Source organism: Trachemys scripta, chromosome 2, assembly GCF_013100865.1.
Source record: "Trachemys scripta elegans isolate TJP31775 chromosome 2, CAS_Tse_1.0, whole genome shotgun sequence".
Lineage (NCBI taxonomy): Eukaryota > Metazoa > Chordata > Testudines > Emydidae > Trachemys > Trachemys scripta.
This window is the reverse complement of record NC_048299.1, coordinates 181004095-181147316: the sequence shown is the minus strand read 5'-3', so window position 1 is coordinate 181147316 and position 143222 is coordinate 181004095. Positions and strand designations below refer to the sequence as shown.

The window sequence follows — 143222 nt, the reverse complement described above, 5'->3', positions numbered from 1 at the left end:
TCAATTAACCTAATACAAGTACTGTAGTGCAATGTCTTTAGCATGAAAGTTGAACTTACAAATGTAGAATTATGTACAAAAAATAACTGCACTCAAAAATAAAACAATGTAAAACTTTAGAGCCTACAAGTCCACTCAGTCCTACTTTTTGTTCAGCCAATTGCTCGGACAAATAAGCTTGTTTACATTTGCAAGAGATAATGCTGCCCGCTTCTTGTTTACAATGTCACCCAAAAGTGAGAACAGGTGTTCTCATGGCACTGTTGTAGCCGGTGTCGGAAGATATTTATGTACCAGATGTGCTAGAGATTCATATGTCCCTTCATGCTTCAATCACCATTCCAGAGGACAGGCATTCATGCTGATGACGGGTTCTGCTCGATAACGATCCAAAGCAGTGCGGACTGACGCATGTTCATTTTCATCATCTGAATCAGATACCACCAACAGAAAGTCGTTTTTCTTTTTTTGGTGGTGGTGGTGGTTCGGATTCTGTAGTTTCCACATCAGAGTGTTGCTCTTCTAAGACTTCTGAAAGCATGCTCCACACCTCGATCCCTCTCAGATTTTGGAAGGCACTTCAGATTTTTAAATCTTGGGTCAAGTGCTGTAGCTACCTTTAGAAATCTCTCATTGATACCTTCTTTGTGTTTTGTCAAATTTGCATTGAAAGTGTTCTTAAAATGAACAACTTGCTGGGTCATCATCCGAGACTGCTATAACATGAAATATATGGCAGAATGTGGGTAAAACAGAGCAGGAGAAATACAATTCTCTCCCAAGAAGTTCAGTCACAAATTTAATTAACACATTTTTTTAATGAGTGTCATCAGCATGGAAGCATGTCCTCTGGAATGGTGGCTGAAGCATGAAGGTGCATATGAATGTTTAGCCTATCTGGCACATAAATATCTTGCGACACCGGCTACAACAGTGCCATGTGAACACCTGTTCTCACTTTCAGGTGACACTGTAAATAAGAAGTAGGACTGAGTGAACTTGTAGGCAGGGCTTTGGAGCTGTACTCTGGCTCTGCTCCAGCTCCAGGCAAAAACCTGCAGCTCCACTGCTCTGGAGCTGCTCCGTGGTCCAGCTCCGTGCTCTGCTCCAAAGCCCTGCTTGTAGGCTTAAAGTTTTACATTGTTTTGAGTGCAGTTATGTAACCAAAAAAATCTATATTTGTAAGTAGTACTTTCAAGATAAAGAGATTGCACTACAGTACTTGAATGAGGTGAATTGAAAAATACTATTTCTTTTATCATTTTTACAGTGCAAATATTTGTAATCAAATAAAATAATATAAAGTGAGAACTGTATATGTTGTATTCTGTGTTGTGATTGAAATCAATATATTTGAAAATGTAGAAAAACATCCAAAATATTTAATAAATTTCAATTGGTATTCTATTGTTTTACAGTGCAATTAAAACTGCAATTAATCATGATTGAGTTAATCACGTGAGTTAACTGCGATTTATCGACTGTCCTAATCTAGGCAGATGCTTCACCCACACGGAGCTTGATTTAAGTCATTGAGCCTACTCAGTAAACCCATACTTTGTGTTTGGAAGATCAGGATCTAAGCAAGACAGAAGCATTAGCAAGCCCAGAGGAGAGAATGACTCAGACTTTTATTTTAAATTATTATTGTTCACTCCGTTTTTTGTGGGCATCAGATATAGTGACGTTGTGTACAAACATTATTGAACCTTAAGTTTTATCATCCCCACTATACATATGAGGAAACTCAAGCAGAGAAAGCTGAGGTTGTGCATTATCTCTAAAAAAATCAGACTCATGCACTGGTAGAGTTCCCTTCATCTTTTCTCACTATTTTTAGAGACTGTCCCAGATTTGGGTCCCATGCCTCTAATTTTCCTTTCTGGAGAGTAGAGAGAAATACAGTCATGCTTCCAACAATTACTACGGCTTATATAAAGACTGTTGTCCTTTGTTTGTTGCCTCAACCAGCGGGGGGGGGGGGGGGGAAGGGGAGTGTGTGTGTGTATGTAAAAGTAAATAACTATAGCCTACAGAGTGCCCCCAGGATATGTCCTTCAACATAATTAGATTTTTTCTTTTTAACCAAAGCTGGGGGGGAAAGGATTTTTTTTGTGAAAAATTTGTAACTTTTTTCCAATCAAAAAACATTCAATCAGCTTTATTTTTTATAATGGTTTCATTGAAACTAGGACCCAAGGGTGTGGAAGAATGTGACTGAATCAGAACTAAAAGGGGCTTGGTCTGAGTGGAAGTTAGGTGCTAAATTGAGCCTCTAAAGAGGTGGTTGTGATTGATTTAAATAAGATGGATATTTATTCAAGTAAATGTAAAAGTCACTGCACCACTGTTTTGGTTTTCTTTTCCAGACTCCTGCCTTAAGTTCCCTATTGTGTTCTCAGTTATATTGCATTTTTACTGACTCCTGCTTTTGCCATAGGTAACCATAAATTAAATCATCATAAGAAATTAAATATGAGTTTTCTACACCTGAGTTTTAGGTACAATTGTCTATGTATCAACAACCATAAAGGTTTGTGGTGAACTTTGGAAGTTAGGACACTGAAATACACAAAATGCCTGGAAGGGCTCAAGTCAATGTCTTTGAATAATTACATCATGGTGCCACTTTTGGTTTGTTTGTTTGTTTTTCAGAGTGTGGTAGACTCAGGGCTTGTCTTCACTACCCGTCTGGATCGACGGGTAGAAATCGATCTCTCGGGGACCGAATTATCGCGTCTCGTCGGGATGCGACAATCGATCCCCGAATCGACGCGCGTACTCCACCAGCCCAGGTAGGAGTAAGAGCCATCGACGGGGGAGCCGCGGCGGTCGATTTGCCGCTGTCCTCACAGCGGGGTAAGTCGGATCGGATACATCGAATTCAACTACGCTATTCGCGTAGCTGAATTTTTGCATATCTTAAATCGATCCGCCCCCTTCCCCAGTGTAGACCTAGCCTCAGGGACGCGCGCAGGAATAAAAATGTGATGGCTTTTGGAGGGGCACATTCTGTGCCCCTGCCGCGCCCCTTGGGCTTAAGGAGTTCGCCCTTCCCCTGGGGCCAGAGGAGTTCTGTGTCCCTACCAATTATTTGGGGGACTGTGCCCCTGCTTGCTCCCCCTTGTGCACACCCCTGGGCAGAATGTAACAGTTGTGTCCATACTATTAGTTTTTGCAGAATATTACCACTCCATACATGCTCACAAAGTGGATTTTCTGGCATTAAAATCAGCAGTAGCACACAAACTACAAGCCTATTTCTATGGAATAGAGTTTCAGGTCAGACTGGATAAAAGACAACTAGCTATTAGCTGCTGTTAAGTGGATGCTACTGGACATAGATTATTAGCTGCCTTAACATCTATATGTGTTTAGCTTTCTGTCAGCATCCTTGTCAGACAATCAGTGGCCCCAGTGGCTTGTGAATATGACACCATCTTCAACACATTAAGAAGAAAGATGTGTTTTGAAGTACTTTCTAATGGCACAGCTATGTGCTAACAGCCTTGCTTGGATACAAAACCCCCTGCTGTCCAAGTCCAGCTTCAGCCAGAGTGTTAAGGCCCACCTCCATCATAAGAAGATGGTCTGGTTTATTCCAGTTACACAAACTTGGATTTCTAACTGGAAAAATTAGTTACAAACTATGTCACTAGGTATTTATTGTTTTCTGATGTTTGAAGAAGCCACACTACTTGTAGATCTTGTTTTCTGAGCATCAGACAATAGAACATCTTCATAGGTATCACAGTGCTCATCTTAAGTATTCTACCCAGCTGAAAAAAATAGAGAAAGTGAGAAGACTAGCTTCCAACGTAATATACTGAAGTGACCAACCTACCCAGGGCCAATACGACTCCAGTGAGAGCAGAAGAATTGTCTCCTGGAAAAAACAGTGCTCATCTAATACTTGGGAAACAAAATTACTAAGTGATGGAGGCTCATCCTTATCTCATCAAGGAAAAGTTCAGCAACCTGCAGGTCTGAGCACAGCCAGATGAAAGTAGTTGACCCCGTAAGACCTTATACCAGATTTATTTTCTAGCAGAACTTTAATATCTACGAAAGAGAATGAGGAATCTGTTTCTTAGTCAAAGAGACACCGTTCAATAAGCAGAGCCAATCTCAGAAAGAATTCCATTCAACCGCAGGTCACCCCCATCAGAGATTGCGTCATTTATTGGTGAACTGGAGGAAAAGGAAGAGGAGTGCTTTTATCCTAGGGAGTGGCAGAATTCCTTATTACAAATCCCACCTGTTGATGGAACGTCACTGCATGATGAGATCTTTGGCATGAGGCAGATGTGACATTGCACTCTATATGATTTTATGAAAGTATGCTGATGAGTATGAATATAATGTAACTGGAATATGTTTCCTGCAAAAGGTCTCTTGTAAGCTATCATTACAAAGCTTACAATCTACTGAGTGTGGTCATCCTATTTGTATAAATGTATCACTCTTGTATCTGAAACTAGAAATATAAAATATAACTCTGTAATTATGCAAAGTGTGGGCCATTAATGGTGATTTGGAATCTTGATGGCGCCTATCAACCAGGACAATTGTCTGTAGATGGCTCTGTTTTACTTTTGAGTCTTCCTGTATACGTGTGTGCTGGCAAGTGGGTAATGAAGTCTTACAGTGACATGTGATCATGTCACCTGAACTGGAATCCATCTTTACACCTGGTGTTTTTCCATTGGGGGGGGGAGCCCAGAGGGACAAAGGATTCCCGCCTTATGCAAAAGATATATAAGTGGGTGGAACAGAGGAAAGGGGGAGCCATCATTAGAAATCCACTAGCTACTACCTGAGCTGGAACAAGGGCTGTACCAGGGGAAAGGATTGTGCCCAGACTAGGAAGGCATCCACTCTGTGAAAGAAACGTATTGAAACATCTCTGAGGGTGAGATTTTATCTGTATTCAGTTTTATTACTGTATTATACTTAGATTTGTGTGTTTTGTTTTATTTTACTTGGTAATTCACTTTGTTCTGTTTGTTACTACTTGGAACCACTTAAATCCTACTTTCTGTAGTTAATAAAATCACTTTTTACTTATTGATTAACCCAGAGTATGTATTAATACCTGGGGGGGGGGGCAAACAGCTGTGCATATCTCTCTATCAGTATTATAGAGGGCGAACAATTTATGAGTTTACCCTATATATGCTATATACAGGGTAAAACGGATTTATTTGGGGTTTAGACCCCATTGGGAGTTGGGCATCTGTGTGTTAAAGACAGGAACACTTCTGTAAGTTGCTTTCAGTTAAGTCTGCAGCTTTGGGACCGCAGGGACATGCTGGCTGCTGTTTCCCTCAGCTCCCACTGGCCAGGAACAGTGAACCGTGGCCACTGGGAGCTGTGGGCGGCCATGCAAATGTAAACAAAATGTCTGGCGGCCCGCCAGCAGATTACCCTGACGGGTCGCAAGGAGCCCGCGGGCCATAGGTTGCCCACCACTGCTTTGCATAGACCTTTGTTCTATAAATAGCTGTTAAAAGACATAAATTGCCCCAGTCCTGCAATGGGATCTAAACATACTCCTGACAGAAGCCCATTAAAGCCAGTGGAGTACAAGAGTCAGCCCACATGAATCCAAAAGGCAAGATCAGGGCCTTAGTTAACTCATTACTCTGAATTTTCTTATGGGACTATGCTTCAGATGGATTCTTTATAATAGCATGGATGGTAGGCTGCTGCAGGACACTGAGGGTATGTCTTCATTGTATTGTAAATCCAGGTTTGTAGGATCCACACCTATGGACTCAGTATTTCCAAGCCTGCACTTCAGTGTCCACAGTGCATTGCAAACCTGGGTTTACAGGTGCTAAAGCTAAGTCTCACAACTATGCCAACATTGTCCATACTGCACTATGCAGACCCAAGTCAGACCTTCTGCCTCTGGAAGCATATCCCAGGCTTCCTAGCACCTTCACCAGCTGTAACCTCCCCAATGCCTTAGTTCAGGGTGTGTTGTGGGAAAACTTGTCTGTCCATCCCACAGCACTTGAATGGAAGTTGTCTTAGCCCACAAAGACATCCAGCCAGCCGTTTCTGGGTCTGCATACTTCCAGCAACGGGAGCCACCAACATGGATCCATCACCCCTGGAAGAACTTGTGCAGTTCGTCCCTTGAATCCTATTTCAGGAGTCAAGCAGAGCATACCTGAGATGCTTGTGGACGTGTAGGCAGCAGTTTTTGGCTTATCAAAGGCAACTCTTGGAGGGTGATACAGACTTGTCACATTGTGAAAGTGAAATGAATTATATTAAAGAAATAGAATGAATTAAAGAATGCTGTATGTATCTTTAAGTAGAAATGCTGCAAGCCAGGGGGCAGGAAAGCAGACATTAACTGCTTAATGAATTGCTCCACTTAAGGGCAATTGGTGAAGCATTAGCCTTAGATCGATAAGAGTTAATAAGGAAGCAGGATATGCATATTGTGCCCTATGCAAATTTTACAATTTTGCTCTCTCTGTCCCTTTGTTTAGTGCGCACCCTTTTATCTGTATAAATAAGACTGTTTGAATCTTGCATGGGAGCTCACATTATCTGAATGTATTAGCAGAGTGCTGTGCTAATAAAACAGAGTGGTCTGACAAACTATGAGTCCTGAGTCTAACTTTGACAACATGAAGAAGCAAACTTTCTTGGAGCTTTGTGAGCAGCTTGCCTCAACCCTGTAGCATCAGGATACACGCATGAGGGAGGTCATGCTAGTTCAGAAGCAGATTGCTGTAGCCATCTGGAAGCCAGCTATCCCCCACTGTTACAGGTCCATGGCTAACTTGGTGTTGGCAAGTCCACTGTTGGGATTATGGTGATGGACGCTTGTGAAGTGTCAGGATTGTGATTTACTTAAAGGTGGTGGGAATAAACAATGTCCATCAAATAACTGCTGTTTTTTGAGAGAATGGGCTTTCCAAACTGCATCAGGGCCATTGATGGGACTCATGTGTCCATGGTTGGCCTTCTGCAAGAAACTTGAGTACAAAAACCAAAAAAGCTACATACTCCATCATTATGCAAGCCCTGATCAACCAGAGTGGCAGGTTCATGGACACTAATGTGGGATGTATTAGCAAGGTGCGTGATGCCAGGGTTTTCCAAGTTCCGGACTTCACCTTCATGGACAAGCTGGGACATTATTTCCACTGAAGGCTATTGTTATAAATGGAGTCATTGTCCCCACTGTTATTCTAAGGGACCCCGCTTACCCTTTTTGCCATGGCTTATGAAACTTAACCTTGATTTCAGAGGACCTGGCAAAAGAAGGTTCACTCCACACTCAGTAGTTGTAGGATGGGGATGGAATGTGTGTGTAGCAGATTGAAATCCCGGTGGAGATGCTTACAGAACCATTTGGATGCCAGTGTCATCAGTGTTGACCACATTATTATTGCATGCTGTAGTCTGCATAGTGTCCACGAGGACAAAGGTGAGTCATTTTGCCTAGACTGGATTCAAGACACTGCTGGACTTCTAGACCAGTACACACAGTCAGAAAGTGCTCTTATCATTACTGTTGCACAATCCATACACACAACAACCAAAATCAGGGATGCTTTGTGCGCCCCCATCATGGGTTTGCATGCTGCAATGGGTGTGGGGAATTAAATATGTGCGTATATGTACAGAAATATGAATGAATAGCAGTATTTGTAATTATGCCATAGTTATCCTGTGGATGTAGGCCAAATCCGGAAGGAGGTTTTTATAATTTTGTATTATGCATTTTGTATATTCAGGCCATGTACCTCATCATGCAGTTTATGCTGTACTGTGATATGTATGAAAAATTTTATGCAGTTTATAAAATTGCAGTTTATGGCCATACACAAACACACAACTTCATTATCTGACATGTTTTGAAATTAATGTGGTGGAGGTTATGCATGTTATTTAAACTTGCCATGTACTTCAAAGCACAGCTTATGAATTACTGTGATGAAGTTCCTCTGAAATAAATGTAATAAACTGCAATTATACTTTGTGTGCACATGGAATGCTTTATTTGTAAACAATCATGTAACAGAAACTCTCAATGTTAAAAACCTGATAGGCAGACCAGCTGCCAGCAAAACTTACAACACAACAAACAAAAATAGTGCAAAATCCAGGGAATAGTGGATGTGAGGAAACGTAATGCACACCAGTGCAAAACACTCAAGTTCTGTTCAGTACCACCCGATAACTGTAATTATTTCTTTACGTCCACTGTCTCTTCTCCTTGCCCCTTCTAGGCCGCTGCTAGACTAGAATGGAGAACTGCAGGGGATACATCTGGAGATTCCAACTATACAGTTCCCAACCCCAGTATTGTCTAAAGAGAGCATGGTCTGCAGGACATGATAGCACTGAGGTGACTCAGGGCGTGGGGCTGGAGGAGGTGTTGCAGCTGGAGCAGCAGGACCTGGAGCCTGCAGTCTTGTTATCATGAGCACCATTATCCTCTCAAACAGTTCTTTTTGATGTACTCTATCATCCTCCCTCAACTTGTGTTCCTGCTCCAAAAGCGCTTCTGCCAATCTCTCTTCACACTGTCCAGCCTCTCTCTTTCCACCTGTCCTGCATCTTTTTCTTGCTGGTATTCCAGCTACTGGTTTGCCTTCTGTTGAATCTCACCCATTACTTCATCTCAGATCCGCTTCCTCCTTACCCACTGCATCACAGTTCACACCCTAAGGCTCCTGTTTGTCTGTGTGTGCGCTGTAGAAGTGGAAGGGCCTGGTAAGGCAAATGAAAGAACAAGCTATTGTTTGAGCATGAGAAAAAAATTACATTGCAACTGCTACACAGTGAGTGACCAACTCAAGGTCAAAAGATGCTACTTTTTATCATTGGGTTTTATGTTTTTTCACACACAACATTTCTTGGCTCAGAGTCCTGTGAGCTCTACTCAGCAGGACTTCAAACATCATGGTAAAATGCACTTTACAAATTCCCTTTAAATTATTTATAAATCCTCACTATTTTCCCCACTCACTATGTTTCACTACCGATGGTTTTACTATCTTTCAGGCAAGAGAACATTATAGTTCTGGAGATTCCTTACTGGTAGCATGAATTTCTGTTCCAAGTCATTGGAAGCTAGCCACCCGTCTATGCGAAAGACCTTTTATATGCAGTGGTGTTGTATTCCCAGGATATTAAAAAGACAAGGTGGATGAAGAATTATCTTAGCTTCTGTTGAAGCTGGTACAATAAAAGATTTTACCTCACCCATCTTGTCTCCTAAAAGACCTTTTTAGATGTTTGGGACTGACCAGCACATCTCCAAATGGAGGGGCTCGTGAGCTACAGAGGCAGGCCTAATAAATATGCTCTGCACCAAAATCTCAACAGCCACCTGAAGTTCATACTATGTGAGACAAACCAGCCAGGAGTGGCTTAAAATCCATGGGAAAATCAACTGTGATTAATCTCTGAGCAAAAGTATTGCCAAGCTTAAAATTAACAAAAGTTTTGTCAGTGTTAGGCCTCAAACTTCCGCTTTGCAAAGGTAAAAAGGGCACGCTTTGCAGAGGTGAAGAGGGCAAGCTTTGCAGAAGAAAGCTAAGACTTGTGGTCAAAACGCGCTGCAACCAGATAACACATTCTATCTCCTATAAAAGGAGATAAGTTGTGCCCCCGGGCACAGGTACTACACATTACAGGTACATACAGGTACTACACATTACCCCCTTGGGACAGTTAGGACTGAACGCATGGACTATACACACACCCTTCTGCCTGGCAGAGTTTGGAATACTCGGGTGACTCAGGACAATCTGGCATGGCTGGTTTATACCGTGCAGCATACTGACAGGGAAGGCAATGTAAGACATTTCATTTTATTGCCCCAGCCCATCGTGTAAACATAGTCATTGATTTCATTTGGAATTGTAGTTACTCAGGACCTCAGAAAATCAAGCCCCTACTTCATTATTTGGTTATTACTCTGCTGAATGTTTTAGCCTCTGTGGATTACTGCAGGCGTTCTCAACCTTTTTCTTTCTGAGCCCTCTCCAACATGCAATAAAAACTCCACGGCCTACCTGTGTCACAACAACTGTTTTTCTGCATATAAAAGTCAGGGCCACATTAAGGGATAGGAAGCAGGGCAGTTGCTCGGGCCCCACGTCACAGGGGGCACCGCAAAGTATTTACCTGACAGAATCTCTGAAGGCTGCAAAACCTGATGAGCCAGAGGTTTCAAATGATAAATGGGAGGAGTGCCTGAAATTCCACTGTGGAGGATAATCTCATTAATTCATTATGCTGAGCAAATAACAAAGGTAAATTCAACAGTTCAGTTACCATCTAATTAAGTTCACACCCTTTTGCAATGTTCAAGCCACTTCCTACGGAGATTTTCTTCTTCCTTGTTGTCTCAAGTAAAATAAAATGTCTCCTTTCAAAGGCATGACCTGCCCTCCGCACAATTTTTTTTTAAAGGATTTTTTAAGTGTTTTGTTGTACTTCACCTTTTTATGCTGCTTTGTATTAGCAGGAAATTGATTTAATAACTCAGATGGCTGGTTTACTTGGATGTAATTCACAGATTTAAAATGACTGTAGTTTATATCCAATGCTATTTTATTTAATTTTGTAATTTTACCAGCTTCATTTTTAAAATATTGTAATAATGTCCTAAATATCCTTCATATTTAGTCTTGATTAAATAGGAGGGGGCTCTTTGCAAAATATTTTGGCCTATCTTTTTAAACATTTGAATTTAACACTGATAAAGACATAAATGTACTTCATTAGGAAACATTCCAGCTGACATCAGTAATGGAATGCAGAGTCTTTTTAACACTCATTTTTAAAGTCATTTGACATTAAAAAGTTCAGCAAGATACTTTTTCTTTTTGTGTGTGTGAGTGTGTCTGTTGGCAGTCCACTGCCAGCGTTGGTGATCAGGCAACATCTAAATCTCATGCATTGTGTTTATTCACTGTGTATGTGTGTGTGTCAGAGACAAAGAATTGGGCAGTGTCTCCAAGGTATTTGTCAACGTTTGCATGTTTGTCCAGGGTGTCTGACATTGTTCCTGTGTGTGGGTGAAAATGTTTGTGAGGGTGTGTCCTGTGTGTCCATTTCCCAGAGGTTAGGGCTAGGGGGACCATCAGATCATCTAGTCTGACTCTGACCTCTTATGTATGTCAGTGAGCTCATGTGTTGTTTGGTAGTGTCCCTGGGGCAAGCAGTGTACCCAGTGGTGGAGGTTGGTGTGGCAGGGTGTGTCTGGCTGCGCATAGCTGGCAGTCTGTCAGCAGGTGGAGTGAGAAGTGCGGGAAGGAAGGGCTTTGCGGGGGTGGCCCGCTGCGCTGCGGGCATTGCAGCGCGATGCGGCGCTGACAAGAAACTCAGGTCCCTCGAGGAAGCGGTGACCTCTTTTTCCGCGCGTGTCTCTCTGCCCGGGCCGGCTCCTGCTCAGCGCCTCTTGGCGCGCTAGGGAGGCGGGAGCTGGGAGCGGGTCCGGGCTGTCTCGCAGGCGGCCGCCGAAGGAGGAGGGAGGAGTAGGAGAGAGAGGCCGGCGCGGGGGCAAGGCGGCAGCTGGCGAAGGATGGCAGACAATGACCCGCGGAGCGCGCAGGAACTCTCGCAGTTCGTGAGTGCGGGTCCCAGCAGGGCGGGCCGGGCGCAGGGGGGTCACAGGCCGGGAGCCGCCCTGCCACACGCTGGCTGCCGCTCTCCCGACTCTCCCTCTCTGGGGAGCACGGTCACTGTCAGTAACCCAGAGAAGCGGCTACAGGGAGGGAGGAGATGCCGGTTCCTCTGCAAAGCCCCAGGACACTGCTGAGTCCGGTAACAGTAGTGGCGGCTCCTTCCTAGCGCCCCACGGTTAGGGGGCAATAGCTCTGCCCCACGCTCGATTCTCACCTTTTGGAGTCAGTGGCATAAACCGGAGTTTCCCCAACAAGAGGAGGGTGATAGAAGAATGTTCTTTGTAAACCGCAGCAGCTAGTCAGGCTAGTTCAGCTTATCAGGCGTTTAGACAAGGAAACAGGTAAGGTTCAGTCCCAGTCAGCAGATCTTACTGAGACAGCACCGGAAAATGTAAAGCGCTGGAAAGTTTGTTACCCAAGTTGTGTTTACACTTAAAGTTTCCTTAATCTTGTTATTTGGCCCTCTGTGCCTGTTTTCCCACTTCTCAAATGAAGATAATGCTGTTTCACTTCCTCTGTAAACCCACCTTGAGATCTAGGGATGAAAAGAGCAATTACTAATATAATATAATCGTAACAAACAGTATGGTAATAGGTTTCAGAGTAGCAGCCATAGACATATAGTCTATATGCATCCGAAGAAGTGGGCTGTAGCCCACGAAAGCTTATGCTCTAATAAATTTGTTAGTCTCTAAGGTGCCACAAGTACTCCTGTTCTTTTTTTAGTATGGTAATATTGTATTAAGGGCTGGTGTACACTGGCAGCGCTTTAAGTGGCTTGTGTGGTCACATCCCTAAAAAAACCGCCTCCACGAGGGGCGCAGCTCCCAGCGCTGGTGCACTGTCTACACCGGCGCTTTACAGGGCTGAAATTTGCTTCACTCAGGGAGGTGTTTTTTTCACACCCCTGAGCAAGAAAGTTGCAGCGCTGTAAATTGCCAGTGTAGACAAGCCCTTAGTGGTACTTCACATTTATAGTGCCTTCCATCCCAGGAGTTCAATATGCTTTACAAACATATCAGAGGGGTAGCCGTGTTAGTCTGTATCCACAGAAACAATGAGGAGTCCAGTGGCACCTTAAAGACTAACAGATTTATTTGGGCATAAGCTTTTATGGGTAAAAAAACTCACTTCTTTAGATGCATGGAGTGAAAATTACAGAGACAGACATAAATATATTGACACATAAAGAGAAGGGAGTTACCTTACAAGTGGAGAACCAGTGTTGATAAGGCCAATTCAATGAGGGTAGATGTGGTCCACTCCCAATAATTGATGAGGAGGTGTCAATACCAAGAGAGGGAAAATTGCGTTTGTAGTGAGCCAGCCACTCCCAGTCCCTATTCAAGCCCAAATTAATGGTGTTAAGTTTGCAAATTAATTGTAGCTCCGCAGTTTCTCTTTGAAGTCTGTTTTTGAAGTTTTTTTGTTGAAGGATGGCGACTTTTAAATCTGTTATTGAATGTCCAGGGAGATTGAAGTATTCTCCTACTGGCTTTTGTATGTTACTATTCCTGATGTCTGATTTGTGTCCATTCTTTTAAGTAGAGACTGTCTGGGTTGGTCAACGTACATGGCAGAGGGGCATTGCTGGCACATGATGGCATATATCACATTAGTAGATGTGCAGGTGCAGGTGAATGAGCCCCCGCTGATGTGATTGGGTCCTCTGATGGTGTCGCTAGAGTAGATATGGGGACAGAGTAGGCAATGGTGTTTGTTACAGGTATTGGTTCCTAGGTTAGTGTTTCTGTGGTGTGGTGTATAGTTGCTGGTGAATATTTGCTTCAGGTTGGGGGGCTGTCTGTAAGAGATGACTGGCCTGCCTCCCAAGGTCTGTGAGAGTGAGGGATCATTTTCCAGGATAGGTTGTCGATCGTTGATGATGTGCTGGAGAGGTTTTAGCTGTGGGGCTGTACAAGATGGCCAGTGGTGTTGTTATTTTCCTTTTTGGGCCTGTCTTGTAGTAGGTGACTTCTGGGTACCCATCTCGCTCTGTCAATCTATTTCCTCACTTCCGCAGGTGCCTGCATCTGTAATTTTCACTCCATGTATCTGAAGAAGTGGGTTTTTTTACCCACGAAAGCTTATGCTCAAATAAATCTGTTAGTCTTTAAGGTGCCACCAGACTCCTCATTGTTTTTACAAACATAGTTAGCCTCACAACACCCATGTGAGAGAGGTATCCCCATTTTGCATACAGGAAACAAACACAATGAGATATAATTGTGCAGGAGGCAAAGAAAATATATTCAACTTTTAATTACTTGATTCATCATCGGTTGGGAGTGGGTATCTGAGTGATACCTTCAGTCTGTGTGATTGTGTCTCAGGATGATCTTCTTACTAATTAGATTGCTAGTTACAGCTCCTCTAAGCCAATCTGGAAAAGAATAGTTGTATTTGTTCTTTCATGTGTTCATACATAGAATCATAGAATATTAGGATTGGAAGAGACCTCAGGAGGTCATCTAGTCCAATCCCCTGCTCAAAGCAGGACCAATGCCAACTAAATCATCCCAGCCAGGACTTTGTCGAGCCGGGCCTTAAAAACCTCTAAGGATAGAGATTCCACCACTTCCCTAGGTAACCCATTCCAGTGCTTCACCATCCTCCTAGTGAAATAGTATTTCCTAATATCCAACCTAGACCTCCCCAACTGCAACTTGAGACCATTGCTTCTTGTTCTGTCATCTGCCACCACTGAAAACAGCCAAGCTCCATCCTCTTTGGAACCCCTCTTCAGATAGTTGAAGGCTGCTATCAGATCCCCCCTCACTCTTCTCTTCTGCAGACTAAATAACCCCCGTTCCCTCAGCCTCTCCTCGTAAGTCATGTGCCCCAGCACCCTAATCATTTTCGTTGCCTTCCGCTGGACTCTCTCCAATTTGTCAACATCGCTTCTGTAACAGGGGGACCAAAACTAGACAATACTCCAGGTGTAGCCTCACCAGTGCCGAATAGTGGGGAATAATCACTTCCCTCGATCTGCTGGCAGTGCTCCTACTAGTACAGCCCAATATGCCGTTGGCCTTCTTGGCAACAAGGGCACACTGCTGACTCATATCCAGCTTCTTGTCCACTTTAATCCCCAGGTCCTTTTCTGCAGAACTGCTGCTTAGCCAGTCGGTCCCTAGCCTGTAGTGGTACATGGGATTCTTCCGTCCTAAGTGCAGGACTCTGCACTTATCCTTGTTGAACCTCATCAGATTTCTTTTGGCCCAATCCTCCAATTTGTCTAGAACACTCTGCACCCTATCCCTACCCTCCAGCGTATCTACCTCTCACCCCAGCTTAGCGTCATCTGTGAACTTGCTGAGGGTACAATTCATCCCATCATCCAGATCATTAATAAAGAGACAGCAGTAAGAGCCAATGAACTTCTTAGCCATGCATCTTTCACACACTGCTTTTCTAATTTGATTTTTCTTCTATTTCATCACAGTATTGTTAGTGAAATTATCACACCATGTTTTATTTTTCACAGAACAGAAAGTGCTTCTGAAGTGTCAAGACAGTATATTCTTTGCTGATTTGGGTGGATGTTTTAATTAAATAGTTATTTTTTACAGGCAGAAAACCTACTACAGCAACTGCAGGAGAACTTTCAAGCTTTGACTGAAAAGTTAACTCTGAGAAATATCCTTTTTTATTATTCTGTATGTTACTAGATTAATAGAGCAAGTTCAGTAGGATTTTAAATAAGCTTATATAAAAAACACTATCTATTTCACCTGGTTGGTTTATCTGATATTTTACTTTGAGAAATCAAGATCTGGATACACTTACACTTCAGTTTGGTATTCAGAAAGATCCTGAATACAATTAACTACCCATTTATACAGAAATCCAAATTGTAGCATAGTTAAATATTTTAGCTTTCCCAAGAAGAATGCTGATATTTTATGGTAAAGACTAGCCAGTGTACAGCAGTTTTTGCTGAGGGAAATCTATAAGAAAAGGTGGTAAGTTGTCTGCAATATCCTGAAGGCCAGGTACAATCACCTCGGCAAGAACCGTGAAAAAGGAAAAAGAGAGGTCTATAAGAACTGCTTTTTAAATTAGTGTATCATGCATAACAAATAGAAAGTACAGACAAACTTTCTTTTAGCCTTCCATGTATAGGGAAAGGAGAATTGGACCCAAAGAGAGAGAAGCTGAGAACAAAAAGGGCTCTGAGGTCTCGCTCACTAATTAACAATACAGAAACTGGGTCACATATCTGGAAACTTGTTACAGCTTATCTTGTGCAGCAACCAACTTCCTATCTTATTCCCCCCCTGCTCTCCCCACCACATTTTTGTAATTCAGCTTCTGTGTACATTTTGATTGCATATTTATGTTGTTCATGGTTGACCTTACAGGTAGCATTAGTAGATGCAGCTGTAATTCACTATGGCCTCCTAGGTAATAGGGTGTTATACAGCATAATTTCTCTCTTTCAGAGCAACTTCTTGAGGCACATTTCTCACAAAAAAAACAGTCTGGTAGGAAGAAAGCTGTTCTAACTCCACTGAGTAGGTAGGCATTCAAGTAAGCATTCAAAACACTCACTGAGCACGGCCCTTTTCAGATACTATAAGACTATTATTGCAATACAATTTTGTAACATTCCTTCCAGCTTCAATTTTACATGAGATACATGAACAGTGAATGGGTATGATACTGAGACATCTGGAAGAGGAACTTCTGACTGGTAAACATTTCATAGAAGTGAAAGTCAGCAAAACCATACTCTTTTTATACATAACAATGTTCTCTTTAACTTTTTACTGAAAGAAATGGGTGAACGTATTGATGACCTTGAAAAGCATGTCACTGACCTAATGGCACAGGCCGGGATAGAAAATACCAATGAGGATCTGATGGTGAGAGTTACTCTGTAAAACAAAGTTGTGTGTAGTTATGCTGTAAGCTGCTTCCACACTACTGGGGAGGAAGGCCTGGTGCCCACGTTCTCCATCCCTTTTAAAGGTGGGCATGTGAGTTACAGTTTGTGACTACGAAGGTTGGAATGGAAGGAATCTGTCCTCCCACTCTAGCATCTCTCTTATATCAAGCTCATTAAGTGTCCATTAAGAATTGTCTACATTGTCTGAACCAGTTGTCAAACTTCACTAGTAGACAAAGTCCTGGTGCAGACAAGGCTTAACACAGATGAAAGATTGTCTCTAAATCACAGAGAGCATTATTTAGAGAAATTAAGTTTTTGGTGCTTTGTTTAACAATGAAGGCTTCCTATGCATTACATCTTTCCATTTGGTCTGGATACCTGAAGCTCCACTAAAATGCCAAAAATAAATGCTGTGGAGTGCATACATTCCCTCAATGGGAACTGCATGCCCAGATCCACAATGTATTCTAATAGACTATCACCTTGTAGATTCAATTTAAATGCTTAATATTAAACTGAATATCTCATAAGTAACAGTTTGAGACTAACTCAGAAACAGAACTTATGTAAGTTTACACTACGTATTTTCAAATCCTGAACTCATTTTAGCAAATTTCTAAGGTGACATCCCAAGAACACAGAGCAAAGTTAATGCCTAAAATTGCCTTAGTTTAGGCTCCCATTATATCCTGAATTGTAGTGTATGGGGGGTAGGGGCGGAGTCAACCATATTGTAATTTTGCATCCTGACAGAAGATTAGCACCTGATTTTCAAATATTGTTAAAATATTTTGCCATGTAAGTCTGCATTTATTTGGAATCTAAATTGTATTTAAAAAAAGGTTGAGGTCATTTTTAATAATTTGATATGCCTGGGATTTGATTCTGCTAACAGCATGCACTATAGCAGGGATCGGCAACCTTTGGCACGTGGCCCATCAGGGAAAACCGCTGGTGGGCTGAGATGGTTTGTTTACCTGCAGCATCTGCAGGTTCGGCTAATCGCAGCTCCCACTGGCCATGGTTCGCTGTTCCAGGCTAACGGGGGCTGTGGGAAGCGGCAGCCAGCACATCCCTCGGCCCACGCTGCTTCCTGCAGCCCCCATTGACCTGGAACAGCAAACCATGGCCAGTGGAAGTTGCGATTGGCCGAACCAGCGGACGCTGCAGGTAAACAAACCATCCTGGGCCGCCAGCGGATTTCCAACGGGCCATGTGCCAAAGATTGCCGATCCCTGCACTATAGCATGCTGCATTTTTAAACTATTTATTTTTCAGTTTGTTGTATAAAAAATTAACAGGAAAAATTAAGACTTTATCACATACCTGAAATATCACAATGACCCTAATTTGTAACTAAAGAATTGATGAACCAATGAATGGTGCCTAGATCTCTGGATAGAAGCCAGAGAAATAAAAATAAAATTTAAAACACTAACACCAATCAGCATACTTCATAGTTATATAGTTGTCTCACGTTAATTGTCCTGGAAAATATCACCAAATACTACTTCTATTACCACGATTTTTCTTTAACCCATCTGAAAAAAAATCCCTAAATTTAAGATAAATGAGTTGATTTTTGTGATTTAAAGGAACCCATATTAAACAGAGCAAGGAAGTGCAGTAAATCATTATGTGCAATATATTCTTCTGTCACTTCTGATGCCTAATTTCTGTGGAAAAACAAAAAATATTTCATAACATTGAAACCACCATCTCAAATCTTAAATTAAGATGTCAATTGTACAAGAATGCTCCTATTATATTGAACCATATTCATTAATTGAATAAGCCAATAACTTTTTTTTTTTTTTGGCATAGCACTGAAAATGAGAACATACTGATCAAGAAATACAGACTGATTCTGTATTACATTCTATTGAGAAAGAGGAAGAATGTCATTTACAAACATTTGTATTTCTACAAAATTCAGGTGAAAATACCGCACATTGTAAAGGACTTCAAAGGGTAAAATTTTTAGTCTTGCACCATGACTGAAAACTATAACATCTATTAATATTTCAATCACAAAGAATAGCTCCAGTGAAAGAAAAGTATATAATCAAATTATGTCATACAAGATATGAAGTCTCCATTTTTTATTACTGATCCAATAAAGGAGGAAAGATGAGTTATGACCATCAGACTAATGACACATTTTACTTAAGATTGCCACAGAAGAAACTTTATCTTATCAAGAGCTAAGACTGAATTTGTATAAAATATTCATTGCAAAAATCCAAAAATATATATAATGAATTTGCCCAGCCATGTAATTTTTAAAATGATAAAGATTAAATAAAAAGCTATTCATTTTCAAAATAAATGTTTACATGTTTCAGAATTTTCTGGTTTTTGAGTTTAATAGTCCCAAAATAACTGAATCCTGTTGTGGCAATGTATTTCCACACTTGCAATAGTGTATGTATATGAACCCACATTATTTTGTCACTCTCTTAGATTCAGTGTGCGCACGAGCTCTCTCTCTCTCTCTCAGAATATGTACCCATACTATTAATGCTGAAATATAAGATTGTTATCTTTTTATCTGAGTGATATAGTCTACTTTGGTGCATAGACTATATTTACACTACAAACTAGGACTATGATTCCTCTGCTTGAATATGCACGCTCTCACTAACTCTCATCAAGCTAGTGAAAATATAAGTAGCAGTGTAGCCATATTAGCATGTGTAGCAGCACCTATTGGTTCAGGAGGGTTTGTACTAAGCACGACTAAGCCATGCCTCTGCTGCCATTACCCACGCTACCATGGCTACATGGCTATTTATACTCACGCTAGTTCAGTGAGAGCTACCATGAGTATGCGTACATAAGCAGGAGAATCGCACCCCTAGCTTGTAGTGTAGACATTAGCCAAAGATGCATCTTGTATTCAGAGGTGTGTAAGTACAGATGAATTTCCAAGTTGCTTTTTCAAAGTTATACACAGAAAAGGACTGTGCACTTAAATAGAGCCCTCAGTTCTGTCTTGTTACATACCTCTTTTCAAAACCCCACCAAAATAGTGCATACCAACATTGAGGTATGCATACATCTCACCATACAATTTGTAGTAGGAAAACACAGCTTACCCAAATACTTTCCCCAGCATGAGGGGTTGAGCTCAGAAAGGATCCCATTTTGAATATAGGATAGGTTTTGGAACATGAGATAATGCTATCATACATGTACTTAACAAGATAGACTTGACAGAATACATTAAAGAAAACTAATGAACTTCAAGGATATAAGACTCCAAAAGGATACTATTACCAGGTAACATCTTGCTGGAAATGGAATTTAATGGCATTTAAACACATCTTTTACGGGGTACAAAAACAAAGGTATGAGTAGGTAAATAATATTGTTTAGAAAAATGCTACTTTATTTGTAATCCAGAAGCATTTACTATGCACCAAGCATTGTTCACACAAGGAAAGACCGTCCCTATCCCAAAGAATTTACAGTCTAGGAAATAATTTCCCAATTAAGATATTTACAGTGCAGTTTATATCTGCCTTTTCTTGAATGCACCCAAAATTAACTCTAGTAAAGGAAACAAACAGGAAAAGACCAATGAAGAGAAGCAAGTTAATCATTCTCAACAATAGTGTTTCAGGGAGGAGTGCACATTTAAAACTACTATGGATCTTGTTTCTTCACCCCACCTCCCTTCCGCTGGCTTGAGACAAAAAGCAGGAATGCAGTAGTACAGGAATCAGTCTTCCAAAAGTGGAACACTAGAATAAAGCAGTTATTTCTGAGGGCTTCTTTAAAGTAGAAAAGTTGCATCAATCTAAGAATCTATTTAAAAAAAATATCAACCTAGTTAAACAAGTTCTGATCCCTAACAGACACATGTAAACCAGTTTCATTGTCACGTAAATCTGTTTGCGCTTTGTTAATACCAAAACAAGCTGAAATTATTTAAGCATGGATTACACAGGTTTAAGCAAGGGAGGAGTTTCACCTCAGTTTAACTAGATCTATTTAAAACACTATCTCACTCCTGCTATATGGACAAGAAAAGGCTAAGCTAAATAAGCATACTAAACCACTGATCAACTAAGCATCTACCCCTCTCCTGCATCAACTGGTCAAGCCAGTTCTTTTTAGTGTAGCAGGAAGAACAAACAAAAATAAAATGATTAACAGCTGAAAAGCAGTTAAAATTGTTAAAATTAGTTTCTCAACTATTTAGTGAAAGGTAGAGTCCAGGATGGACCCTGAGAGTCAGTGAACAGTTGACCAGGCTTTAAAAAAACCTTGTAGCCCCTGCTAGTGCATGTTTATCTTTGACATTACCTGGGACACTTCTCTTTCCCTTTATAATGCAAGTGCCTTACTTCATTGTATCTAAGAAATTATAAAATTTAATGAGCAGCATCAGTTGTGAACTCTCCCACCAGCCTAATCAAGTTTTGCAGATCTTTCCAACTACATGGATGCCTGAAAACCCCCATTCTTGAAACCACTTCAGAATCTTCATACCCATGCTCCAGATTATTGGAAGCATTTCTGCCAGGTTGCTTCAGCCTTTCTGGGAGTTCCCAACAAACCTAAAAGAGCAATAAGACACCCCCATCCTGTAATGGTCTTTCCCCTAAGCCTGTGGTTTTCAAGGGTCACGGAATGTAAGGCACTGGGTCGTAGCAGCTCTGGTCAGCACTGCCAACCGGGCCATTAAGTCTGGTCAGTGGTGCTGCCCGGCTAAGGCAGGCTATTCCCTACCTGTTCTGACACCGTGCTGCACCCTGGAAGAGAGCCAGCAGTAAGTCCAGCTCCTAGGCGGGGGGAGGTATGGGATACCATACACTGCCCCTGCCCCAAGCACCAGCTCTGCACTCCCATTGGCTGGTGGGGGGGCGGTGCCTGCAGGTGAGAGCCATACAGAGCTGTTTGTGCGCCTCTCTGCACCTAGGAACCGGACCTGCTGCTGGCTGCTTCCGGAGTGCAGCGCAGTCTGCAGTGCCAGGACAGGCAGGAAGCCTGCCTTAGCACCCCCGCTGACCGGAAGCCACCTGAGGTAACCCCATGGCCCAATCCCCTGCCCCAACCCTGAGCCCCTTTCTGCACCCCAAACTCAGCCCCACCCCAGCCCCTGCACCCCCAGCCCAGAGCCTTGACCCCTCCTGCATCCTAGCCCTGAGCCCCCACAAACCCTGAACCCCTCATCACATCCCAACCCTCTGCCCAAGCCCTGAGCCCGTCCCATGCCCCAACCTCCTCATCCCCAGTTCCATTGGGTTGCAGGCATCAACAATTTTCTTCAACTGAGTAGCCAGGAAAAATGTTTGAAAACTACTGGCCTAGACAGAGTGACTCTCAGTGGAATGGTGTCGTATGGGAGAGATGCTCCTAAACTATATTTGGTTGAAGATGAAGTATGTTGTTCTTAGGACCCCAATGAGAAAGCACAGAATCTCTAGTTAGTACAAACAAGGTAAGAGGCAAAAGGATGGTGAACTAGAAGTGTGCCCGTGGGCTATATGCAATGGTCTAACAGAGTTTTAGTCCAATTTGTAAATGTATCTGAGGATGGGCGAATGAGAAAAAAAGGTTTATGATGAGGGTGAAATTAGCCAGGGATACCAGGAAAAAGTTATGGATGTTTATGGAACCTGAACTATGAACTTCTTTAGTTCCAATTTTAATAAAAACAAATTTTATATTTTAAATGATTGAGCTAACATATACAAATCTTGGGCATTTTCTTAATATAAAAGGTGATTTGTTTTTTAAAATAATCTTCATGTAGATGAAACACTACAAGCACAGAGAGTGGGGCGGGGACTCCTGTAGTGCTGCTTCTAAGATGCCCAATAGTCTTGGCCCTGGATCCCTGTTCATACAGTGCTTATAAAATTAGCAGGACTTTTCATATAATTTTTAATATTTTGTATAGCACCTAGAAATACATTTTTACATAGCAAACAATGAATCATTCACCATAGTTAAGTACAGCCATATGCACTAGTTCCTGAGGATCAGGGAATGCAACAAATTCAGAGTTACTAGAACAAGCTGTGGCATACCAGTTCAACCTGCATTTCTCAAAATGGCTGGTGCATTTGCCCACAAACAAATAAAAGACCTTTTCTGATTTAGTTAGAAGTGGTTCAGTCTGTTTTATAATGAAAAATGCATATAATGATAAGTGTCTAAACTTTAGTTGTAGAATAGCAATTCCAGAATCATAACTTTAAAGTGAAGAAATCACACTTAAAGCCTCTTTTTTCAAACATAGGAATATATATATATATATATATATATATATATATATACACACATACACACACATTTTTTTAAAGATATGCAACAATTGTATTTCCAGAGAATTTTGCTTGCTTAGTATTTCACCCTCTCTTTTCAGTGCTAATGGTTTTGGTTTCCATTACCAGACATGAACAAAATATCAGGACTCTGACAAAAGTGACCAGCCATTAACTTCAAGAGGTGTACCTTAAAAGGCAAATACTTTTATTATTACTATTATTAAAGATAATAAGCTAAAGGCAAAAACAATACAACACTACTTTTTATCCATTAAAAGGCTACAGTAAAAGTTTCTCATGTACATTTGTTTCAACTTGTCATTTTTTTACATATTTTTCTAAGAATAGAATTGTGTTAAAAAAATATATTATACCGAGAGGTTGACATTTGCAGAGTTAAAGTCCTTTAATTCAAAAGGAATGATCCAGCTATTGCATTTCTGAAATCAAATGGTTCCAGACTTCATGTCTTCTATTTTTTCAAATGAAATTTTACAAAGTTTTTAAATAAGAGTTCAAAACACGTTCATAATAAAAAATGTAAATCAACTTTTATATACAAAGGATAATTATGTGTATGTGGAGGTGGACTAAAAGAGAGGGTAATTGTCACAGAATGTCAATATCTGTATTTGGTAGAATAGTCTTTTGGTGACACCACGAGACCTCTACCTTTACGAGCTCCTCTATAAACTGTTTCTATAATGTCGATCATCTCTTGCTTGTCTTCCATCGCCCAGTTAATCTTGTTGTTGTTACCTGTACCTAAATCAATCATGATATGTTTATTCCTTTAAGAGGAAAGAAAAAAAAAAAGAAAAAAAACAGGTCAATATGCTAAACTACAATCTTTCCTAATATTTCACAAGACTCAAGTGCCCTGCAATATGTAGCTCTACCACCATATCCGTGTAGGTCAGCAAATAAGTATTACACTAAATGGCAGAATACCAGAATGGCATTTGTTATGGTCATGCTCAGGTTGAAAGTTGATAGCCTACCTGTTTTAAAATAGTATTTTTCTGTTCCTAAAGTTACATTAAAAAGATACAAAGATGACCTGCACCAAGATTGTAACATCAGAGCTTTATGTTTATTCCTAGGAATAGCAGTCTTCATGTTTTCTTCCCACTGCCTCCCCCTACAAAAAAATAACATTTCTGAACAAAGTCCCTTGCTAAAAAGCTCTAGACGTATTTGTCCTTTAACATATTTTATCAATTAGAAGTAGACCTAGTGGTTCAAGAACTGAATAATGTGGATAGTTATCTATTATGAATATTTTATCTCTGTGTTGTTTATTTAATTGGCATGTGAACGAGATGTATTTTTTTTTTTAGAAATTCAAATTTGAAATTCCCTAGGGTGCCAAGAATTCAAATGTTGTGCTAGTCTATGAGTACAACAAAGTGAAGTGGATCAGTGTACTTTTATTTCCCCAAGAAACCAAAAAGTACAAGCACGAGTAATTTGAGGTATTATTTGTAATTACAGAAAAGATTTAATTTTATGTTGGCAGTGTCTTTAAATGTTGCCACACTTCAAAATGTGAAGCAAATACAGAGGAATGAATGCAAAAAGTTTAGCAGTTCTACCACTCTAGGAAATGTAAAACATTTCAACTATGAGATATGGATATTGTTATAAACTTACACATTTGATATTTAAATGTAAATATTTTAATTATATTTAGGGCTTGTTTCTGTAAATCTAACTTCTAAAATCAGCTATGTGCATATTCAAACATGCATAATTGCTGATTTCATAGGTTGTGTGCAGCTGGGTAGCAGGAAGGAAAAAAGCTCAGAATGCTTTTTTAAAAACTCTGCTTGAGAGGTGAATGCAATAATGCTTCCTGTGTGCAGTGGGCCTCCTCCAAGTCAATGGAAATACTCCATTGACTTCAATGGGTCTAATGTGAGGAAAATTATCCAGACTGATTAAGCCAGATGGCATACATTAATACACAGTAAGATATAAAACAATGCCATTTAACTTCCCACTGTACTTTGAGATGAAGATGGCACTAGAGTGAAAATTCAGCCCACAGTCAGGATCTTAGGGTTCATCTACATTTAAAATGCTGCAGCTGCCGCACTTCAGTGAAGACCTATGATGATGGGAGGGGTTCTTCTGTCAGGATAGGTAATCCACCTCCCTGATGGGTGGTAGCTAGGTCAACAGGATAATTCTCCCGTCAATTTAGCGCTGTCTACACGGGGGGGGGTTAGGTGGGTTTAACTGCGTTGTGTAGGGGTGCAGATTTTTCACACCACTGAGTGACATAGTATTACTGACCTAACTCCCTAGTGTAGACCAGGCTTTATCTGCAGTATCATCTTGGTTCATAACAGTGCTGTTTTTAATTCTCAGGCCGGGAAGTGCTAAGTGGCAATGGGTCAGGGCATCAATATTTCTGAAGAATTGGTACAAGGTGTTAACATGTATTAGATTAATTGGGGAAGAGCTACACTGAACTTGAATGCAATTACTTGTACATAAGCACAATACCCTCTTAATTTTTTTTTTTAAATACACGAGCATATATAAAATGCATACATTCCCTTTAATTATAGCATGTAAGCTCCAATACACCAAATTAAATTATATAGTAGAAATAAGGCATACCTAAAGAAAAACATGACTGTACAGGGATCATACAACTCATACATCTTGTTGAAGTCTGGTACTTCTGTGATATCCACAAGATAAATAACAGCAAAATTTTTTACCTGTACAGGAGAACAAAATTAAAATGACTAAACAGAGCAAAACACACTAGCAAGCCTTTAATAACTATATAAGACTGATCTTTTTATAGAATGTTGACAGATTTTAGAAAAAATAATATGCTTAAGTTATTGCAATAATGCTGCAAGATGTTCATTACTAAGTTAAAGTCAAGCAAATAGTTATTCACTTTTGCCATTTCTAACTGGCTCTTAAAGGTTTGGAAAATAAAGATTTTAAAATAATACAGACAAGACATTAATTTTATAGTGAAAGGGAATTCACATCCAGTAACAGAAAAATGGAATGTATTAAAATAGTGGCCAAGTCACACTCTATTGTGCCTTCCTCTCAATTATATGTCCGACCCTAAAAATATTTAAGGTGAGAGCACTAGCAAATGCTATTAAGGTTGTTGAAGGGTTAGAATTTAAATGCTTAATTGTCAGTTGCTTGTGACTTCCAGCATCTTTCACCCCAAAAGTTGAAATTTTCCATAATTTGTGTCCAAAGCAGAAAGTTTTTTTTTTTTTTTTTTTTTTAAGTTTGAGCAAAGATGACTTAGCTATTATTTAATAGAACAGTAGGGGAAAACAACACTAACCTCAGAATTAAAAAAACCTTCAGGCTTTTTGGACAGCTATGAAGTCCAAATGGCAGGGGTAGAAAGTTTAAATCTGGCATGTAAATATTCCTCATTGAGAAATGCTTCTGAAAGCTCTGACAAAAGTAGGATTTGATTTTGCAGTTATTATGCACTGAAGATTGCACTTTGTACATGCACAGTACATTTTGAAAGGGGTTTTCTTACTAAATTCATGGTTAATTTCTTAAATTGCTGAAGAAAGCTGTGCTGCCAATTGAAAAGAAAATGTACAGTCCACAGGTGCTGAGCGAATTAATAAAATAATCTTAAAAAGAAGAGAACTGATATGAACATTTACGTCACTAAACACATTGGACAATGATAATGAAAATATCCATTTACACAAGGATTAGATACACATGTAGCATCTATAATATTTTTCAGTTGCAGAAACAACACAGTTTTGAGAAATGTTTATATGATTATACTTGCTTGCTTTTGTAACACACATGTATAACAGGGAAGAGTTAATGTAGTGCGAACACCCTTATGTTTTTGTTTCCTGACTTTTCAATGCATAAGTAGGCAAATGTAGCATTCTCTAAAGGTAATACTTGTAAAATTTTAGAATGTAACAAGCTTAATATTTTTGAAGTACTTTTAACTATTTAATTTTCTGTCAAGTACAACTGAAAACAAAATATGATTAAATAGAAATGTTAACAAATAAACCAATACAGAATTATACAGCATCAGACAAGCACTTTTTTTGTCTAGGGTAAACAGCAATTGGTCATTTTAAAAGTCTGCAAATGCATACACAACACTAGGGACTTCAAGAAAGTATCTTGATTTTTCATGTATTTACAAAGTGAGAACTATTTGGTATACATCATAATCCATATGTCTGTCAAAAACGTAAATTTATGTATAGTCACAGTACCAAACCTCAAAATTTGTGTACATATAGTCAGTCCCAAGAACTCAGTTCACATTACCTATGAAGTTAACTGTATTATAGGATCAAATTAGATAATCTTCTGAAGTAACTGATTGCTTCCAGGTTGATTTTGCAGGAAAAGACTTCTCCAGCACAGTGAAACTAAGACAACATTGTTTTCACCCTACTGCAGCTTCTGTAAGAATTACCAGATGACTGACATGTACAATACCAACAGCTCAGGTGCAATTCTCCTGCTGGGAAATTTCTACAATGCACATTTGTGAGCAAAATCCTAAAACTCTTATGACACACTAAATTTAGTCCTTGAATAAAATATCAGTGTCTGGCTAACCTTGAGATCACATTGTCCACAATTTTTAAAATATACTTTGTTTCATGAAAGAGCATTACTGCAAAAGGAAGAATTTATTATGAATCAAAGCACAAGCACAAACATTTCTATTTTTGAAGTACAAAAGAATACCATTACAATTTTGAGAAATGCAAGTAAAATATTTTTACATACAAAAATTGTTTTTATTCAATGCAAGAAATACTAACTTAGCACACCTACTATGTGAGTGGCTTAAACTTAAGTTTTTTTATTGTCTCTATTTAAATGAACTGAGCAAGTACAGCTCCTATTGAATATAACTACAGAATTTTGTATGTCATTAACAAGGGACCCAAATGGCCTCACACTTTAGGAGAGGAAGCCACAGTGAGGGTACAAATATTAACTTTTCTTTGTTTTACAAAACTGAGAAGTTTTACATAGTTAATACTCAATAAATAACATTAGCTGAATCTCACTTTGAAAATGAGATTGTTCTGATCATTATACATACTTTGGTAGAGATCTTATCACCATAATCTAAGCACCTCCCAGACATTAATGAATTTATCTTCCCAACATTAGATTATAAAATTAGTATAACAATTTATTTCCAAATGGCAGACTGAGACACATGCATTTAGCAACTTGTCCAAAAATCACACATGAAATCTGAGGTAGTTAGGAACTAAATCCAGAACTCCTTCCTTTCCTCTTGCTTTCTCCATGCCCTTTGTTTCAATTCTGAAAAGATTTTTAATGAGAATTCAATGCTTTACAGCATTTGAACACTGGAATCACTAGCCATGTTACTTAGATGGCTCTTTGGGACATCTTTTTGTTCCGCGTTTCTATAGAACCCAGCAGAATGGGACATGGTCAACAACTGGGGCTCTTAGGCACTAATGCAATACAAACAACAAATGTTCCTATATAGAGCAATGGTGCCCAACTTTTCCTGTAGTGCCTCCTCTTTCCAGTAATGGAATCTGTCTGCACCCCCACTCCATTACTGGCTCAGCAGAGGAGTTTCAGCTGAAGGTGGAACTGGGGACAGAACTGGAGATGGGGGAGGAGCTGGGGCTAGATGAGAGCTAGCCTGGGGGGCGGAAAGGGAATGAAGGCAGAGCTGGCTGGGGGTGGAGCAGAGGGAAGTGGCAGCTGAGGCTAAGGGCAGAGCAGGGAGCAGAGTGGAGCTGGGGCTGGGGTTGCAGCTGGTCCGAGGGCAAAGTGGGGCTGGGTGGCACCCCCACCCCTGCCCTTGTGGGGGCTGGCCCAGACCTGCTGCAACCCCCCCCACATGCACATTCCTCCATGCCCCCCAAGGGGGCATGTCACACAGTTTGGAGACCACTGTTTAGGGTATAAAACTTGTTCCCTAGCATTTCAGCAAAGTGGCGCCTATCTAGAAGTCAGATATGAGAGCAAGACACTAAACACTAAATTTAACATAGGTACCTCAAACCAGAAAAGAAAATAAATATAATACTGAAAAAGCAAATCCTGATAGTACCCCGTCAGCTACAAATATACTTAAAGACAATTGCAGCTGGCACAATTCTAATTCCAGTGAAAGATACTTGAGTTTATAATCAGACACAGGTACTTACTCCTGGGGAAATCCTGTGCCACCTTGCATGCGCAGAATATATATCCCCCAATTTCTTTGCTTCCCCACAGAAAATGACTTTCTAATGGGGAAGCAAAGGAAAGCCACAACAGCGGTCATGTGACCCTCCCCCAGCAGTATGTTTCAGGTGCCCAGGGCAGCCAGCAGAGAGGTAAATCACTGTGGGGCAGGACTGGGGAAGACCCAGCTGGTGGCTCCTACCCTGGCGCTGGGCTCAGCTGCTAGTCCTGGCTGGGCTGGGGAGGAGGGGACTTTCTCTTCCCCTACGCAGCATCCAGGGCCATGTCAGACCCACTCCCAGATTTCTCCCCCAGCTGTAGGAAGCTCTGCAAACTCCCTCTTCCCCGTGCTTCCTGCATGCTTCTCAGCTGCAGGGGGCGGGATCCCCGTACAGCAGTGGTTCCCAAACTGGGGTTCGCGAACCCCTGGGGTTTGCCGAACGTTACAGGGGGTTCGCCAGAAAAATTTCACTAATGGCAGACAGAGGACCTTGGGCATTGGAGACAGCAGGTGGGACCCGGTTGCAGGGCAGACACCCCGAGCCCCAGGGAGAACAGGGCCGGGCAGTTGGGGCTGGCAGCACAAGTCCCGGTGGTCAGCAGGGGAGCCAGCAGCCCAAACCCCAGCGCTCCCCATGCAGGGCTCGCAGCCCGAGCCCCAGGAAGAGTGGAGCCGGGCAGTTGGGGCATCCATCACACTGAGGAAATTTAAACTTAAATCCCTGAAAATATTAATTTTTAGGAGGGCGTTCACGAGATTTCACAGTTTAGTGAAAGGGGTTTGCGGGCTGTTAAAGTTTGGGAACCACTGCCGTACAGGGAGCTGCTCCCCCATCCACACAGCCCCCGTGCATCCAGACCCCCTCAAACTCAGACCTTGACACTAAGCCTCACCTCCCCCCACACCCAGAACTCCCCCTGAAGCTGGACCACCGTGACAAGCCACCCAAACCAAGATCCCCACCCTACGGAACCCCAACCAGCTGCACCTGGATCCCCACCCCACTAAGGCCCACTCCCCCAGCAACTGGACACCCCACTCTGCTGAGCCCCAACCATCTTCACTTGGACTCTCCTGCACAGTCTCATTACTGTTGCACCCAGAACCCCTGTGCATCCAGATCCCCCCATGCCTGGATCCCACCCCCACCCCAAGCCACTTGCACCCAGACTGCCCCACACAGAACCCCCTCTCAACCCACACCTGGATCCCCCCACGTTTAGATCCTCCCTTGCTGAGCATGCCTGCTGAAACCTGGTGCACCTGGCACAGAGAGGCAGGGCCCGGGGCTGTTTCTTGGGCAGACCCAGCCCTTGTGCTGTGTAAGGCTTGGGTGCAGCTTCCCTGTTGAATCTGTGTCCTGGGAGGGGAGCTGCACCGTGATCTCCCACCTCTGTGCAGCCAGTGGCCTGTGCTCCCCAATGCCATGCTGGAGCCTCCATATTTATCTGACAAATAACATTTGCAGAATTTTGCAGAATTTTTTGAACATTTACCTTTTCAAGGAAAGTAAAAAAGGATAAATCTGAGACTCTAAGGTTTAAAAAAGTGTTCAGTGAAGACACTTATAAAAATGTGAATGGAAATCTTTGTACGCACATTCAAGTGTAGTAAGAAAAGTTTAAATACATAAAAATCCTGGCAGTAAATCAGTTTTATCAATGGGGCTTTTCAAAAAATATTTCCTTTTAGCGCTTGGGCATTAAATATTGCATGACTCCAAAGTTTGAAAAAAAGAATACTACCGGACAGATTATCTGCAAGGTGTCAGACCTCAAGTTCCACTTTTTGCTGCCAACTTGTCTTCCTCCACTTACCTTTTAATTTCAGTCTGATTTTAGTGGCTCCTTATTAGAACTGTTAACACTAGAACCATCTGAATACGGATTTCAAAAAGCATAGGCATTCATTCTAAAAGCATAGGCATTCATTTAGGAGTTAAGTGTACTGTGCACTAACATCATGCTGAAATGGAAGAAGTGGAGAATATGCAGGGAAGCACAACCATTATCTTGGTGTTTCTCAGATCAATGTTTTTGATATCTTTGCTCTTTAATAACTATATAGAACTTCAATAATCCCAGTAAGAGAGAGAATATCTACACATCTGCTATGTTTCCCTCTTCAAGCAAAGTCTGAGAGGCCATCCACGTCCAACACTGCTAATATAATAGTATCTTCCATATTCAAGAAAAGCTATGACACTCAATGAAGTTGAGTGGAGCATATGTGGACTGTGGGGAAAAAAATGGATATTTTCTCCACTTAACTACAATGGCTCATTGAAGTTACTGTTGAATACAGCAGCAGTGTAGATTCTAAAAGCCTATCGCACCTATTGTGAGGGAACCCAGGCAGAAGTACATATAACAAAATATACATATACAGACGCTCCCCGAGTTACGTAAACCCGATGTACACAACTCCAAGCTTACGGAAAAAGTTCCGTAAGCTAGAAATAAGAGGTGGGGTGGGTTTTTTGGGCGTAATGGTCGGAGATATGTTTCTGACTTATACAAAACTCAAGTTACGGAAGGCGTTCCGGAATGGAACGCTTGCATAAGTCGGGGAGCATCTGTAACAACTTTATTTTGTGAAGCTAATATAGATTTACATTGTTCAATAAACATATCCAAAAAAGTTTATGGTTAGTTGATGAACCTTAAATATGGCTAACATTTTAATACTTCTCAGGGCTAGAAATATTTGATGGACCAGTATTAAGCCATTTCTTAGAACTGGTCCATGACCAGAGATAAGAAAAGTTGTAGGTCCCTTACATTCTACAACAGTGATCGGCAACCTTTGGCATGCGGCCCGTCAGGGTAAGTCCCGCAGTCCCCATTGGCCTGGAGCAGCGAACTGCAGCCAGTGGGAGCCGCAATCAGCCGAACCTGCGGACGCTGCAGGTAAACAAACCGTCCTGGCCCGCCAGGGACTTACCCTGACGGGCCGCATGCCAAAGGTTGCCGATCCCTGTTCTACAATATCAAACATTAGTGTGATACATATATTTCTCCACTTACTTCCCCTCCTATAACTCAGCAAGATCAACTTTCAGCTATACAATATTATTTCCCATTTACGGCTCAAGGCTTTACATCAGACAAGAAAAAATGAATCCCATTTTTTCTCCAATATCTTTCTTCCTAATGCCCTTTACAATACCTTAGCAGAAAAAAACCCTTATGGCTGCAAGCATTACGACAGCTAACACCCAGTCTACACTAAAACTTTTAGCATGAAGCTGTTTTAACACAGTTTAGGTAGAAAATGTTAAACAATCTGACCAAAACAGCTTGCAATTAGGATCTACTCTTGAGGACAGTTTTAAAAAAGTTTGACATTGTCCACTGTGGCCACTTAAACTGTATTAACTGGAAACTGTTTTTAAAATAGCTTTAAGTTACATGGTTTTCATACAAATATAATGGAGACCTAAAGAGCTGCACTAACAAGCCAAAGCGAGGTTGAAGTTTCCGTCAGAGCTTGAGTGACAGTTAAGACGTACACAGGGTAATTTGGGGGAGATTTAATGGGAAATTTTGTGCAGTCCTAAAAGAAAGTGGTAGAGAGCACAGGAGGAAATAAACATGAGTATCAAGGTCTAAATGAGAAAAAAGACCAAAGGAAAGTTTTTAGGGTGAGGAATGTGCTTTTGAATTTTAACTCATAAGCATTAATATTAATTGTGATTAATCACGTGATAAAAAAATTAATCGTGATTAATCGCAAGGTTAAACAATAACAGAATACAATTTAAATATCTTTGGATGTTTTCCTACATTTTCAAATATATTGATTTCAATTACAACACAGAATACAACATGTACAGTGCTCACTTTATATTATTTTTATTACAAATATTTGCACCGTAAAACAAAGTAAGTATTTTTCAATTCACCTAATACAAGTACTTTAGTGCAATATCTTTATCATGAAAGTTGAACTTACAAATGTACAAAAAACAAATAAAAACTTTAGAGCCTACATGTCCACTCAGTCCTACTTCTTGTTCAGCCAATCACTCAGCCAACAAGTTTGTTTACATTTGCAGGAGATAATGCTGCCCGCTTCTTGTTTACCATGTCACTTGAAAGTAAGAACAGGCATTGGCATGGCACCGTTGTAGCCAGCGTCGCAAGATATTTAAGTGCTAGCTGTATTCAAAATTCATATGTTCCTTCAGGCCGAAGCATGATAGGGCATATGAATGTTTAGCATATCTGGCATTTAAATACCTTGAAATGTCGGCTACAAAAGTGTCATGTGAACACCTGTTCTCACTTTCAGGTGACATTATAAATAATAAGTAGGCAGCATTATCTCCCGTAAATGTAAACAAACTTGTTTGGCTGAGTGATTGGCTGAACAAGAAGTAGGACTGAGTGGACTTGTAGGCTCTAAAGTTTTACATTGTTTTGTTTTTGAGTGCAGCTATGTAACAAAAATAATCTACATTTTTAAATTGCACTTTCATGATAAAGAGCTTGCACTACAGTACTTGTATGAAGTGAACTGAAAAATACTATTACTTTTGTTTATCATTTTTACAGTGCAAATATTTGTAATAAAAATAATATAAAGTGAGAACTGTACACTTTGTATTCTGTGTTGTAATTGAAATCAATATATTTGAAAATTTAGGAAAACATCCAAAATATTTAATGAATTTCAATAGGTAGTCTATTGTTTAACAGTGTGATTAAAAGTGCAATTAATTGCCATTAATAGTTTCAATCGTGATTAATTTTTTTTTAAGTTAAGCACATGAGTTAACTGTTGACAGCCCTAGCTAATAGACGTACAAGCTTTAAATTTATGGATATTTTCCTGGCTTTAAAATTACAAAATGATTTAAAAAGAGTATGCTTATCATAATGATTTGCAAATACCACCAGCTTTAATAGTAGCTACACTTTTCTAACCTCCCTACTCTGCCCATTAACTCTTTCTGTAGCTTTTGCCTCTGAGTAGAAACACAGGGACAAGTGGGCATTTCTTGAGTAGATGCTACTGCTAGTGTGTCTTTCAACCATGGTTGGGTAGATGCAAAGCAACGGACCCAGTCATCTCAAGTCATCACTTGCCAGAGAGCAAGTGATTCTCTACCAAATGTCATGCATACAATAAAGGTTTCCGATTTGAGGTTTGTCTGATTTTTGTATTTACTTTTAGACAAGTTTTGGCTTTTACTGTAAATACTGTTTAAATATTTGTATTTAAATTATATAAAAATTTAGCACCCAAAGCTCTGTATCCCGGGGGATGAGCTTCCAGGAATCATAGGCCCCCTTTGAAACAATCAGTGTTCTGTACAGCAAAAAATAGTTTGAGATATTTCCAAGGTATTTTATAAGTACAGTATTCTTACATTTTTGCTCTGGAAAAACTGGAAACCCTTCACACAACATATTATTTCTTGTTAAACTTTCTCAAGTATGCAAGTTTTTGGTATGTATTGCACTGAAACAAATGCTTATTTCAATTGTAAACAAGGATACATTTTAGTGGTAACAATCTACTCTATATTTTGGTGGTTTGCTCTAGTTTTCTTTTGCCAAAATACAAGTCAAGTCATTAAAGTTCAACTCCACATTGATTATAAAGTACAGATACATTACTACTTCCTAAAATCATGCTGCAAATTAAAAAAAAATGTTCCATCTCAGTACTAAGTGTGAAATAGAGCTACATTTTCGTCAAATGTAGCATGAAGCTATGGCATGGCAACATTTTGTACTATGCTTTAGATCAGCGGTTCTCAAACTGTGGGTCGGGACCCCAAAATGGGTCAGGACCCCATTTTAATGGGGTCACCAGGGCTGGCTTAGACTTGCTGGGGCCCAGGGCCCAGGCCCAAGACCAAGCCGAGGGCTTCAGCCCTGGCCGGTGGGGCTATGATTACAGGCCCCGTGCCTGGGCTAAAGCCCTTCGGCTTTGGCTCCCCAGCCTGGGGCAATGGGGCTTTGACTTTGCACACACACCCCCGGGGTGGCGGGGCTTGGTCAGGCTCAGGCTTCGGTCCCCTCTCCTGGGGTCCTGTAGTAATTTTTGTTGTCACAAGGGGGTTGCAGTGCAATGAAGTTTGAGAACCCCTGCTTTAGATTATAAACACCTGTACAATCGGAACTTTTACTCACTCTTTAAAACAGCTGCGAGATCCAAACATGGCTCGTAAGCAAGAGGATGAGGAAGGATCTCCCCCTTTAACCTGCCATTTCTGCAGAGGGAGATTTTTAAATAAAAAGTTACATTGTTCTTTTTCCCTCGTAAAAACTTAAATGCCAATATGTCTGCCAAATTGCCAAGAGTCCTGCCAAAGATAAATACTAATAGTAGTCCCGTGTATAATCCATCAATTCCCACAACATTAAAAGTAAACGTAAGACAAACAAATGCAAAGAAGCTGTGCTGAAGAAATGTCAAAGCAACCTCCTAGCTTAAATCCTGTTATGGCTCAATATTTGATATGTACACAGTAGCCTTACCAGATGACTTCAACACAGATGAACAAGAGAAGTGCAATTTTTTAAGAATGCCATAGAGAAGAAATGTCTGCCACAGAAACAGCTTCACATCAGGTTAACAGCATATAGAAAACTGTACAAATGATTTTGGAAACAATTGTCGAATGCCATTTAAACATTAATTCACAGTAGTCTTTCTGACTAGGTTCTTGTTTTATTTGAGTTTCCCCATTTTTTCTTGAGGTTTAACCAGCAAATAATTTGCTAAGATTTCTGTCTAGTTATACTACCATGCAATAATGTTATCTGAGAGGACATGAAAGGATAAGATCTATCCAATCACATATTTATGTAACCAATTCTTAATTTTTCCTCATTATCTAAGATGCTTAAATGGGGGTGATCTGTTTGTCACTGGTTATCATTTGAAGCTTTCTCAGATGGCAGAGATTGGCTCAATATGTACAGATTAAAATTCATTTGAGCCCTGGTATAACCAAGTGCAAACTCTAAGTCAATGGAGTGGCACCCATTTCAACCAAGGCTGAGTATGTTCATTAAGTGCATTTCTTCCCATGCATTTTAAGATTTTAAATTTTTAAATTAAAAACATATGCCAAACTAAAAACACCTAAACTTTTAAAGCTATTCCAATTAATTTTCTAGTTGCTAGTGTATTAATATTACACATTCTGAGTATCAAGTGACAATGCTGGCTCAATCTTAGCACTGGTATAATCACTATAGGTATTAATGAAACTTGTTTCCCTCTGAATGACCTAGATTATTAGATGTTAAACCAGCAGCAGTCAGAAAAAAAAATATTCTTCAGGACAGATGCTCAGTTTTAGAATGTAGTAGTACTGTTTCCATTCAATTAAGCATTAAACAACATGGTGGGTAATTATTTCAGATGGCCATGAAAGTAGAGAGCTGTTTCACATTCATTCAATGTAGGCATAGCTTGTTAAGGAAACTGAACAAGTTGGATTTATTGCCTAGAAACTGCCTTAGACTAAAAAGAACAAGCAATTTCAGATGCTGAACAGAAACATACAATTATCTCAAATGACAATCCAAATTTACCTTCTCAGCAATACTATATAACACTTCATCCATTTTCATACAAGTTGGATCCCAGTCATGTCCAAACCGGATGACCACCACACGGTCTTCTTCTGAAAGAATGGCCTGATCTACTTGCCAGCCATTGTGTAAGTGAGGAAGCATATACGACATTTTTAAACTTTATGTAAGGCCTGCAAAAGGACAGAAACCATCTAAGAATTAACAGTTCTTGAAATCTACTTAACATTATTCATGAAAGCCAACCCAATAAAGCTAAACTAACACCCATCTGTTAACTTTTATTTAAGATGGTGCACATGCCCAGTCCTAACTGGTTTCCTTTATAAAAAACACACAAACACCCCAAAAATATTGTAGGTAGTGAAATAATTCTGATAAAGACTATCTAATTTTCCTAATGCTGTGTATATACACTGTTTTTTCTTAGTATTTCCCACTGTTGCAGTTTCACCAATAGTTGTTCTAGCATAGACCGACAGTGAGCATTTTGACTACTGTCACCTAGTCCTAGCCTGTATCAGAACAGCCCTAAATGACATGGTGGTTACACTGTGACCTCTCTACAACCGTGTTCTCACTGGCACTAAAGTACGTACTGGTGGAAAATATTAAGGAAATGCTCAGTATGGAGTAGGACCAGGCTTCACATGGCAACCATCGTCCAGTCAAGCAAGATGGGTCTCTAGCAAGATTCCCATCCAGGAATGGGAAGAATGGAGAGAAACCCCACCAGCCCTCACCATCTCCATTCCTTTATTTTCAGTCTTTTACCAACAGGCCCGGCAATACCACAGCAGTCAGGTTAGATGTGCCATGTTCAGAGGCTTGACAGATTTGCTCCCAAACTTACCATTTTTAAATGAGTCATTACTACCAGGCTGCTGGAACAATTATTATAGTGGGGGGTGCTGAGAGCCATCGACTCAAACTGTAAACCCTGCATATAATGGAAACCACTGCAAGGCAGGGGGTGCAGCAGCACCCTAGCTCCAGCAGCTATGATTACTACAAACCCCTCTGTGGTGAGGGTGGCACAATGGGGGGGGGCGGGGTTTCCCCCACTGAGGGCAAACCAGGTGTGCAAATGGGGGCAATGACATGGGGCCACTGAAATCCAAAAACAGCTTTGACACCCCGTCACCCACTGCCCCCCTCGCCCGCCCCTGGCCCTTCCCCCACACCGCCTGCCGGCCCCTCCCACAGTGCCTCCCCACCCCCAAGGGCCCCTGCACAATGCCCCTCCCTACACCGCATTCAAGCTGCCCTCCCCCGCTCCTGGCCGCAGCGGCACGGGCCGGCTCCCGCTATCAGAGGCCCTTTCCAGAACATTCCACGTGGAGCCCGCCCAGCGGCCCCCGAGACACCAACCTCCCCCGGGCGCGCACACAGAGAAACCGCCGCCGCTGCAGCTGCTGACACCACGCTCCACAACGGCCCCCGACCGCGCCGCGAGCCCTGAGGGGACCAGAGGAGGGCGCGCGCCCACGCGCAACACTTTATGGGCGCCCTGAGACGGGGCCGGAAGTGACGCAGTGCATAGTCCGGGCAGAACACAGCCAGCCACGACAGGAAGCGGTAGTCTCGCCATCTTGCTTGTGGGCTTCCCTTCAAAGGGGAAAAGGAGAGCTGGAGCGTACCAACTCCCTAAAACGGCAGAGGGTAATAGGCTGTACCAATTCACCCCAAAAAGGGTGTGTGGGAAACATTGATATATTACCAGCCCCCACAAAGGGGAGGCAAGGAGGTGTCAAAAGCCCCGCCGTTTGCCTTGGTGCTGGAGATTGCTATGCCAGGCAAGGAGGGGCCCAGCCCTGGGGAGCGGTGCCAGGGTGACTGATGCGTGCCAGGGACATCAAGCCTCACACTTCAGGGCAGGAGCCAATGCTGGCTGCCACTAGCCTCCAGACAAGGCGTCTCCAGGGCCAGGCGATGCCATTAGTGTCATGCCCACTTCGGGGTGCCCTGCACCTTTCTCTGAAGCAGCTGCTGCTGGCCACAGCCAGAGACAGGCTCCTGGCCCAGCTGGGCCCCTGGCTTGAGAGCAGGGCACCGTGCACGTCCTCACTTCCAGCGAGGCTGGCTCCCGCTTCGATATAGCAGCCAACCTATCCTGCTGCGGTCAAGCCTTAATGGGTAGAAAATTCACAGCAATGAGGGGTCATTGCCACGTGGGGTCCGTCCGGATGTGCCAAGCTTACCCTCCCACAGAACTGTTCCGCTGAGCCAGCCTTTTGCAGATGTGATGATGTACTAGAAAAATCACTCACCAAGTCTCTGCCACAGCCAAGTTTAGGGACATCAAAAACTGCTCTTAGCAGGCGGTTTTGGTCAAGGACAAGACATGAGTCATTGGTCAAGGACACTAGTTTGACGGTACTCTAACCATGACAAGAATGTAATTACCACACTTCCTATGTCGATTCTCAAATTATGTGCTTTCACATAACTCAGACTAGAAGCCATATGAGATACTATCATGGTTAGTATAAGAGCCAAAAATAACGAAATAGTCATCATCATCATGGTGCAATAAGCAGAAGACTGGGTGAATCCAAAACCAGTACAGGCATTATATCAACGAGTATGGTCAGGAATCCTGTGGATTAGTAGGACAGTCTTTACATTACCAAAATTCCCAAATTAATGAAGGCTGAACACAACCGGTCAAATCCAGCCTTAAAATTGGACACAGTAGGATGCAAAGAGCACACCCACTCTCCCTTTCCTCCCGTTCTAGTCTCATATTGAATCAAGTCCTGAACCAGAGAAAGCTACACCAGTAGAGAACAATCTGAATTATCTTGCTGGTTTTTTTAATAACAAGCAAAAAAGAGGGCCTTATTCATAATTAAATCATGGATGACTTTATTGGTCATTGACCTTGCATTGAAAACCATGAGCCCCAGGATAAACTTCTTAGCAGCTGATGCCCTCATCTACAAAAAGTTATAAAACCCTATGTGAAAATCGTGGGACACGTACAGATTTCAACCAGCTGGATTGCAGATGAATATCAGTCTCCTCCCTTGTCTCCCAGTGCTCATCGCAACAGCAATCAAGGAGCCCACATACCCAGAACAAATCCTTCCACAGAACTCCCTCATGCCCAGCTCCTGACAGAGTTGCTCCACTTTCTTGGACATCATCAAAGTGTACTTGTCAGCAAACAACATAAATTCTGCTGCAAAACCCACTGGTTTCTGCTTCATTCTAGTCCTAAATTCTGCATGAGCTCTAAGTAAATTAAAACAGTGAGGATTTTACTGAATGGAATGTGAAAATGTTAATGGCAATGAATAATACAACCAGTCTACTATTGTGTGTATTATATATTTTAATAGTAAATTCAATTTATGTTATGCTACTCCAAAATTTTCAGTTTTAGCAGCAGACATTAAGATGACTTGAATTTCAGGAATGGAGGGGGTTTAAACACCTAGTTTCTCATGTTAGCTGTAATAAGCTACCTCACTGCCTGATGCTCCAATATCTGTGATTACACAAAGGATAGATAAACACCCTGGGTAGATATTTTTATTAAAATAATCAGCAATTAAATTATTAGCAATGTTGACCTATAAATTGACATCACTAGGTTTCAGAGTTAACACAATCATTGCTATACCTAGGACAGTCCACATCTGTCTTAGAGTTATTATTTCATTTTGTCTCTCTGCACACTCACACAGATATCACTACATTAGTTTACATTAGGTTCATAGAAGGTTATCTTTGCAACCATTAGAGCTAGAAACATATTTTTAAAAAACGTAGATTTTGGAGCACAGTTCTAAAATAGCAGATGGATTCTGAATCAGATTCCATTGCCACAAGAATGTGTGTAGCCGCTCACAGAGAACTAAAAACATTCTAACAACATCTTCTGCTATTCTTCTCCCCATAGAATTCAGTTTCAGAAGCAGGGAGGAGGAAGATGACATCATTTAGGAAGGCTGCACAGAAAGCCAAAGACAATGAGGTAGAGACTGGCAGATACTGTCACTCGCCACTCTATGTGTCAGTTCCTGCTGAAGTGTCCAGAGACTCTCTGATAGAGGGTGGACCTGGCAGAGATGACTGGCAGTGCTCACAGTCATGTGAGTGTACTCAGCTGCTGCCAACTGAAATTTACCCAGAAAGAATATATACTATAATGCATTAGCTATGTGGGGTTGGAGTCAGGCAGAGAAAGGACAGCTGTGGGACTTTGTATTAAGGATTACATCATTTAATTGTGTGTCCGTGTGTGTGCTGCAGAGATCTGGAAGTAGCTGTATAACGGGATTTTGTGTTTAAGCTATTGCCACTGCCAGAAGTGGTAAAACACAATTACATTAAGATCAGTATCACGAAGAAAACAATAGAAACTACCAGGTAATTTATTAGTAATATAATCAGTTTTCGTTTAAAGAATGTCGGTGAAAGAGATTTGTTCTGGATAACTTTACTTACTTCAGCAGAAAGGAGAGCCTGTAGAAATTCTGCAGGTTTACTTCACTGAATACAAAAGATTATTTTAAAAACAATGACATTTAAAAAAATACATTTTTGATTATTTTGATTTGCATTGTGGTGCTCCAGCTGTTAGCAGTCATGTTTTCAAACTTTTCTCTGTAGCTGTGAGGGCTAGAAACTTACTTTAATTTTTCACATAATCAAGTGATTTGAGGAGCTGGGGCTTTAAGAAAAATACCAATTATTGCAAGTTTTGTGATAAAATCATGAGTATGTCTACACTGCAATCAGGAGGTGAAATTGCAGCACATGTATAGGGTTACCATATTTCCACAAGCAAAAAAGAGGACATTGAGGGGGAGGAGCCCCGCTCTAGCCCCGCCCCACCCCACGCCCATCCACACCCTCCCACTTCCCACCCCGATTGCCCCCCTCAGAACTCCCAACCCCATCCCTGCTCCTTGTCCCCTGACTGTCCCCTCCTGGGACCCCTGCCACTAACTGCCCCCTAGGATCCCACCCCCTATCTAAGCCGCCCTGCTTCTTGTCCCCTGACTGCCGCCTCCTGAGAACCCCCTACGACCCTACCTGTCCCCTGACTGCCCCAACTCTTATCCACACCCCCACCCCATATTCACACCCCCGCCCCCAGACAGACCCCCGGGGACTCCCATGCCCTATCCAACTGCTCCCCACCCCCTGACAGAACCCCCAGAACTCCTGACCCATCCAACCCCCTCTGCTACCTGCCTGCCTCAACCCCTCTCCACACCCTTGCCCCCCTGACAGCCCCCCCAGAACCCCAGATCCATCTAACCCCTGCTCCCTGTCCCTGACTGTCCCAACCCCTCTTCACACACCTGCCCCCCTGACAGCCCCCCCAGAACCCCCGACCTATCTAACCCCCCGCTCTCTGTCCCTGACTGTCCCAACCCCTCTCCACACCCCTGCCCCCTGACAGAACCCCCAGAACCCCAGACCCATCTAACCCCCCCTGCTCCCTGTCCCTGACTGTCCCAACCCCTCTCCATACCTCTGCCCTCCTGACAGCCCCCCCAGAACCCCAGGCCCATCTAACCCCCCCTGCTCCCTGTCCCTGTCCCAACCCCTCTCCACACCCCTGCCCCCTGACAGCCCGCCCCCCCCAAACTCCCGACCCATCCAACCCCCCGCCCCTTCCCCTGACCAGGGCCGGCTTTAAAGAGCCCAGGAATCGGGCTGCGCTCTGGCCGAGGTTGCGGGGCTTGGAGCCGGGCCGGAGGTGCTCGACCGGGGCTGGGCTGGCGCGCTCAGCCAGAACCAGGGCCGGTGCTGCTGGGGCCCGAGCCAGGCCGGGCTGGGGGTGCTCGGCTGGTGCCGGGCTGGCACGCTCGGCTGGAACCGGGGCCGCCGCCCTGGGGCCAGAGCCGCTGGGGCCGCTGGGCGCTGCTCGGCCTGGGCCGCGCCTCCCTGGAGCTCTCCTCCTCGCGCACCACCCCAGCTTACCTGCTGCTGCCTCCCACCTGCCCCTGCTTCTTTTCAGACTTCCCGCGAAGATCTGATTCGCGGGAAGCAGGGGAGAGGGAGGAGCAGGTGGGCAGAGCATTCGGGGGAGTGGAGGAGGGGGAAGACAGCTGCGGGGCCGGACAGTGTGGTAAGGCTGCAGGGGATGGGGGGAGCGGAAAGGGGCTTTGGGTGCCCAGCGGCGCTTGGCCGTCGCTTTTCTGTCTATAAATAGCCGACCGGGGGGAAATCCCGGACATTTTTAGATTTTTAAAAATCCCCCCCGGACGGCTATTTATAGACCGAAAAGCCGGACATGTCTGGGGACATCCGGACATATGGTAGCCCTACACATGTAGGCATACTGGAGCTAGCTTTGATCAAGCTAGCTCACTAAAATAGTAATGTAGCTGCAGCAGCACAGGCATCAGAATGGGACCATAGGTACGTACTCCTGGGACCATAAGTATGTACTTGGGCAGCTAGCTTGTTACATGCCTGGATTCTGGATAATCCCTGCATGGATGTGCAAGAGGGGAAATGCACAAGGAATGTCCCCTTACCCCTTGGGCTTCTGGCATGGACTGGTCAGAATCCTGGTGAGGATTACAGGGTCTGATTCTTTTTAGCATACTTCTCAATCTGCTAGGATCCAAATCTAGATGTAATGTGTGATAGAGACCTGAAATGAGGGACACACAGACAACTTAAAATGACTTTTTAAAATAATCTGTCTTCCTGATCCTTTATTACTGAGATAAATAATTTTCAAAAATAAAAGTGAGGGGCTGCCAAATTGTGTGGAATGGAAGTAACTTTGGGACTAAAATGAGTGATGACTCTGGAAGTGAGGGACAATTCAGAGTTATACCTCTTAGCACCCCTACAGATACTAGGCCTGATGGGGTCTGCTTTGTCATGGCCTAATCCTGTACTCATTGAAGTCACTGGAATGATTCCCATTGAGTTCACTGATGGCTGGATCAGGCCCTCATGCCAGTGTAAACCCAGAGTAACTCCACTGACTTGAAGTTAGTAACTCTGGATTTACATTGTGTAGTTAAGGGAAGTATGTAGCTACACTAAGTACAGATTTACAAATGAGGGTTTAAATTATCCCTACTGTCACGGGGTAGGTACACCCCATCACAGGGTGTCGGATTGCAGGGGGTTATCCAAGTGGATATTTGACAGCCCAAGTGGCCTGGGTGTATGTTGTGGCCCTAAAGCTCAGGGCAGTATTGCCCAATGGCCAGAATCAGTAAGGCTGTCTTTCTGTGGCAAAGTTCACCCCTCTGGGCATTGGCTGCCCCCGATGGCAGGGTAGGGGGACCCGGGCCCACCCTTCTCCACTGGGTCCTGATCCACGGCCCTAGGGAACCGGCACTTCTATTATCAGTCTTGGTCACCCATTAATACAGTTCTGTTCGCTGGGTCACTTCATAGCCTCATGGCTTCTGCTGTCTCTCCGCTGCTTCAGCGGCGGGTGTGTTGGAGTCTCAACCCAACTGGCTTCTGTGTCCTAGAGCTCTGGCAGCCTCCCAGCTGGAGCCTTCAACATACATCTGCTCTCATCGGTGGCCAGACAAGACTCAGATGAACTACTCCCTTTTATACTTTGGTTCTAGTTAGAGCATGCCCAGCAGAGGTGAAGGGGTGTGGCTTCCCCAGCCCCCAGCTTGTGGGTAACCCCTGCTGGACCGGTGCGGGATAGGTACACCTACTGAATGGTATTTTTACAAAAATATTCTTTTCTTATATTCAAGGGCATATTTCTCTTAATCCTTTTCGCAGGTCATGGCAAAGCAAGAGCAGCCTGGTCTTTTGATCCTTGAAATAGGAGGTGTATGTGGTGTGCTGGAAGGCCATGTGGAGCTCTTGAAGAAACACTTTCACCTTATCACCATGAACGAATTTCTTAAAAACAAAGAAAGATTGAGTGAAAAGATCAAATCTGTTTTCATATATGAAAACAGACCAGTTGTTGACCGGGAGCTCCTCCAGAGCCTACCTCACTTAAAGGTGATTGCAAACTCTGGGGTAGGAGTGAATCACTTGGACTTAAAATTGATTTCGAGCTTTGGAGTTAAAGTGACCAATACTCCACATGCTGTTTCTGACTCTACAGCAGACCTTGGGATGGCCTTGATGCTAGCATCTGCCAGAAGGCTAGTGGAAGGTAACTTTTTAAATTCCTTTGCTGCTATTTCCATAAATTATGTCAGCTACATTTCTGGCATATTTTATTTTTATTCTGCCACAGATTATCTGGTTGAAATAATGTTTAAGAATCTTTACAGGAAGGAAAGCTGCAAAGATTCAATTTTTCAAGTGGTCCTGCTTTTTCTATATTGTTTTTGATATTCTGAGTCCTATCCAGCTTCTACTGAAGGCAATGGCAACAGAATTAAGGCGTCTGTCTAAATTAGGTGCTTAAAACTGCCTATGATTTGATTTATGTACAGTACAAGGCTTACTGTTTGGACTAGAATTTGCACTCTAATTCTCCACTGCCTGCACCTTATGTAGTTATTTACAACTATGCAAAGTGCAAGCAAATTAAAATTCTTCACTCATTAATACCCTCTTTGCATCAATGTAAAAGGCTACACAAGGGTGCAAGGCAGTGGACATCAGGCCTTAGGTCTCCATCACCAGAGAAGATGATTTGCTATGAAATCCACTGAATAACTTTGCTTTGCTACAGCAAATAACTCAAATTAATAAACCCTGTTCCCAGAATAATGTTAGAATCGCTGATGATGCTAACTGTGTTGCCTTTGTTAGCTTGTGCTCTAAGGGGCAACTTCTTTCGGCACAGTGCATAGCTGAAGCAGCAAACTGTGCCCTAGTGGAGGATATTACAAACAGGGAAGAATTCATTCACCAAGAATCCATTTCTCACTCAGCATTTTTTATTCTTAGGTTGTCAGATTGCAGTTTCTCCACAGACTGAGTGTTTTGCTGCTGACTGGCTGGGAGATGAAGTCACTGGGGCTACTCTCGGTATCATCGGCATGGGCAGCATTGGGTATAAGGTGGCCAAGAGGGCCAAAGCTTTTGAAATGAAAATTCTGTACCACAACAGGAACCAGAGGTGAAAGTGCATGTGATGCGAACTAGAGCAGATTATATTTTTGATTCTTTTAAAAGTTATACATAGATCTTTTTGTTACAAAACCTCCCCAAAGAACCTCTTTCCCAGTTTATGCCAAATCCTCCTTGCCTCATTCCAGTGAGAATTCCCTTCATTGTCAGGGGTCCGAATTTTCAAATTTGGCTGCCACAAGTTAGGTGCCTAAATCCATATTTAGATACTTAAATGAGCGCTCTGATTTTCAAATGTCCTGAGCAACCACAGTTCCAGTTGATTTCAGAGGGAGCTGTGAGTAGTCAGCACTTTTGAAAATCAGGTCACTTATTTATTTACATGCTTAAATATGAATTTAAGTGCCTAACTTTTGGCAGCCAAGTTTGAAAATTTTGGCCAAGAACAATGGAACAGGTTAGTATCATATATTCAACATGATTTTTAAGCACTATTTAAATATCTATATCAGGAGAGAAAGGGTCAGCAATACATAGTTCCTTGACAAAGTGGGTTCCCCTCACTTCCACCCCTGCCCATTCTGGTGGGGGTTGCCCCAATTTTGTTAAAAGAAAAGAAAACTTGCAAACTTCCTTGCTGTTTTTATGGATAAATAAACTTTCATTGTTACTCCCATGTTGCAGCAGCAGAAATGAGCAAAATGCATGTCAGAACCAGAAAATATGATATAAAAGGTAACATTGAAATTCTTTAAGCTATAGCAGTCTTCAACTCCAGAGGCTAATGTTCTTGTCTGCAGTGACCTCTCAAATTGTCTTCGTTCAGTGTCTGTTTTACCACCTGTAATGAATCCTAGACCATAAAAAGACCTCATGGTTGAACTGCACACAGGCAGCATCAGAAAGAACTGAAGAGTTTCAGCTCCATGAACACAGCACTCCCATTTCAGCTAAAGGAGGATCTTCACAAGCTGTAGAGTTTAAACCTTCTAATCAGCCACTAGAATCATAGAAACATAGGGCTTGAAGGGACCTGAAGGGATCATCTAGTATTCTACTCCAGCCCCCTACACTAAAACAGGTTCAAGTAGACGTAGAGGGTGATAATCCCGTCTATTTGAGAAGTTCTGACTTTCCATTCAGAGAAGGCAGTGTCACATACACATGCTAGCCAGTATATATTGCATATCACTTGTATATTGTGTACCCTGCAGCTATTTCCAATCTGTGTGCCAAATCCTGAACTCCTTACTCAGCGTGTACTTACACAGGCAAAATTCCCATTAACAAGGCCCATGTATAAACTGAGTAAGGAGCTCTGTTTTTTTGCCTTATAGCTGGGTAATGAGAGAGAAAATGATTGATGGTCACAGCATAGTTCAAATAATTCTTGATGTTAAAATATATAAATTAAAAGTATGTTTATTTGTGTGTCACTTAATTGAGTTTTGAGCACACTTTAACATGGTAAGTTCTTATAGCACCACTGAACAGTTCTAATCGTTTCAAGAAATGGCTCATCTGCTATCCTCTCACATGGCATTATACACTCTCCCTTAAGAGGCCACATAAGTCCTCATGAGAACATGTTCATGAACAAAGCATATTTTCCACTAGCAAACACAGAAGGGGTCACTGATCTGCTTCTATTCCTGTTTTTTCACTGAAATTCTACTCGGAAATAAGTATAATCAATATAGTAACATGCTTAGTAGTGCTCTCAATGAAATGTCATTTCTTTTTATTCCTCCCTCAACGCCCCTAGGATTAATGTATTCACCTCTCTCACTCCCACTCCCCACCAGAGTCCTCACTGAAGGCCAATCCAAATAGGATTGTAGGAGTCACCCAGTTCTTTTTATGCCACTGTTCCCTATTTTATATTTCTGTAACAGCAGAGGCAGTGGTTCGTAGCAACTATGCACTCTTTCCATCCTCCATGGAGATGGAGTAGTAGCAGCAGCAGCAAGTGGTTTTCTTTTTTACCAATAAAAGATAATTCTGGTCTTTTTGCCTCAGAAAAGAAGAGGAGGAACAGGCTGTTGGTGCCCGCTACTGTGAAAAGATGGAAGACTTGCTCCAGCAATCTGACTTTGTGATACTGGTCGTGAACCTGACACCTCAGACACACAAATTCATTGGGAAACGGGAGTTAGAGCTGATGAAACCCACTGCTACTCTCATTAACATCAGCAGAGGTAGGGTGTTATGGAAGCACTGGTTGCGGTTTTATAGTTAAGGTGGAGTTGAATGTTGTCTATTTGCATCAAGAAGCTCTCTCAGCCCAGGTCTGTGACTTCCTCCATGTTTTGTTCAGGATACAGGATAGCTGGCACTTAACTAATAATAAATAATGAATTCTAGACCAAATGCTGATTAGTGCTGAACATCCACAGCTCCCCTTGACCTCTTATCACAGGGTTGGCTGCCTCCTGAGCATTCCTTCATGGCCAGACACCACCCGCAATACCCTGCTTCTGTTTCCTGCCCTTCAGGTCCCCTGAAGGACTGCACACAGGCTTCTCTCTGAGTTACCATCACCCCTGCCTGGGGCCAGTTTAATCACACAAATAGTGTGTATGGAACCTTAGGGTCCCATATACAGTCCATCACCATACAAGAGTCCATATTTAGCTTTGGTGTCTTTTCTAACAGCCAGAGCTCTTCTTCTCACAACCCACCTTCCAGCTCTTCCTAGCTAGAGCTCAGCCTTCTGTCGCTGGCCTTTAGGCCCAAACCCCATCCAGGTTTCCTCACAAGAGCTTCCAGTTCCCTTGCTTCTAGCCTCCAAACTTCCATAGTGTTAGAGTTTTCCCCTGCAGCAACCTTTCTCACTCTCTCCACTTTCCTGAACTTCTTCTCTTTGCAGCTTCCTACTGCCCTTTATAAAAGACTGAGCTCAATCTTTTGTAAAGTGCCCCTGTCTCTCCATGGCTGGCTGTTCCAGGGGTGAGCCAGCAGCCCTTTCTTGTGGCTGAGCCTCTGGTGGGCAAACAGTGTAATTGCAGCGTCTCCCCAGCAGAATCTATTATTTTGTGGAGGGAAAAAATCTGCGGGGGACATAAATTCTGTGCTTATGTTTCTTTTGTTAAAAAGTGGGGGTCCTGGCTCTCCCAGTTTTAAAAGTGGAGGGCCCTGGTCCCTTCGCTCCGCCAGTTCCAGTGACTCAGCTGTCCGCCATCAGGCCCCATCAAGGCTATCAATGCTGCACAGATGGGCTACAGCATTTCTTTTAGTAATCAGGATTAGCTGGCCTCAGGCCTCCAGGCCTTAAGGGGCAACCCTTGCTGTTATGCCTCTCAACTAGGGTTGCCAATTTTGGTTGGACATATTCCTGAAGGTTTCAACACAAGACATAATCTTTTATTAAAGATTAATTTTTAATTCCTGAAGACTCCAGGACAATCCTGAAGGGTTGGCAACCCTACTCTCAACAGGAGTTGTGGGGGCTCAGTGAGTGTCCAGCATCTCTGATTTTAACTCAGGGTTATTTCATCTAAGGAAAATGTACAAATATCTTCATGATGAACTGAACGCCAGGGCAGCCCACTGCCCACTGAGAGTGTTATCTAGTACAGTAGAATTTCTGTACTAAATTGTGTCATTATAATTTGTATTACAGTAACGTGTAGCGCCCTAACTGAGGCTGGAGCCCTTTTGGTACCACATAAATTCATGAGAGTGACCCCTTCGCTCTCACAGCTTCTGTGCAAGAGCCGCAGGGAAAAGGGACTGTGGGATGCAGAGAAGAAAACCCGGAGAGTTTAGACTGGGTCAGGGAAAGGTGCCTTCAGCACCTTTTGTTGGGGCAATTGGGGAGATGTAGAGTACGGCAGATCCCATGTGTGGAGAACTCTGATTCTCTTACATGGGCTTAGCGCCATGCACATGAGCTCCCTGTGCCACTCTGTGGCAAAAGGGCTAATGTGGTCCTAGAGACATAAATGGGAAGCTCCAGGAGGAGTAGAGAGGTTACTTTATCTCTGTATTGACGCAACCGCTGCTGGAATACTGTGTCCAGTTCTAGTATCCACAATTCAAGAAGGAAGCTGATAAATTGGAGAGTTTTCAGAGAAGAGCCACGAGAATGATTAAAGGATTAGAAAACATGCCTTAGAGTGGTAGACTCAAGTAGCTCAAACTGTTTACCTTAACAAAGAGAAGGTTAAGAGGTGGCTTGATTACACTCTATAAATACCTACATGAGGGGAAAAAAATGTGATAATGAGCTCTTCAAACTAGCAGAGAATGGAATGGCTGGAAGTGAAGCTAGACAAATTCAGACTCGGAAATAAGGTGAAACATTTTGTGGGAGGTCAGACCAGATGATTCCTGTGGTCCCTTCTGGTCTTCAAAGCTATATAAATCTGTAAGAGACAGTTCCTGTCCCAAAGAGATTTCAGTCTCAGTAGACAACTAGGTAAAGTAGTGAAGAAGATATAGAGGCGCAGAGAGGTAAAGTGACTCACCTAAGATCACAGAGTAGGTCAGTGGCATAACCAGGAATAGAACCAAGTCTCCCAAATCCCAATCCAGTGCTCTGTCCACTGGACCATGCTGTCTTGCTAATAAAAAAAAATTCATTCTTTGCTTTGTTTGGTTAACCATTACTAGAAGGCAGCCTTGTTTTTATAATGAGATATAAATCCAATAGTATTTTAAATTGCATTATGAGACCTTTCCTCTCAGTTAAAGATATTGAATTTACCTGGAGATTAGTTTTCCTCTGTACCAATAAGACACTATCATTTTACTGCAGGTGCAGTAGTTGATCATGATGCATTGGTGGAAGCTCTCCAAAATGGGATTATTAAGGCTGCAGCTTTGGATGTGACATACCCTGAACCTCTGCCAAGGTAGAAAACTGTTTTCTATTTATCAGAAATTGTTTGCATTACAAATTAATACTGGAAAACATTCTTAAATTCTTCAGCATCTCTTCAAAATTCTGGGAATATGTTAAACACGATCTTCAAATCCAAATCACATTTTACATAGGTGTTTGCATATTTTTGTGGGAGAGATGTGTTCTGGTTTACTGGGTACAAGACTAGGCGCCAGGAACTCCTGAGTTCCATTCCTAGTTCTGTTCCTGACTCTCTCAAGGGCCATGGGCCAGTTGCTTATGTCCAAATTTTTAAAGTCTGTGTGCATGCACATTAGAAAGAGCAAAAATATGCTTGCAATGTCAATATCTGTCATCTACAAATTCCTGTAAGCTGCTTGAGGTCAAATCTTCAGGCTGTTATGCGCAAGCAACTGACAAATTAGCCCCTTATTCTCATGTATTGCAGCTCTGTAGCAGGCTGACTGACATGAAGACCCATGCAGGAGAAGTGGTGGGCAGTTTTGCTCCCCGCTGCTCTGTGCAACCCTCCGTGCATCATGGTACCCTTCCACACTTGCAAGACTTTGCCAGAGTTACTGCTGCCCTAGGGCTTGGCCCTTTTCTGTTAGAGTGAACATGGCAGTAGCAATGTAAAATTCACCTCTAATTATTCTGTCCTTTCTTTTTCTTGCAGAGATCATCCATTATTAAAATTAAAGAACATTATCATAACTCCTCACATTGGAACTGCTACAGTCCAAGCCACCCGTATGATGACAGAAGAAGCAGTAACAAATATACAGGCTGTTCTCAATGGTCTCCCCATTCCTAGTGAAGTGATCCCTCAGTGACATGTCAGAGAACATAAATACACAGTGTCATGTCTGTGAAAGGACTTTATTCTACTGAATCATACAGTAACTTTGCAGTGCAATCAATGGTTAATAATGACAAGTGAACATGTTCCTACAACTGCTGTCACATTTATGCTGCCACCCCTAGTGGCTATTTTGTATAATTGCTCTCCAGTCATGTGATAATTTGACTAATAAAGTCAGTTGTTCAAAGGCTCTTAGCTGAGCAGTTGCAGATAAGTCTCTGACGTTTTCAATCTACTCTTTCACCAAATACACACTGCATACTTATCCTAACACTTACTGCATCCTAATGCAGGGGAGGGGGGCATACTAGCTGCTCCTTATGGTCTTCAGAATAACATAAGAAAATCAGAGGTAATATTGACCAAAAGAGGAGCTTTATATTTTTCATTATATCAACGTAAAATTCAACACTAGGTATGATCATTAAAAGTAAATATAGTTCCTGAGGATTTCATGAAATGCTCTTGGGCATTGTGACGGGTTGGACCCCCCCACCTCCGGGATGCCACCAGATGTACTAGGATTTCACTAGCTCGGCTAGCCTGTTTTGCTGAATTAGGCTCTCTGGTCTCTGGCAGCACACACACACACACACACAGGTAAGGCCACACTCAACTGCAGATACAGACTGAAGTCAGCTTTATGTGAGAGGCTTCACCCAGCACTTATGTGCACACCCTCTTTGGGGAATAAACCTAAAATAATATTGTCTTGTGCTGAATAGAAAAATCTGCACAGCACAAGCTCATAAAAATTTGCCCTCTCCCTCAGTGTGAAGCGAAATAGACACAGCTTCTTGCCCCCTCCCCAGATATGAATTACACAAACTGGGTTAGGTTATAAACAAGAAAAACGTTTATTAACTACAAAAGGTAAATTTTAAGTGATAGCAAACAGAACAAAGCGGATTACTGAACAAATAAAACAAAACACGCAAACTAGGCTTAATTCACTAAAGAAACAGGTTACAAAATGTAATTTCTCACCCTAAATGTTATCTTAGGAAGAAAGCAGAATTTCTGTAGCTTAGACTTCCAGTTATTTCTCTTTACAGACTAGACTCCTCTGTCTCAGTCTGGACTCAGCCCTTGCCTTCCCCTTATCTTAGTTCCTTTGTCCCTTCAGGTATTTTCAGCAGTCTTTCTTCTTGGGTGGGAAGGGAGACTCCTGTTTGTCTTACTCCCCAACCTTAAATAAGCTTTACATAAGGCAGGAATCTTGTTTCCCAGTCTTGACCACCCCCTCCTTTTAGTGGAAAATTACTATAGGTCCAAGATGGTGTTTAGTACCAGGCGACAGGACCACCTGATCTAGTAGTGTCACAGCCATGTCCCAGGACACCTCTCAGGAAGGAGAGAGATTAGTAACTCTGAAGTCTTACTGTTTCTTCCTAATTGCCCATCAAAGCTGATGGCCTGTTGTCTGGTGGGCGTCTCCGAAATATACACACAATTGTAATGGTTGCATAGTCGATATTCTTAACTTTAAATACAGAAATGATACATACATACAAATTGGATAATCACATTCAGTAAATTATATATTTCCGATGACACCTTATAAGACCCATCTTGCATAAAACATATCAGTTATGCAATATCCATATCCTAAGCATATTTCCATAAAGATTATGGGGTGTAATGTCACAGGCATGTCAAGGATGGATTGAGCATGAATTCTCTGCAGAAATTTGACTTCACTCCAAAATACTTTTGGGCCAGCACAGCAGCATTGCATCTTGATATCAAGGCACCCAACAAGGCTGACTCCCTCACGTTGATTCTTGATCTGAAATTTCACACCATATCTTGTTTCATCCTGAGAACTTTGCACTCTCAACATTGGTAAACCAAAGCAGATCCAATAATTCAAACGTTATGTTCTATTTTTCTCAGGGGTCTTAAATGTGAAAGTGACAGTGTTCTCACAGCAGCTTGTACACAAAAAAGGGTACTTTTATCTTGACAGAGCCAAGAAACAAAACTATATCTGCCACTGAAATCAGTGGCAGCCACAGCTTGCCACAGCTTGAAGTAAAAATCTAATTGAGCACTGAGTCCAACCCAAAGTCCTACTCCTTCTTAGAATCCATTTCCTGAGTAGGAACAAAGAACACATGCAGAGAAGGCAAGAAATGTCTTATTGCCTCCATGTGCTTAGTAAAGCCAGGAGTCCTTCCCATTACTGAGCAACGTGAGCAGGGCAGGAGGACTAAAGTTTTCCAAGGCTTCTTGGAAGGATTGTAAAATAAAGATTTAGCATAGTACACAGACTATTTAGTAGCTAATGAGTTAATATTTGTATGACTCACTGAAGATCCAAATGTTAAAGGCTTACTAATCATGTTGAAGGATGACCAATAACAATAGCTTGTGACACTGGGGTTTCTCCCTTTACAAAAATCCAGTGAAAAGTCCAATCTATTATTAATGTAAATCTCATTTTTTCCAGAAGTGCTGCAAACACACTGCTGTCACAGAGCTGCAGATGCTCAGCACCTCTTAAAATCAGGCCACTTTTATTTAGGCCCCTAACTTTAGATGCCCAATGTTTAAAAATATTTGCCTAGGCACCTAGTTATACAGGTTGCTCTGGGTATGCACATGTGCATTCCACTCTTGGGTGTGTCTGTGCCCTGTGCACAATCCAAGAAACTTTTATCTCAGTGGTACTCGTTGGGGCAGCTGGAGCACCCTCTTCTGCTGCACACTGGTGGCGCCAGTCTAGAGGGCTCAGCCTGAGCCCCCTCAGGTCTTTCTTAGTGCCCGTGGTGGTTGCTGGAACTGCTCATTTCGCTTTTGCCAGTGCTCTGAGTGGACTGTGTACTCTTGTATTTTATTTAGAGTTGTCAATTAATCACAGTGAATTGATATGGTTAACGCAAAACAAATTAACTTAGATCAAAAAATAGTTGTGATGAATCGCAGTTTTCATCGCACGAACAAACAATAATAGAAAACCAATTTACATTTATTATAAATATTTTAGGGTGTTTTTCTACATTTTCAGATATATTGATTTCAGTTACAATATAGAATACAAGATGTACAGTGCTCGCTTTATATTATTTTTTGTTACAAATATTTGCACTGTAAAAAAAAAAAAAGTATTTTTCAATTCACCTCATACAAGTCCACTCAATCCTACTTCTGTTCAGCCAATAGCTAAAACAAACTAGTTTGTTTACATTTACGGGAGACAATGCTGCCCGCTTCTTATTTACAATGTCACCTGAGAGTGAGAACAGGTGTTCGCATGGCACTGTTGTAGCTGGGGTTGAAAGGTATTTACAAGCCAGATATGCTAAACATTCTTATGCCCCTTCATGCTTTGACTTGTAGGCGCTAAAGTTTTACATTGTTTTGTTTTTGAGTGCAGATACGTAAAAAAAACCCTACATTTGTAAGTTGCACTTTTATAATAAAGAGATTGCACTACAGTACTTGTATGAGGTAAATTGAAAAATATATTGTATTAGGTGAATTGAAAAATATCCTACCTCTCCTGTCCTTGGAGGCACTCTCATTACCCCTACTCAAGTCACCACCACCTTACCATGGACCCCTCCACAGGAGTGATTAGCCAGGAGGTCACTGGGGGCTTATACCTGTCCACTGGTGTTTTTGGAATCCATGGGGTTTTACCCCAGTTACCAGATTGTATACTGGACACTCCTATCCGGTGGCCTCAGAGAGACCTACTCACTGGGCAGCACCCATTCATGACTCCAGTACCAACATCAAGAGCAGAACCCTGTGGGTCAAGAAAGAGAGAAGCAACCCTAGCCAGTGCTTGCCTTCTCTTCCTCTTCCCATGATGAGGCAGTCTCAGCAAGGGGCATTTTGCCTTCCCCAGATGACTATAAGGCCCATCAAGAATTGTTAAAGAGAGTTGCCTTTGGCCTGAGCATAACAGGTGGAGGAAGCAAAAGACTCCGCATACTGCCTGGTTGATATTTTGGTGACAGCAGGTCCTTCCAGAGTGACCCTACCTCTCAATGAGGCCATTAGGGACCCCATTAAAGCACCATAAAAGACTCCTGCATCCCTCTACCCACTTTTTAAAGGGCCAAGTGCAAATATTATGTGCCCTCCCAGGGTTTTCAGTTCCTGTTCTCCCATTCCCTCCAGATGTCAGGGTAGAGCTCATCCTGACTCTGCTTACAAATGTAATTACCACACTTCCTGTGTCGATTCTCAAATTATGTGCTTTCACATACGTCAAGCTAGAAGCCATATGAGATAGTACCATGGTTAGCGCAAGAGCCAAAAATAACAAAACAGGCATCATCAGCATGGTGCAATAAGCAGAAGAATAACTGGGTGAATCCAAAACCAGTACAGGCATGATCTCACTACATTAATTTACATTATGTTCATACTCAGAAGGTTATCTTTGCAACCATTAGGGCAACAAGCATTTTTTTAAGTAAGAAAACTTAGATTTTGGAGCACAGTTCTACAATAGTGGATGGATTCTGAATTAGATTCCATTGCCACAAGACTGTGTGTAGCCACTCACAGAGAACTAAAAACATTACAACAACATCCTCTATTATTCACCTCCCTATAGAATTCAGTTTCAGAAGCAGGGAGGAGGAAGATGACATTGTTTAGGAAGGCTGCACAGAAAGCCAAAGACAATGAGTTAGAGACTGGCAGATATTGTCACTCTATGTGGCAATTCCTGCTGAAGTGTCCATAGACTCTGATAGAGGGTGGACCTGGCAGAGATGGCTGGCAGTGCTCACAGTCATGTGAGTGTACTCAGCTGCTGCCAACTGAAATTTACCCAGGAAGAATATGTACTATAATGCATTAGCTATGTGGGGGTGGATTCAGGCAGAGTAAGGACAGCTATGGGACCTTGTATTAAGGATTACATCATATGATTGTGTGTCCATGTGTGTGCTGCAGAAATCTGGACGTAGCTGTATAACGGGATTTTGTGTTTAAGCTATTGCAACTGCCAGAAGTGGTACAACACAGTTATACCAGGATCAGCCTCAGGAAGAAAGCAATAGAAACTACCAGGTTATTTATTAGTAATATAATCAGTTTTCGTTTAAAGAATGTCAGTGGAAGAGATTTGTTCTGGATAACTTTACTTACTTCAGTAGAAAGCAGAGCCGTTAGGAATTCTGCAGGTTTACTTCACTGAATACAAAAACTTCTGTTATATTGTGAGCCTGTTAAAACTCTAGATGCAGTATTGCTAACCCTATTCATTCAAAAATTGAGAGCCAGTCCCCCCCGCCACACACACACACACACACACACACACAATCATAAGATTATCTTAAAAACAATGAAATTTTAAAAAATAAATGTTTGATTATTTTGATTTGCATTGTGGTGCTTCAGCTTTTAGCGGTCATGTTTTCAAGCTTTTTTCTGTAGCTTTGAGGGCTAGAAACTTACTTGGCAAGTTTACTTTTAACACACTAGAGTGGACAACTGAAAGATTCTGTTTAGAGTTCAAGCATTTGGTTTGCTAGAAGCTAATCACTTGACCATTGGCTGCCCAAGGTTGGCTGGTAGACTTATTCATCCAGCTGTTTGTCGTGTGCATCACTGGACAAAGAGGAATATGGATCCCAGGTGGAGCTACTGGACTGGTCCAAACAGCACTGGCGAAGCAGGAGTAAGTGCTCCCCAAACCAAGGTTAGTATCAGGGGGAATCTTCTACCCTGCATAAACTGCCCCTGAATATTTTTAATTTATTGACATTAATATTATTTAAGTGCTCAATGTGCTTGGTGCTAACAAAACAGAGAGAGACAGTTCTTACTCCAAGACTGTAGTCAGTCAACAGTTCAGACATATAATACCGCTGATATTGTATACTATTGCTCATAGTATTTATCTGATGTTTTTAAAACCTTTTCTTCATTGGTATTTAGCAAATATTTGTCATATATGTTAGTGTCTCATTCAGCCTCTATCACAAACAGAAAGCAAAGAAGTTGTTCAGTATATCTCTCTCCATTCTGCCACTACTTTACCTCAAAATAGTCTCAAGTAGCCCCACAATAAGTGACTTTGATCCAGCAAATAGTTTATGCACAAGCTTAACTTTATGTACTTTGAGTTGCCCCAGTCAGTATTTCTCCAATTCTTGTGGAGCTCTTTATACACCAGTATGAAGTGGTTGTAAGGCACTGCCAAATCAGAAAGGAGAAGCATTTGGCACTCACTTTGCTCTTATGTAAGCGACGCCCCGAAGTGCAGGGGAACAGTGAACTGGACCATTGTGGGTATATGTCTACACTGCAATCAGGAGGTGCAATTGCAGCACATGTAGGCATACCAGAGCTAGCTTTGATCAAGCTAGCTCGCTAAAAATAGTAGTGTAGCTGCAGCAGCACAGGCATCAGAATGGGACCATAGGTACGTACTCCTGGGCCCACAGGTACATACTCGGGCAGCTAGCTTGTGCTGCTGCCGCTACTCGGCTATTTTTAGCGAGCTAGCTCAATGAGAGCTAGCTCAGATATGCTCGCTTACACGTGCTGTCCCAGTTGCAGTGTAGACATACCCAGCGTATGTGCACTGTGTTAAGAGTCAGCCTCTGCACAAATAGCTTTTCTTACTTCTGCTTATGAACATAGAGAAATACTCAGGGCCGGCCCACAACATTTTGGCACTTGAGGCAGGGAGCTCAAATGACTCCCCCATGCCCCCTCACTTGGGCCAAAACTTTGAAAGGTCACAATTCTGCCTTCTTCCTGTTCTACTCCTCTCATGGTACTGCTCTGATACCTACCCCAATGAAGGAGAACTAACAACTTAAAATGCCTTGTTCAAAAATTTTAAGTCACACAACTTTCAAAAGCCTAAACAGCAAATGTAACTTTTCTTGTCCGCATAGTAAACACTGGCATTTGTATCTGTTTGAATAATCAAAGTGGTGCTTTCCGTGCCTTCTTGGTTGCAAAGATTTGAACTGCTTCCTGAAGGTCCACAGTCGGGCCAGGCCAACTCATGCTCTGTTGAGATGGTTGCAAGGCTGACCATCCTCTCCTGTGTTTTTATTAACTTCAGCTTGGAGAAGCTGCGTTCTCCACTGTCAACTGTTGCAGGAAGTGTTAGAAGTATGTGCGGAGCAACAAAAGCATTTGGAAAGAGGGTGGTCATCTTATTTGTGCACATATATTCCAGAACAGCCTTTGGAGTTGATCCTGCTGAAATGTATCTTGAAAGGGCTTTCAGTTCATCACCTAAATCACTCGCATCAATATCGCACATGTCATCATGTGTCAACACTCTCTCGTGCCCTGCATTGCTGGTGTAGGTCTTCTTCAGTTATAGTGAGGAGTTTTGGAATATCATACAACATCCCAAATATACTGCTGTGTTCCTTGAACTGCATGAAATGGTCTTCAACTGACTGTATTGCACAATCTAGCACCTGGTTAAAGAATTCAACTTTGAATTGTTGTTTGGGGTCTTTAAGGGGATTATCCCATGCCTCGTAATCCAAATGGCTTCTTCTTCGGTGACTCTTGTATTCTTGAATGGGTGGGAAAATAGCTTTGGGGGGAGGGTTAGCTCAGTGGTTTGCGCATTGGCCTGCTAAACCCAGGGTTTTGAGCTCTGGTGTGTGATTTGCTGCCTTCTCATGGCATGCCAAATTTCTAGCCAGATTTTTCCAGTCCTTCGTTCCTGTAGAACCCAATGTGGCTGGAACATTAGACTGGAAGAGTTTGCAACAAAAACAGTATGCAGCATTCTGGGTGTTGTATGGAAACGTCTATTTTCATTGTCATTGGGGAACATGAAGTTTTTCACTTGCTGTGGCCCATGCAGTACAAGGAAGTCAAGTATCAGAGGGGTAACCGTGTTAGTCTGAATCTGTAAAAAGCAACAGAGAGTCCTGTGTCACCTCTTGCATCTGAAGAAGTGAGGTTCTTACCTACGAAAGCTTATGCTCCCAATACTTCTGTTAGTCTTAAAGGTGACACAGGACCCTCTGTTGCAGTACAAGGAAGTCCCTCAGGCTACTTCTCAAGTGGGTCCACAGTCCTGGATCATCTAGACTTAAGGAACTAAACTCAGCAGCAGCTGTTTCTTGCGCCTCCACCACACTCTTCTCTGATCTACACTTTTCTTCATGAATGTGCACGGTTACATCCATTTGAGATGGAGATATGGATGCTACAGTAGCTGCTAGGTAACCTGCACTCTGACTAACTGGAAGATCAGGCATCTCCTCACCACTCACATCCTCACTGGGGCCAGAAGGCTCACCCGTGAACATTTGTGTCTATGTTTCTCAGGAGAGCTCCTTCCTGTTTAGATAGAAAAGCTTCCTTTGTTTTTGTTTTTTCTGAATGCTGCCCCAGAGGGGCATTTTCTTCTTTCACTCATGACTGCTGTTCTGTGCCAGCTATAGTGGCTCTCAACACTCAGTTGAAGGGGACAAATAAACAGGCTGGTAGCTGGGCCTGAGTGAGGGAAGATATCAGCGTCTTAAGGGCCTAACTGGATCCTACTACTTCAGTTGACTGCCTGTTCTCCTCAAGTGGGTTCAGGGAAGCAGCAGGAAACAGGAAGCTTCCTGAGAAGCTGGTGTTAATCAGTCCAGGCTCCTGGGGGTGCTAGAGAGATACATAAGAGGCTCCTCCTCTCTCTCCCTGCAGCTTTTTGTTATTCCCTCTCACCTTTTCTCCTGCCTGCCATGTCTCTTGTGCCCTCCTTCCTCCAGCACAGCACTCCACCACCTCTGTGCATCTAGAGCAGAGAGAATACATATGCACCAGCAGCAGACAATTTTCTACACTCTGGGTCCTAGTGGCGCCCCCCACAGTCTGGCACCTGAGGCGACTGCCTCAGTTTGCCTCATGGTAAGGCCAGCCCTGAAAGTACTTCTAAAATAAATAGAGATATAAGTGTGATTTTGATGAGCAATGTGTTGTAATGAAGGAAGGCTCATGCACTAAGAACAAAAAGTGTAATTCAGCAGTTTTCTCTTTCATACTGAAGATAGAGAATGAAGAGACTTTATTCTGGATGATGGATCTAACTTACCCTGATTAGGAGTCTGTGGTGCATGATGCTTTAAGAACTGTAATGTCTGCATGTGGCTAGAGCATAGGGTGACCAGATAGAAAGTGTGAAAAATCAGGATAGGAGGTGGGGGGTAATAGGTACCTGTATAAGAAAAAGCCCCAAATATCAGGACTGTCCCTATAAAATCAGGACATCTGTTCACCATATTAGAGCATAGGGTTTGCAACAATGTGGGCTGGCAGAGTTCAAAAGACTTTGACAGCAGTTGCACCTAGGAATAGGCTGGATGTATCTAATAAAGAAGGACCCTTTCACTGTACTAACATGATTACTTTGTTCATTTAGTTACTTTATTTTCTTGATCTGATCCACTTATTGTCATTATATTAAAATGCATGATCAGCTGATTGGGTATGGGGAGACAAAATAGCTGCGGAGCGCTGGCATATCAAAATCATACAGGGTTTTTCCTTAAGGACTGCGCGTGCTCTGCAACTTCAGTAACAAAGTAACTTTTTAACTCCCGTGCCCATAGTCCAAAAAGAAGTTCTATGTATTATTTACAGGGAATCTCCTTTAATCAACAAAGATCTGAATTATTTAGATTATAGCCTTCTAAGAAATGTTCTAAATGTATGCTTGCTAATCTATTCTGTTAAACTGTTTGTATAATATTTTATTTTGTAGGGTCATATTTTCACATATTAGGAGCTGGGAATGTCCCCTTACTCCCCGTGCGTCTGGCATGGAGTGGTCAGAATCCATTGAGGATTACAGGCTCTGATTCTTAGTAGCATATATCTCAATCTGCCAGGATCCAAATCTAGATGTAATGTGTGAGAGAGACCTGAAATGAGGGACAGACAACAGATAGTCACGCAGACAACTTAAAATGACTCTTTTTAATAATCTCTTTGTCCTGATCCTTTATTACTGAGATAAATAATTTTCAAAAATAAAAGTGAGGGGCTGCCAAATTGTGTGGAATGGAAGTAACTTTGGGACTAAAATGGGTGATGTCTCTGGAAATGGGGGACAGTTCAGAGTTATATCTCTTAGCACCCCTAGAGACACTAGGCCTGATGGGGTCTGCTCTGTCATGGCCTAATCCTGTACTCATTGAAGTCACTGGAATGATTCCAATTGACTTCACTGATGGCTGGATCAGGCCCTCACGCATGTGCATGTGCCCCCCCCCAGATTTACAGAGCATGCTCACACGGAGCATGCCCCCTCCACACACACACACACTATCAGCAGGCATGAGTTGTCTCTGGGTACCTCTGACTGAAAAGTTTCCAGTGACTGTGCACAGTGCATTCGCACAACCAAGAATGGAATGGACACATGCAACATATCTCAAAGCACAGCAGTTATGAAAGGTTAGTAACTTGTTTTAGGGTTACCATTCGTCCGGATTCCCCCGGACATGTCCGGATTTTTGAACTAAAAATAACATCTGGGGGGAATTTGTTAATGTCCGGACTTTCCCCCCCCCCCCCCCCCCCCCCATGCAGAGCACGTGTGGCTAACAGGGCAGCCGGATGGTGCCACTTACATGGGGCTCCGACAGCGAGAGAGAGTCCCTCCTCCCCCTGCAGCAGAGCTCACTCCCTCCCTCCCTCCCTGCATTCACCTCCAGCAGTCTGGAGCTCCTCCCCCACTGCTGCCCAGCGTGCCGGAGAACGGCTCAGACAGTTCCTGAGCAAGCTCACAGAGAGACCTTAGGCGAACCGAAGGCTAACGACAAGGCAGCCAGGGGGTCGGAGACGGGGCAGGGAGTTTCTGGAGGGGGCAGTCAAGAGACGGGGGGGCGGAAGTTCGGGGGGGGGCTTTCTGGGAGGTGTGTGGATAAGGTTTTGGGCAGTCAGGGTATGGGTAGGGGGTAGGGTCCTGGAGGGCAGTTAGGGAGGGGGGTCTTAGGAAGGGGCAGTTAGGGGATAAGGAACAGGGAGGCTTAGGTAGGGGGTGGGGTTCTGGAGGGCAGTTAGGAGAAGGGGTCCCAGGAGGGGGCAGTCAGGGGACAAGAGGCAGGGAGGCTTAGGTAGGGGGTAAAGTCCTGGGGGGCAGTTAGGGGCAGGGGTCCCAGGAGAGTGCAGTCAGGGGACAAGGAGCGGGGGGGAGGGTTGGGGGTTCTGAGGGGGGTGAGAAGTGGGTGGGGCAGGGGCGGGGCTAGGGCAGGACAGGGGCGGGGCTCCTCCCGTCCTCTTTTTTGCTTGCTGAAATATGGTAACCCTACTTGTTTCTCTCACATTTCTTCAGCACAGGTAGCTGCAAATAACCTCAGCAGTGAAGCGTTTAAAAAGTATTTGGTAAATCCAATGTTCAAAGTCCAGGAGTATGATCTGAATACTATTTACAGGAATCACATTTGGTCCAGTCAGATGTGAATTATTTAGACTCAAGTTTTTGTTTGTTTGTTTGTTTTTTAAATTAAATGCTCTCTGAATGGCCTGAAACTAAAACATCCACCATGAATGAATTTGGACATTGTGTCAAGAGCATTATAGCTGTGCTGTGACAGCCTAAAGCCCAGAAGGAACAGAATTTGTTCAGATTTAGTTTTGTGAATGTTGCATTTTTGTATACAGTTAATAGATTATTCAAAAAAAAGAGCCATTGAATTGACCTGGTTTGTTTATCCTACCATCCAAGTATTTTGTATACAAGTTCTTTTTCTGCAGCTGTCACAATTCGGGAAAGCAAAGATGCAGATCCTGCTGAATGGTTCTTGAAAATGTTTTGACATTATTTAGCAATATTTGTTTTCTTTCCTCTTGCAGATCATGGAACAGCGAGAGCTGCCTGTGCTTTTGGTTAATGAGGTGGGCGGTGTACGTGGTGTGCTGGAAGCTCATATGGAATTCTTGAAGAAACACTTTCACCTTATCACCATGAAGGAATTTCTCAAAAACAAAAAACATTGGCGCAAAAAGGTCCAAGCTATTTATTTGTGGTGGCACAAACCAATCATTGACCGGGAACTCCTCGAGAGCCTGCCTGACTTGAAGGTGATTGCAAATTCAGGTGTAGGAATGGATCACTTGGATCTGAAACTAATCTCTAGCTTTGGAGTGAAAATGGCTAATGCTCCACATGCTGTTTCCAGCTCCACAGCAGACACCGGAATGGCTTTGCTGCTGGCATCTGCTAGAAGACTGGTGGAAGGTAACATTTAAATCTTATGTGTATCTCCTGCTAACTTGAATTTTCCTGGAACTATTCCTATTGTAATAAACTGTGAATGTTTAAATCCCAGAAAATGTATTTGGATGATGAACAAGAGCATTTAAACAGGTTTCAGAGTAGCAGCCGTGTTAGTCTGTATCTGCAAAAAGAACAGAAGTACTTGTGACACCTTAGAGACTAACAAATTTATTTGACCATAAGCTTTTGTGGGCTACAGCCCACTTCATCAGATGCATCTGAAATACTAAAACCTCAGAGTCTTTAATAGGGAGGGCTAGTTTGGCAGATTGTCTATATGTTTATAACACATTATCCAGTTGAAACTATGTGGAAAAATCTTTGAGGAAAATGTCACCGGGTTCTGTTTAAGTGATCCCAGTGTATGGGCAGGGCTCACTAGTCACACTAGAACCTGGATTTCCATCTCCAGACAAAGTGCAGACATAGATTTCATGCCCTTTCCCCACAATGTATTTTCAACACTTGACAATATTTTAAGTTTTCCAATGTTTGGTGATAAGGGATTTATTTCATGATGTGGTGGCAATATAGTGTTATTGACTAAAAGTAACTAGTGATTCTGGGTACGCTACATGAGAAATTTTAAAGAGCCTGATACATACAGCACATACTCACCACTCTCTGAAAATCAGGCCCCTTTAAAGTGTCTCAAGTTAGGCAGGCAAAGTCACTAATCAATTATGAAAATCTGGGCCATTAGTTTTAAACCTTGAACTTTGACCTCCCTTAAAACTATTGTCATACAATAGCAAACCTTCCTCCAGAGCCATAAATATTACGTTTGGTTTAAAAATCCACCACTTCATCACACAAACAAAAAAATTACCATGGTTATCACGTGAACCTGCCACATTTTTGTTCAGCGCCTGCAGACGGAGCTCAGAATAATTAATGGCCCTGTGCCCAAAACATGGCTAGGCAGTGCTGTTCTAACATTCACATAGAAAAGAGGCTGGACTGGACAGGGGCAGAACTGGGGAGGCTAATGGAATCAGGGGCAGAATTTGGGAAGCTCCTGCAAGGTCTCGTCCTCTCTGAGCTTCCTTTCCAGTTTACCCCACCAATTCCCCCCTCATTCCCCAGCAACCTTCAAGCTACACCAGGATCTTTCCTGGTCAAACTCCCTCTCCCCCATTAACCTGGCTCCCTTTAGCCACCTCTGTTTCCCAACCCTCCCGCCAGTTTCTTAGGGGTTCCAGGGAGACACGCTCCTGCCCCTGAGTCCTGCTTCCACTGCATGGGGAGCAGAGAGACCATGAGGGGGAGATCAGTGACTTGTTCTCCCTTATATCACATGGAACTGCACAAAACATGGCAGCTGTGAGTCTAGCACAGTTGAGATTTTATTTTTAGGCACGGCTAGTTGCACTACAGGCTTCACAATGCACAGCTTACGATTTGGGAGAGTTGGGAATGTCTGAGAAGGCGGATTTTAGTAATAAGATCCTCTTGCCCTGTTGGCAGGCTAGCAATCAGCAGGTGTGACAGTCATTATTTTCTGTGTTCTGCAAATAAAGATAATTTTAGTTTACTCTATAACCAGAATTAGGGGTTAATTGATAATCTAGGATTCTTTAGGTAAATTACTGATAAATGCTCTCAGAGAAAATAAGTTTCCTTTCCAGGAAATGCCAGGAGAGGTGAACATGATAAGCTGTCCTTGTTTTAAATAACAAACATCCAATATTATTCTCCATTAATAACAACAAACCCTGCATTATTACTATAGTATTCTGACCAGGGCTGTAGAATGGAGTGCAAGTAGGGTGGTACCCTCCAGTATGCAGTACCAGCAAGAGATTTTTTGCAGGCACAGGGTACTGGAAAGACTTGGGGCTAGCCCCCTCCCTCTGGGGGTGGGGTGGGGGGCTGTGCTCTGCTCCTTAAAGGAGCAGAGCGTGGCTAGGGAGGGCATTCATTCTTTAAATGGCTTTAACAGCACAATACATATGCTAACAAACTTAAACAAAGCAAGAAATGATTTCTACTACCGCCGCGTCTGTGTAGTACTTTTTTGGCAAGGGCCTATGCAGGTCAAAGTCTGGGAGAGACTTCCTAAGGGGCAACAGTCTTTCTGTATAAACTGGAGAATCAGTGGGGCAGGGTACAGGTTCCCAACACAACAGGGAAAGCTGATATTTTCAAGATTCAAATAGGATACTGGGAAGGGGAGAAAAAAAAAAAAAAACAAAGCCCATTAAAACAGTGTCTTTCTATTCTTAATAATTATTATTTAACATTTATGTTGCAGTAATGCCTAAAGGCCACATTCTAGCATTTTGTTGCACTATCTTGAAACCAATCAATTTCTCATTCAGTATTTTTCATTTCAGGCTGTCAGATTGCAGTTTCCCCAGACACTGTGTGTTTTGCTGCTGACTGGCTGGGAGATGAAGTCAATGGGGCTACTCTTGGTATCATTGGAATGGGCAGAATTGGGTATAAGGTTGCACTGAGGGCCAAAGCTTTTGAAATGAAAATTCTGTATCACAACAGGAACCGGAGGTAAAAATAAATTTGATCCCCATTAAAGCAGAATATATTTTTCACTTCTTTATAATTATATACCAGTAGTTAATTTTTTAAAAACATCCCCACCCTTTTCTAGGAAGTGTGTAATTGTGGTATTTTCATTTAGAGAGAACAGATGATCCTGTGATTATAGCAAAGAATTGCGATGTAAGGGGGAGAGGCCAAGATTTTCAAAATGATTGATTGCCTTAAGTCAGGCTCCTAAAACCATGTTTAAACACCTAAATGTGGACTTAGGCATTTTTTTAAATCTTGGCTTTGTTGGTAGCTTGCTGCAGAGGTGGCCAGCAGAATTAAAAGAGGGACCTGAAAGTTTTTTTCCAATTTTTTTATGCTGATTTTTTTTAATTGGAAATTCTGGTCTTATTTCCCTGAAATTCTGTGGATGACTGGAGAAATAGGAGGATTATGGCATTTCAAGAAAAGGAAAGCTAAATAACTGAGAGGTGATTACATTTTTAGTCAGTCTGTTTAAAACTCTTTCGGTGAAATCCTTGTCCCATTGACATCAGTGAGAATTTTGCTATTGATTTTAGTGGGGTCAGGATTTCACCCTTTCTTTGTAACACTCTAACTCAAAAGCTTATGCTCTAATAAATTTGTTAGTTTCTAAGGTGCCACAAGTACTCCTGTTCTTTTTGCGGATACAGACTAACACGGCTGCTACTCTGAAACCACTCTTTAGCTCAAATGCCTGAGTAACACATGGGAGGAAGGAGGTCTTTGTCATTCAAATTCAGCACTTTTGCCCCTTTAGCTACAGGATGAGAATGCACAACACACATTTAAGTCTTTCAACAAAACCAGAGATGACCATGTGTGACATTCCTAATATTTCTAAAGTAAAAAAACCAAGCAGAAAAAATTACCCGGGGGGGGAACCCACCTTGTAGGCCTTCTTTTATATATCATAAAGAGCCAAAAAAGGCACAGACCCATTTTTTAATTTCCTCTGCAGGTCACCATTAACTTAGAATCCTAATTGGTAGCACAATTTACTTACCCAGGTTGTTGTGAAGCTTAATTCTTGTTTGTAAAGCAATTTGGGATCCTTGGATGGAAGATGCAATAGAAGTGAAAATTATTATTCTGAAGTACCTTTAAAATTTTATTTTTATCAAAGGGTAAAATGTGTATCTAGCTATTCAAGTAGTATATGTTTGTGCTGGGTGAGACCCAAATAAACATCCTGAAAACTTTAGTGCAGTTTTGTTCAACTCCTATCTCATTTGCATTCTGGTTGTTGACTTAAGCAGCAGGAGAAATTTAATCTATATGTTAGAAAAAACACGTGATCAACCGTGACACCGCAGTTACAGGGTTTTGTCCCTGCTCAAGAATGTCTTTTTGTAGCATATATTTTTATCTGACTCTTTAGTTCTTCATTCATCTTCACTCACCAGTGTAAGGAGAAGTTTTTCCAAAAGCACCTAGTGGATTTAGGAGCACAAATCCCACTGAAAGTCAATGGGACTTGTGAGCCTGACTTTCACAGGTGCTTATGAAAAGCTATCCTTTAGTTCCCAAACTACAACTGGGAAGTTTATTAAGATTAGGATTGATAGTCATATAATAGTTCTGCATTGTAAAAAGTTTAAACTAAAAGTATCTCTATATCTGAATCATGGAGCATCACTGAACAGTCCTACTTGCCCAAGGAACTCTTTTGCCACTTCCATGCTTCATAAAAAGAGCCTTATTGAAGGATGGTCAAGAGATCAGGACCACTCAATGCACACGTGCCACTGAAAACAAACCTAGGAGACAGACTTCCTTTACCTCTGCTTTTCCACAAGTTTCACCTTTCAGAGGAAATTAAGCATACAAATGGCTGTCAAATCCATTCCCCTTTTGCGACTGTGCACTCTCTGAAACCGCATCACTGGTTAGTTTGGTTACCAGTGATCCCGGGGAGATAGTTCCCAAACTACAAACTAGGAAAGTAAAGTACCATTGGGAGTAACATAAGGTAGAAATGTAACATTTCCATGACCAAGACTGCCTCTAACGCAACATGATTCTTATTTCTCATCAGAACTGAGGAAGAAGAACAGGCTGTTGGTGCCATTTATTGTACAAAGATAGAAGACTTGCTCCAGCAGTCAGATTTCGTGATGCTGGTCGTGAGCTTGACACCACAGACACATAAACTATTTGGGAAGAAGGAGTTAGAGCTGATGAAACCCACTGCTACTCTCATTAACATCAGCAGAGGTAGGGTACAGTGTAATAGTCCTATTGCACAACCCCTGTCTTCCAGAGTGTAGTACCAAATTGCACTGGGCAGTATAACTGGTGTACCAAGGACTCCCAGTTTCTTGAGGGTATTTCTACACTGCAATATAAGCCCAGGCCTCGCAGAACTTGAGTTAGTAGAACCTGGGTTTGTTAACTTAGGGCTTGAGAATTTACATTGATTGGTAACTCCAGGTTAAGAATTGTTGAACTCTGGGGCTCAACCTGGGGCTCCAGCGTCTACACTGCATTATATGGTTCCAAGTCCAACCGCCCATATCCGAAACTTCCTCGCACCCTCCCAAAATGTGGCTGTTCTAGCCCTTTGTTTGTGGTGCAGTGTAGGAAAACTTGACTGTTCACCAAACTTGACTGTCCAGAAGATCAAGAAAGTCATCCTGTGAGACTGTGGGATACTTTTGGCAGACTCCCAGAGCACGAGTCCAGTGGGATTGCGTCTATACTGCAAAGCAATAGGGCTTGACCAATGGTTCATGGCTTCACTCAGGCTCAGACCCTCCACCCCAATGGGGTCCCGGGACCTTGGATCTGAGCCATGGGTTAACCTGATTTGTGTGTAGACAGGTGGGTTAAGCTTGAGCCTGAGTTCGAACTTTGGGCCTACACTCCTAGAGGCTTCTCCCCCGCCCTCCATCTCCAGGGGGCTGACTGGGTTCAAATTAGGGTGACCAGACGTCCCGATAAAATCGGGACCATCCTGATAGTTAGGCGTTTGTCCCACGTCCCAATCGATCTTTGGTCGGGATGCAATTAGTCCTGATATTTCGCGGTACTCCTTGCACTCTGCTTTTTTTTTTTCTTTTGCTCCTCCCCTCCTCCTCCCCCCGTGTCCCGATATTTTCTTCCTCTCATCTGGTCACCCTAGTTCAAATGAAGAACTTTTGGTTTGTGTGTGTTGGGGAATGAGGAGGAGCAGAGATGTTGGGAACTGGGATGGTACTGTCCATTTGAGGGTGGTGGCTGGCTAGGGAAGCTGTAATAACTAACTGGAATGGTGCATGACACTGCTGCTAGGATTGAAGCTACCATGACCTTAAGTAACGGCTGTCTGGATGTTTCTCTCTCTCTCCTCCCGCCCTCTCCCGGGGTAGAATTTTTTCAAAAGTTTGATAAAACTTCATTTGGCTTATTTTGTTTTTTTCTTTGAAGTGACTGAAAATGTTCTGCCTTAAAAAGAAAAAAAAAAAAAAAAAGATTGTCAGGTGCTCTTTTACACCCTGATAATTCACAGTAGATTCAAATATGCAAATGTAGCATGTGTGTAGTCCTCAATGAAGCATATGAGTTGATTAATGTATACAATTCTTATGAACCGGGCAGTATACAATGTATTATGTTCTTATCTACTCATTTCCTTACTTTTAAGTGCTTGGGTATTATAAATGATGTGGTGACAGTGTTCTGACCTAGAAACCTTAGCAGCTTTTTACAGTGAAGTTTCTGAAATATATTACAGTATTTAAATTTATGCAATGTAATCCTATAGATGTATATAGACAGCTAACTATATACAGTAAAACAAACTGTTATATATGTATGTGCCATGGGGATAGAGTTACAGTTGCTGTAGTAACCAGAATTTAGAATTTCCTGACTCTGGTCCATGACTCTTAACCATAACACCACTCATCTTCTGTATTTACATGGCAAACTTATCTCATTGCTTTGTTTAAAATTAGTGCCTCAAATTCTGGCTCTCTCTACATGTCTCCCAATGTAAGAGCAAATTAACAATTTGAAAATGTTAACTGTTTGTTTTGTGTAAAATGGCTAACATTTGCCCACTTCATTGGGATGTTTGGAGGATTGGTTATTGTTTCCAAAGAACTCTGAGGAGGAAGAACATGATATAAATGTTAAATAATATTGTGTTAACCACTTAAACAAGAGTTCTTGTGTTTGAGCTGTAAATCTGTTTGTATTTAATTTTAAGTATTTAAAATCTCTTTTCTAAATTAGCAAATAATGAAGTTTTCCCTTTGTTTGTTTCTCTTTATCCTGACATTATCTGTACATGGCATTAAGAAAGTACACTGTTATTTCAACCCAGGTCCAGTAGTAGACCAAGATGCATTGGTGGAAGCTCTTCAGACTGGTGTTATCAAGGCTGCGGCTTTGGATGTCACCTACCCTGAACCACTGCCCAGGTACACAGCTGTGTGTATTTAATCGAAAAATATTTAAGAGTGCAAGAAATAAGTACTCAAAAAGGCACAGCAGATGGGGATTTGGCAGAGGTTGGAGACTGGCACAGATGGCTGCCCTCTGTGTCTGAATTTAGCATGCTATCATGTTATGCACTATGATTGGGAACATGCCGGAATGCATAGTCTGGTAAATTCAAACACCAAAGGCAGTAAATAGCAGGAGGGCAGTGCATGTGCCAAGCTAAGTCCTTTGGCCAATGCCTACCACAGAATCACAGCATGAAGCAGCACCAGCTGTAGTTCCAAACTCTTTACTTGAAGGGAGAAACACCAGTCCCAGGGCAATAGAAATGATGGTGATGGGTAGACACTGAATGAGCCACCACTGATCAGACTACCTTCAGCAGCCTCACTTCTCCCATTCCCTGTAGGTAAGGTGACCAGATATCCCGATTTTATAGGGACAGTCCCAATTTTTGGGTCTTTTTCTTAGATAGGCTCCTATTACCCTCCACCCCCGTCCCGATTTTTCACATTTGCTGTCTGGTCACCCTACCTGTAGGTCTTGTCTCCTCAGTACAATATTGTTTATTTTACTGACGTTCTGTGGGTCTCTCAGTCATGGATGCTCTTTAACTTCTAAAAAAAATAAAGCTGCTAGAACTACACCTCATGGAATGAATTGGCCCATATGACTTTAGAGCACTAAACAAGTGGGCAGGGATGTCGATTATCTGAGTCATGTAGATAAAGTCCATGGCATCACATAGAGTTAATCCTTCCCTCCAATACATGTCATAAATTGCTGCCTATCTCAGAAAATCAGTTTCTGTGCTTCCACAAGGGAATGATATAAAAATCTTAAAACATTCCATTAGCACCCAAAACAAACTGAACTCGATTCACAAAGCTCTTAAGCAGACACTTACATACCATTAACATTAATGAGATTAAACAAGTCCATACATTTAAGAACATGCTTAAGAGCTTTGCTGAAGCAGGGCCTTTATTAATTAGGATAATGCCAGTAGCTATCTTAACCACACCTGGCTTTTTTTATTCCTTTTTTTGCAGAGATCATCCATTATTAAAACTAAAGAACATTCTCATAACTCCTCACCTTGGCATTAAAACAGACAAGGCCACTCGCATGATAACAGAGGAAGCAGTTGCAAATATACTGGCAGCTCTTAATGGTCTCCCTATGCCCAATGAAGTGTTTCCCTAGCTGAGATATATTAAAGGACATCACAGCTGTAAAAGAACATTATTCTACAACTCTCCTTACAGGAATGAAGACTTGCTACTACAGATGTCTAAAATCTTTGACTTGAACCTCAACCTCAGGCTTGATTTTGGTTTGCATATAAAATAATAGCTCTTATATTGCATTTTCATCAGTAGATCACAAAGTATACTCCACAATTGAGGTCAGAATCATTACTCCCATTTTACCGACTGGGAAATTGAGGCACAGCAAGGAGAAATGACTTGCCTAAGGTCACCCAGAAAGCCAGTGGCAGAGCCAGGAACAGCATGCAGATCTCCTCAATCCCAGTCTAGTGTTCTATCCTCTTGTTTAAATGTAGATCCAACTGTAAATGGCTTCCATATCTTATTGTTCACTTTGTAATTTATAACTGCTAGACACAAGCTAAATGGATCTATGAAAACACTGACTGCTGCTGATTGTTAGTGTGTTCATAGTTCTGACGATGTTCTCTAGGGGAGATTAACTAGGCTACTCACATTATATTTTCCAGTGTGTTAATTAGCTTACCTCCAAGTCTGGTGAATATGCCTGACCCTGTTGAAACCCCACTTAGTCTGTCATTTTGCAGTGGTTTTTTATATGGAAAAACAAGTTTGTTCAAATCCAAGCTTTTCTAAATTTTAGAACAGTCAAAATATGTACTCCAGGAGACTTCAATTGCCATTTTAAGTTGATATTACACAAGATAAAATTTCCCAAATTATGCCAATCTCAGAGACTTTAAGAGAAAGTCAATTAATGGCTTTCAAAGGGGAAATACAGCTGGCTTTGATGGGTTTAGCACCAAATTTTATACATCAGCTCTTAAAGAAAATGTTTTATAAAGGCTTGCAAGAAGAAATAACTCCCATTCACACTAGCTGAGGCCTAAATAATACTTACTCATAAAACAGGAAAAGACACTTCACTACATTTCTACTTATCCAATAGCCATACTTAATAAAGATATGAAAATATTGGCCAATAACCTCATGCTTGGCTACCATGGCTGGCATCGACTTACGGAGCGGTGCACTGTGGGTAGCTATCCCACAGTTTCCACAGTCTCTGCCACCCATTGGAATTCTGGGTTAAGCTCCCAATGCCTGATGGGGCAAAAACATTGTTGCGGGTGGTTTGGGGTACATGTCGTCAGTTGCCCCTCCCTCTGTGAAAGCAACAGCAGACAATCATTTCGTGCCTTTTTTCCTGGGTTACCCATGCAGATGTCGTACCACGGCAAGCATGGAGCCAGCTCAGCTCACCCTCACCGCTGCTGTTGTGGCCAAGTCTACTGTGGGGGCTGCTGTGATCCAAGTAACCAATGCAATCACTGACATTCTGTTATCAAGGGTAGTGACTCTGGGAAATGTGCGGGCCTTTTTAGATTTTAGGTGCATCATATTCCTGTCCTTTGTCACTGGTGAAGAAGTCTTGCAGCCGTACATTCCAGTCCAGTCGGCACTGTAACATTCCATAGCACTTCTGTGGTTGACACATGTAACAGCTCGAGGGCTCTTGCTCTTCTGTCTTGGCCAAGGTACCTTGCCCTACCCGAACGCCAAGCATTCGACACAGAAGCACTTGCAGCAGCTGGGATTGCTACACAGCAGCAGCTCCTTGCCTGCGCAGCAGATGGTGCAGTAGGACTGCTAACCGTCTTTGTCAGACGTAGTTTGGCTGGGGTTCTAGGAACATCTTCCCTGCCCGGCTCCTAGCAACCTCCAGGGCATGATGTACGGCTCCACTACTTCCGCTGCAACTCTGCTCTCCTGCTTGGGGGATCCGTTCATGAAGCCTGGACAGTAGTAAGGAGCAGTTCAACTATAGGCTGAGCAAGTGAAGAATGGTGATACAATGTGCCTTTGGACGTTTAAAAGCTCGCTGACACTGTTGGTCAGACCTCAGCGCAACCAACATTCCCATTGTTATTGCTGCTTACTGTGTGCTCCATAATATCTATGAGAATAAGGGAGAGACGTTTATGGCAGGGTGGGAGGTTGAGACAAAATCGCCTGGCATCTGATTTTGAACAGTCAGACACCAGGGCGATTAGAAGAGCACAGCAAGGTGCGCTGCGTATCAGAGAGGCTTTGAAAACCAGTTTCATGACTGGCCAAGCTTCGGTGTGACAGTTGTGTGCGTTTCTCCTTGATGTAAACCCGCCCCCTTTGTTGATTTTAATTCCCTGTAAGCCAACCACCCTCCCCCCTTCGAAATAAAGTAACTATTGTTTTGAAACCATGCATTCTTTCTTTATTAATTAAAAAAGAGAGAGAGAGAGAGAGAGAGAGAGAGACAATGGACAAGGTAGCCTGGGTGGGATGGGGGAGGAGGGAAGGACAAGGCCACATTGATTTTTAGTGTGGCCACAATAAGCAAACTGTTTGAATTACAGCCTTCTGTTGCTTGGGCCATCCTCTGGAGTGGAGTGGCTGGGTGCCTGGAGCCTCCCCCCAACGTTCTTGGGCATCTGGGTGAGGAGGCTATGAAACATGGGGAGGAGGGGAGGTGGTTATACAGTGGATGCATCGCGGGTCTGTGCTCTTGTGGCTTTCCTGCAGCTCCAACAGATGCTTCATCATGTCCGTTTGCTCCCCCATTAGCCTCAGCATCACATCCTGCCTCCGCTCTTCGCGCTCACTTAATTCTTTCCTGGTCTCTGCCACTGAATGCCTGCATGCATTAGCTGTGCCCTATCAGTGCGGGAGGACTGCATGAGCTCGGAAAACATGTCATCACGAGTGCGTTTTTTTCACCTTCTAATCTGCGATAACCTCAGGGACGAAGATGATAGGGTTTGGGGGAAACATTCTACACTCTACGATTCTGGAGGGACTGCATGGTCACTTGTGCTGCTGAGTTCGCCACGCTGACCAAACAGGAAATGAAATTCAAAAGTTCCAGGGGCTTTTCCTGCGTATCTGGCTAGTGCATCAGAGCTCAAAGTGCTGTCCAGAGCAGTCACAATGGAGCACTCTGGGATAGCTCCTGGAGGCCAATAGCGTCGATTTGCGTCTCCAAATTCGACCCAGCAAAGTCAATTTTAGCGCTTCAGATTTAGCATTAGAGACTCTTAGACTTACAACACATCTCAGTAACAACCATACGGCAAAATCTCATCTTCATACACACTAATGATGTACATATTTGGACAGAACAATGGATTTCAGCAACTTATGATTTCCCCTATGAACATGGCATTCATGTAAGAACACGGCATGCTTTATGTGAAATATATCATAATTATCTGAGGTGAATATGGGGGTCCAGGGAGCTGCTTTGAGGTACAGAGTGCCAAAGTACTCAAGACAAATTGTCAAATCTTGTGGTGAAAGAACCCAAAGTATGCTACCCCTGGTTACACAGGCCTTAACCCAACATTAATTTATCTTTGTGTATATTCTTTCATCACAAGATCTGACACTCTGCCTCCTGTGGATAAATCTGGGCAATAAGATTCCAGCTTTTGTAAAAACAGAAAGACTCCAACAACTGAATGTTGGGCATTTGAGTGTTAAAGACAAGCACACTTCTGTAAGCTGCTTTCAGGTAAGCCTACAGCTGTCTGGGGACGTGATTCAGACCTGGGTCTGGGTTTGCTACAGACTAGCGAGTCTGGCTCAAACCAGGCAGGGCACTGAAGTCCTAAGCTGACAGGGCAGGAAAGCAGGGGCAGAAGTAGTTTTGGCACATCAGGTGGCAGCTCCCAAGGGCGGTTCTTAGGATCGGTATAAGCTTGATAAGCCTTTTTAAAAGCTCTTTTTTAGTCTGTGTTGATAAACTCAGGTTATCTGCATATCAAAATAAAACAGTTGGTTTGGAAAAATTGCGACAGTACCCGCCTTATTTGTGCATGGAATAAAGCTGGAGAATTTGTATACCTCTGGGGTAAACATGTCCAGGAACATTGGACTCCCTGGAAACTAAATGCAAAACGGTACTGTAAAATGTGGGCCAATGATAATGTCCAAAAGCTGTTTACTGATGTCAAGGACAGTAAACCACACAGCCTTTGGATCAAATGACTTGATTAGATTTGGCATTTTGGCCACTGTAGGGGCACAAGTGGGTGTGACCTGATTCAGGCATCTGCAATCAATTGTGAGATGCCAAGAACCATCTATTTTCTTCACAGGCCAGATAGGGGAATTGGCAGTGGAAGTACATCTATGTAGTACTTCCTGTGTCAATAAAGACTTGAGAGTCTTTTCTATGTATGGGTTTGCCAGTTCTGGGTAAGGATATTGTCTTTGGGATGATATATCTCCTTCCACAACAACAATAGTGACTGCCATACATTCACAATCATGTTTGTGATTAGCAAAGGCATCCACATGCTTGCGAAGTAACACCTGTATCTCAGATTGGTTTGCATGATTAGCCACTATTTTGTTTAAATCATACCCCTCAGGTTCAGAGTCTTCCACTGGAGATACCCTGCCACATTCAGGTATGATCACAGTTGAGTCATTCTTTGCCTGTTCTACAGTAAGACACAACAATTGGTTACCCAAATTAAGAACACACCCCTGTTTGTATAGGAAATCAATTCCCAATAGACAATTTCCTGGGTCTGCTAATTTTATTAACACAAAGGTAGGTCACCTAAGAAAGATTCATATCTGTACTACAATGAAGCGCAGTAACAATAGGGTTACCATATTTTAATTTTTAAAAAGGAGGACATCCCATGGGGCCCTGGCCCCACCCCCACTCTGCCCCCTCCCCTGAACGCTCTGCCCCCTGCTCCTCCCCATCCCCTGCTTCGGGCGAATCAAATGTTCGCGGGAAGCCTGAAACAGGGAGGCAGCAGGTAAGCTGGGGCTGGGGTGGGGTGCGGCGTGGCCCAGTCCGGCCCCCCCTGGCCGAGCGGCACCTTCTGGCGGCCGGCCGGCCCAGGCCAAGAGGCTCTGGCCCCGGCGTCTCCCTCCCGGCTCGGCTCGGGTCCTGGGGCACCGGCCCCCGGCCAAGTGCCCGCTCCCCCGGCCCCGGCCGAGCACCGCGCCCCCGACCCCGGCCCCCGGCCGAGCACCGCGCCCCCGGCCGAGCACCGCACCCCTGGCCACCGGCCGAGCACCGCACCCCTGGCCCCAGCCCCGGCCCCCGGCCAAGCACTGCGCCAGCCCCGGCTCCCGGCCCAGCACCGCGCCAGCCCCCGGCCAAGTGCCCGCGCCCCCGGCCCCTGGCCGAGCACCACGCCCCCGGCCCCACCGGCCCCGCACCGCCAGCCCCAGCCCCAGCAGCCCCTGCCAAGCACCGCCGGCCCCGGCCCCAGCCCCAGCGGCCCCGGCCGAGCACCGCCGGGCCCTCCCTCCCTATTTTCCCGGACATGTCCGGCTTTTTGGGATTTCCCCCTGGACGGGGATTTGAGGCCCAAAAAGCCGGACATGTCCGGGAAAATCCGGACGAATAGTAACCCTAAGTAACAAGGGCAAGGCGAGTGAGGCACTTGCCTCGGGCGCACAAAACCAAGGGGCGCAAAAAGTGGTGGAGAAAAAAAAAGCCGCTGGCAGGCACAGAGATATTTATAACCGGGGTGATCTCCTGCTGCCCCCCCCCGCGCCTCCCCCGAGTGTCCCCTGGCCCTGACTTGCTTCCCCCCCCCTTCCCAGATCCAGAGCAGAGCAGCTCCATGCTGCCTCCCTGCAGCAACTGCTGCCGCAGGGTCCTAGTGCCTCCCATTCCCATCTCACTGCCAGGGCAGACTGACTCTGAGCCTGCCCTTCCCCTTTCATTTTAAAATGGGACCCTCCAGCAGCACAGGGGACCCCCCCTGCCCGCAGTTACTGCTCCTGCCCCATGCTGGACAAAGAGGCAGCCCCATCCCTCACCCCCAGTGAAGCTACAGTCAGGGGCAACAGCAGGGCAGGAGGTGTACGCAGCACCCCCGGCACCCACCACGGGGGAGGCGAGGGAGATTCCTGGACCTGAGAGGGGCCCTAGGAGCACATGCAGTGACAGTGGTGGGGGTGAGTGTGCTGCTGGGGGGGCAGGAAAGGAGGGCTCCTCCCCCAGAGCTTGCTGCTACCGGCAGGGAAAGGGCTGGGGGGGAGTCCTCCTCTCTGTCCCCTGTCCCGGAGCAGCCTGCCTGCACCCCAAACTCATCCCCAGCCCTGCCCCCACCCAGAGCCCACCCCCCCACCGCACCCTCAATCCTCTGCCTTAGCTCTGAGCCCCTCCAGCACCCCAAACACCTTATCCCCGTCCCACTCAGAGCCCTCATTCTGCCGCACCCTAACCCTCTGCCCCAGCCCTGAGCCTCTCCAACACCCCAACACCTCCAGCCCCAGACAGAGCCTTCACCCCCCACACCCCTACCCTCTGCTCTAGCCCTGAGCCTCTCCAACACCCCAAACCCTCATCCCCAGCCCCAGCCAGAGTCCTCACCCCCCACACTCCTATCCTCACCCTGAGCCCCTCCTACACTCCAAACCCCTCATCCCCAGCCCCAGCCAGAGCCCTCATCCCCCCCACACCCTAACCCTCTGCCCCAGCCCTGAGCCCCTCCCACACCCCAAACCTCCCATTCCCAGCCCCAGACAGAGCCCTCACCCCGACTCTCACCCTGAGCCCCGCACACTACAAACCCCTCATCTGCAGCCACAACCCACAGCCCTCACCCCTGCACCCCATCCCTCCGCACCCCTCCCATCCCCAAACTCCCTCCCAGAACCTGCACCCCTCCCTCCGCACCCCTTCCCATCCCCAAACTCCCTCCCAGAGCCTGCACCCCAATCTCCTGCCCTAGCCTAGGGCCTGCACCCCAGACCTCCTCCCTCACAAACTCCCTCCCAGAGCCTTGGGCGGGTGGGGTGGCAGAGTTTGGGTTGGGGTGGGTTCTGGGCACCACCAAAATTTCTACAAACCTGCCACCCCTGATCCTGCCCTGCAAACCTGAACTTTCAGCATTCTCAGGACATATGCTGATCCCTAGTGGCCACTGCTGATATCCAGCACTTTCCTCCTCTCTTAACCTGTGAGTCCCTCTCTGGATTGGAACTGGCTGGAACCAAAGACCATCTTGGAAGCAACATTACCAGCTCAAGCAGTCAAAAATCATGAGTTGACCCCCAAAATCACAGGCTCTACCACCGCCCCTTCATTCATTCTTCGGCGGCAATTCGGCGGCAGGCCCTTCCCTCCGAGAGGGACTGAGGGACCCGCCACTGAATTGCCACCGAAGAGCTGGCCCTGGGGGAGGGTGCAATTTTATATTCTTGCCTCAGGCGCAAAAATACCTAGTTACGGCTCTGCTTCAATGGGTATAGGAAGTGTGGTAACAACCTGTTTACTTGCAAAAGTTGCAAGTGTTTGAGGATCTAGGATCCTTAACATGGATAATACTAATTGTTGCCCCAGTATCTATAATAAAATTTCTGTGGCAGCCCCCTACCACTGCAGATACTATGGGTCTTCCACTTGCATCCCTGCCTAATGGGGCTATGACTACACTCGAGGCTGATTGGCATTATGCCAAGTAATTGGTAGAGTATGCAGACAAATAATCTACGGGATCTCTTTCTATCTCTCCGGAGGCTGTCCACCGGAGAGAAGGAAATGAGTTAACAAAGGCCATTGGACAGTTTGAGGGTGCCGGGCCTTGACCTTCCATTATCAGCTCATTCATGTGGGCTCGGAGTTTCCAGATATCCAATCGTTGAGCCTCAAGTGTCTGCTTAAACATCATTACAACTGAGTCTTCATCTTTGACTTGGGTTTCTACAGGCGTGAATTGTTCTGTGTGGCATCTGAAAAGAAAGGAACACAATCCCAGGCCCCTACATGGGATTCAAACGCATAACCCTGTCGAGGGGCATGCCCACTCAAAGGTCTAGGGTTACTACGTGGGTTAGGGTTATTTTGCCGACGCTGATACCTAGGCAGTTTAGGAACACCTTGGCCTAACCCTGGGGGTTCCTCAATCCTCACAGTGGGATTAGCTCATGGTTCCTGAAGTACTGCAACAGGAATACCCTGGGGGTGTAGAGAGTCAATGAAATTCTAGGGACCTAGGCAATGTGGATGATTGCCCAATTGCAATACCAGATTTATAATGGCGCCAGTGGCACCAGGCCCACAGTCGAAAGGGGCCCCAGCGCGCTCTCCTCTGCCCCCACCCCCCTGTGGGGTCAGAGCTTGATGCTGCGGGCTGCTGCGGCTCCGTGGCAGCCTCTGCCGGCAGCCTGGCTCCTGCCCCGCCTCTTTCCCCAGCGTGCTACATACTTCTTGCCGGGGGGAGGAGGAAGCCGCAGCACGCCGCTCCGAGTCCGGGGGGGGAGGAGGAGAAGAAGAGGCGGGGATGAGGCCTCTCCCCCGCCTCTTTCCTCAGCATGCTACGTTTCCCCCCCCCCACGCTGGTCAGTTGGATCAGGTTTGCAGGCAAGAGGGGGGCAAGGAGGAGCGAGCCGCAGCACACTACTCCGGGGAGGAGGAGAAGACAAGCCGGGGTGAGGCCTAGGGGAAGGAGCTGAAATTGGGGCATACCCCTTCCAGCCCCCTGCCCACCTTAACCCCTGCAACCCCCTGCCCACGCTAACCCCTGCACCCCCCCAGCCCCCTTGTTATACCAATAGAATAAAAACCAGCAGGATCTTATTAAGAGGGATAAGGCAAAGATACCACATTTATTGTAAATATAATGATAAAGCAACAGATAAAAGTAAACAACGTTGTTTGACTACTTATTTCTTATACACACACACACATACATATATATATAGCGAGAGAGAGATTCATTCACACAATCATTCATTCAATTTCTATATCGGTGTTATAGTTACCAGCCTAGAAGTTGCTCATGCCAAGTTACTGGCCAGGTATCTTGGTCATGAGGATGGAGCCGAGTCTGTGTCAGGTGCACCTGATGCTCCTGGAGGCTGGCAGCAGAACCAGAGACTCAAAGTCATCAGTCTTTAGAGTCCATTCTTATAGGAATTAATTCCTATGTTAGTCTATGGGAGCTGTTTCATCCTGCTGTTGCTGACTCAATCAGCAGACGGCACATTCCTGTCGGCTCCACACTGTCCAAAGTTTGTGTTTCTCATCCTTCCAGGTGATGGGGTGGATCCCAGTTTATCCTCCGGGGTTTTTCTGGTCATCCACTTGACAAATTCTCCGGCCGATGGATACTCCCTTTCTAGGCTGGCACCTCCCTAACCATTCATGTATATCAAGCATTCATCAGCATACATTCCATATCTTAACCATATTTTAATTTACTGTCTCCACCACTTTCAGGGTGTGTGCTAATTCATTTGAGACTCCCGGCCCTTTAATCACAGAGGGTGGGGGTCTGTCCTAGGAGCCGTTGAATGAAGTGAAAGTCACTTAAGGGCTTATGGTGTTTGTTTACCTTGTATCAATTACTTCAAGAACAAAGTCAGTTAATTTGTTTGTAAGTTTTACATAGTAGTAAAGTATCTTTCACAGGATAGATATAATCAATGGTTTCTATAGACAGTAGCTTACAAGTTTTAACAGAAGACCCAAGAGATTTTTGTACTTGGTGAAACTGTTGGATTTTAAAGTGTGGGGGACAAATTATGAGGGGGTCACTGTCACTTGGGGGAATCACTGTTAGTACCTTCTTTAATATCCCTACACCCTGAGACCCTGCTCTGACCCTGCACTCCCCTCACACCTCCTCAGCACCCCCACACACGGATAGTCTGTGGTGCCTGGGAGCACGGGGGGCAGTGATAGCGGGACTTGTCAGTGCTGGCTGCCACACCCCCTGCCAGTGGGAATGCCCAGAAACTACCTCCCTGCACTCCAGGGAGGGGGCGCAGCCCAGTTTTGGGGGAAAGGGACAGGTGTGGGGCAAGTCTGGGTGCGATGGGGGAGCTGGAGGTGACTCCGTGTGGGGGGTGTAGGAGAAGCCGGGTGTTAAGGTGGGGGTTGGTGTGGCAGGGGGCAGAGGGAGGGAGGGGAGAGTCTGGGTTGAAGGTGGGGGTTGGCTCAGTGTGTGTGTGTGTAGAAGGGGGGTAGTAGTAGAGAGGAGGTGACAGCCCCGGGGTGAAAGTGTGTAGGGAGTGGGTGGTAGCGGGGAAATTGAGGAGAGCCTTTGTTAGGTGGTTAGTTGTGTGGGATGGGGACAGTAGGAGGGACCGGAGGAGAGGCCTGGTGTGAAGATTGGGGTAGGAATTTGAGGCTGGATTGTGGTAGCCTTTGTGGTAAAGTGTGTGTGTTTCAGTGTCCCTTTCTCCCTGCAAAAAATGGGCACCAGCAATTTTCCTCCCCACACGCCGCCCCAAAGTTTTGTAAACATTATTGTACCAAAGTAGAAAATGCAGCTTTCAAAAAATGTATTTAGGAAACATAACTTTAGGTGGAGGAGATGCAGGTGTGACACCACTGACTGCTGCAGCCGGGCTTAATATGGTTCATAAGTGTGCTAATTAAGCACTTGTGTTCAGGTCCCTAAGCAGGCCCTGAGTGTTTAAAGAAAAAAGACAAAACTAACAACTCCCCTCCCACACAAACCAAATTCAGTGTTCTGAGTACATTGACGTTAGCTCAGTTTGTTCTCTATGGGCAGAGTGGAGGTCGCAGTTTGGCTTCAAATATCTTATTTTGGTTTTGAATAAATGTTTTCATCCCCATCCCAGCAATACCACATTTACTATGGCATCAATGGTGCTGTCACTCTAGGACCATATCTGGAAGGGGTTCATCACAACCAGGGCCAGCTCCAGGCACCAGCCGACCAAGCTTGTGCTTGGGGCGGCACCTGGAAGGGGGCGTCGCGGTGCGGTGCTCCGGCTCCGGCCGCCGGGGAGAGCGGGGCCACAGCCGGGCTCGCCGCCCTCCCCCCGGCGCTGTGGCTGCCGGGGAGAGCGGAGTCCCGGCCGGACACTCCGTCCTCCTCCCCGGGCTCCAGCTGCCCTCCCCCTGGGGCTCGCCGCCCTCCCCCCGGCGCTCTGGCTGCCGGGGAGAGCGGAGCCCCGGCCGGGCACTCCACCCTCCTCCCAGGGCTCTGGCTGCCCTCCCCTCCGGCGCCCTCCCCTCGGCCGCCAGGGAGAGCGGAGCCCTGGCCGGGGCTCGCCGCTCTCCCCCCGGCGCTCTGGCCACCGGGGAGAGCGGAGCCCCGGTCGGGCACTCCGCCCTGCTCCCGGCCCTCCTCCCAGGGCTCCGGCCACCCTCCCCCCCCGGCGCCCTCCCCCCCAGCTGCCGGGGAGGGCGGAGCCCTGGCGGGGGCGCGCCGCCCCCCCCCCCCCGGGGCTCCAGCCGCGCCTCCCCCCCCCCGCGACCTCCCCTGCCGCGCTGGGCGGGGCGGGGGGGGCAGCCGGAGGCTTTTTTGCCTGGGGCGGCAAAAAAGCCAGAGCCGGCCCTGATCACAACCACATGGGGGCCCACCAATGTTTGGCGCCGGGCCCACAAACTTAATCCGGCCCTGCCCAAATGCCAATAAATGTCCACCCAAAGGGGCTTGGATCTCCTGATCTATATGGTGCCAATGCATCCCTTGGTTGTTGTATCTCTCTGTCGTAACCTAGATATTACTACATCACATGCACTAGCTACTTGTGTCACTTGTGACACTGCATCTTTTAGTCCCTGAACAATTACATTTTCTAAAGGCACTCCGTTTTTACTATCAGGGCGGACACTAACAGAGGAGAGGATATTTCCTCCCCCTTTGCTCTGCTCACCTTATCCTTTACATCACTAGTCACTTCCTCTATGATGACACTCAACTCCGCCTTCTGTGGTGACACCCTGAGACTTCCTTTCCTACCTGCAGGCTGCTGGTAGCTTCTGCACTGCCAACTTCCTCTTCTGACTCTCCTCATGACTCTTCAGACTCAATCTCCAACTCTGCTCCTAAAGGTACTGTATCAGCCTGAGCTAATTCTCTTGCCCTACTTCTAGTAATTGGCCCTGCAGATTTTTCTGTCTCCATTGGTTCCACCATGCCAATAGGGATGGGAACCGATTCTTTATCCTCCTCTAACATATCTTTTTCAACTCTAATTCCTTTTAACAGCCGACCATGGTCTGATTTATAGCCATCCAGCGATTTTAAGCTGGCATCCAAAGTTTGCTGGGCTTTCCTGAGTAACTCTAATTTTTTATTCAATTTCTTTCCCAGCAAACTACAAGCTATGAGCAGATATTTAACAGCTATTTTCTTCATCAGTTTAGCCCAGGGGTGGGTAAACTACGGCCTGCAGGCCAGATCCGGCCCCTCAGGGCTTTGGATCCAGCCCATGGCACCATCGGCACCACGTCCCTGCGGCCCCTAAGAAGGGTGGGGCGGGGGGGGGGGGGCGCAGAGGGCTCCATGTGTTTGCCCTTGCCTCCAGGCACCACTCCCCGCAGCTTCCATTGGCCGGGAATGGGGAACCGCAGCCAATGGGAGCTTCAGGGGAGGTACCTGGAGTTGTGGCAAGAGCAGAGTGCAGAGCCCTGTGCGCCCCCACCTCCCCCAGGGGCTGTGCAGGGATGTGGTTCCAGCCGCTTCCTGGAGTGCCGCGCGCCAGGGCAGGCATGCAGGCAGGGCTGGCTCTAGGCACCAGCAAAGCAAGCAGGTGCTTGGGGTGGCACATTTGCAGGGGCAGCATTCGGGCCATCCTTTTTTTTTTTTTTTTTTGCGCTTGAAGGCTGGCCATAGTGCTCCATAACACTCACTTCCTCCCCTCTCGCAAGGCTGCAGAAGCAAAGCCACCGAGCAGCAGAGATCCAGCATGGGAGCTGAGAACCCATGGGACCCTGGGAGCTGTAGTTTCTTAGTTAGCTCCCTGCCTATAGAGCCAGCCCTGAAGCAGGGAAAGAACTACATTTCCCAGCAATCCCTTGGCAGTTATCAACAGGAAAGGGAGGGGTGGGGGAGGGAGTGAGGTAGCTGAGACCTCATGCTGCAGTTTGCTGTGAATAGAGAGCTGCCTGCTAGAAGGGGTGGCCCTGTGAATGGGGGACAAGTATGCTCCAGATATCCCCTTCAGAAGACTTCCCCAGACTTGATTAGGGATACTGGTGTGACCTTTGGGGGCTGCAAGGTGAGAAGGAATTGGGTGGACTAAATGGACAATGAACCTCTCTATCTGAAGCCTAACAAGGGAGGTACGTGGATCCCTCTAGAATTTAAAATGAAAAGTAAGGGAGGGGAGGCTCTGCTAGAGGACCTGGACAGCTTCTTTAGATACAGTATCAGGCATGTAGGAGGATTTCCACTTCTGAGCCATGGAAGCAGAAATTGACTTTTCCTTTCCAGATTTAGCTAATATTCAGAAAGAGACTCTAGCACCTGCCTTCCAGATTTGAACACCTCAAAATTCAGGAGTGCTTAAGCTGAGTTTGGGCAGCTGTTACTTCCTTTCTCCCAAATCAAATATACTGATCCACTGTAACTTGCTGTAGAAAAAGTAGGATAAAATTGAGCAAGAAATGCTTCCCAGTGGTTATTAGGACTGAATTGCTATTTTCAACAGCAATTGCCATTTTTTTTTTTTTTAGTTTTATTTGTTTAAAAGGAATACAGTGATATTGCATTGGCAAATTCCCATAGAAACAGAGAGTGGAACAAAAGAATAATAAAGGCACCTCAACTTTTCCTCATTTATGTAGGACAGTCTTATAATATGCATACAGATATCCTCCAATCACACAAGCTGAAAATTGTTCCACTTTACTGCAGTTCTGTAACCATAGGGGAACCAATCCTGTCTGTGTTCTGTGCACATCCAAAATTCCTGCTGAATGACCTGCCCTGGGAGTGAGTTACCAGTGACCCAGGGCTGGGGTGGCAGGAAGGTGCAGGTTGGGGGGAGGGCACTGGTGTGGGGGGGAAGAGGGGAGACCAGAGCTGGGGCAGCAGGGGGTGCGGGGGGGAGGGGGAAGAGCCCAGGGCTGGGGCAGCCAAAATTTTTTTTTGCTTGGGGCAGCAAAAAACCTAGAGCCAGCCCTGCATGCAGGCAGCCTGCCCTGGCCCCGGTGCGTGCCGCTGCCACCCCAGAGCCCCTTGAGGTAAGCGGCGCCAGGCCAGAGCCTGAACCCCTCCTGTACCCCATGCCCCCAACTCCCTGCCCTAAGCCCCCTCCTGCAGTCTGCACCCCTCCTGCACCCCAACCTCCTTCCCCGAGCCTCCTCATGTACCCGGCACCCCTCCTCTGCCCCAATCCCTTGCCCTGAGCCCCTTCCTGCACACCACACCCCCTCCCACAGCCTGCACTCCCTCCTGCACCCCAACCCCCTACCCCAGCCCCGCATACAATTTCCCCACCCAGATGTGGCCCTCAGCCCAAAAAGTTTGCCCACCCCTGGTTTAGCCTCTCCTTTTTTCGGCTTTGTTTTTACATCAAATACATCATTTACAAAACCCCATGGGTTACAATGCTTAGATATCATCTCGCTATTCCTTAGCTGTTCTAAACCTCCTCCATGTTCCTGAATATATTTTCTGGCAAAGTTTTCTAAAGCCATACTGCGGGCAACTCCAACAGACTCTACTCTTGCCTTTACTCCACTCACCTTAACACATAACATAGAACTCATTTGATTTCTAACACTTCCCTAGTTTATGTAATAAACTATAATGAACACTCTGTTGCTTTAGTCTGTAACTGAAGGTGTCCCTTCACAGAAACAGGAAATACCCCAAACCGGTTTTCCGCCTAGTTCAATAAGTCCCAAGTAAATGATAGGGGGGTTAGGGGTGCATTCCCATCTCTTCCCTCGATGGCTCGTAGCTGATCGAGAGATCTTTTCCCTCTGTCGGGACCTGCCAAACAGCTGGGGAACTCAGGCAGACGGATCAGAGGTGCAGCCCGGGAGAGTTGTGGGGGCTGAAGAACTATACAAGTTCTGAGTTACTGCGGCCTCTTGGCAACAATTAATACATATATTTATCAACTCCCCCTCCCATCACCACCACTTAGTGTGGGTCATTGGGCCTGATGCTACTGCTTATATCTTATTGGACCATTCGTTACAACTTCAACCTCCAACAAAGCCCCTTAAATGTGCATATCACATTAAATAATATCATTACTTTATCTTGCAAGATTAAATTCAAAACTTATAAGTTAAAACTTTAAACCACAATACAGAACGGAAATACTGGGCTTGCTGCCAAGCCGTAAGACACACAATCTTTAACTCTCTGTAACTTTAACCATCTACTTACGTCTCAGGTGAGATTCTCAGGGGGTCTAAGGATGCCTGGAATCCCTGAAAATTCCTGTCACACACACAGAGATTCCTGGCTCTGGCTCGCCAGTCTGTAGCCTGATTTAGGGTGTACTGATAATATTAATTTGGATAATAAGGGAAATTTATTAATTTCATTTATTACTTTAATTTTTATTTTATTTTAATAATTAATAATATTAATAGTATGGGTTTTAGGCTCTCCAATCTGTTTGATCAGAAGATAAAAGTTCTTGTCCCGAATCAGGCACCACAGAATTTATAAAGGACCCTCGGGGGTATGCCAGGAAGCTCACACTGAGACAGATCTAGCCTTAAAGACTTTATTAAAATCAATAATAGTAAGTAAGTGGTAAAATAATCAGAGTTACAAAGTTACAATTGCATTACCGCTATTCAAAAGATACATATGATAATATAGTATTATATGCCACAAAGCTTTGGTTAATATACTCACACCCTTCCTTGATAACCTGGTGGTAAGAGACACAGGAACAGCTTTGCAGTTCAGGTTTCTCAATTTTTGAGTGCTTAGAAGAAACTAATGCTAAGAGCTATTAAAGCGAACTTAGGGTTTACTTGACTAACAAAATCAAAACCTAATAAACAGAATAAAACTTAGGGAAACCAAGCTTAGCCTAGTTCCTTTGAAACTTAAAGTTTAAGAAGAACAAGTATAGCCTACTGATAGTAGCAATCATCGTAGATAGAATAGATAGAGGGGAGGAAGTAAATGAGAATAGAGTAAAGTGAGAATGGAGATAGAGTGAGAATGGAGTAAGTGAGAACGGAGAGAGCTCTATTGAGGTGGGTCCTCTTTTATAGGGCAAATGCCAGAAATCCTTCCTCTTATGCCCAAATTTCATTCCTCACCCACAGAAATGTTTGGGTACACTTACCCCATAGGCTAGTATGTACATCAGTCTCTTGTGGTGTAATTGTTAAGTCTGTGGGTACAACATTGAAAAAACCCCTATGCCATTCTTCATTGTCTATTGGTCTAGGTAAAGGTCTAAGACATAGGCGTGGGTACTTTATTTGAACAACAAGATAAAGGTCAACTTTACTTTTCTGGGTAAAAGTCTTAATATAAATGTGCTAACTTTGCCTTAGCTTAACATACAGGATATGGCTTGTAGGTCTCTTGCATTACAGCCAAACTTACGTTAATATAAATCTATAAACCTATTACAATATACCAAATACTTAAACTATAAGAAAAGATATATATACATGTAAGCAAGCAGGTTAGTCCTATAGGCTACACTTTGTGGTCCCTGTTGTTGACTCCCTTCAACCAATGAGATTGTAGTATACAAATATCACAATCCCATTCCATTTTAAAGGGAAAAAAAATCAATTCCTCCACCCACCTACTAAGCCAGAGGTGGGCGAACTACGGCCTACAGGCCACATCCAACCCACAGGACCATCCTGCCCGGCCCTTGAGCTTCCGGCCAGGGAGGCTAGCCTCGGACCTTCCCCTGCTGTTCCCCCTCCCCCACAGCCTCAGCTCACCATGCCGCCAGCACTCTGGGCAGCGGGGCTGTAAGCTTCTGCCAGGCAGCACAGCTGCAAGAGCTGCCGGCCTGCCCTGGTGCTCTAGACTGCATGGTGGCGTGGCTGGCTGTGGCCGGGTGGCGAGGCTGCCAGCCCTGGTGCATGTTTAGGGGGTGGATGGGGGTTGTATAAGGGGCAGGGGGTTCTGGGCAGCAGTCAGGGGATAGGGGGCCATTGGATGGGGTGGAGGTTCTGGGGGGGGCAGTCAGGGGACGGGGGGTTAGATAGGCATGAGAGTCCTGGGGGGCCTGTCAGGCGTGTGTGGATAGGCGTCAGGCAGTCAGGGGACAGGGAGCGGGGGGGTGGATAGGGGGTGGGGTTCCAGGGGGCGGTTAGGGGCAGGAGACCCCAGGAGGGCAGCGGTCAGGGGACAAGGAGCGGGAGGGTTGGATGGGTGGGGGGTTCTGAGGTGGGCAGTAAGTGGGAGGGGGCGGATAGGGGCCGGAGGCCAGGCTGTTTGGAGAGGCACAGCCTTTCCTACCCAGCCCTCCATACAGTTTTGGAACCCCGATGTGGCCCGCAGGCCAAAAAGTTTGCCCACCCCTGTACAGTACTAGTCCTCCCGATTTCTCCCAAATAATCTTGTCTCTCTCCTCAGGAGCGCTGAAATAATTTGCCAAGAGCTGGAGGAGTGAATAAAGCCCTTGTAGTAGGGATCTAGGGTATTGCAGGTGGAACGTTTCTGGAGAATACTAGAGAGAGGACTCCTTCCGGTGAAGTTCACATATCCCATTACTGGGCATAAGAGGGTTCACATTCTGAGTTCTTGGTGTGAGCTCATCTCTAGAAAATACCTGCCATCTGGTGCATTCCTGAGCAAAAATATTACTGGCAGAAATAGTTCATCAGTCCCTCCCCCACCTCAAGATCTACTTCCTAATCTCTCCCTCCTCTGAGCCCAATGAGACTCCTTTCTGACCCCAGTGAACATTAAAAGACCATCTCTGAATCTGAACTGGCCAACTCTCAGTGTTAGCACTTACCCCTGGCCCCAGTTTCCAACTGCTATGGACTCCATGCAGTGTTGTCTGCACTTGGCCCACAAAAAGGCTGAGATCAGTTTTGCATAAACACGTGTATTCTTGCAAACTTCTTGAAAACCAAAGTACTGTTTAATTTCCCCATAGTCAAGTCCAGACTGGGTTAATTAAAGAAAACAAATAGAGCACCAAACTTCACTGTGATTCTATGGGTCATTGGTTTTGGCATACCCCTTTGGAGAAATGGCAGAGCCTTTGGCCAGAAATTAAATTCATTAAGTCAAAAAGACTTGGGCAATTATAGTAATAGAGGCACTTGTGGAGGTAACTGTGCAAGAAACAGATAAATAACTCCTGGGGCCTGATCCAAAGCTCAGTGACATCAACGGGAGTTTCCCCACTGATTTCAATGGGTTTTGGATCAGGCCCCTATAGAAATGGCCATTTTTCAAATGGCTAAAACCTGGGAAGTAGCTGTTTACTAGTAGTTCTGGAATGAAGAAGAGGGTGGCTTAGGACTTCTGCCAGGAGTGAGACTCAGCTCCCATTTTCCAACTGCTGGAAACCATTCCCAAACCCCAGACTGCGTCCAGACATAACCTGCCACCGCTGTTGGGTCACAATTTGCTCCTTAAACCCGGGACTGGTAAGGGTAGATGGGTCACTTCAGGAGCCTGCTGGTTGGCAGGAGGAGAGGAGTCAGTTAAGGAACTAGCATGAATCAGAGAGGCCTGAGGGAATCTGCTTGTGCAGGCAAGTGACCGAGGCATTGCAGAAAGAGTGGGGCAGAGTAAGGCAGGATTTTTGGGACTGAGCTCCAGAAGATCTGTGGAATTTGGGGGATGCAAGTTTTTGTTCTCTAAGGGGCAAATCAGTCAGCACTCCTTCTTCCCACACATAGTGTACACCCACACACTGCTGTTGAAACAAAATAAAAGGAAGGGAGTTTGTTGGTATTTATTCCCAACCTCAAAGGAATAAAAAGTGTGAACTAAAGAAAGTTCTATACTTTGTGTGTTTTAATCTCTCCAGCCCTACCTACTGGCTGGTTGGGAAAATTCAAGTGCTTTTAAAATTCATTTTCCAAAGTGATAAAACTACCCATGCCAGAAAAAGCTAGTAATTAAAGCTTGAAGTATACTTTTCAGGAAGCTATGGGTTTTGGGTGGAGATGGTTGGGTTTTTGGTGTTTGTTTCATGTTTTGTTTGTTGCAGCAGTTGTAAATGCAAGATACTTTTGTTTTGAAATGCTCAGGAGCAGTTATTCTTATTTATGTGTTTCACCAACCTGGAATTTTTTTTAAACTAATCTCAGTAAAAATATATGAAGTCTACAAAATGTTAAGTGAATATGGTGGTGGATTTTGTTTTTTTCCTGGAACATAGTCCCTTTTTACTCCCTATATCAACAGGGGTTAAATTCTGTTCTCTTTCTTTAATAAGATAGTAATTGGGCTTAAAGTTCAAATGATGAATTTGATTTTTCTAAAGTCAGCAGAGTGCATGAACATCAAAATCTTGCAATTTTTTCCCATTCAGCAAACAAAGTTAGTGAACTAAGTTACAAAGTAAATTAGAGACAGCAGTGCACCTAGTCCATAAATAACTCTCATTGTGTTAGATGAAATCATGTCCTCAAATACCCTCATGAAAATTCACTGACTTCAGTGGGGCTGCGTAAGTGGAAGTGAATGCAGAATTTGGGCCAGTGAGCATGGAGATGTCCTTTGGCCCACAAAGCTTTGAACTGTATAGACTTTGACCCTTGAATTTATATTGTTTTACTTAATTATTTCTGTTAAATTTTATTTTGTATCTTTTCACCTATAGGTGTTAGGACAACTATGCCATGCTATAACAATGCATTCTTGCCAAAGTAACAATTGCTTCCAAACTGGACTATTCTCTGAATAGCGCAGCAGCAGTTTTTCAAAATAAATAAGACAGGGAAACTTTGGACATGAGTTTACTGTCTCTTTCTGCCATAACAGGGCAAGTGAAGTAAAGCCCTGCTGAACTGTTTAAAACATGGAGGGAAGGGGAAATGTTAACTCAGGGAAACACTTTGGTTTTGTTTCCTTTTGTAGGGCATGGAAGAGCAAGAGCTTCCTTATGTTTTAATAGACACTATAGGAGGGACATACGGAGTGTATGAGGATCATGTCGAGTTTCTGAAGAAACATTTTAACCTTATCACCATGAAGGAATTTCTTGAAAACAAAAACCGTCTTAGTGAAAAGATCAAAGCTATTTATATGTGGTGGCACAAACCAGCTGCTAACCAGGAGCTTCTCCATAGTCTGCCTAACTTAAAGGTGATTGCAACCTCTGGGGCAGGAGTGGATCATTTGGACTTGAAACTGATCTCCAGCTTTGGAGTGAAAGTCGCCAACACTCCCTTTGCTGTTTGCAATGTCACTGCAGATCTGGGGATGGCTTTAATGTTGGCATCTGCCAGGAGACTAGTGGAAGGTAACCATTTAATTTTTTTCAGGATCTGCATTTCAAAATATGTATGTTAAAATGTATGTGGATGCATAGTTAAAAATATAAATACACAAAATCAAGGAATGGGAAAAGGTGACAATAAATGTCTCATGGTAACATTAGTTTGCCCACAGGGCACATATAATTTCCAAACAAAAATGTCAGTAAAATAGATATGTCTCCCCAGATACCTCTAGTGTTAGAGCTTCCCTCCCTTACCCCAGCTCATAACCACCACCCCATACTGCTTGTTCCCTCTGCCCCTGCTTTTCCAGGCCCAACAAGAGGGAGCACTGTGCTCTGCCTTTTTGAGGCTGATTTGAATTAGCCCCATAAAAACCTTTATTCACACTTCTGTGCCTCATCTCTCTGCCTGCAACATATGTGCAGGAAATACAATGGCAACCAGGTATCCTGCAGCCTCCTGGGGCTGGCGTAGATCTAGCCCCACTGAAAGTCACCTGGTGATGGTACTGCAACCTGTAGCACATCAGCTACATTATCCAGAGTCTAGAGTGTAGGTGATACAACTATGGCATTGTTGGTGGGACTTAGCTCCATTAGCTCCTAATGACTAGCCACCCCAAGACAGAAGGCTCAGACACTGGTTGAAGAGCTGACAATTTCTACTGCTTCCAGAGCCAAAGACAAGAGCAGGTTTGTGATGGAAATAAAACTGAGGTTAAGAGTCTCATCCCACTCTCCCCCAAAGAGAGTTGGGGGGGGAAGGGGAGGGTGAAAGGAGACATTTACTGCTATGAGCAAGAAATCAAATCAAGAGCTCTGGTTGCCAGTGTCAGCATTACCCATCATGTGTTTGATTAAAAGGTAAAAGTAAATATTGATGCTCCATTGTCATGTTGGCTTGTGAGCCAAAGGAAAAAGATGGTGTGACAGTTTATGCCCTGAGGTGCAGGGCACCATGGCCTAGCAGCCAGAGCCTATTGAGATTGGGGTGGGGCACCCACCAAAAGGTGTGGTGGCCCCGGTAGGGGGGCCTAGGCCCACCCAACTCCACCAGGCCCCAACCCAGGGCCCTAACAGTGGCATAGCAACTGGCCACTGACTCAGCAGGGGGGATCCTACCAAAACACGTTGAGGTTTCCCAGGCGGGAGGTAACACTCCATCACCCTCCCTGGGCCACTTCCTACCAGCGTCTGTGTTGGGGACTCCCATGAGACATTGGATTCGCTGTGGTTAGCTGGGCCGGTCACCTCCAGTGGCTACTCCAGTCACTGAGGTTCAGGCAGGCCCAAGGGGGCTCTGATTCCCAGTGTGGACTGGGGCCTGCAGGCACTTCCCAGACAGGTCATTCCCTTGCAGCCTTCAGCTCAGAATGAGCTGGGCTTCCTCCCTTTATACTGCTAGAGCATCTGGAGCATGCCCAGTCCCACTGGGGAGGCGGGACTTCCGCTGTCAATAATATGGGCTTAACCCTGGCTGGGCTGATTTGGGGGTAAACAGACCCTGTCACAGATGGGTATCTGAATGCCTGGCATCATTCCATTCCTCATGCTATTTTTCTTTTTTCAGGTTGTCAGATTGCAGTTTCCCCAAACACTGAGCATTTTGCTGATGACTTGCTGGGAGATGAAGTCACCGGGGCTACCCTTGGTATCATTGGAATGGGCAGTATTGGATATATGGTGGCCAAGAGGGCCAAAGCTTTTGAAATGAAAATTCTTTATCACAACAGGAACCAGAGGTAAAAGTATGTCTGATCCCAGTTAGAAAATCAATTTTGTAACTGCTTGTAAAGATTACTTGTAGCTGTCATTGTCTCAAACGTGTCATATTTGTTTATTCAGCTCATAGATTCATAGACTCTAGGACTGGAAGGGACCTCGAGAGGTCATCGAGTCCAGTTCCCTGCCCTCATGGTAGGGCCAAATACTGTCTAGACCATCCCTGATAGACATTTATCTAACCTACTCTTAAATATCTCCAGAGATGGAGAATCCACAACCTCCCTAGGCAATTTAACCACCCTGACAGGAACTTTTTCCTAACGTCCAACCTAAACCTTCCTTGCTGCAGTTTAAGCCCATTACTTCTTGTTCTATCCTTAGAGTCTAAGATGAACAAGTTTTCTCCCACCTCCTTATGACACCCTTTTAGATACCTGAAGACTGCTATCATGTCCCCTCTCAGTCTTCATTTTTCCAAACTAAATAAACCCAATTCTTTCAGCCTTCCTTCATAGGTCATGTTCTCTAGACCTTTAATCATTCTTATTGCTCTTCTCTGGACCCTCTCCAATTTCTCCACATCTTTCTTGAAATGCGGTGCCCAGAACTGGACACAATACTCCAGTTGAGGCCTAACCAGCGCAGAGTAGAGCGGAAGAATGACTTCTCGTGTCTTGCTCACAACACACCTGTTAATGCATCCCAGAATCATGTTTGCTTTTTTTACAACAGCATCATACTGTTGACTTATATTTAGCTTGTGGTCCACTATAACCCCTAGATCCCTTTCTGCCATACTCCTTCCTAGACAATCTCTTCCCATTCTGTATGTATGAAACTGATTGTTCCTTCCTAAGTGAAGTACTTTGCATTTGTCTTTATTAAACTTCATCCTGTTTACCTCAGACCATTTCTCCAATTTGTCCAGATCATTTTGACCCTATCCTCCAAAGCAGGTGCAACCCCTCCCAGTTTGGTATCATCTGCAAACTTAATAAGCGTACTTTCTATGCCAATATCTAAGTCATTGATGAAGATATTGAACAGAGCCAGTCCCAAAACAGACCCCTGCGGAACCCCACTCGTTATACCTTTCCAGCAGGATTGGGAACCATTAATAACTACCCTCTGAGTACGGTTATCCAGCCAGTTATACACCCACCTTATAGTAGCCCCATCTAAGTTATATTTGTCTAGTTTATCGATAAGAATATCACGCAAGACCGTATCAAATGCCTTACTGAAGTCTAGGTATACCACATCCACCGCTTCTCCCTTATCCACAAGACTCGTCATCCTATCAAAGAAAGCTATCAGATTGGTTTGACATGATTTGTTCTTTACAAATCCATGCTGGCTATTCCCTATCACCTTACCACCTTCCAAGTGTCATCTCAATTTCAGGATGAGGCATAGGGACATAATGGTGTGATACCTGCAGCCATATTCTTAAGTGCCTTTTTTATTATTGCTATTCTATTTTTAAATGATGAAATACATAGAACTGTTGTGAGGTTTGTTCAAAAATGTGCAGGAAGGATTAGAAATTTGCCTGCCATGCCGGTGGTCTTAGACATCAGTAGTCATCCTCCAACCTTTTGATAGTATGGACTACATCTTAATAGATAGTGGAAATAAAAGATAGTCCAATCAAACAATATTCCTGTAGCAATTATGTAGCAGTGGCCTCAAACAGAAGTAGCTAGTCTGGCTCCTTCACCTCCTCTTAGAAGCAGTGGAAAATAAAGAGAGTTACACCATGTGAACTGCCAGCTCTCTGTGGACCAACACTAGTCCACAGAATAATTTCTCTCCTTGCATCATGTCTGCTGCCATGTTGCAGACACAGAAAGCAAGTGAAAATCATGTGGGTTAGGAGGGAATCCATGTTAGGACCAGAAAGCATGATCATCAACATCATTATTTTTACATTTTAATATTGTGGCATTGGGGCCCCATTGGGCTAGGCCCTATACAAGCATATAGTAAATATATCCTAGCTGAGAAACTTTACCAAGAAGATGGGACCATCAGACCTCAGACAGACCAACTACTGATGGTCTGAGAACAGCATCACTTGCTATGGATCAAGCACAAATTCCACTGATTGACAAATGCAGGAGCCTTAAGAGATATTTGTAACTGAGTTTTGTTATAGAACATCCCAATAGGAGGAAAAACAGTCCAATAAATATATTTAATATTTGTTCTCATTTATATTTGTTCTTTCTGCTCTTGCTCCCCTGACTCCTTTGGCACTTGAGTCTGCATTATTCTACTTCATGACACCAACTTTCTCATTAAGGAGCCCTCCAATAGGTTTCCCTCGGTTCTTCTTTCTGTGCCACTGCTTCCTGTGTTGTATGTCTGAACCTCTTTCCCTCCTGTTATTTAAATGGCAGCTGTCCCTATTTCCAGCTTGATGTAAGAAGGAAAGTAAACAGTCTCCTCCAAAACAGGCAGCAATGCTATTCCCTAAATAGGCTAGCAGTAAGACTCTTGCAGACTTGACATTCCACTCTGCAGTGGATGCCAAACTAATCATCTCTGCATGGTGTACCTGATGCTTCCTCCTGGGAAGCAGATACCCTTGCAAATACAGGCAGGGCTCCTGCATCGTCATACACTGAGCTGCAAATGGATGGGGCAGCAGGGGGAGTGAGAGGGTGAAATCCATTTCTGTAATAGAGATTTGAACCTCCAATATTTTCTACTTACAAGAGCAGTTGAACTTTGTTTTCCTTCAGAAAAGAGGAAGAGGAACGGGCTGTTGGTGCCATTTATTGTAAAAAGATAGAAGACTTGCTCCAGCAGTCAGATTTTGTGATGCTGGTTGTGAAGCTGACGCCTCAGACAAACAAACTGTTTGGGAAGAAGGAGTTAGAACTGATGAAACCTACCGCTACTCTCATTAACATCAGCAGAGGTAGGGTACAGAATGACTGCTTACTAACCACAATGCAATTTACCTTCAATGCAAGGGTCTCTGGAAAAAAAAATCAACTCCTGATACTAGTGCCTACACTGAAATTTTCTGTGGGAACTGTGATAGCAGGGTTGTCAAGATTCTAAATGTCTGTGGACCTGTTTCAGCAAAACTCTTAAACACATGCATAACTTTAAAAATGTGAGTAGTCCTATTAAACTTCAATGGACACTCACATGCTTAAAATTAAGTACATGTGTAAATGCTTTGCTGAATAGATATGGGATTAACCCAAGTGTCTAAAGTTCTGCAGGTACTCAAGTGCTCTGTTGAATCAGGGACAATAGCAGGAGATTGTCTCCTGTGAGTTTAGATTAAACTCTCCTGTTGCCTTTGCACAAACATAAAAAAGTTGACCCCTCACAACCTAATCTTCTAAGGGCAGGAAATTTAAAACAAAAATTGCCTATAGTTCAGGGGTGGCCAGCCTGTGGCTCCGGAGGCACATGTGGCTCTTCAGAAGTTAATATGCGGCTCCTCGTATAGGCACCGACTCCGGGGCTTGAGCTACAGGCACCAACTTTCCAGTGTGACAGGGGGTGCTCACTGCTCAACCCCTGGCTCTGCCACAGGCCCTGCCCCCACTCCACCCCTTCCCGCCCCCTCCCCTGCAGTGCCCTCGCTTCTCCCCCTTCCCCCCCCCAGAGCCTCTTGCATGCCACAAAACAACTGATCGGGAGGTGCGAGGGGAGGAGGGAGGGGGAGGTGCTGATTGGTGGGGCTGCCAGTGGGTGGGAGGCGCTGGGAGCAGGGTGGGGGAGCTGATGGGGGGCTGCCAATGTATTACTGTGGCTCTTTGGCAATGTACATTGTTAAATTCTGTCTCCTTCTCAGGCTCAGGTTGGCCACCCCTGCTATAGCCCATGTAGATTGTCTAGCATTCTGGCACCAAATTCATCAAACAGGCAAAACTTTGAATATAGCATCAATACAATGCACATTTTAAAAATCTAGATCAGTAATACTTTATAATAAAACCCTTGCTTGTAAATTTGCTGTTAAACACCAGAATCAGCATTCATGTTTAGAGTTGGAAATCCATTTCCACTTTAAAATTATAGCACAGAGACAAGTTTTTCTTGATTTAGTGGGGATGGCAATAAGAATATTGTTGTTCTAACCCAGGTCCAGTGGTTGATCAAGATGCATTGGTGGAAGCACTTCAAAATGGGGTTATTAAGGCTGCTGCTTTAGATGTGACATATCCTGAACCTCTGCCAAGGTAAAAAATGGTTAAAAGTTAAATATAAAAGAGAGGGAGTGTGTGTGTACATATATAGCGTAAACTAAGTGTGTGTGTGTGAATATATGAATGAGAATAGTTGCATTATGTTTTATGTATATTCCTATTGAAATCAATGGGACTACTCAGGTGTGTAAATATTAAGCAGGACAGAGGCCTTAGAGCCCAATCATGCAGTCCTTAGACAAATAAAACTCACACTGACTTCTTTGGGAGTTTTGCTGTATAAAAACTGCATGCAGCAGCTTTAATTCCACTCTGTATATGCTTGACTCAAGCAATTATTTCAAATCCATATTAACACTCTTGTTTCCCCTTAGATCTTTATAATAAAAAGAATCAATAAAATAGCTCTGAACCTCATCTCTACTTTTTCTGTTTTTTTCTGCCCCACCTCCAGGCACCATCCTTTGTTAAAATTAAAGAACATTATTATAACTCCTCACATTGGAAGTGCTACTACAAGTTCTCGTCGCCTCATGATGAAGAATATGGTTGAAAGCATATTGGCTGCTCTTAATGGTCTCCCTATCCCTAATGAAGTGATTCCCTAAAATGACTTGCATTTGGCAAAACTTTAATGTTTATGATAACAAGAATAAACTGTCATTTGACACCTATTTACGCTATGTAATTATTTCAAATCTGTCACATAGACACGATGTAGAAGTAACATGTTTGGTTTACATTTATTTTGACTTAATCACAACAGAAATTCTGCCTGAAAAATTATGGAGTATTTCATCCTGAGCCCTAAAGCAAAAATGAGTAATTTCAGAAGTAGGCACAGGCTGAGTCTAGCTTTGGGTGTGCTTTATTTTGATTGCGTCCTTAAAGTTGTTCTACAGCGCCGTGCCCCAGCAGAGAAATGAAAACTTCAATAAAGTGACACTGTATTCTAGTGTCTTTTACAAGACAAACTACACTCCAAAGCAAAATGTAGACAATATATGTTTAATAAAGGGCCAGACTGAATGTTGCCTGTAGGTCATAATAAGGGACAGCACTTGTGATGTGCCACCCCAGGAGCAGCGCACAGGAGGTATGACAGAGGCAGGGCTTCTTCCCAACCAATTTCTCCCTTGCTACAGTAACATTTTGTTTCCTCTCTGCATTGGCTGAGCTCCACTGGTTGATGAGTTTAGGGAAGTCCAGGAAAGGCTTTACTATTTCACATGCCTCCCTGTCCATCATCAGCACAGCAGTCAAGGAGTAGCAGACTTTCAGTGCCTACTGTCCCTGACCCACAGAGTGCCTGCATAGGGGACATAAGGGGCACCTGATGCCCTTATCCCCCTTTATTCCCATGCATGTGTGTGTGTAGGGAAAGGGACAGATGGATAGGTACATTTTTAGCACTTTATAAATCTAATTAGATATAAGGATGATTCCTCCATCGCCTACAGAAATGCATCCAGCTCTGGGGTGGAATTCAGTGCAGTGTGACCAGTGAACAGATTGCTCAGCAGTCCAGCTCTCTCCAGGGTCATCTTTTGTTTTGAACTCTACTGACTGGGCCAAAGTGGAGCATGGGCTGAGCCCGCCAGTCCCTGGGCCCCTTTCTGAGGGGTGGAGGGTAGCTGGGGCAGAGGCCAGGCCCGCTGGGGGAACTCGGGACCCGCCTCGGGGTGACGACTCCTGCGAGGAGAGGCACATCCCGCACTAAGGGCCCTGGGCGAGTGCAGCTGAATCTCTAGCAGCGGCAGTAGGTGGCCTAAGCGGTAAGCGCCTCCCCCGGCGGCTTTCCCACAGCGGCTAACGCGGGGGAGCGCGCAGCTCCCCGGCTCTAGCGTCTCAGGGGCAGGGCCGGTGCGGTGCCGCCCAGGCCCGCTAGGGGCGCGGTGCGGCGCAGCGCAGGGAGGCCCGGCTGCTGCTCCCTCCCCCGGGCCCGGAGCGGCGCGCGGCTCGCTGCAGCATGTGGGGCTCGCGGGCCGGCCGGGGGCCGCGATGGCGCCAGCTCCGAGCGATCGCACCCGGCGGGGCCCAGCGGTGGAGCGCTGCGAGCGGCGGCGGGGTGGAGGCCGGCGCGGGCGCTCTGCTGCCGGGCGGCTCCCGGGGCCGGGCCCTGCACGGGTCCGCCGCCCTCTGCGGCTCCAAGAACCTGCTCAAGAAATTCGCCTCGAAAACCAAGTAAGTGCCCGGCCCCGGCTGGCCACCCCCCGGGAGCTCCCTTCCCCCAGGGCCGCGGAGCACGGGCCTCCCCGGGCAGCAACCTCCCCGCGGCTGGGGGGCGCCTGCCTTGCCCCGAAAACTGCTGCCACGGTTTGCAGCACCAGCAGCCTCCGAGCCTATGGCTGAGCGCTGGTGTCTACACTGGCGCCCCCTTCCAGCTGTGTGGAGAGACGCTTCTTGGTTAATATGAAGCCGTTTTATGAATTATCTCCCCTCTGCTGCGGAAGAAACCGCTTTATGTTGTTTACACGAGCCGTTTTGCAATGAGACTTAAAAGAAAATCTTCCTCGTGCAGATTGTCCTGGCTTGAGCACACTGCCCCAGGGGGCTGGCTGGTTCCTGTATGTTGTGTCTTTCAAAACTTCAATAGAGAATGAAGTGCTGACTTCCTCCTAGCCCTAGGTATTTGCAGTAAAAGTCACTTAATCTATAGTATGTATACTGCTAAACTCCCAAACTATAAGTATTCTCTAAAAACGATACTAAAGGGGAGTAAAGATTGAGGTGATTGGTAATTTAGGGCAAAATACATTATAGGGATGTTTTGTAATTATCCCCAAACCAAGTGCATGGAAATGCACATGGAGGTAAGTCAAACCACCTTAAATCTAATGATCCTGCAGGAGCCATAATAAGACATTTTAATAGTTGTGGTCCCAGATTAAATTTATTTGTAAAGATACCTTAGGTTCCTTCCGTTCCCCTCTCCTTCCTCCCCCCCCCCCCGGTCTCTACATATGTTGTTGCTATTTGCTTGCCTCACTAAGGGTACGTCTACACTACGAAATTAGGTTGATTTTATAGAAGTCGATCTTTAGAAATTGATTTTATACAGTCGACTGTGTATGTCCCCACTAAGCGCATTAAGTCGGCGGAGTGCGTCCTCACTACCGTGGCAAGCATCGACTCACAGAGCGGTAGGGTGACCAGATGTCCCGATTTTATTGAGACAGTCCTGATTTTTGGGTCTTTTTCTTATATAGGCTCCTGTTACCCCCCACCCCCGTCCCGATTTTTCATACTTGCTGTCTGGTCACCCTGTGGAGCAGTGCACTGTGGGCAGCTTTCCCGCAGTCTCCGCTGCCCATTGGAATTCTGGGTTAAGCTCCCAGTGCCTGATGGGGCAAAAACATTGTTGTGGGTGGTTTTGGGTACATGTCGTCATTCGCCCCTCCCTCTGTGAAAGCAACAGCAGACAATCATTTTGTGCCTTTTTTCCTGGGCTACCCGTGCAGACGCCATACCACAGCAAGCATGGAGCCCGCTCAGCTCACCGTCACCGCTGCTGTTGTGAGCATTGTAAACACCCTCTTACATTATCCTGGAGTATATGCAGAACCGGGCTAAGAGATGCCAGCATGAGGAGGATTTTGATGAGGACATGGACACAGACGTTCCTGAAAGCACGGGATGTGGCAATTGGACATCATAGCGGCAGTGGGGCTGATTGATACAGCAGAACACCTATTCTGGGCCCGGCAAACAAGCACAGACTGGTGGGACCGCATAGTGTTGCAGGTATGGGATGATTCCCAGTGGCTGCGAAACTTTCGCGTGCGTAAGGCCACTTTCCTGGAACTCTGTGAGTTGCTTTCCCCTGCCCTGAAGCGCGGGAATATCAAGATGAGAGCTGCCCTGACAGTTGAGAAGCGAATGGCAATAGCCCTGTGGAAGCTTGCAACGCCTGACTGCTACTGGTCAGTCGGGAATCAATGTACAGTGGGCAAATCTACTGTGGGGACTGCTGTGGTTCAAGTAGCCAATGCAATCACTGACGTTCTGCTATCAAGGGTAGTGACTCTGGGAAATGTGCAGGTCATAGTGGATGGCTTTGCTGCAAAGGGGTTCCCTAACTGTGGTGGGGCGATAGACGGAACGCGTATCCCTGTCTTGGCACTGGACCACCTTGCCAACCAGTATGTAAACCGCAAAGGGTACTTCTCAATGGTGCTGCAAGCACTGGTGGATCACAAGGGACGTTTCACCGACATCAACGTGGGATGGCCGGGAAAAGTGCATGAAGCACGCATCTTAAGGAACTCTGGGCTGTTTGAACAGCTGAAAGAAGGGACTTACTTCCCAGACAAGAAAATTACTGTGGGGGATGTTGAAATGCCAATAGTTATCCTTGGAGACCCAGCCTACCCTTTGCTCCCATGGCTCATGAAGCCAGACACAAGCAGCCTGGACAGTAGTAAGGAGCAGTTCAATATAGGCTGAGCAAGTGCAGAATGGTGGTAGAATGTGCCTTTGGACGTTTAAAAGCTTGCTGGCGCTGTTTGCTGACTAAGTTAGACCTCAGCACAACCAATATTCCCATTGTTATTGCTGCTTGCTGTGTGCTCCATAATATCTGAGAGAGTAAGGGGGAGACATTTATGGCGGGGTGGGAGGTTGAGGCAAATCGCCTGGTGGCCGATTTTGAGCAGCTAGATACCAGGGCGATTAGAAGAGAACAGCGGGGCGCGCTGCACATCAGAGAGGCTTTGAAAACCAGTTTCATGACTGGCCAGGCTACCGTGTGAGAGTTGTGTGTGTTTCTCCATGATGCAAACCTGCCCCCTTTGTTGATTTTAATTCCCTGTAAGCCAACCACCCTCCCCCCTTCGATCACAGCTGGCAAAGGAAATAAAGTCACTATTGTTTTGAAACCATGCATTCTTTCTTTATTAATTACAAAAAAAAGTGAGATAACTGACAAGGTAGCCCGGGTGGGGGAGGTGGGAAGGACAAGGCCACATTGCTTATTGTAGCGACACTACAAATCAAAACTGTTCGAATGATAGCCTTCTGTTGCTTAGCCATCCTCGGGAGTGGAGTGGCTGAGTGCCCGGGGCCTCCTCCGCCCCCCCCCCCGCATGTTTTTGGGCATCTGGGTGAGGAGGATCTGGAACTTGGGGAGGAGGGCAGGCGGTTATACAGTGGATGCAGCGACGGTCTGTGCTCTTGTTGGCTTTCCTGCAGCTCCACCAGACGCCTGAGCATGTCCATTTGCTCCCCCATTAGCCTCAGCATCGCATCCCGCCTCTTCTCATCGCGCTTACTTAATGCTTTCCTGGACTCTGCCACTGAATGCCTCCATGCATTCAGCTGTGCCCTATCAGTGCGGGAGGACTGCATGAGCTCGGAAAATATGTCATCGCGAGTGCAGTTTTTTCACCTTCTAATCTTCAATAACCTCAGGGATGGAGATGATACGGGGAGCATAGAAACATTTGCACCTGCAGGGTGATAAAAAGGGAGAGAAAAATTTAAGATGATACATTTCTGAGAACAAAAGGGAGACTCTTTCACAGTGAATCAGGCAATTCACAGCAGACAGCACGTGGGCTTTAGGTACAAGGTCATATTTTGCCTTTTATATTGAGCGCCTTTCGGTATGGTGATACATCACACGCGGCTGGGCAACAGAATTCGGTTTTCAGGCAGCCATGGTAAGCCAAAGGGTACATGGGATTGGCTTCTAACGCCTTCATAACATGTGGGAATGGTTTCAAAGTGCAGCGCCCTCCTTTCCCATAGCAAGCAATGCCGGTTGGGTTTGCCATTTAAATGGAGGGGCTGCGGTTTTCGGGTGGATGTGCAGCACCCACCTCCTCCCCACCCCACCATGTGGCTATTCTCTGGGACGATCCCTTCACCCCTCCCCCTGACGCATGGCTATTCTCCGGGATGATCCTTTTTAGCCAAGCGCAAACAGCCCAGCATGACCTTTTACTGTTCTCTTACAAAAATTCCCCTATTTCAACCAGGTGACCATGAATGATATCATTCTCCTGAGGCTAATACAGAAAGATATAAACGGCATGTTGCTTGAATGCAACCAAAATCCAGGACCATTCACTGCCATGCTTTGTGCTGTAATGATTCCAGACTACTTGCTACTGGCTTGGCGTGGGGAAGTGTCCTACCGTGGAGGACGAAATAAGGCAGCCCTCCCCAGAAACCTTCTGCAAAGGCTTTCAGAGTACCTCCAGGAGAGCTTTATGGAGATATCCCTGGAGGATTCCCCCTCCATCCCCAGACCCGTTAACAGACTTTTCCAGTAGCTGTACTGGCCACGAATGCATCCCAAGTCTTATGGGCAAATCAAACATTAAACACTATGCTTTTAAACCCTGTACTGTAGTTACAAATGTGCACCAGAGGGGCCTTCTCCACCTTCAGGGTTGGGGATCCTGCCTTGGGAGGATATTGGCTCCAGGGTGATGAAAAGTTCCTGGCTGCTGGGGAGAACGGATTCACCGCTTGCCTGCTGCGCATTCTCCTCCTCCTCCACAAAATCCTCCTCCCTGTTGCATGAAACTCTCCCCTTGCAGGTGTCCACGGACAATGGCGGGGTAGTGGTAGGGTCCCGTCCCCCCCAGAATGCCATGCAGCTGATCATAGAAGCGGCATTATGGGGCTCTGACCTGGAGCGACCGTTTGCCTCCTTTGTCTTTTGGTAGGCTTGCCTTGAGCTCCTTAACTTTCATGCAGCACTGCTGTGTGTCCCTGTTGTAGCCTCTGTCCATCATGCCCTGTGTGATTTTGGCATATATATTAGCATTTCTTCTTTTTGATCGGAGTTCTGCCTGCACAGATTCTTCTCCCCATACAGCAATCAGATCCAGTGTCTCCCGTTTGCTCCATGCCGGAGTTCATTTGCGATTCTTGGGGGACTGCATGGTCACCTGTGCTGCTGAGCTCGCCACGCTGACCGAACAGGAAATGAAATTCAAAAGTTCCTGGGGCTTTTCCTGTGTACCTGGCTAGTGCATCGGAATTGAAAGTGCTGTCCAGAACAGTCACATTGGAGCACTCTGGGATAGCTCCTGGAGGCCAATAACGTTGAATTGCGTCTGCACTACCCCAAATTCAACCCAGCAAGGTTGATTTTAGCGCTATTCCCCTTGCTGGAAAGAAGTACAGAAATCGATTTTAAGAGCCCTTTAGGTCGATGGAATGGGGTTGCTTGTGTAGACACATTCATTATAAAATCGACCTAACGTGGCTAAATTCAACCTAACCCCATAGAGTAGACCAGGGCTTTCTAAAGTAAAACAATTTGTACACTGAGCACACTTGATGCAATGTCATTGAGAAACTAAGATTCCTTTAATGCCATTTTACTTATGAAGGTGATTTTTCAGAGTAGAATGGCACTTTCATACACACGTATGCCTAATATTTCTTTATAGTTTTTAAAAAGTAATTTTTTTTCTTTTCTCTTTTGAAAAGAAAGAAGTTTTGGTATGACAGTCCTACAGTGGGGTCTCATCTGGTAAGTGCAAATTTTCAGTGCATTTATTTACTACCAAGAAATATCAGAATTTTTAAAATGAAGACTAGCAATCTAGTTATCTATAGAATACATAGAGCAGTATTGTTTTAACACCGTAAATGTGCCTGATCCTCTACAGACCTAGGAAGACAAATTTCTGTCCTAAGGAGTTTAGTCTTAGGTTCCGATCCTGCAAACACTTATGCACATGAGTAATTTTACACACACAAATAATGCCATTGAATTGCAGCTCTGACAGCAGAAACTGGGACCTAAATTAGGCATAATATAAGAATAGAGGAAAGGATGCTGCAGTAAAAGTTGGTTTGGTTTAAGTTTAGCACACTTTTTGTTAGTTTCAAGTTTTTGGTGTTTATCGTCCTGTTTGTTTTGTTTTTTATAATGCTAACCACAGTATCTGCAAGCATTTTCACCAAGTTGCTTGGATTTTCTTGCATGAGGCTCACTGAAAAATTTCACTTTTTAGCCTGGTAGTCACTAAAAGTTTTGTTGTATGTAACTGTTATACTAATAAAATAATACCAACAGGATCTTCTAAGAGGGATAAGGCAAAATGCCGCGTTTATTATAAATACAGAGAAAGAGCGAGAAATCAGGATATGCAATTCAATATTATTTCATTACCATTCCTTATTCATTCACACACTCATTCATACAAGTTCTGCAGAGTTGTTATAGTTACCAGCCTAGAGGTTGCTCATGGCAGAGTACTGGCCAGGTAGCCTGCACACGAGGGTGGAGCCAAGTCCTTGTCAGATGTGCATCTGATGCTCCTGGAGGGTGGTTGCAGAACGAGACTTAAAGTCCCTGAGTACTTGGTTCTGTTCTTATAGGATTTTGTCCTTATACAAGTCTATGGGAATCGCTTCATCGTGCTGATGTTTGTTTGAAGTGATAATCAATCAGCAGATGGCACATCCCTGACGGCTGAGTGTTATCTTGTTCTTTGAGTCTTCAGCCCTCCATCTGGGGGGGCGCTTGGGTGGATTCTGGCTTGCCCTGTGGGGTCATCCGGTTATCTCTGTGCTATGCATTCTTCGGCCATGGGATATCACAGTTATAATTCTTAGGCTGGCACCTTTGATTTGCTAATTATTTATTTGCATCACATGCATTCATTCACATTCATTCTGTATCTTTAAGTCACATCTTGCACTTATGTTTTACTACCTCCTCTTCCTGACATCCTTATTTTACAATTCTCTTCTCCAGATATGACAGACTTCCATCAATCTATTTAACTTCTTTGATACAATAGTAGAAAACAAGCAGGATAATAAACAAAGGGGGTAAGGGATTTCTGCAAGACCAATTCCAGAGCACAGTTGTTTTTACAACTCTTATCACCTCCTCGAACAGACTCTTTGTCCATGGATGTGCTAGTACAATTAGCAAGTTGTCCTTGTAACTTTTTACATACAGATACAGGGAGGATAGTTTTAATTAGCTTGTCCTTGGTGCTCAAGCTTCTATATTCCTTTCTGTTGGCTTGATTTGGTTTGGGGCCTAAAAGGGGCCTAAAGGGGATATATCTATACCTATGAAATTACAAAACCATATATATAAAACTATCAATATCTCAACATAACCTCCTGTTCTGCCTGTAAGGTGGAGCTATCCTCACTAGACTTTCCTGCCTTATCTCCAGACATATTCAGTCCTGGGCTGCAATCTTGCAAATGTGTATGAGTTGTCTTATTTAAATCAGTGGGGACTTTTCAAATTGAATAAGTTAAGCATGTGAAGAGTTTGCTGGATTTGTGGCCCTGGTCTTCAGCGCATAGGCTTATAAACGTAGTTCAAACACTCCACTCTTCTTCAGGTCTGGGTAAGGAAGCACTGTGTAGCTCAAAAGCTTCCACCAACAGAAGTTGGTCCAATAAAAGATATTACCTCACCTACCCTGTCTCCCTTACAAACAAGGACGAGTTTGCCATCTGGGCTCTTGATATCCACAAGAAAGTGACCTGTGATACTCATTCTGTAGCAGCCTTCAGATTGTAATTACCGTATATACTCGTTCATTAGCCCATTTGTTTATAAGCCGACCCCCTAAAATGGATAGGTAAAAATAGCAAAAACAGTATGACCCTTTCATAAGCCGACCCTATATTTCAGGGGTTGGAAAACTTTGGCTTCTGGCCCGTCAGGGTAAGCCACTGGCAGGTTGGGACGTTTGTTTACTTGGAGCGTCAGCAGGCATGAAGCCCCTCAGCTCCCTGTGGCCACGGTTCACCATACCCAGCCAATGGGAGCTGCGGGAAGTGATGTCTTTGTCCCTGTCCCTCCCCCACCCCCCTGTTCAAAATACTCTACTTTTGATTTTTCATAATCTAGTTCTGTTTACATTTAAAGTTCATAAACAGCATGTTCCATGCTTAAAGTTTTCCTAAGGCATGCCATATTGCAAAATCTGACCCTTTAGGTTTTATCCAAAGTACAATTTGAAAAACAAACTAAAAAAAATTAGTTTTTGTTAAAAATAATTTTCCTGATTATGTCCACTCCATTTTAGAACACAGATTTACTGAGCTTTATAGACGGCTAAATTAAAGATGCTACAAAATAAATGAGAAAATAAATCTTGAATATAATACTTTAAGATCACACTTCTTTGCTGATAAAATTGAAAAGTAGTAGAATTACAAAAAACTGTTGTACATTTGTCTAGACTATTTCTTAATTAATGTTTTTGTTTTTAAAGATGTACAAGCCATCCAAGTTGGCCACTATACTAAAGGCTACTCAGCAGAAAACTAGGAAAGAAGACAGCATACGCAAAAAGGTCCTAAATATCCTCTTGTATAAAGCTGTGACAGACTTGATGTGCACCTGTGAAGTAAGTCAAGAGGTTTGTGACCTCAAGCTGGAACTCACCAAGGCAAGTACAAAAGCCATAGTTCATGTGAAGTCACTTTGACTAAGTTGTGGAACAAGATAATGCGATATTCAAAAACAGCTTTTAGGCGCCAGCCTTCTATTCTGATCTATGCAGGTGGACTGCTGTACCATGCAGCACCTCACGGTCTTCCATGGGGCTCAGTGGGGGCACAGCAGTTTGCCTGCAAAGATCACAATGCACGATCAGAGCCTTAGGTCATGTCTATATTAGGAATACTTGCCAGTGTAGCTATGCCCATGTATGATGCCTGTCCCAGTAGGACACAGTTTATACCGGCTGTGACTGGGGTTCCAGGGGGGCCCACACTGAAGTTACTCAATTAGGGCAAACTGCAAAGAATGGGGCAGACAATCCCCAAAGCTGGTGGATATTCCAATACTTAGATTTACCAAGCCAGCACAAAACAGCTTCTACAATACCTTATTGGTTGCACAGAAGCCAAAACACAGTTCCCTTATAGCAACCCAGCCTTGGGCTTCCACACAGACACCCAAGTCGAATATGATGAGGATTACTTAAAATCTTAATCATATAAGAAAATTCTACCAATCCCAAAGGATCAGACACATTACCTCCCAAGTTAATGAATATTTCAGATCTTACCCAAATACACGCTTACAGCTAATTCTTAACTAAACTAAAATGTATTTTTAAAAAAAGAGAGAGAATTGGTTAAAAGATCGGTATACATACAGACATGAGTACAGTTCTGAGATCAGTTTCATAGTAGAGATGGCGAGCTTTGGAGTTGCAAAGAGTACTTAGAATTAGTCCATAGATTCAGTCCAATGTTCTTATCCAGGGTGATCCAAGTGGGACTGGAGATCTCAGTCTTACGACTTAAGCTTCCCCTGCATAAAGCATCAAGCAGATCTGAGATGAAAGGATCAGGTCCCAAGGGTTTTTATACAGTTTTCTGGCAGCCTTTTGACCATACAGTCCTGGGTGAACAATAGGCATTTGAAGTAACCTTCTATTTCCTAAGCATCACCGGTAATTAGCTACATGGATTAACATAAGGTAATTATCCATTGAGCAGTTCATATACAATTTTTGACAAACTTCAAAGAGACATAGACAATGACATTATTTCACCCAAGATCCATCTAACTGTTAATATTCCCTTTTGATCTCTAAATCAGTAGCTATAGTAATAGACAGGAATTGTCTGTTTACATGGCTAACATCTAACAAGATATAAGTAAACATATACAATTAGTATCTCCTCTAATTCTCTAACAATATAGGTTTTCTAATGACCATTTATCTACTTTTCTAACATGTTTCTAAGGGTTAAATCTGGGTCATTTATCCTGCGAGTTGCTTAACCCTTTCTGGCCATGTCACACCAGCAAAAGCAGAGTTTTGTTGGTATAACTGCATGTATACTAGAGGCTTTTGTTGTCACAGATGTGTCAATCAGGGATCACACCTCTTCACACCCCTGACTGACATAGAATTCTGTAATGTAGACACGGCCCTAGTTCAAAAAGGCCAAGCTAATAACATTACTTTGATGCTAAGCAAGATTAAAAAAGGGGTTGGACCTGTATACGGAGAACAACAATATAGTTGTCATAATTAATGATCAAAACTAATTTGGAAGGGGATTGAACCTCATGTGTCAGGGCTTAAACCAACCTCTAAGTATTAGAGATCAGGATGAGACCTAGTGGGGACTATCCCACATCTGTGTATTCTGCGATTTTTTTTATACACCTTTCTCTGAAGCATCTCATACTGGCCAGTGTCGGAGACAAGATACTAGACTAGATGGGCCTTAGGTCTGCTCTAGTGTGGGAATTTCTGTGTTCCTAAATGGTTTTCTGAATCTCTGGGGGGTTTTGCAGTTAGTTTTTAACACAATACAAAATTTGAGAGAGAGGCTCTCATAACATGCTTCTTCTCCTGATATAACTATAAGTAATTACTGATATTAGCACATTACAGCAAGTCTCATGCTGATTCTGTCTTCCTCAGGGATGGGGCGGGGTGTGTGTGTAAAAGAGTGATCTCTGAAAAATCTTAACATTTGCCCTTGATTCATATTTGAGGGTTCTGTGTTTATCACCACGCTTCATTGCAGCTCTCGTGGTTCTGTACTATGGCCATCAGATTTCTAGTTAGGAAAACAGGATGGATCCTATCAGTACTAGTCCATAATTCACTATAGGCAGTTGATCTCTCTGACACTGCACCCCATAGTCTTTATTGTGGTATTATTATGATATGATTGACATAATTATGATGTATTTTATGCAAGATGTGTCATGTGAAGTGTCACTGGAAAAGTTATGATTTTCTGAATATGATTATCCTGTTTGTATGCATAGATAATTTTTGTATCTGAAGTTATGAATATTCACTATAACTATTTCAAATGTAGTTACACCTGGGTAACGCCAACTAGACAAGATGCTTTCAGTCTAGATAGTGAGTGGGGAAGGGCCTATTCAGGGCAATGGGCTATTAGGAAAAATCTATAGGCCGTAGGAGAAGCTGATCTCTCACTGGTGATGAGCCTTCCTGAGAAACTCCAAAGGCCTGTGAGTAATGGCTGCTATGACTCTACAAGGACACGTGATCAGGCCACATGATGCTGGACTCCATCTTGGGATGTCAGTATTTTTCCACAGACTGGTCTGGGAACCAAGCTTTGAAACAAAGGGTTTCTACCATATGCAAAAGCTATATAAGGCAGGGAGAGACATCATCTGGTGTTCTTCACTCCCCACATAAAAAGACTCCTGGAAACACCTGAGGCACAAAGACTGAACAGGGAGAAGTGCTGGATCCAGGCTAAAGGGATTTCTACCCTGTGAATGAAACACCTGGGGATCCCAAGCTGTAAAGCAAGTGCAGCTTGCCCCTTAAGAATCTGCAGCCTGCTTGTATCATCTCTTAGGGTGAGAATCAGCTAATTCATATCCAATCTAATCTAGTATATTAGGCTTAGTTTGCGTTTTTTGTTTATTTGCTAATCTGCACTGATCTCTTTGCTATCCCTTATAATCACATAAAATCTATCTTTTGTAGTTAATAAATGTGATTTTGCTTTTTCTAAACCAGTGAGTTGGAGTAAGTATGGGAATCTTAGCTCAAAGGGCAAAGGCTGTTGCATATTGAGGGAGGGGGCAAACTTTAAGAGCTTACTCTATACAGTTCCCTGTGCAGCGCAAGACAATATAACTTTGGATTTATACTCCAGAGGGGGGTGCGGGCCTGGGGAGCTGCCTTAGCTGTAGCCTTTCTATTGTTGGTTCATTGCAGGGGCTGGACAGAGAGCCTGCATGTAACTGCAGCTGGGTTTGTCTCTACCTGTATGAAGGCTGGTGAAAGTACAGGCTGGAGGGCTTTGCAGCTTGTCACAGCAATACAGTGTGACAGGGAGCCCATGCTGGTGGGTCAGAGGGCTCAGTGGTACCCCAGTTCCAGGTGGCACCCCAGGGGGGAACCCATCATACTCTCCCTTTCCTTAAGAGATTTATGCAGAGACTAAAAACACTCACCCCCAGCCCACAAATACATTCTTTATAGTGCTTGCCCAGTAACATGTCATAATATCCTAGAAGCTTAAGGTTTGTGTGTGCAGTCTTTATTTATTTATTTTTTTAAAGAGAACTACACTTAAGTTGGCCACAATAGTGCTTCCTAGTGCCAGATGAAGAATTGGAGTTTGACTCTTGAACTCATGTTTTGTTTCCCGAGTCAGCTGAAGATGTGTGCACATTGCAGAGATACCATCCGCTGTGGACTTGATGAAATGTATTGTGGTTCCTTCTGGCCAGTTTGGATGGGCCTTCTCTTTCCTGGAGGATGCTCCCCCTGCTCTTGTGTAATGAAGGAAGAGACCATTGTGCTCTTATTGCCGACTGGGCTCTCACACAGATAGGAACTGTAGGGGAGAGACTTCAATATTGATATAATAATTTTATTTTGCAAGTTTTTTTTATTAGGCCATTACAAACTTGTGTTATTGAATATTAAGATATAACTACAAATGTGTTGTAGTCAGGATGTTTGGAAATGCAACAATTAGAGCTGTTGAGCGATTTAAAAAATTGCAATTAATCAAGTGATTAATCCCTGTTAAATAATAATAAAATACCATTTTAAAAAATTTGGATGTTTTTCATATTTTCAAATATTGATTTCAATACAACACAGAATACGGTGTACGGTGCTCACTTTATATTTTTATTACAAATATTTGCACTGTAAAATAAATAAAAGAAATAGAATTTGCTCGTACATTTATTGAATGATTTTGTTCCTAGATCTTTGGGGTCACCGTCTTCCTCTACCCTTGCTCTCAGTTTTGGATCATTGAATAATTGCTTTTTCCTCAAGTCTTAATGCTTTACTACATGCATTTATAAAAATTAGGGCTGTCAAGCGATTAAACAGATTAACCGCACGGTTAAACAATAAGAGAATATCATCTATTTAAATATTTTTGGATGTTTTCTATATTTTCAAATATATTGATTTCAATTACAACACAGAATACAAACTGTACAATGCTCACTTTATATTTATTTTTGATTACAAGTATTTGCACTGTAAAAAAAGAAGAAATAGTATTTTTCAGTTCACCTAATACAAGTACTGTAGTGCAATCTCTTTATCATGGAAGTTGCACTTATGTACAAAAAACTGCATTAAAAAATAAAACAATGTAAAATTTTAGAGCCTGCAAGTCCACTCAGTCCTACTTCTTGTTCAGCCAATTGCTCAGGTAAACAAACTTGTTTGTATTTGCAGGAGATAATGCTGCCCACTTCTTTTTTACAATGTCACCTGAAAGAGAGAACAAGAGTTCTCATGGCACTGCTGTAGCCAGCGTTGCAAGATATTTACAGGCCAGATGCGCTAAAGATTCATATGTCCCTTTATGCTTCAACCACCATTCCAGGGGACATGTGTCCAGGCTGATGACGAGTTCTGCTCAATAACAATCCAAAGCAGTGCGGACCAACGCATGTTCATTTTCATTATCTGAGTCAGAGGCCACCAGCAGAAGGCTGATGTTCTTTTTTGGTGGTTCGGGTTTTGTAGTTTACGCGCCGGAGTGTTGCTCTTTTAAGACTTCTGAAAGCATGCTCCACACCTCGTCCCTCTCAGATTTTGGAAGGCACTTCAGATTCTTAGACCTTGGGTTGAGTGCTATAGCTATCTTTAGAAATCTCACATTGGTACCTCCTTTGCGTTTTGTCAAATCTGCAGTGAAAGTGTTCTTAAAATAAACAACATGTGCTGGGTCATCATCCGAGATGGCTATAACATGAAATATATGGCAGAATGCAGATAAAACAGAGCAGGGGAAATACAATTCTCCCCCAAGGAGTTCAGTCATGAATTTAATTAATGCATTATTTTTTTAATGAGTGTCATCAGCATGAAAGCATGTCCTGTGGAATGGTGGCTGAAGCATGAAGGGGCATATGAATGTCTAGCATATCTAGCATGTAAATACCGTGCAATGCCGGCTACAAAAGTGCCATGCAAATGCCTGTTCTTGCTTTCTGGTGACATTGTAAATAAGAAGCAGGCAGCATTATCTCCAGTAAATGTAAACAAACTTGTTTGTCTTAGTGATTGGCTGAACATGAAGTAGGACTGAGTGGACTTGTAGGCTCTGAAGTTTTACATTGTTTTGTTTTTGAGGGCAGTTATGCAACAACAACAAAATCTACATTTGTAAGTTGCACTTTTACAACAAAGATTGCACTACAGTACTTGTATGAGGTCAATTGAAAAATACTATTTCTTTTATTTTTACAATGCAAATATTTGTAATAAAAAATAATATACACTGATTTCAATTACAACACAGACTACAATATATTTGAAAATGTAGAAAAACATCCAAGATATTTAATAAATTTCAATTGGTATTCTATTGTTTGACAGTGCAATTAAACCTGCGATTAATCACGATTAATTTTTTAATCACGATTTTTTTTTTTAGTTAATCACATAAGTTAACTGCAGTTAATCGACAGCCCTAATAAAAATCTTTGCATTTTACAGGTATCCCTGTCACCAGACTTTTCAGCATGTCGTGTGTACTGGAACCCTGCTGAAAGTGCAGAGGAGGATGATCGTATTGAAAGTATTTTACAGAAAAGTGCCCCACGTATAAGGTACTGTTGTGTGCTGTAAAGTTTTGTAAACAATCACTCTGCTTCATAAATAGTCACTTTGTCTATTAAGAATTTCTGAAGGGAAATTTCTAAGGTATTTTTACAAATCATGAATGTGACTTTCATTAAAATACTTTGGATCAGGATGTTGGACATCTGCACTTCTAGATATTTTGGGCCAGATTATCTCCCTTGATGAGGCACACAGATGGGCCGCATACTAGCCATATCTGGCAGCTGAAAATTCCCCTCGTGGGGTGCTTTCAACCCATGTATAGCTAGCATATGCAGCTCTACCACCCAGGTCTGCTGAGTAGGGTGTGGCTGGAGTGCCATTTCACTTTGCTAATTGTTAGCTTGTAAAAGGTAGTAGCTTGGGGCTGCTATAAACTACAGTGCAGCCAGAGCTGGAATTGTGCAAGACAGAAAATCAGGGAGCTGCAACTGCCTGCCTGTCCTTTTCTCATTCACTGAGCGTTTTCTGTAAGTCAATGTATTATTTCTGTATATTCCTGTAAACCTTTTAGCTGTAAAGAAAGGGATTAATTTTCTCAAGTTTAAAAAAAGTAATTTAGACTGCGTAACTTTTTTGTATATAGAGAAAATCCTGTGTATGTAGGAGCCCTAGAAAATACTGCAGCTGCCCTACTATGTCACATCTTCGTGTACACACACACACTTCACTGAGTTATTCATAACATCACTGTAGTCTTTGCTTCAGTAGATCTCCTATAGTTTACATCCTTATCCAACAAACTAGACCTAACTTGGACTTGAGAAATTCCTAGTAGCAGAATGCTACAGAGCATTAATCTATAGTATAGTCCTTTGAAATACTAGAATTTGTCATCTGAACTGATACCCTATAAACTTTGCAAACAGTACCCATGCTTCACAATGTGTTTGTTGCATTTTTATTTAACAAATATTGCATCTGTCTTAAAGATGCTGTATGATTACTCATAGCTGGGGACATTTTATTTTTTCCAGACATCTTTTGATTACCAATCAGGTCCTGAGAACTGTTCCTCCAATCGTGTTTGTTAAAGACAAAGAAGCTGCAGCTATAAAAGAGGTAAGATACAATCGCTGACTCAGCGTGTAAATAACACATGTTGCAGTATGTTTTGGAACAGACATGTAAGAAGAACATGGAAGGCTTAATAGGTGTAATGTTTAAGTAGACACATAGTTGCTCACTAGATCTGGAAAACAATTTAAATTGAAAACCAATTCCTCGTCTCTGACAACAAGCTTTTCAATGTTTTGATAAGGGTCCCCAATTATTTTGATACTTTGGGGACAGTGGAAAGTAGAGCTATCTTTTTAATTAGTTTTGTTGACTTCATCTATAAAAACTTCTGAAGAGAAGAACACTGTCTAAAGATGCTTCCGGAAGATAGATAGGTTAATCCAGGAGAGAGATACATTAAATAACCTCAAATGAAAGACAGGAAACTACGGTCTTTATAACCTTATGCCAAAAAGGAAGCAGAGCAGTGATGATGGTGACCAGCTGGCTAACTGCATTGCAGCTGGTTCAACTGTTATTTTTTTGTAAAAGGCGCTGGAATCTAATGGAGAGAAACAGGGATATTGTATATGGAGGATAATATCTAGCTAATGGTAGCAGGCTTGCATACTAGTGGAAGTACTTTTAGAATAGTAATGTCTTCTAGGAATTCATTATTATTGAGCATGAGGAGGTAATATTAGGATTGTGAGATTCCCACGAATTAGAGAGCACAGTGATACTCTGGAGTCCTTTGAAGAACGAATTGAACTAGAGGATAACAACATTAAAAATTGAGCTAATTCATGAGGTCCCGTGACCTAAATTAGCAGACTGTTAGACAAAGAGCTGTTACTATCCGGTTACATAATTATGAGTATCAGAGTCACAAGAGCATCCACTGCACAACTAGCAACCTTGGAAGAGGCAGCGAGTGTTTCATTTCTCACCAATGCACTAGAAATACGAAGTGAACAGCTGAATTTCCTTTGGTCAGTGAGGCGATCTACATTGCAACTGCAATTTTGCCTCCCAGCCCAGGTAGACAGACTTGCACTAGCTTAACTTGAGTTAGCACGCTAAAAATAAATGTGAACATGGCTGCATAGGCAGCAGCTCGGACTAGCCACCTGAGCTCAGACCCAATGGGCTGGGTAGGCTTGGTGGACTCAGGTGGCTAGCCTGACCCACCACCCATGGCACAACTTCCACACTGCTGTTTTTAGCATTCTCACTTGAGTCTGTCTACCTGAACTGGAAGGACAAAGCCAGCTGCAGTGCAGACATACCCAAAGGTAGTGATAAATCCAGAAAATGTTTTTTGTTAGCATACGCCACCACAGTGAAAGTGCCTTTCTACCCCACCACCAACAGGCAAAGTTTAGGCACATTAATGCCCAATTTAGGGTTGTTTAGTCCTCTGTCCCAGCCTGCAGATATAATTCCTTCATCTTTCCAGAAGTAACACAAGGATTTCTCAGAAACCTAACAGTGATTATCAGAACACCCAGAAGAAGCTTTAAATCTCTACTACAGGACCCAACTTTCAAGTCAATTTTTATATGCAATCTGTACTTCAAATAAACTAAAAACCAGACACCAACCCCCAGTAGAGGAAACTTTAAATCTTATAAGAGGGGAGAGAGACTGTTACTTTCACCTCCTAATACAAGGGAAAAACAAAAGGAATAAAAGACTGATGAGGAAAAAAAATCACAGAAAAGGATTATTACAAAACCTTACATTTGGTAAAACTTTCACAACTATAACACACTAGAGATTTACGGTCCTGGACAGACTGATCTCTTTTAAGTAGTTGTGGGGTGGTGGTGGTGGTATTTTTTTCTTTTTAAATTAAATCTCTTACATACAAGATTGGGACAGAAAATTTGAAGTATATGTACATTGGTAAAGGAAAAAATTTACAAGAATAAAGTGAAATCTAACCTAAAAGGAGGAATTCTTAATTAACCAACAACTAAATTCTCTCTCCAGTCCACATCAAATGTATGCCAAACCCTTGAAAGTCACAGTAGTCCACTAATTAATTAATTCAATTTGGTGTAAAGATCCCAATAAGGTATGTACTTCCTGGCAATTCCATAGACTGATAAGTTAGGTCTTCACTATCTCTGTTAGAACATCTACTCCATTCCAAGTCTAGTGGCAGATTATTACCTACAGTACATTCCATAGTATTTATTGAGAGGCCTTGTAAATTAAGTGGATGACTTTTATTGAAAATACAGACTATTTTGAAATGGATACTTTCCAGAAACCCAGAGGGAAGCAGCTATGTTACTCATATGTAAAAGAAACAGACCTGTTCACTGTCTCATTCTGACTTGTTTCCTTTATGAATGTAAACAGAATAGATTTAATAGTGGATATATGTTTTCTATTTTTTCAATTGTTTACAGATTGATAGGTTATTGGCAATTGCTGATTTTGGACCTGAGGGAGAAAAAGACACTTTGGCTGAAAACGACTTTAGGTAGGTTTTTTGTTTTTTGTTGTTTATTAAATGAAATTTTGCAACAAGTATTTTCATTTATGGATATCCGATTAAAAATTGAAAGAATATTTATTTAAAGATACAGAAAATAATTATGCTGTGTGTCTATTTTGTATTTATCTCTAGCCCCTATTGTGGTATCTAATTGTTAGCATCTTAAGAATTTAGTATAATGGAGTTATGAAAAAAGACAAAGGAAAAGTTAGCGCAGTTTAAAGAAGTCCTTATGTAGACATCTTGCCTTTCAAAAGAGTGACTGACTACCATATATAAAGGTAAAGGGATATTGAGTAGTCAGTTATAACAAAAACCCACCCATAAGACAAACAAAATGTAGGGGACCGTGTTTTACTGTGTATTTACAGTGTCTAGCACAATGAGCCCCACCTACTGATTGGAGCCGCCACGTGATACCAAAATACCACAGATATTCTGTAAAGAGCCATCCTTACCTCTCTTACCCCTTAGATTGTTAACACCGAAAACAATTTAAAAACCTACATTTACATCTTGCTCTTTATGTTTTGGATTCCTTGTGCATTTCACTCCATGTGGACATTTATTTCATAGTCTCTTTTGCCTTCTGGTTCTTGTGTGCTAGCACGGTGCTCCAGTGCATAGGTCACAAGTACTGCAAGGGAAAATGTATTTAATTTAGATGTATGGACCTTAGTATGGCAGTGGAAAATGATTGGAGTAGTATATGGGACAGAGTCACATGTAGGACCATGAAGAGCAACATGCAGCTCACTATTTTGGGGTTAACTGCGTGGATTTAAAAACCAGCAACTTTCTGCTCAGTTGGTGATCTCTGCATTTTCTGTTATCCCAATCTACAATATGCTCTTCTGCAGAGCATGGTGCTTCTGAAGGCAATATCTATGTGCAGAAAGTCAGTAACCATAAGTCAAATGTTTTTGTTTCAGTAATTTACAGGCTGTAGGTTCGAGCAATAGGTGCTGACTTGCCCTCTGCCCTATGGGTGCTTGACCCTGGCCCTGTTCCAATTCCACCTTCTTTCCCCAAGTCCCCACCCTTGTCCCGCCTCTTTACTGCCTCCTCTCCCAAGCGTGCCACATTCCCACTCCTTCCCCTCCCTCCTGGAAAGTCCTAAATGCCGCCAAACAGCTCTTAGGTGGCTGTCCAGAAGTGCTGGGAGGGGGAGGAGTGGGGACACAACGCGCTCGGGGGAGGAGGAGGCTAGGAGGGGGTGGAGGCGGGGGAAGCTTGGCTGCTAGTGGGTGCAGAGCACCCGCTAATTTTTCCCCGTGGGTGCTCCAGCCCCGCAGCACCCACGGAGTCTGCGCCTATGCTTCGAGTTTCCTGGATGATAGTTTCTATGGAAGTGCAGTCTTAGCCCATTGGCTCATGACCTATGTCTTAGACTAGGGCAGGGGTCGGCAACCTTTCAGAAGTGGTGTGCTGAGTCTTCATTTATTCACTTTAATTTTAGGTTTCACATGCCAGTAATACATTTTAACGTTTTTTAGAAGGGGTCTCTCTATAAGTCTATATATAATATAACTAAACTACTGTTGTACGTAAAGTAAACAAGGTTTTCAAAATGTTTAAGAAGCTTCATTTAAAATTAAATTAAAATGCTGATCTTAAGCCGCCGGCCCGCTCAGCCCATTGCCAGCCTGGGGTTCTGTTCACCTAGGCCGGCAGCGGGGTCCCAGCCGCCGGCCCCGCTCAGCCCACTGCCAACCTGGTGCTCGGGGTGGGGATGTGGGAGGTGCAAGAGTCAGGGTAGGGAGTGTGGGGAGTGCAGGAGTCAGGGCAGGGGATATGGGGGGGCTGGGTATGTGTGGGGAGTGCAGGAGTCAGGGGAGGAGTGTGGGGGGGCTGGATATGTGTGGAGGGTGCAGGAGTCAGGGCAGAGGGCTGGGAGTGTGTGAGGGGGTGCAGGAATCAGGGATGGGGTTGTGGGGGGGATGCTGGGATGCAAGGGGGGTGCAGGGATCAGGGCAGAGGGCTGGGGGGGTGGGCTGGGATCAGGGGGGTGCTCCCAGCCCCCTGAGCGGCTCACAGCAGAGGGCTGGAGGGATACACCCCGCTCCTACCCTCCTTTCCCCAGCCTCTTCTCCGCCTCCTTACTGGTCTGAGGAGCGAGGGCGCTGGGGCTGCTCTTCTCCCCTCTCTCGCAAGGGCCATCGGTGGCAGGGAGAGAGAGGAGGCGGGGCTCGACGCAGCACGTTGGGGGAAGAGGCGGGGGAGGGGGATGCTTGGCTGCTGGCGGAGCCTGCCCTACAGCAGCGGGCAGGACCAAACTTGCTTCTGCCCCTGCCAGAGAGAGCAGAAGGCAGGTAGCGGAGAAGAGCAGGCTGGGTCAGGCAGGATTTTTAATGCCACGCTGCTGCCTGCCGGGGTCCGGCTCAGCCCGCTGCCGGGGTTCAGCAGCGGGCTGAGTGGGACCCCGGCAGGCAGCAGCGTGCCATTAAAAATCAGCTCACGTGCCGTCTTTGGCACGCGTGCCATAGGTTGCCGACCCCTGGACTAGGGAGACTTCTGTACTAAATTTTACAGTATATTGAAGGACATGTCACTTTAGATCCCAAAATTGTAAGTATTTATAACATGCTAATTTCCATAATACTTGAAGCCCTAAAAAGTTCTAAAGTAAGTGATATCTGCATCACTCTTTCCCCTTCACAGTAGGATTTGTTTTATATAGCGGTAATGCTAAGTCAGAGGGCTCATCTACCAAGTTTACTGATACAATTATATTGCTCTAGTTATACCAGTATAACTCCCCTGTGGACAGTCTTATTCTGGAATAAGCAGTATAGTTGTACCAGTATATTTCCTCATGTAGACAAGCCCTGAGTCTTGAATTTTTCTCTGAAGATGGTAAAAAATATAAATAAATTCTAATCCCTTGAGGAACTGAACTGAACAAACTGTTTAGAATGATGGTGATACCAGGCTGAGTGCTATTGAAACCGTATTTTCAGACTGGAAATAAGGTGTAAATTTTTAATGGTGAGAGCAATTAACCATTGAACAATTAACCAAGGGTCATGGTGGATTCTCTATAACTAGGGCCTTATCAAATTCACAGTCCATTTTGGTCAATTTCATGGTCATAGGAATTTTAAAATCATCAATTTCATGATTTCAGCTATTTATATCTGCAATTTCATGGTGTTGTAATTGTAGGGGTTCTGACCCAAAATGGGGTGGAGGGGGTCGTAAGGGGGGTTGTGGTACTTCTACCCATACTTCTGCGATGCTGCTGGCAGCGGCACTGCCTTCAGAGTGGCTGCTGGCCAGGAACCCAGCTCTGAAGGCAGAGCCACGACCAACAGCAGCACAGAAGTAAGGATGGCATGGTATGGTATGGCCACCCTTACTTCTGTGCTGCTGCTGGTGGGTTGCTGCCTTCAGAGATGTCGCTCAGCCAATAGCTGCCGCTGTCTGGCTGCTCAACTCTGAAGTCAGCACAGAATAAGGGTGGCAATATTGTGATCCCCCCTAAAATAACCTTGTAACCTCCCTGCAATTCCCTTTTGGGTCAGGACCCCATTTGAGAAACACTGATCTCGCCTGTGAAATCTAAAAGTGCACAAAAGACCAGCTTTCACAGTCCATGATGTATTTTTCATGGCCATGAATTTGGTAAAGCCCTATCTATAACTGACAATTTTCAGATCAAGTTTGGATGTTTTTCTAAAAGATCTGCTCTAGGAATTATTTGGGGGAAGTCCTGTGGCCTGTATTATACAGGTCAGACTAGATCAGGGTTCTCAAACTATGGTTTGGGACCCCAAAGTGGGTTGCGACCCCATTTTAATGGGTTTGCCAAGACTGGTGTTAGACTTGCTGGGACCCAGGGCTGAAGCCAAAGCCTGAGCCCAACTGCTTGGGGCTGAAGCTAAAGCCAGAGGGCTTGAGCCCTGGGCAGCGGGGCTCAGGTTACAGGCCCCCCACCCGGAGCTGAAGCCCTTGGGCTTTGGCCTCCACTGCCCGGTGCGGCAGGGCTTGCGTGGGCTCAGGCTTCAGTCCCCCCTCCTGGGGTAGTGTAGTAATTTTTGTTATCAGAAGGGGGTCGTGGTGTACTGATGTTTGAGAACTGCTGGACAAGATAATCACAATGGTCCCTTTTGGGCTTGGAATCTGAGAGTTTAAAAAGGCTTCTCTGTTTCCCTCTGATTTCACACGATGATCTCTTGATAAAGAAGCTTAGTAAAGGTCATTGTGCCTTAAAGTTTTATAGTACAGTTTACCATGTGCCTCTTAAAACATACTTTTTTTTTCGCAGTGAATCAAAGTCTTCTGCATCATCTTCTGACATGGCAGCTTCGTCCATCCCAGCTAATCTTTTTGGGATCGATCATGAAGTGCTCAATAAGCAAATAATGGAGTACAAAAAAATGAAAAAGGTGAAGGACACAGAAGGCATTGGGTGGGCAGAACAGCAGCAGATACAGCTGGCTGAGATACAAAAGCAAAAGAAAATGAAAAAGAAGAAAATAAGGAATCCCTTTGAGAATGATATCACACCACAGAAATATCTGCTGGACAAATATAGTGAAGATTCTTTGGATGGTGACATTGCACCTTCTCAAGATAGTGACCTGGAGTATGAATTACAGGAAGTGGTAGATGAACTAGAGGTAGATGATGACAGAAATCCGTCTACTACCAAACTTAAGTGAAATTAAAAAGCTTTTACCAAAAAAAACTGTTGGTAATGAATTATATTAGAGTAACCACTGAATTACAACTTCTGTGCTGCTTATTTACCACCTCCTTTCCATCTTCTCCAAAATATGTGGAAATGAATCAAGTACTACAAGTTTTCATGGGAAAATAATTTTTAAAATCCTGCTTATAATAAATCTGAGAAGATGAGCTCTTCTGAACTAAAATAATTAAGAAATATTATGGTTGTCAAAAGAAAAATACCCTTATCCGCTTTAGACTGAGATGAAACTTCTTGTAAATACATTATGTACCACCCAAAAAGCTTATTACCTATGCCTTTATATAAGTGCAAGGAACTGTCAAAAATGAAAATATTTCAAAAAACTTGATTATAGAAACATGCTAAACTACATTTCAGTATCCTGCAAACTTTGTATATGCACAAAAATGTGCTTTCCTTACTTCTCAAAGATTTAATAGAGTGCTTTGTGCTGTGATCTCATATTACTTAAGCTTATTTTTACAAACTATGTATAAGTATTGAAGTATTACATCTAAAACTACTAAAATAGACAAATTATCATAATAGTATGACTTCCATGCAGTCAGGCAAGATTCAGGCTCCAAGAGAGACATTTTTTTGCTGGGAGTAGAATGAGTGGTCATGGCCTATGTACTTATTTCCTTGGCTACATTTTTTTACAATATGCACGTTTCCTGTTTCTACCTTTGAGCAGGGGCAGACACTAAACAGCTCACAATTTGCAGAACTTTAGAAAGCAACTGATATTCAAACCTTCAGCTAACCAACAGTTTCTCTTGTAACTCTCCTTCCCCTTGGAGCCTTGTTTTCACTGAGGAAAAAGGGTGTGTTTTGATAAGTGGTACTAGCCCTGGTCTACATTACAAACTTATGTCGTATAATTACATTGCTCAGGAGTGACACAGTCATACCAACCTAACTCATAGTTTAGACAGCACTATGTTGAAGGGTGGGCGTCTCCCATCAATGTACCTACTGCCTCTCGGGTAGGTGGAGTGCCTACATCAAAGAGGAAGTTCTCCCATCTGCATAGGTAGCATCTTCATTAAGGGCTACAGCTGCAGCTAACGGATTAGCTGGTGAAGGTAAACCCTAGGCTTCCCCAGGGATGACCTTAGCCATCTAACACGTTAAAACTACAACCTGCCTTGTCTCCACTAGGATATTAACACATTACAGTAGGAAAAAAGGTAGAGTAGTTAGATATGGTCTGTATCTCTAACTCCTCTCCAAAACATTAAAAATTCTTTAAGGGCATGTAACTTGAATGACAGTTGAGGCATCTCTTTACTAGGGAAAAAAAAGGTGTGTTCTTAACTTGAGTTAGCTAACACAAGAAAAAATCCTAGTGAAGGCACAGTAGTTTGTAGTTTTCATATGAGTTAGCAGATAGAGTTAAAGACTAGGTGAGTGAAAATAAGGCTTATTCACTACTCCTAGCCTCATGAAGACCAAAATGGCTTAGTCTTTCTGATGGCTTCACAAATGTCTCATTCTCCCTCTCCACTTCTGTTTTGCACCTCAAGGGGAAGCCAGTCTGAACAAATCTTCCTTACATAGGCACAAAGGCAGAGATAGCTGCTTTTATCTGGCCATTCCATTTAGAAGTCTAATTTTTCCTCATCAAGTAACTTGATACCCAGCTAGGTTTATCTGCAGAGCCTGTTAACTTCTATTGTTTCCCTTCCCCATCTCAAGTACAGGCTCTAGATATATAAATTTGCTTAATCTACAGGTTTTTTTCCTGCAGAGTTTGTGGTGCTTTATTTGTTCAGTTCAGAATTCAGTAATTCACAAGGGGCCTCCTGCTTGCTAGTGCAAATCAGCAAGATCCCACTACAGTGAGATCAGTTGGGTTGTGTCTGCACTGTGTTCTAATGTTCCGTGCTTAAGACATATGAACTCTTTTTCCCTGAGTAAATCCATCAGTACAACATTCTTCTAAGATTCTTCTGTTTGGATCAATTCAATTTTGACTCCCTTTTTTCATTACAATTATTTTTTGCCCATTTCATTTTACAGATTGTCAGATTTTTAACAATTTACAAAATCTCAGTGTCTTTGGGCATAATACAAACTCTCTCTCTCTCTCTCTCTCTCTATATATATATATATATACACACACACACACACACACATTAACTGAACTGACAGACTTAGGTTCTGCTCTTAGAAGAGTATGGCAAACATTTTTAGTTCATAACTTAATATCAAACCAGACAAAAACAAAACTTGTCAACCAAACACCACGAAGGGATGTGCTGATTATTACTTTTTTTTTTTTTTAAAGAAAATACCGTGCCACAGTGGCACCAATGTTAGTTTGAGCAATGAGGTATTTATTCCTTTGGAGGAAGGACTGAAGAAAGGGTGAAGTTCTATAAATGTTACTGTAGATAGTATCCTCATAAAAATACTAATTGAGGCCATGACTCAGCAATTCATTTAAGTACATGCCTAACTTTAAGCATTTGAATGTTTTCACTAACTTCAGTGTGTTTAACCACTATGTGGAATCAAAGCCTGGTATTCCATACACTCAGTCTCTCTCTTTTAAATTTCTTGCTATAGCCAAATATATGAACTAGGGACAATTGTAGTTGTCTTTCGAGCTAAATCCCAACCTGCCCCTCCCTGGGCATATACCTTGTTCAACACTGGTTATCTGCTCCTCCAGCCTAGTGGAATGCTCAACAATAACAGTAATGCCTTGTCAGCATGGGAGACCAAACTTTCTCTATGGGTGGTCCAAGACCTAAATACCATCATAAAGTTTACCCCTTTCCACTCCAGGTGCATTTCTTTGACCCTGCCTTACGTAACACATAGCAACAGGGGTGTGTGTGTGTGTGTGTGTGTGTGTGTGTGTGTATAGACTCTCTACTGCACATGTTTTTCCCTCTGGGAGGGAGAGGATGAGAGAACCAACAGGTGACAGAAGGCCCTCAGATGCTATGGTACCTGAATAGACAGGTGGCTCTAGGTCCCTAATACAGCCCTTTTACCCCTCTAAGTTTCCTCTCAGGCCATTTGTCTGTGAATATCGGGTAATCCTGGCTGTTTTTCTTAACAATTTTAAGGGTCCTGCAGGTCTCTTCAAAACCCACCTATTGCCTACACCTCCAACTTTATTTAACCAGTTTGAACAATAGCATTCAGCAACTCTTCTACTACTTACTGCCAGAGGGAAAGCCTAATCTTACAAGATCCTGGCAGTGCTTTCCTTACTGCTCAGTCTAGCTCCCTGACCCTTTCTGGATCCTGCTTCCTTTCTCCAGAGCCAACAGCCCTGCAGGTTCAGCCCCCCCCCCCAAATTCCAGATAGTCTCAGTGGACTCCATCTAGGAGTCCAATCCTCTGTGTCCCCGTGTACCAGCAGCATATAATCTTTGCTCTTCATCCAACGATGTACCCTATCATACAATTTTGCTTAACAGTTATCCTATAACAGCATGTCTTATCCTACAATTTCAAGATAACAGTCCCTTCTGCATATCATCTAGTCACTGGAGTCCTAGGGAAAATTCCAGACATCTGAAATAGAAGCAAAGCAGGCCTATGGTGTATGCCTATGAATCCTTGTTTAGAGAAGAACAGCTGCTTCCAGCCACTTCTGCTTGCAGAGAGGAGCGTAACCACAGCCAGGTTGTGCAAGAAAGAGAGGAACTACTACCTAGCAACTAACTAGTAGCTACAGGCAAGAAAGGTCCATTCTGAACTTGATAGTAGAGAAATAGATGGAAAAACCAAGTACAATGGAAAAAGGGCAGGCAGAGGAAATCCTATGAAGCGTCTGGAAAAATATATAAATACACAAACTAATGTTTGTTTGTTTTAAATCTGCTGCCTATTAATTTCATTTGGTGACCCCTAGGTCTTGTGTTATCTTGTCTTATCCTCAGCGGTTAAGGAAAAGAAGCAATGAGCTTAAATTGCAGCAAGGGTCATTTAGGTTGGACATTAGGAAAATCTTCCTCTCAGGGTGGTTAAGGACTGGAATAAATTGCCTAGGGAATCTCATTGTAGATTTTTAAGCACAGGTTAGACAAACACCTGTCATGGATGGTCTAGATAAAATGGTTTATTCCTGTCATGAGTGCAGGGGACTGGACTAGATGACCTCTCATGGTCCCTTCCAGACCTATGATTCTATAAACAGCCTAATCCTGAGAGATGCTCAGCACTTACCAACTTTACAGAATTCAATGGGTGCGCCCCAAATCAGTAAAGGTCCAAATCAGCTCCCATTGACTCCAAAAGGAGCTAAGATCAAAATCTAAATGCCCAAGACTTCACCTATGCAATGCCAGCATTAAGATTTTAAACACACAAAGGACAAGAATTGCAGAGTTAAGGTTCCCAGAACAATTTTACTTCTACTCCCTTACCTGAACGTCTTGATGGTCTTTCATTAGGTTAGCAAGTAACATAAAACACAGCATGGTGCTCAGCAAATAGTTCGCTCATTTTATCATGTCCACCAATCCAAACCAATGGATTTTTACTCTGAATTTCTGGCTTTAGAAATAAAAATATTTTTTTATGCATGACTAGGATTCTGTGGCAGATATGCCTTTCCTAAAAATAAATCCAACTGCTGTGAAGCCCATATGCCAATTCTATAACTTCCACTAGTGTAACTCCAATAATGTAAATGGAGTTATTCCTTATATACACCAGTGTAAGTGAGTGGAGAATATAGCCCTCTAGTTGGTTGTAATGTCTTGAGTGGAGTGAGTAAAATTCTTGCTGGATCAGGTTCTTTCAAACACAGATCCCCTATTCAGCAGGGCAGCCACTTACAATTCTATAGGGAAATATTTAAAGATAGCAGACGCACAAATGCTTTATGCCAAAAATAAAAGAGAGCAAGTTAGAGCAGCAGGGCTAATGCTGAGCACTCTCATCTTCGATTCAAGTTAGCTACTCAAAGGATCAGGTCTTTATGCTCATATGACAATTCTTCACTTTTGAGGAATCTCCCCCATCTTAGATTTGATCCAAAAACTTCTAGGATCTCAAAGTGCTATGGTAACAACACCTATCAGACCAAAGAAAAATCTTCATTGGCTGTAAAAAATAGTTGCAATTATGTCTTCTACGCTTTCAACTACTATTGGTATATGACATACCTCTATACCGCTCTGCAGGGACAACCTCTATATTTTACTGCAATATTAATTCTATCACCGAGAAATAGCCTTCATTCCCATCTCCACACAAACATGCAGAACTATGGTAAATAGCTGAAGATACTCACGGATGTAAAATTCATTAATGATTATTTTTGACAGTGATTTTTGAGATTTTTCCCCTGTAATCCATGTTCTCTGGATGGCCCAGATCCACAGCCAGGATTTTGGCTCTTGTGATGTTGTCTTGTTTGACACAAAAAGAACAGGAGTTCTTGTGGCACCTTAGAGACTAACAAATTTATTTGAGCATAAGCTTTCGTGGGCTACAGCCTACTTCATCGGATGCATGTAGTAAAAATACAGTAGGAAGATATATATATATATATATATATATATATATATATATACACACACACACACACATATATACACACACAGATAACATGAAACAATGGATGTTACTAGAGTGCTTCCGCTGATGTGCACGGGCTGAAATTGTGGAACACCAGCATCACCTGCCCCATAACCTCAGCCGTGCAGAACACACGAATACAGACTAACTCGGCTGCTACTCTGAAACTTGTATGACACAGACTCTCCTTTAACTCAAGCATGGCAACGAAGGGGAGAGCTTGTAATTGGCTTCAGTGGGTGGCTAATCAGCTCTCTCTCTCTGGCTCCTGGATCCCCCTGCTACCTGGTTCCAAGGAGCTTGCACTGTAATCCAATTAACTTCTCCTTGAAGATCCTTGCAGGGCAGAAGATATCAAACAAAATGTGGGGAACCTGGCAAAAGGAGCAAAATGGTGAATTCCAGGGAAAAGCTGCTGAACTCCACCGCACCTTGGAAAGATGGCAAATTCTGCAGCCATGATATGGGTCCACAGAGTCCTGGATGAGATGAATGGAGTACTTCACGCTTTTCAGAACCATTGTTTCAGGCTGTCTGCAAACTCAAGTAGCCATCACAATATTTGTTTACACTTGGTTCAAACGTCTAAGGTTAACTCTGAATCGTAAGAGCTTGAAGCAATTTTTTTTTTAAATGAAAGCAGATTCTGGATTACAATTCTGCAGCAAGATGCACATTCCACAACAATTTCCACTGTTATGGGATATACGGGACCCTGCTAACATTGTTTATTTTGCTTGAGTAAAGGCCTGCCAACCAGCAAGCACCATATGAAGACCCTCAGGACAGGACTCAAAAGTGGAAAAAGCAAAACACCACAAGAAGTGGAAGGATCCACTAGAAGAGTTCTTCCATCCTGAACAATAGATAGTGTCTGATTGACAGAGGTGGGTTGGGAATGTGCTTGATAAACTTGTAGGGAATCAACCACTGAAAGAGAAATTCATGGATCCTCAAACCAGCTAACTCTTTCAAATACCCAAGTTTCAGAGTAGCAGCCCTGTGTATATATGTGTATATCTGTATGTGTGTATATATATCTCCTCAATATATGTTCCATTCTATATGCATCCGAAGAAGTGGGCTGTAGTCCACGAAAGCTTATGCTCTAATAAAATTGTTAGTCTCTAAGGTGCCACAAGTACTCCTGTTCTTCTTTTTTCAAATACCCAAGTGAGGATAACCAGTATGAATGCAAGGGGCACACCCTCACATTACTATATCTATAAGGAAACTCTAGCAGAGATCTAAAAGAGCTTTGCCTCTAAGACATGGCAAGTATTACAGATATTAACTTTATTTGTGCTATAGGATATTAAGTGCTAGTTTGAATAGCATGGCAAGTGCTGTATTAGACAAAGCTAACATTCATCAAAATGTTTTTCAGGTGAAGAACCAGAATGATAAAAAAGAGGTTGTGTGTTGAGGTTAACAATTGTACTCTGAACATTGCCTCTGCAGGTCCATACTGTGAGTTTTCATGCCCAGCTAGGCAACTACAAACCCTACTGCAAAGTAATTACTTCTTGGGAGAGCATTTGCATAGTGGTGCTCCCTCCCAGCATTCTAGAACCAAAGGTGTAAAAGTCCCCTCTTCCAAAATGTCCCTCAGATACCTTCTATCTCCAGGTACATCCCATAACTCTCCAAAGTAGAGGGGAAGAGCACCTGCTTTCTGAATATATTGATTCCACCAGGACAAAGTTATTTTGCTCAGTAACATTATTCTCTTTCATGAGGTTGCCTTCATAGATCCTTACTGTTGGAGACTAGCAGTGACAATCCTCAGAAGAAAGGCCGAGGAGTTCTTTTAACACAGGTGTTATTGACACACCAGTCTCTAAGGTGCCACAAGTACTCCTGTTCTTCTTTTTCCCAAATGGAGCATTCAATCTATATTGAAAAATAATGCTTCATAAAGGTATAATTCAAGTTCCATACTGCAGAGCTAATCTATCTTCCCATATAAATAAAGGTTGCAGAAACGGCTTCTCCTTCAGTAGAAAGAGCTTTATGTTTTCCTGTTACAGGAACTTCAGCAAACAATTAACCTGTCTGAATACAGAATTTGATCAATTTAGATCATCTCTCTACTGAAAGTTATTAGCCCTTAGCTTTTTCATCGGAAGCCACAATCTTGTCTTGCTGGTTTCTGACTCCTAAGATCTGACACAAGGATCTGAACATCTTAGATCCAATGAGGCCCTATCATCCTTGAACTTCTAGGATCCAACAAATAACCATATGTCCTTAGATTAGAGAAGGCCACTTGCACTGGGGCATAATCAGAACCAACCTTTGCCTGAGTCTCTAATAGATCCATGCAGGATATAGGATGCCTGTTGCCCCTTTGTTTTCTGTCCTTCTTAAAAATAGAAGCAGGTGAAATTAAGTACTGCTCAAACGTTTAGAGACCCAGTTGGTCTACACACAGGGAAAGGATCCGAAGACCTCCTGTTGTGATGGACATGTCTTCTGCAACTAGGTTCAGATCATAAGAACCTCCCAGCAACACAGAGCTTGATCCTGATGGACCATAGAACTAAATGGGCAGAGGCCTAAAGAATCTCATGGCACCATGGTGACTGGGATCCTTCCCCAGTGAATCAGATGACTCCTTAGGCAAAGACTCAGAAGCACCTTCGGGAACTATGATTCAATCCTGGAGCGGCTCAGCAGGGATATTTTGTCAGTCCTGAGCGCCGACACCTTTCCCCATATGCCATAGTAGAGGGAACCGAACAGTTAGACAAAGTCTAAACATGCAAATAGCTAATTACAAACCTCCTGCTAGACAATACTTTGAACCAAACCAATAGAGTGATTATATAGCACAAATTCCAATGCAAGGAAAAGATGGGGTTCCTCACCTGCTCAGGCCAGTGACAAGAGAAGAACCGAGTGACAGTGTTGCGGTTGGGAAGTAGGAGAGCTGTCATACCTTTCGATTCTAGAATGCTGGACCAGACTGCTTTGGTGAGCTATTAGAAACAGAATGCCTGTATTTGAAGACATCCCTGTCCTGGGCTCGAGTTTGTGAAACAATTAATGAAAAAGAGTTGCAATGCTCTTGTGTTTGTCTGGCATGAATAAGAGCTGTTCTGTAGTCATCGTAAATCTGCCTTGCCTGGGTGTTTTTGTGGGGCTCACAAAGTACCTTTTGAATGTAAAAGCAGTTGAAATGTCTAGATAATCAAGGCAGATTTTAATGACTAGCTTCAAAACAGGAACATGGAACTTGGCAGTCAGTGTAGTTAAAAAAAAAAAAAGCACCAGTGTGATGGACAATTTTGCTGGAACACAAATCTATTTCTCATGCTGAAGTCTGCATTTCTCCCTATAAACCTAAAGTTGATACAGTCCCTATATCAGCGAATAATACAAACATCCAACAAACACTAACTTTGTTCCCTCTGCAGCAAAAAGGAACTGATTCAGGTGACACTCTGCCATTGAGGTTGTAAGACATGTTAATATGCTAGATACCATTCACATGATTATTGCTGTGTAGGGAGCTGTCTCTCAGACCTGCACTGTTCACTGTTTCCTTAACTGTGGGTTTTATAGCTGAGCTGAAAACAATGATGAATAGTGGTGTATATGATAACATCTCTCCATCAACAAGAGTGACACCCAAAATATTTAATATACGTGCTGACCTGGGACACAGTCATCTGCCAATGAGCTCATGGATTCAGACATCGTAACAGAAATGAGACCAGAAACAGAGGGCGAAAAACAGCTGATGAGACTATAGAATAAGAAGATGAAACAGTTATGCCAATTCACAAAAAAATGCAGATGTGCCACTCAATCTTATTTTCCCCATGTCCATGATGCAAAATCAATACAAGATTCCAACTAGCACTCATTTAATCACTTGCAGTCTCATGCTCTGCCCTGCAGAAGCCACTAATAAGAGGAAAGTGGTTAATTTTTTCAGTGCTGGTTTATCTTTATCTGAGCAATGTTTTTATCTTTATACTTTTTACTTCCGACATATTGAAGGTAATTTTCAGGGGCCTGGAACTGTATTGTTTTCTGTGCTAGCAAATAAGTATGCTGATAGGAGAGGAATCAGCTGTGGACTCTATATGCTTTGTTACATAGTTGAGTGTAGCAATCAACCAAATGCAAGGATTAGATAGAAAACTGCCTAAATCTATCCTTTTAGCTAAATTCTATTGCAAACCAATTTTAAAAATAGAACAGCTGCAAACTAGGCTCTTCTTTACTCCTCTTCCACTAACCAGAATTCTGCACTTATGGTATGTCTACATTATGGGATTAATCCAAATGTATATAATTCGAATTTGGGAAACAGATTGTATAAAGTCGAATGTATGCGGCCACACTAAGCACATTAATTCAGCAGTGTGCATCCATGTACCGGGGCTAGCGTCAATTTCTGGAGCGTTGCACTGTGGGTAGCTATCCCATAGCTATCCCATAGTTCCCGCAGTCTCCCCCGCCCATTGGAATTCTGGGTTGAGATCCCAGTGCCTGATGGGACAAAAAACATTGTCGCAGGTGGTTCTGGGTACAGCCTCACCCCTCCCTCCCTCCCTGCATGAAAGCAACGGACGGCAGACAACCATTTTGTGCCTTTTTTCCTGGGTGAACACTGCAGACTCCATACCACGGCAAGCATGGAGCCCGCTCAGCTCAAGACAGCAGTCATGAACATTGTAAACACCTCGCGCGTGGAGTTTATGCTGAGCCAGGACCAGAAAAACGAGGTGAGGAGGCGGCGGCGGCAGCGCAGCGACAAGCGTGATGAGGACATGGACATAGAATTCTCTCAAACCGCGGGCCCCGGTGCTTTGGAGATCATGTTGTTAATGGGGCAGGTTCTATCCATGGAACGCCGATTCTGGGCAAGGGAAACAAGCACAGACTGGTGGGACCGCATAGTGTTGCGGGTGTGGGATGATTCCCATTGGCTGCGGAACTTTCGCATGCGTAAGGGCACTTTCATGGAACTTTGTGACTTGCTGTCTCCTGCCCTGAAACGCCAGAATACCAGGATGAGAGCAGTCCTCACAGTTGAGAAGCGAGTGGCGATAGCCCTGTGGAAGCTTGCAACGCCAGACAGCTACCGGTCAGTCGGGAATCAATTTGGAGTGGGCAAATCTACTGTGGGGGCTGCTGTGATGCAAGTAGCCAAAGCAATCACTTAGGTGCTACTACGAAAGGTAGTGACTCTGGGAAATGTGCAGGTCATAGTGGATGGCTTTGCTGCAATGAGATTCCCTAACTGTGGTGGGGCGATAGATGGAACCGATATCCCTATCTTGGCACCGGAGCACCAGGGTACCCAGTACATAAACCGCAAGGGGTACTTTTCAATGGTGCTGCAAGCACTTGTGGATCACAAGGGACGTTTCACCAACATCAACATGGGCTGGCCGGGAAGGGTTCATGACACTCACGTCTTCAGGAACACTACTCTGTTTAAAGGGCTGCAGCAAGGGACTTACTTTCCGGACCAGAAAATAACTGTTGGGGATGTTGAAATGCCAATAGTTATTCTTGGGGACCCAGCCTACCCCTTAATGCCATGGCTCATGAAGCCATACACAGGCAGCCTGGACAGGAGTCAGGAGCTGTTCAACTACAGGCTGAGCAAGTGCAGAATGGTGGTAGAATGTGCATTTGGCCGTTTAAAAGGTCGCTGGCGATCGTTACTGACTCGCTCAGACCTCAGCCAAACCAATCTCCCCATTGTTATTTCTGCTTGCTGTGTGCTCCACAATCTCTGTGAAAGTAAGGGGGAGACCTTTATGGCGGGGTGGGAGGCTGAGGCAAATTGCCTGGCTGCTGATTACGCGCAGCCAGACACCAGGGCGATTAGAAGAGCACATCAGGAAGCGCTGTGCATCAGAGAAGCTTTGAAAACCAGTTTCATGACTGGCCAGGCTACAGTGTGAAATATCTGTTTGTTTCTCCTTCATGAAAACCCGCCCCCTTTATTGACTCATTTTCTGGAAGGAACCCACCCTCCCTCTTCCCCCAGCTTGCTTTCAAACCAAATAAAGTCACTATCATTTAAAAATCATTTATTCTTTATTAATAGATTATAAAAAGAGGGAGGAAACCTGGGTGGGATTTGGGAGGAGGATCGGCAGGAAGGAAAAGGCCACTAAAAAAAGGTTAAAAAAAATGACAGCCTTTTGCTTGGGCTGTCCACTGTGGTGGAATGGGAAGGTGTACGGAGCCTCCCCCCCCCCCGCATTCTTACACGTCTGGGTGAGGAGGCTATGGAACATGGTGAGGGGGGAGGAGGGTTATACAGGGGCTGTAGCGGCACTCTGTTATCCTGCTGCCGTTCCTGAAGCTTCACCAGACGCCGGAGCATGTCTGTTTGCTCACGCAGCAGCCCCAGCATTGCATCCTGCCTCCTCTGATCTTCTTGCCGCCACCTCTCATCTCGAGCGTCTTTCCTGTCCTCACATTGGTCCCTCCTGTCCTCACGTTGGTCCCTCCTGTCCTCACGTTCACTGGCTTCTTTCCTATACTTTGAAACTGTGTCCTTCCACTCATTCAGATGAGCTCTGTCACTGTGGGTGGATTCCATGATTTCTGCGAACATATCGTCTCGCGTCTTCTTTTTCCGACGCCTTATCTGTGATAGCCTTCAGGACGGAGGAGGGAGGCTTGAAGAATTTGCAGCTGCTGGAGGGAGGGAAAAAAGGAGAGAATTTTTTAAAAAGATACATTTTGCAGAACAATGCTTATACTCTTTCACGGTGACCAACACTATTCACATTACATAGCACATGTGATTTCTGTGCAAGGTCGCATTTTGCCTCTTAATATTGAGTGCCTGTGGCTTTGCTGCTAGAGATCACAGACGCAGGTCCGGGCAACAGAATTCGGCTTGCATGCAGCCATGGTAAGCCATTGTCTTTCGGCTTCTGCGCCCTCCTTTCCCACATACCAAGCAAAGCCCGTTGAGTGCTGTGGTTTTCCTGTTAACCTTCAGCAGCAGAAAACAAACTAACCACCCCCCCGATCCAATTCTCTGGATGATCGCTTTATCCCTCCCCCCACCACGTGGCTGGTATCAGGGAAGATCCCTGCAGGAACCAAACTAACATCCCCCACCCCGCCATGAATTCTCTGGGATGATCGCTTTACCCCTCCCCCCACCGCGTGGCTGGTATCAGGGAAGATCCCTGCTAGCCAAACGCGAAAAGCTCTGGGCCAATTCTCCCCCCCCGCTTGGCTAACTGCAGGGAAGGATTTCTTTTCAGCCACAGGCAAACAGCCCAGTAGGAACGGCCACCTCTGTCCCCTTAATTAAATTCCCGTATTTCAACCAGGTTACCATGAGCAATATCACTCTCCTGAGGATTACACAGCAAGATAAAGAACGGATGTTGCTTGAATGCCAGCAAACACCGGGACCATACGCTGCCAGGCTTTGTCATGCAATGATACCAGATTACTTGCTGCAAGCATGGCGCGGTCAAGTGTCCTATCATGGAGGACGGAATAAGGCTGCACTGCCCAGAAACCTTGTGGCAAGGCTTTTGGAGTACCTCCAGGAGAGCTTCATGGAGATGTCCCTGGAGGATTTCCACTCCATCCCCAGACACGTTAACAGACTTTTCCAGTAGCTGTACTGGCTGCGAATGCATCCCAAGTCCTCAGGGCAAAGTAATCATTAAAAACCCTTGCTTTTAAAACAAGTTTTATATTTTAAATGGTAAACTCACCTGAGGTCCCTTCCATAGGGTCGTGGTCTTGGATACTGGGTTGGGAGGGTACTTCAGTCAGGCTGAGAAAAAGATCCTGGCTGTTGGGTGCTCTCTGCAAGCTCGTCCTCCTCCTCGTCCGCAGAATCCTCAGGTGTAGCTGATGAGATTATCCCCGCCTCGGAATCCACGGTCAGAGGTGGGGTAGTGGTGGCGGCCCCCTGTAGAACTGCATGCAACTCGGCGTAGAAGCGGCATGTCCGCGGCTCTGACCCGGAGCGACCATTTGCCTCCTTTGTTTTTTGATAGGCTTGTCTGAGCTCCTTGACTTTCACGCTGCACTGATCTGAGTCCCTATTGTGGCCTCTCTCCATCATGCCCTTGGAGATTTTTTCAAAAGTTTTGGCATTTTGTCTTTTTGAACGAAGTTCTGCTAGCACTGAATCCTCTCCCCATATAGTGATCAGATCCAGTACCTCCCGTACGGTCCATGCTGGTGCTCTTTTTCGATTATCGGCCTGCATGGTTACCTGTGCTGATGAGCTATCTGTGGTCACCTGTGCTCTCCACGCTGGGCAAACAGGAAATGAAATTCAAATGTTCGTGGGGCTTTTCCTGGCTACCTGGCCAGTGCATCCGAGTTCAGATTGCTGTCCAGAGTGGTCACAATGGTGCACTGTGGGATAGCTCCCAGAGGCCAATACCATCGAATTGCGGCCACACTAACCCTAATTCGAAATGACAAAATCGATTTTGGCGCTACTCCGCTCGTCGGGGTGGAGTACAGAAATCTATTTTAAGAGCCCTTTATTTCAAAATAAATGGCTTCGTTGTGGGGACGGGTGCAGGGTTAATTCGATTTAACGCTGCTAAATCCGAATTAAAGTCAGAGTGTAGACCAGGCCTTAGTTTACCTCTACAACAGCAGGTGACAACAACACCTAAAACTGTGCAGGGAACGTACCTATCATCAATCTTCACAGAGAAACAAAGAACTCTAAACTCAGATCTTAGCTAATAAAGACAAGCCGAAAAGCCTTTTAATACGAAGTTTTGTTTGTAATTACAGATAAATCTATAACTTTCTTTTAAGACAAACAAAATAGTGTTTTATGTAGTCACAGTTATGTATCCATAAGAAGCCATCTTTCAACCTTATCTACATAAGAGCTATGCTTTTTTAATGTGTCATGAGGTTTTAAAAACATCCCTCTATTTTTGGCCTAACATTTCTCATGGTTAGTCTCAGACATTGAGAACATTTTAGAAGTTAGATAAAACTGGGAAAGCAATTTCTGCATTATGCAACTGTTAAAAAATGCTACTTTTTTCTCTTTATATTAATGAGTTTGAGTTAATGGTTTTTAAATAAGTTTCTCTTTTACATACAAGGAATATTTTTCTGCGTAATTAGAATAATCTATATAGGGCAATATGTGTATCTTAAAGATGTATCAGAAAAGCACAAATATATAAAAAGTTTGTGGATTGAAAACATTAACAGAATAAAAATAAATGCTAACATTTTCAAGTGGGCCTCTAAAATTGTACCCACAAATGTTGATTAGGTCCATGCGCAAATCCTGCATATGCAAGAACAAACGTATTTTGTATGCATAAGTAGGGTAATTCAGCATCTAACTACCCAAATGGACTAGGCAAACAAGTTTGCATGTGAAAATGTGAGTTTTAGTTATGGAAAAAATTATAGGGGCAATTTCAGAGGCCTGTTTCAAAACTGTACCCAAAATATTTTAAATACCATTTTTCCTTTTCTTCTCCAAGAGTGAAATCTTTACATGCACAAGCATATCACTGAAAGCGTAAGAGTTGAACTTATGATTTTGTAGTTTTCTACCAAAAATTAATTACATCAAATTTACATAAAGGTGCATCCTATATTTTTACATAATACCTTTCATCCTTGAGAATCCGAAAGCACACCATTGAAAAGCAGCAGTTTTTTTAACAGTGCCCAGCAGAACTATAAGAGTTTTGGAATAAATAAATAAATAAACAAAAATAACAAAATGACTGAATATTGATATCCAATTGAAAATGCAGAAGCAATTTACCTAGTTTAAATTTCAGATGAATAATTATATACAATCAGGTCATAGGGATTGACACCTTTATTCTTGTAAAGAGTGCTATTGGATCTTTAACAACAAAACTGGTCAGGGTCAGTTTTAGATCTAATACAAAAGATGGCATGTCAACAGCACAACACAGGAGACAGATTCAATAGTGACTCAGAGAGAGAAGTTTCAGAGTGATAGTCTTGTTAGTCTGTATCAGCAGACAGAAAAAGGAATACTTGTGGCACCTTAGAGACTAACAAATTTATTTGGGCATAAGCTTTTGTGGGCTAAAACCCACTTAATTGGATGCATGCAGTGGAAAATACAGTAGGAAGATATATATACACAGAGAATATGAAAAAAAAAGTAAAAACTATTTCCCCATGCTAATTTCCCCTTACTGTTACTCACACCTTCTTGTCAACCGTTTGAAATGGCCCATCCTGATTATCACTACAAACCTTTTTTTTCTCCTGCTGATAATAGCCCACTTTAATTGATTAGTCTTGTTAGAGTTGGTATGGCAACACCCATTTTTTCATGTTCTCTGTGTATAATATATCTTCCTACTGTATTTACCACTGCATGCATAGGCGGAAGTGGTTTTAGCCCACAAAAGCTTATGCCCAAATAAATTTGTTATTAGTCTAAGGACGGTGCCACAAGTACTCCTCGTTCAGAGTGCCACCTACTCAGCAGACAACCCCACATAACGAAGCATGCTGAATTATCCGTGTCAGTATCCCATTCACGTACTGATCCCATTCCGCATGCGGTAACTGATGAGATCAGCGTCCGGGTGGTATCAGTTTCACTTCTAACATGGATTAGTTTGCTTTGCGTGCGGGCCACATGCACCCACCTCTAGAAGCGTTTGAGAAAGGGGAGGAAAGCGCAGAGTGAGGCCCCTATTTCCAGTATGCGGAGCTAATCCCCGTGGACTGGCAAAGAAACGCCATACAGCTATCAGCAGGGACTGGGCGTCTGTCCTCACCCCAAGAGCCTACAGCAGCACATGCCTCAGCGTTTGCATTCCGGAGCCAGCGCTGAGCCTCCCTGGTAGCACAGAGACGGCCTCTCTCGTAGGTGTCTCCAGTGCTCTCATATGGGAGCAGTTCTCTTGCAGGAACCACAACAGGTTTCCTGCTGACCTCGCAGCCTACCAGTCACAACAAAGCCCTCAGTGGCCGAGTAACTGCAAATGCAATTACTCGTGTCGATCATAGCTGCACCCCGGGAGACGCCCCCCTCCCAACAGCTGCAGCGCTTAGTCTCCCGGCCTCGCAAGAGGGGGCAGAAGCGGAGCTTGCCCAGCAGCGGCGCTAGAGACGGGAGCAGTTCACGGTGCCGCCGCTGGGCACCGGGGGGCACTTTGATTGCAACTCAAACCCGGCCCCGGGGCGCCACCTACCGGCTCGCGAGCCCGGCCACAAATACCACGTGCGCCGCAGCCGCCTGAGCCGGGCTCCCAGGCAGCGGCGGCCGGTAAGACAGCGCGTGGCGCCGCAGTAGAAAGCGCGCGCGCCGGGTTCAGAGCGGCCGCCGCTGGCTGCGCTGAGCGGAGTCTGGGGACGAGTCGCGTTAGCACCAGCAGCAGCAGCGCAATTTCTTCCGCAGGCTAGTCGTGTGGCGGGGGGACCCGCTGGGGGCGGGATGGCTGGTGCAGGGAGCGTGCCCCTTGCGCTTTCCTTCCTCAGGTCTCTGGTTGCACGTGCGCTCGGCTGCCCCGCGCCAACCACTGACTGGTTGCTGGGGGGGGGGTGGGATTTAGGCGCCTGTGCCTTGAGTCTGAGTGCACCTATGGGGAGGCAGGCAGCCTGTGCGCCCAGCTCTGGAGTGGGACTGGAGGCTGTCCCTGAGCGCGGGGGGGCTTTTTATTGCCTTAAAGGAGGCTTTGCCAAATTCCCAGGTGCTGCACAGCGCTTGGCTTGGCAAACTGCCGCCAGCTCGACTCCCTTTCCCCTGTTGGGAAGGCGTTTACACACAGCAGCGGGGGGAGACCCCATTTTCTTAAACCCACGCAGTGTCTGAAGAGCTCCAGGAGAGTAAGACCTGAAATCTCTTTCGCTAAGTTAGTGGTGTCCCCTGGAGCACGGAGCATTGAAGAGGGACCTTAAAAAAAACAAACAAAAAAAACCTCTGTATAGTGAGAATTTCGATCTCTAGCATATTCAGGTTACAGGTGAACAACTGCTAGCCCTGATGCTCTTCAAGTCATTGCCATTACTAAAGATCCTGTGGACCAAACTGCTCCCAGTGACACCTATGCAACCTCCTTGTGGTTATTGGGGTTGCACACATGAAACTGTCTGTACCTTTTAAAAAATAGGGGGGGATTGTTCACAAAAATGGGAGAGAATCTGCTTCTCACTCAGTCTTAGGCTTTGTCTATACTAAAAAATTAGGTTGGTTTAACAACATTGGTCAGGGGTGTGAAAAATCAATGTTCCTGAGCAGTGTTGTTCAACTGACCCAAGTTCCCATGTAGACAGTGCTAGGTCTTCCATCCATCTAGCTACTGCCTCTTGGGGAGGTGGATTACCTATGACAATGAGAGAACTCATTGTAGTGTTTTAAGTGTAAACAAGCCCTTCTGAGTTGGTGGATCTGCAGGGCCAACTGTTAAAGGGCAGCACAAATTTAAGTCACTCCCATCAACAGATGTTCTTTCCACACATTTTCTACCTGTAAGAAGAATTATGCTTTTCACAGTAGAACTGAACTTTAAGAGCTTAAACCTATGGAGTCTTTATTTCTGTAAAGTCTTTCATATTTCAAATCAGAGCCTCAAGTTTAGCCACACCTTCAGTTATCCAACTTTCATATCCTCTATCTTATGCAGGTGGTGGGTCCCTTAAGGTTTCTAGTTTGGGGGAGGGGGACATTTTGGGTAATAGGCAATGCGTATTGGTGTAATGGGGTATCCATGAACAGCAGCAAGAGAAAATTAGGAGTTTTGTTTTGTTTAAACTCACAAAAATGCCCCACTTGAACTGAGATCCATTAGTCAGTTGTGGTGTACTTTTCATTTATATATCTGTGTAATACATGCAAAACCCTCTACTTAAGTTTATTTTTTTAAATTATGATAGACCATGTGAAGCTTTTAGCTTTCTTTTTAAAACTTAGATGTGAGCTAAGAACTTGAAATAAAGTTATTAAAGAATGAAAGGGTCTGAGATGGGCTTGTGGGTGAGTAAGAGGGATGTTTCCCAATACTGAAGTTAAATAAACTTGTGAATGTGTTTACAAGATCACAACAAAAGAATGGAAAGCATTAAGGCCTCAATCCTGCAATGAGCTCTGTGCAACCAGATGCCCATTGAAGTCAATGGAGCGCTACACTTGCACAGGGGGGGCACCCACAAGCAACTTGCTGCAGAATTGGGACTTAAGCTGGCAGTTGAATTGCCTTAAAGAATCTTTATGATGGGATTCTACTTCAAATAATAAGTAAGAAGTAAAATTATACATAATGTTGTGCCTCCTCAACCAAGTGTACTGCAGAAAAGGAGATGTTCTCTTCTATTTCCTCTTTTCTCTGCAGTTTCCACTGACCTTGGTAATTTAGGATTATTGTAGACCAGTGATACTCAGACCTCAGTGGCTCTGGAGCCAAATTAGAGATCAACATTACCCAAAGAGCCACAGTAGTGTGAATTCATTGTTTCATTTACTGTAGTACTAGATATTCATATTTAAACAGTATGGCAGGGGAAATATATATATTGTGTGTGTAGATATAGATATATATCTTACCTACAATTGGTTAATAACATAGTAAAAACATCCTGATTGGTTAGTTAAATCAGTGTTTTAATATGTGCTGCAGAGAGTTGCAGGACACACATTAAAGAGTGACTTGCGGCTTGTGAGCCTCAGTCTGAGTATCACTGTTTTAGACTTAAAACTTCTAAATATTTGCCTTCTTGACAGTCTTAGACGAAGAGCAAGAATGGCAGAGAGACCTATGTGGGAGCAAGTTGGAACAAGTTTTGTGCATCTCTATTACCAGCGTTTTGATTCCAGTAGAGTAGAGCTAAGTGCTCTCTATGTAAGTATCAGTTTGACTTTGTTTAAACTTTTAACTTCCTCGTTGATCATTTTGAATGATGAGTTATGGGCTTGATGTATTCTGCACTTCCACTATAAAGACAGTAGCTTGTATGAGGCAATGTTTCGGTCTTGGATAGAAATGAAGCAAGTACATATACCCCACCAATTCTAATTCCTTAAACTGTCATTTTAGCCTATAAATTATGAGCTTTGGTAAATATTCCTCTCTTCTGTCAGCAATTGTGGGATTGATTTTTTTTTTTTAATCCATTTTTCTGAGTAGCAGAAATGTCAGGGTTGAGGGAGTAGGAGTTGTTGTTTCACTTGCTGGAGAACTTGAACTATGAGAAATCTGTCACTGTGAAGAAGCATCAAAAACTAAAAGAGGAAGTGGAGAAATTTGCTCTCTTTTTAATTTTCTTAACTACTTGATTCTGCCATTCTTCCGTATGAACTGTAGGCCCACTTAAGACCTCTGTGGGAAAACAGGAGGAAGTTCTAAAATGGGGTGAGGATTGAATATGAAAACCCTACAGCTCTAGTGTAAGTGATGGCACAAGCTAGGCCAAAAATAGAATGGGTGGGTCTACTTCATGAAAGCTTGCTTGACTCTGCCAATATCTCCCTTTCTGATCACAAGCTGTACTATTTTTGATAACTTATTAGTCATGTTTTGCATAACTTCCAGTTGTAACAAATACTCATTTGCTAGTGACTAAATTAGATTACCAAATGCTTCACATGTATCTCTCAATTTCTTTAAGCCAGTGTTTCTCATGGACCAGTGCTGGTCCCGGAGATCTCCCTGACACAGTTTAGGAAGGCAGCAAACTGGTACCTAGTATCAAAAAGGTTAAGAAACATTGCCTCAGACCTTTCAATCTTACCTCATTTCTGTAACATTGATATGAATGACAGACACTTTGTTCTCTTTTTCAGACAGATGCTTCTTGCTTGTCCTGGGAAGGACAGCAATTCCAAGGAAAAACAGCCATCATGGAAAAGTTGATGGTACGCTTCTGTATATATTAAAAGTGGTTTTTAAAAAAAAAAAAAAAATCTCTGAACTGCTTTGTCTCAGGATTTAAAAACAATTAAACCCCGCATGCTTCCACGTGATTACAGGTAGTAGAGAGAACACCTGTGCCTGAGTTGCAGAACTTTTCAGAGTTCAAAAAAATCTGATTGCTGCAATGAAACTGATGTTAAAATTGCATCATAAGAGTCCATGTTTGTTCAACAACATCTGCTTAATTTACAAGTCAAATATGTTTTTTCAAAGTGCCAGCACCT

The 143222-nt window shown here is 43.7% G+C and overlaps 6 protein-coding genes across 19 annotated transcripts in view; 5 read left to right on the top strand and 1 right to left on the bottom strand.

Moving 5' to 3' along the window:
• The first annotated feature begins 11290 nt into the window (after window positions 1-11290).
• On the top strand, window positions 11291-18829 carry HSBP1L1 (heat shock factor binding protein 1 like 1). Its single transcript, XM_034759433.1, has 4 exons — window positions 11291-11611; window positions 15242-15308; window positions 16443-16537; window positions 18388-18829. The coding sequence occupies exons 1-4, from the start codon at window positions 11567-11569 to the stop codon at window positions 18391-18393; spliced, it is 213 nt and encodes a 70-aa protein (XP_034615324.1). The 5' UTR covers window positions 11291-11566; the 3' UTR covers window positions 18394-18829.
• A 4490-nt stretch (window positions 18830-23319) lies between these two features.
• TXNL4A (thioredoxin like 4A) lies at window positions 23320-38168 on the bottom strand. 2 transcript variants are annotated; one of them, XM_034762474.1, is made up of 4 exons: window positions 37995-38168; window positions 36624-36796; window positions 25473-25576; window positions 23320-23635 (listed from the first exon to the last, which is right to left on the bottom strand). In XM_034762474.1, exons 2-4 carry the CDS (start codon window positions 36774-36776, stop codon window positions 23464-23466), a joined length of 429 nt encoding a protein of 142 aa, XP_034618365.1. In that variant the 5' UTR covers window positions 36777-36796; window positions 37995-38168; the 3' UTR covers window positions 23320-23463. The 2 variants fall into 2 exon arrangements, with proteins under 2 accessions (XP_034618365.1, XP_034618366.1); XM_034762475.1 differs by lacking the exon at window positions 37995-38168 and adding an exon at window positions 35211-35290 and having other exon boundaries at window positions 36624-36762.
• A 2618-nt stretch (window positions 38169-40786) lies between these two features.
• On the top strand, window positions 40787-73566 carry LOC117873278 (probable 2-ketogluconate reductase). 7 transcript variants are annotated; one of them, XM_034762470.1, is made up of 6 exons: window positions 40787-41000; window positions 44358-44742; window positions 45489-45660; window positions 47631-47809; window positions 50371-50467; window positions 71552-72862. In XM_034762470.1, exons 2-6 carry the CDS (start codon window positions 44361-44363, stop codon window positions 71703-71705), a joined length of 984 nt encoding a protein of 327 aa, XP_034618361.1. In that variant the 5' UTR covers window positions 40787-41000; window positions 44358-44360; the 3' UTR covers window positions 71706-72862. The 7 variants fall into 7 exon arrangements, with proteins under 7 accessions (XP_034618361.1, XP_034618360.1, XP_034618359.1 ...); XM_034762469.1 differs by lacking the exon at window positions 71552-72862 and adding an exon at window positions 51134-51528 and having other exon boundaries at window positions 40804-41000; XM_034762468.1 differs by lacking the exons at window positions 40787-41000; window positions 44358-44742; window positions 45489-45660; window positions 47631-47809; window positions 50371-50467 and adding exons at window positions 56065-56984; window positions 63116-63500; window positions 65876-66047; window positions 68110-68288; window positions 70381-70477 and having other exon boundaries at window positions 71768-72863.
• A 6545-nt stretch (window positions 73567-80111) lies between these two features.
• On the top strand, window positions 80112-98444 carry LOC117873277 (probable 2-ketogluconate reductase). Of its 5 annotated transcripts, XM_034762463.1 has the most exons (7): window positions 80127-80179; window positions 83404-83561; window positions 91507-91891; window positions 93441-93612; window positions 96343-96521; window positions 97707-97803; window positions 98225-98444. In XM_034762463.1, exons 2-7 carry the CDS (start codon window positions 83523-83525, stop codon window positions 98376-98378), a joined length of 1026 nt encoding a protein of 341 aa, XP_034618354.1. In that variant the 5' UTR covers window positions 80127-80179; window positions 83404-83522; the 3' UTR covers window positions 98379-98444. The 5 variants fall into 5 exon arrangements, with proteins under 5 accessions (XP_034618356.1, XP_034618354.1, XP_034618355.1 ...); XM_034762465.1 differs by lacking the exon at window positions 83404-83561 and having other exon boundaries at window positions 80112-80179; XM_034762464.1 differs by lacking the exon at window positions 80127-80179 and having other exon boundaries at window positions 83396-83561.
• A 1253-nt stretch (window positions 98445-99697) lies between these two features.
• RBFA (ribosome binding factor A) lies at window positions 99698-123032 on the top strand. The gene is made up of 7 exons (XM_034762460.1): window positions 99698-99954; window positions 105217-105259; window positions 107985-108161; window positions 114216-114328; window positions 115319-115403; window positions 117761-117834; window positions 122117-123032. Exons 1-7 carry the CDS (start codon window positions 99740-99742, stop codon window positions 122511-122513), a joined length of 1104 nt encoding a protein of 367 aa, XP_034618351.1. The 5' UTR covers window positions 99698-99739; the 3' UTR covers window positions 122514-123032.
• A 15709-nt stretch (window positions 123033-138741) lies between these two features.
• Window positions 138742-143222, top strand: part of LOC117871627 (nuclear transport factor 2-like) — a 6356-nt gene continuing 1875 nt past the window's right edge. The window contains exons 1-3 of one of the 3 annotated variants that reach the window (XM_034759432.1): window positions 138742-138955; window positions 141810-141927; window positions 142869-142940. In XM_034759432.1, coding sequence (XP_034615323.1) covers window positions 141829-141927; window positions 142869-142940 — 171 coding nt within the window. In that variant the 5' untranslated portion in view covers window positions 138742-138955; window positions 141810-141828. Of the gene's footprint in view, window positions 138956-139014; window positions 139359-139384; window positions 139571-141809; window positions 141928-142868; window positions 142941-143222 lie in introns of those variants that run through there. The other 2 variants (XM_034759431.1, XM_034759430.1) reach the window with 2 other exon arrangements.

Coding starts and splice junctions, on each gene's coding strand:
- LOC117873278 (XM_034762467.1), top strand. CDS start 56,910: ATGGATCCCAGGTGGAGCTACTGGACTGGTCCAAACAGCACTGGCGAA. Junction 56,985..63,115: donor TAAGTGCTCCCCAAACCAAG/GTTAGTATCAGG, acceptor TTCCTCTTGCAG/ATCATGGAACAGCGAGAGCT. Junction 66,048..68,109: donor TATCACAACAGGAACCGGAG/GTAAAAATAAAT, acceptor ATTTCTCATCAG/AACTGAGGAAGAAGAACAGG.
- HSBP1L1 (XM_034759433.1), top strand. CDS start 11,567: ATGGCAGACAATGACCCGCGGAGCGCGCAGGAACTCTCGCAGTTC. Junction 11,612..15,241: donor CGCAGGAACTCTCGCAGTTC/GTGAGTGCGGGT, acceptor TATTTTTTACAG/GCAGAAAACCTACTACAGCA. Junction 15,309..16,442: donor TGAAAAGTTAACTCTGAGAA/ATATCCTTTTTT, acceptor TTAACTTTTTAC/TGAAAGAAATGGGTGAACGT.
- LOC117873277 (XM_034762462.1), top strand. CDS start 84,587: ATGCTGCAGTTTGCTGTGAATAGAGAGCTGCCTGCTAGAAGGGGTGGC. Junction 84,731..91,506: donor TGACCTTTGGGGGCTGCAAG/GTGAGAAGGAAT, acceptor TTCCTTTTGTAG/GGCATGGAAGAGCAAGAGCT. Junction 97,804..98,224: donor TATCCTGAACCTCTGCCAAG/GTAAAAAATGGT, acceptor CCCCACCTCCAG/GCACCATCCTTTGTTAAAAT.
- TXNL4A (XM_034762474.1), bottom strand. CDS start 36,776: ATGTCGTATATGCTTCCTCACTTACACAATGGCTGGCAAGTAGATCAG. Junction 25,577..36,623: donor TATATAGTATTGCTGAGAAG/GTAAATTTGGAT, acceptor TCTCCTGTACAG/GTAAAAAATTTTGCTGTTAT. Junction 23,636..25,472: donor ACAGTCATGTTTTTCTTTAG/GTATGCCTTATT, acceptor TTCCTCTTAAAG/GAATAAACATATCATGATTG.
- RBFA (XM_034762460.1), top strand. CDS start 99,740: ATGTGGGGCTCGCGGGCCGGCCGGGGGCCGCGATGGCGCCAGCTCCGA. Junction 99,955..105,216: donor AAATTCGCCTCGAAAACCAA/GTAAGTGCCCGG, acceptor TCTTTTGAAAAG/AAAGAAGTTTTGGTATGACA. Junction 114,329..115,318: donor AAAAGTGCCCCACGTATAAG/GTACTGTTGTGT, acceptor TATTTTTTCCAG/ACATCTTTTGATTACCAATC.